We start from the raw sequence: 144,179 nt of genomic DNA on the forward strand, positions 1-144,179 counted from the left end.
TTAATGTAGTCATTGCAAGTAGGTTGATAGTAACCCTCAAAACAGTTGCATTGATGACAGTCATTCCTACGGGCAGTGCATTTCTGGGTTTTCTTACAGTTCTGGTTTCAGTACAAAGTAAGACATGGAACCAAACTCACTATGACCCAGGGGTATAAACACATTGCCAAGCAATCTTCCGAATGTATAGCCCCTCTACAGCACACCTGACAACCTGACTAATATGTTGACGCATATTCATAAAAGCAGCGAAGACAAGTGTTAGGAGTATTAAGGCTGATTTATACTTGTGTGTCAAATGTACGCCGTAGGTACCGCGTATCCTTCGCCAGAGGGTGATGTGCACCTCCCCAAAAATGTAACTCACATGTCACAGAGACGCAGACCGCAACAACTGTGATTGGTCCTCTTGGTAGCATCGCATTTCATCCTATGCATTTCCGGTTGCTTTTCTCCATCATGTCTGTACACTGATGCAAAATAAATGGTTGGAGATGATGAACCAAATCGTCAAATCTACCTGCTGACATCCGAAAATATTCAAAATGCATTTCCTCGTCCATGTCTGTCACCAAGAAACTCAACACAGTGGCATAGAAACCCCACCGCCAACTAGCGTTTTGGCCGTGAATTGCAGAGCGACGCAGACACAACTACGCACGGTCGCTTCGGCGTAGGGCTATGCAAAAATACAAATCAGGCCTATGGCGTAGCCTGTACGCACAAGTATAAATCAGCCTTTAGTGTCAAGAGATACTTCAGCATTTGGGCATAAATAGAGTAGACATCCAGATTACATAAAACTTACAATGCATTGTGATTACTCAAGGTGGCAAATAGCAAAGATCCATCAGTCCTTATTATCAATGAGCTTCTGGCCATCTGCCCCAGTCCAGCTGCACCTCTGGCCAAATGTGCAAGGCGTGTATCCATGTCAGCTTTCCTTGAACCTTTAAAGTGGTATATGTGGTCAGCAACACTTGGAATGGACATTCCCAGCGAGGCTCCAGCCAGTTCTTTCATCAGTAGACTCTCACCAGTGCCTAATCTCTCAGTGGATATGTGTGGCACCTCGCAGTCAGCACCATCTTCTGGGCTTTAAGTACCTGTTGATGGAAACCTTTAAGAGTTTATGTTAGTGCACATACAATAATGCAGCATGCTTCCACTCATAATATAAATCTAATTAAAAAGGGAAGGGTGACTGACAAGTGCATGGGACATCCCAAAACTACCTCAGGTGGAGATAGTCCTGTTATGCAATTTGGAGTACAGCACATTGTCTTGATGGTCACTAGAACCACCTGTGACCACTTTTATTCCGTTTTGTTGCGCCATTTACCTAACCTACATTTCAGGGCCCCATTCTGTCTTTCAACTGCTCTGTAAGATTGAGGGTGGCAAGGGCAGGTGAAATGATATTTACATTACAAGGCTTTTGTCAACCCCTATATATTTTTTTTCCAGTAAAGTGAGGACCATTATCATGAGATTTTCTCAGAAACCCTAAACCTCAGAATAAATTCTCATAAAAAATTATCAACAGTTATGGTGTCATTTCTCTGAGTTGGATAAGCTGTTACCCATGGGGATAACAAACAAAATAACAAGTGCTTAATCACAACCCGTACATAGAAACATAGAAAACCTACAGCACAATACAGGCCCTTCAGCCCACAAAGCTGTGCCGAACATGTCCTTACCTTAGAAATTACCAACGGTTACCCATAGCCCTTTATTTTTCTAAGCACCATGTATCTATTCAGGAGTCTCTTAAAATATCCTATTATACCTGCCTCCACCACCGTCACCGGCAGCCCTTTCCACGCACTCACCACTCTCTGCGTAAAAAACTCACCCCTGTCTTCTCCTCTGTACCTACTTCCAAGTGCCTTAAAGCTATGCCCTCTTGTGCTAGCCATTTCAGCCCTGGGAAAAAGCCTCTGACTATCCACACAATCAATGCCTCTCATCATCTTATACACTTAGGTAACTGCATAAAATCCATTTGGAGATGTACAAGTAACCTCCTGGGGATGGCCCAGCAGCAGCTGATACTAGCAGTGTCCTTTGGGGTTGTGTCTCTGGCAAGTCAGACAGTTGCTGCTACTTTTCTTTTTATAGGCTTGAATCTCCAATTCTCTGTTATACCCATCATCCTTTATAGTCTTGCACATGGTGCGCTCCAGTCCATAATGTCCATTCAGCTTCTGACGCATCACGCTGTAATTGTATTAGTTCAGCAGAAGAATTTGGTAAAGTATTCACAGCCTGATCACACTGGAGTGCTACATGGCCGTAAAGTTCTGCTGTTGCTGCCTTAGCAAAGGAGTCAGCTGGTTTGTTCCCTCTAGATATTTTACCATTCCTGTTAGTATGAAAGCATAGTTTAACAATAATTGCAATACGCAATTTGAAAGCAGGACATTTAATCTAAGTTGGCAGGGGGAAGGAAACCCGGGCGTTAGGGTCGAGCAAGAGGAAAATAGAAATAAATCAAAAATACTGTGCAGCAAAGGTGGCAAGAAGGACAGGCAGGTGAATAGACAGGATAATTTGCTGTGCAATAGAAATACAGCAACATCGGTAACAGATACTGATCTAAATGTACTGTACTGGCAGCATTAGAAATAAAGTGGATGACCTTGTTGTACAGGTACAGGTTAAATAATATAACATTGTGGCCATCACCGAGTCATGGCTAAATGATGGATGTGATTGGGAGCTGAATATCCCAGGATACACAGTGTACAGGAAGGTAGGTAAAGGGGGTGGCGTGGCCCTGATGGTAAGTAACGATATCAAATCACTAGAAAGAAGGGACATAGGATCAGAAGAGGTAGAATCCTTATGAGTCGGGTTAAGAAATGGCAAGGGTAAAAAGACACTAATAGCAGTTATATACAGGCCTCCAAACAGCAGCCGGGATGTGGACTACAAGTTGCAGCTGGAAATAGAAAAAACGTGTCAGAAGGAAAATATCAAGATAATTATGGGGATTTTAATATGAAAGTGGATTGGGAAAGTCAGGAGGGTACTGGATCTCGAAAGAGAAGTTTGTAGAATGCCTACGGGATGGTTTTTTGGAGCAGCTTGTCCATAAGCCCCCCAGGGGATCGGCTGTTTTGGATTGGGTGCTGTGTAATGAACCTGAGGTGATTAGGGAGCTGGAGGTAATGGAACCCCTTGGAAGTAGTGATCATAATATGATTGAGTTCAGTTTCAAATTTGAAAAGGAGAAGCTGGTATCAGGTGTATTGATATCTCAGTGGAACAGGGGAAATTACAGTGGTATGAGAGAGGAACTGGCTCAAATCGATTGGAAAAGTAGGCCAGATGAAGGGACGGTAGAGCAGAATTGGATGAAATTCCTGCAAGAAATAAGGAAGGGGCAGGAAAAATATATTCCAAGAAAAAAGAAAATCATGAGTGGAAAAATAGCACAAATGTGGCTAACGAGAGAGGTTAAGGCTAAAATAAAAGCAAAAGAGATGGCGTACAAGGAAGCAAAAATTAGTGGGAAAACTGAGGACTGGACGACTTTTAAAAACTTGCAGAAGGAAACTAAGAAAGTCATTAGGAAAGAAAAGATAAATTATAAAAGGAAGTTGGCAATTAACATAAAAAAGGATACTAAGAGTTTTTTTAAATATATGAAGAGTAAAAGAGTGACAAGGGTAGATATGGGACCGATTGAAAATGATGCCAGAGAAATTATAATGGGTAACAAAGAGATGGCAGAAGAACAAAATGAGTATTTTGCATCAGTCTTCACAGTGGAAAACATTAGCAACATACCTGATAGCCAGAGGTCTCAGGGAATAGAATTAGGTACAGTCAAGATTACTAGAGAGAAAGTGCTTGGGAAGCTAAATGGAGTAAGAATAGATAAGTCTCCCAGACTGGATGAGGTGCACCCATGGGTTCTGAAGTAGGTGGCTTTGGAGATTGTGGAGGCATTGGAAATGATCTTTCAGGAATCAATAAACTTTGGCATTGTTCTGGAGGACTGGAAGGTCGCAAATGTAGTTCCGCTGTTTAAGAAAGGAGGGAGGCAGCAAAAAGAGAATTACAGACTTACTTGTCTGACATCGGTACTGTAGTTGGAAAGTCAATGGAGTCGATCTTCAAGGACAAGGTTATGAAATACCTCGAGGTGCATGACAAGATAGGCCCAAGCCGGCATGGTTTCCTGAAGGGAAGATCCTGCCTCACCAACCTATTGGAATTTTTTGAGGTAATCTCAAATAAGATTGACAAGGGAGAGGCTGTGGATGTTGTGTATTTGGATTTTCAAAAGGCCTTCAATAAGGTGCCGCATAAGAGGCTGTTTAATAAGATGAGAGCCCATGGAATTAGAGGAAAGATATTGGAATGGGTGGAGCATTGGCTGATAGGCAGAAAGCAAAGGGTGGGAATAAAGGGATCCTATTCTGATTGGTAGCTGGTTACTAGTGGTGTTCCGCAGGGGTCGGTGTTGGGACCGCTTCTTTTTACAATGTATATCGATGATTTGGATTATAGATTAAATGGTTTTGTGGCCAAGTTTGCAGATGACACCAAGATAGGTGGAGGAGCAGGAAGTGTTGAAGAAATGGAAAGGTTGCAGAGAGACTTGGTCAGTTTAGGAGAGTGGGCAAAGAAATGGCAGATGAGATACAATGTTGACAAATGTACGGATGTACATTTCGGAAGAAGAAATAATTGGGCAGATTATTATTTAGATGGGGAGAACATTCAAAAATCGGAAGTGCGAAGGGACTTGGGGGTCCTTGTGCAGGATACCCTAAAGGTTAACCACCAGGTTGGATCGACAGAACGGAAGGTAAATGCTAGGTTGGCGTTCATTTCAAGAGGAATAGTGTATACAAGTAAGGAGGTGTTGATGAGGCTCTATGGGGCACTGGTGAGACCTCATTTGGAGTACTATGTGCAGTTTTGGGCCCCGTATCTTAGAAGGGATGTTCTGATGTTGGAGAGAGTTCAGAGAATATTTACGAGGATGGTTCCTGGAATGCAGGGGTTAACATATGAGGAGTGTTTGTCGGCTCTTGAACTGTATTCATTAGAGTATAGAAGAATGAGAGGGGACCTCATAGAAAAATTTTGAATGTTGGAAGGGTTGGACAGAGTAGATGTGGAAAGGCTGTTTCCCTTGGTGGGTGAGTCCAGAACAAGAGGCCACAGTCTTAGAATTAGAGGATACCCATTTAAAACAGAGATGAAGAGCAATTTTTTTAGCCAGAGGGTCGTGGATTTGTGGAATCCGTTGCCACATATGGCTGTGGAGGCCCGATCATTGAGGGTGTTTAAGGAGGAGATTGATAGGTATCTAATTAGTCAGGGTATCAAGGGATACGGGGAAAAAGCCGGAAATTGGAACTAGATGGATGAATAGTTTAGCTCATGGTGGAGTGGCGGAGCAGACTCGATGGGCCGAATGACCTACTTCTGCTCCTTTGTCTTGTGATCTTGTGACATGGTTCATAGTTAATTCATAGTTTTATTGGAGTTCGGAAGAGGTGAGAAACCCACGTAGTTTCCGTAATTGACTATTATCATGTGCTACTCCTGAGGCATCACGAGATTCAGTGACCAGCTGCAAGGGTGCAGGCTTTTGTTCAGGTAAAAAGGTTCAGATGCCTGAGCAGAACAGGGAGGAAGGTAGCTCTGCCACCTCAGCTGTTATATGACATGCACACGCCACATATCCACTAAAACTTCCCACTTTTTCAGTATTAGATCAGGATGAAAAGCTGTCAAAGAAAAATTACACGCGGGCTTACATCAGGTGGCATTTTACAATAGGCAGATTTTAAATCGTAAAAGTTCTTTAGTACAGTTTGGGAATGGATTCTCTAAACTGCGTACTCTATGGTGCTGGTGGAAACTTAACTAAATTGTCTCGGCCCAGGAGCATCTCCGACCCAGAGGCAGGGCTGCCCCTCACGGACATCCCCATTTACTCCTGCCGTGTCCACAACTAAATGCTTCAAAAAGATAAAATGCCCTGATACAAAACAAAAGATATATACTTTGCTCTCTCTCTTTGGGGTGTGCAGGGAGGAGTAGCACCTCTGGTCGTGCTCCGCCCAGAGACAGCTCGTCCACCTTTGGTCCCCGCTTGCCACCCAGCTCTCAGCTGTGGCTCCAAGTAACTGCTTGCATGTGACAATGGCCGCACCCCGGTACACCGACTGGACTAGCGGGTGAGGGTAGTGGTCACCTCCAACCCCGGTGAGAAAAAAATATACTGTACCTACCCAAGCAGTTTCGGCGGACTAGAGCAACGACAAGAAGGCAGTGTTACAACGCTTCGTGGAGAGCGAAGGTCCTGACTATTCACTACAGCTGAGGAAGACTCCCGTCGTGACCATTTTTTGTACCATTGGACCAAGATTTTTGAGGCCGAAAGAGTGGAACTGCCCCAGAGTAATGGTTTTTTCACCCTAAAGAGTGGAACTGCCCCAGAGTAATGGTTTTTTCACCCTAAAGAGTGGAACTGCCCCAGTGTAGCGGCTTTTTCACCACAAGAGGCGGAACTGCCCCAGTGTAACGGTTTTTTCACCATAAAGAGTGGAACTGCCCCAGAGTAACGGCTTTTTCACTATAAAACTCCTCTCGCGCAAGTTACGTCACCATCGGAAATGACGGACAACCAACACTGTGGCCATGGTCTCATTTTCATGTGTGTCGGATCAAAGAACTGAAAAACCCATTTAGAATTTATATCACTAGTGTTACTTAAACAACTAGGTCTGAGCCCGGAACGTCGACTGTAAACTTTTCCATAGGTGCCGCCTGACCTGCTGAGCTCCTCCAGCATTTTATGAATGTTAAAACCGAAGTTTACGTTGAAAGTTTAAGCAGAAGCGAATCTGGCAACGATTAGCCAAAATTGGGGCACTGTCAATTTACAAATAAAGTTATAACATTCAAGTTGTATGGGAGAGCTATGGCAATGCTTTTACAGCAGCATAACATTGCCCGGAAGCTATAATGGAGCAGCTGGGAAATCTCACACATTCTCATTCCGCTTAAAAGCTTTAATCCTTCGGTGCTGGAATTGCTTATGGCAATATTGTAGTTTTTGTATTTTGTATATTGTATTTTGGTAATATTACCGGCAACTGAAGCTGCCTTGAATGGCTGGAAGACCAAGATTTTCCCTGTAGAAGTGGGATGCAGGGGATTCGTTGCTACATCTACGACCAGTCTATTGAAGAAGATGGGGGTGAGGGGTCGCTCCCTCCAACAAGCAATCTTGTCAAATGCAGCAGAAGAAAGCAGCAATTGGATTCAGATTAAAAGGAAAGACAACAACTGGGCTGCAAGATGAAGACAGGAGGGTATGGAACTGAGGGGGGTGTATCTGGGACGCCAGGTAGCACCGTTGAGCCCTCTGGAGACGTCGTGGGCTTATCAACGAAATGTCAAAGAAGGAGGGTGCCCACCTGATGACCCCGATGACGTACCTACCCTCTCTCCTTGTCACCACTCCAAACCCACTGCCAACATCGAGAGTGCCAACTTACCATGGGGATTGAAACATCAAGTCTTAGTAGCTCTACTACTTAACTCTTCACATCAGCATACGCTTTCCTTTAAGCTAGGTTGAAATTTATTGACAATAACATTTATTCAGACGGGCAGCCTCCGCTTCTAGAGTTAATCTGGAATACTTTTGAAAACATTCTACATTGTCTTTCGTTTGACACTGTGTTATTTTATGCCAATCCACAGTGTGAGAGCAATTGTTTCTCAGAGGTACATTTAGATCAGCACATCGCTTGTCCCCTCTGCCTCCTGTTTCCTGGAGTGGTAGGGAGAGCCTCCGCCAGTGGCCCCGGCCTCACCGAGTAGCCAGGAGGCGCCACTTGGCCTGGACTTTGTTGAAACAGGGCCTGGGGTACGTCGGGGTGCAGCACGTTATGGTCATCTGGACTGTTCTCGTTCTGACTCGATTGTTTCTGTTCAAACACTGAGGTAGTTTTATACTTTGCTTATTCTTTCTGTGTCTTTTCCTATTTTAACTTTTGTTCTCCCTCTGTTTTTTTTTTACAGGATCGATCTAGCCGTGTTTAAAATTTCACACTTACATTGAACAAACGCAGTCCACCCTGCAGCCTTCTCACATTTTCATTTCTCTAACAGTCGCGTTTGCAGATAATTGGTGCATTCCACCCATACAATCTCAACACACTTACTGCCTTCTGGTCCACAATGTACAAACATTGTAAGCTACCGGAGTCTTTTTAGTAGTCCGCGTAGGGGCCTTTCACGTTACCATTCACGCACACACACATCAGGGGGCGTACATCCACAAACTTTACAGAATTGCTTTTTTAGCCACACACTTAACCTTGCTCCTGCAAATTCTGACCTGGAGCAGGTAAGTTCTTTTTCTCTCCTGCTCTTGCGGAATCCGACCAGAGTCGGAACAACTTACTTTCTCTCAGTAAATGTGTTCTCTCGGGATCCGACCCGGATCGGGGCACCTTCCTTTTTTGACGCTACCGCCTGTCTATGTCAGTGATTAACGTCGGAGTACCTGGACTACTCCGCACAGCTGGAAATTCGTGTTCCAGCAGCATACTCAAGTCCCTTGCTCAAATATGAGCTGCCAAGCATTTAGCGATGATCAACTACGTCTACCGGAGCTGATTTTTTCCCGTATACCGAAGTCAAGTGTTAGCCATCTTCGTGGAACTTCCAAACAAATGTCTTTGCCAATGAACTAGACTTAGAACAATCGCACGCTTACTCGTCAATCATACTTTGTTTTACTATGCGCAAGGAGAACTACACTATCACCACACTGTTCTAAATTCTGAACATAGAAATCTACAGCACATTACAGACGCTTCGGCCCACAGCGTCGACCATTAGGCTTACTCTAGAATCTGCCTAGAATTACCCTACCTCATGGCCCTCCATTTTTCTAAACTCCATGTACCTACCTAAGATTCTCTTCAAAGGCCCTGTTGTATCCGTCTCCACCGCCGTTGCCGGCAGTGCATTCCACGCACCCACCATTCTGTGTGAAAAAAACATATCCCCTCTGTACCTACTTCCAAGCACCTTAAAACTACGGCCCCCGTGTTAGTCATTTCAGCCCTGGGAAAGAACCTCTGGCTTCTGAAGAAAGCAATTCCTTTTTTATACAGATTTGCCGAGCAGTTACAGATATTGATCCTAATCTATGTATGCTTGAATTCCTACTTGAAAGTAAAGCAGTTGTTCCTTAGTTGGGCAAACAACAGGAATTCTGCAGATGCTGGAAATTCAAGCAACACACATCAAAGTTGCTGGTGAACGCAGCAGGCCAGGCAGCATCTGTAGGAAGAGGTACAGTCGACGTTTCAGTCCTGACGAAGGGTCTCGGCCCGAAACGTCGACTGTACCCCTTCCTAGAGATGCTGCCTGGCCTGCTGCGTTCACCAGCAACTTTGTTGTGTGTTGTTCCTTAGTTGCCATGTGTTAGCGTTATTTCGTTATATTCTTATCTTATCTCACTAAGGGTAAACTATCTTGCAAAGGGCAGCCATGCTCTTCAAAGACCTTTCTTGTGTGGGTCGTCTGTTGTCTGCAATCTATCCTTGCCTGAACATTAACTCTTGCTATGCCCTAACTTCAACAAGCATTTCCAGAGCAAAATGAATACATTTCCACTCTGTGCAAAGCATGTCATGTGAATTTGTAAAAATAACCTTATTTTATGTAACTTATGGTCCTGAATGCTTTGGAATTGTTTGATTGCACAACTCAAGTCTGAGAAGTTATTCCAAACATATAACACAATTGATTTGGAAGGAGGATGGGAACCCAAGTCATACAGCTGAGAATGGGGCAATCGATAGACAAGCTGATTCACTCTCTATTGATATTGAGGAAGGACAAGCAGATGATGGGTGTGGGGTCAGAGTTTTGGGTTTTGGATCATTGGATCTTTATGAGCTGTATAAAGAGAGACTCATATCCTTGTGGGCAGGTTTGTTACAGTTGTTGAGGAGGATTTAAACTAATTTGGGATCTGGAGTGATAGGGCTGAGGATTAGGTTGTTGGTTTACAAGTGAGACTGTCAGGAAGGACAGGCAGATGATAGGGCAAAATTGCAGTCAGTGGGATGAGTTGCAGTGTAAAAGGGGGGTGAAATTGAAAAGGGTGAATGATACAGGACTGTAGGTATTATATTTGAATGCACACAGTACAGGGAATAAGGTAGATGGACTTGTAACACAGTTAGAGATTGGCAAGTCCAATGTTGTGGGCTTCACTGAGTTGCGGCTGAAAGAAGATTATAGTTGCAAGCTAAACATTCAAGGATACACATTGCATCGAAAAGAAAGGTAGGTAGGCAGAGGTGGTGGCATGGTTCTGGTAAAAAATGCACTCATTCCGGAGGCTGGGGGGGTGAGAGATAGGTAGTTACACCCAGGATGCAGGACACAAGAAACTGGGTGACAATCAGAAAGAGAAAGGGATTAAACAGACAGTGCAGAGGACCATTGAGGTCATCCCCCCCACAGCAACAGGTATACCAGTTTAGAAACTGTTGGTGCTGGGCGATGACCTAGCAGAGGAAAGTCACAGTACTCGGATCTCTGGCACTGAGTCTGGCTCTGTGACTCAAAAGGGAAGGGGGGAGACGAGGCACTCTGTGGTGAAAGGGAATTCGTCATTTAGGGACCAGAAAGGTGGTTCTGTGGATGAAAATTAGATTCCCAGACCCTGGTGCCCGGGTCCGAGACATCTTGGATCAAGTCCTCAACATTCTTAAGTGGGAGGGTGAACAGCCAGAGGTCCTGGGCCATGTAGGTACCAATGACTTAGGTAGGAATAGTGTCAAGGTTCTGAAAAGTGTGTTCAGGGAGTTAGGTGCCTCATCAAAGAGCAGGACCTCCAGGGCTGTGATCTCAGGATTGCTACCCATGCCATGTGATAGTGAGGCCAGGTATAGGAAGAGTATGCAGTTTAACACGTGGCCATGGAGATGGTGTACGAGGGAGGGCATAAGATTTTTGGATCATGGCACTCTCTTCCAGGGATGGTGGGACCTGTACCGAAGGGATGGTTTGCACCTGAACTGGAGAGGGACTAATATCCCAGCGGGGAGGTTTGCCAGTGCTACATGTTAGGGTTTAAACTAGAGTTGCAGGGGAATGGGAACCAGAGTGGAGAGGTTTTGGAGATGGATGTTGTTAAGACATCAGGCAAAGTCAGGAACCAAAAGGTTGAGCATGGTGCAACAAATGTCCGGAGCAGCATATATTTTAATGCAAGAGGTATCAGAAGAAAAGCCAAAGAGCTCAGGGCATGGATCAACATCCGGAATTATCACATTGTAGCCATGAGTGAGACTTGATTGCAGGAGGGGCAGGAACGGAAGCTCAGTATTCTGGGGTTCATTGTTTTAGACGCAACTGAGCAGGAGGGATTAAAGGATAAGAAATGGTATTACTAGTTAGGGAAAACATCATGGCAGTGATCAGTCAGAACTGACTGGAGAACTCATCTAGTTAGGCATTATGTGTGGAAATGAGACATAAGAAAGGTATGACTACATTAAGGGATTTAGAGGAACAAATTTACAGACAGATCGCTGACTGTTGCAAGAAACATAAAGTTGTTATAGTAGGTGATTTCAACTTTCCACATTTTGACTGGGACTCTCATGCTGTAAAAGGACTAGATGGGATGGAGTTTGTTAACTTTATTCAGGCAAGGTTCCTTAGTCAGTGTATAGAAGTCCCAACGAGAGAGTGTGTGATACTTGTTCTGCTATTAGGGAATGAGAGCAGGCAGGTGACAGAAGTTTGTGTAGGGGAACACTTTGCATCTAGTGATCACAATGCCATTAGTTTCAAAGTAAATATATAAAAAGATAGGTGTGGTCTATGGATTGAGATTCTAAATTAGAGGAAGTACCTAGGGGTGTACCTGGATGACAGACTTGAGTGGAGCACCAACACAGAGGCTGTGTACAAGAAGGGCCAGAGTCACCTCTACTTCCTGAGGAGACTGAGGTCCTTTGGAGTCTGCAGACCTCTCCTTCACATGTTCTACCAGTCTGATGTCTGTGCAATCTTCTATGCGGTGGTGTGTTGCAGCACTGGGCATCAACATGGGTGATGTCAAACTGATTAGAAAGGCTGGCTCTGTTATAGGAGTCAAACTGGACACACTGGAGGCTGTGGTAGAACAAAGGACCCTATGGAAAATCCTGGCAATTCTGGACAATGTTTCTCACCCTCTGCAGGCCACCTTGGCTGAACAGAGGAGTACATTTAGTAATAGACTAAGGCAACTGCACTGGTCCAAAGTGTGCTATATGAGGTCATTCTTACCCTTGGCCACCAGGTTCTATAATGAGTCAACCTATAGCCGGGAAGGTGATGACCCCCTCCTGTTAGATTGTTTGAGGTAACTTATGTTTTATTCTTTCTTGCTTCTCCTAATATTTGTACATATGTATAATCTGTGCACTTGTAATGCTACTGTGACACTGTAATTTCCTTTGGCATCAATAATGTATCTATCTATCTACCTGTATATTTTGATGGTATCAGAAAGGATCTGGTAAATGTGGATTGGGACAGGCTGTTTTCTGGCAAAAATGTACTTGGTAAGTGGGAGGCCTTAAAAATGAAATTTTGAGAGTACAAATCTTACAGGTGTCTGTCAAAATAAAAGGCAAAGACAAGAGGTGTAGGGAACCTTGGTTTTCAAGAGATATTGAGAGACCGGTTAAGGAAAAAAGAGGTGCATAACAGGTATAGGCAGGTAGGAACAAATGTGGTGCTTATTGAGTATAAGAATGCAAGAGAACACTTAAAAAAGAAATCAGGTGGGCTAAAATGAGGCATGAGATTGCCCTAGCAAATGAGGTGAAGGAAAACTGTAAGGGATTCTACAGATGTGTTAAGAGCAAAAGGATTGCAAGGGACCAAATTGATCCTCTGGAAGATCAGAATGGTAATCCATGTGTGGAGCCAAAGGAGATAGGGGAGATCTTAAAATAGCTTTTTTTTTGCATCTATATTTACACAGGAGATGGACACAGGCTCTATAGGAGTGAAGCAAAGTGGCATCAAATTCATGGATCCTATACAGATTACAGAGGAGGAGGTGTTTGCTGTCCTGAGGCAAATTAGGGTGGATAAATCCCCAAGGCCTGACAAGATGTTCCCTCGGACCCTGCAGGAGCCAAGTACAGAAATTTCCAGGGCCCTAGCAGAATGTTTAAATCATCCTTAGCAACAGGTGAGGTACCAGAAGATTATAGAGGTATGCCAATGTTCTGATGTTCAAGAAAGGCTCTAAAAATAACCCATGAAAATATAGGCCAGTGAGCCTGACAACAGTCAGGAGAAAATTAGGAAAGATGGTATTCTGAGGGACTGGATATATAAGCATTTGGATTGGATTGACATGGACTGTTTAAGGACAGTCAGCATGGCTTTGTATGTGGTGGGTCATGTCTTACCGAGTTTTTCAAGGAAGTTACCAGGAAAGTTGTTGAAGACAAGACAGTGGGAGTTGTCTACATGGACTTTAGTAAGGCATTTGACAAGGTTGACAGGTCTCACATGGGAGGTTGGATAAGAAGGTTTTTCATTCAGCATTCAGGATGAGGTAGTGATTTGTGGGAGAAGCCAGAGAGTAGATGGTTGCCTCCCTGTTTGGAGAAATGTGACTACTAGTGTGTTGCAGGGATCGGTTCTGGGTCTGTTGCTGTCATCTATATCAATGATCTGGATGAAAATGTGGTTTACTGGATCAGCAAATTTGTGAATGATGTCAAGTTTGGGGATGTAGTGGACAGTGAGGAAGGTTATCATAGCTTGGAGTGGGGTCCAGAGCAGCTGGCAGATGGAATTTAATGCAGACAGGTGCAAGATGTTGCACTTTGGTAGGAACAACCAGGGTAGGTCTTACACAATGAATGATTCGTTACTGAGGAGTATGGTAGAACCAAGAGATCTGGGAATACAGGTCCATAACTCACTGAAACTGGTGTCACAGGTAGATAGGGGTTGTTAAGAAAGCTTTTGGCACATTGGCCTTCATACTGATTATAGGAGATGGGATACTATTTTGAGGTTGTATAAGATATTGATGAGGGCTGATTTGGAGTATTGTGTGTAGTTTTGATCACTTCCCTACAGGAAAGATATAAATAAATTTGAAAGGGTACAGTAGGATGTTTTCAGGTCTGGGGGACTTGAGTTATAAGGAAAGAGTCATAGAGCACAGCACATAAACAGGCCCTTCAGTCCATCTAGTCTATGCTGAAACTATTTAAACTGCCTACTCCTTTCAACCTACACCAGAACCATAGCCCTCTATACCCCTACCATCCATGTACCTATAAAAACTTTGCTTAAACATTGAAATTGAGCTTGCATGCACCACTTGTTCTGGCAGCTCGTTCCACTCTTTCACGACCCTCTGAATGAATAGGTTTCCCCTCATGTTCCCCTTAAACATTTTATCTTTCATCCTTAACTCATGACCTCTAGTGGTAGTCCCACCCCACCTCAGTGCAAAAAGGCCGCTTGCATTTACCCTATCTATACCCCTCATAATTTTGTATACTTCTATCAAATCTCCTCTCGATCGTCTGTGTTCTGAGGAATAAAATCCTTACCTATTCACCCTTTCCTCATCTCAGGTCCTCCAGATCCAGTAAAATCCTTGTAGATTTTCTCTGTACTCTTTCAATCTTATTTACAACCTTCCTGTAGGCAGGTGACCAGAATTGCCCACGATACTCCAAATTAGGCTTCACCAACATTTTATACAACTTGAACATAACATACAGTCTCCTGTACTCAATACTTTGATTTATGAAGGCCATGTACCTAAAACTTTCTTTACAACTCTAACTACCTATGATGCCAATTTCAATGAGTTATGGACCTGTTGGCCAGAGAGAACTACAGTCTGCAGATCAATGAATTTGAATGAATCTAAGACAGTGGAAGCAGACAGTCCAATTATCTTTGTTCTTGCTATGAAGGAGAAGATGAAGGCTGCCAATTTATGAAGAGATTCTATTCTTCATTTTGTGAGTCAGTGTTTTAAAAAAAGCACAATCGTGCCTCAGGTAACCTGCTGAACTACGGATCATTTCCAAATAAGAAGTTATTTGTGAAAAGTTCTTTGGTTGAATGTAAAATGCAGCTCTGAAATGTTTCCCTGTGCCTGGTCTGTGTGATTCAAGCTATTTGCAGATTGAGAACAAAGAGCCATATATTACCAATCAACACACATCAAAGTTGCTGGTGAACGCAGCAGGCCAGGCAACATCTCTAGGAAGAGGTACAGTCGACGTTTCAGTCCTGACGAAGGGTCTCGGCCTGAAACGTCGACTGCACCTCTTCCTACAGATGCTGCCTGGCCTGCTGCGTTCACCAGCAACTTTGATGTGTGTTGCTTGAATTTCCAGCATCTGCAGAATTCCTGTTGTTTGCATATATTACCAATTTTCACTTGCTGGGAAGAGGGCAAGAAACGGATGCTAGCCTGGAGCAGAGCCAATAAAAAGGTGTTAAGGGTCAGGCACATGACCTGCAGCCAATGACACTGGAATGCAACATTTGAATTGGTAAGAAATGGATATAAAAGCAGACACTTCAGGTGTGCTGGCAGTGGTAGCTACTGCAGATGTGAGGTGCCCCACGGACACGTGGAGATTTGAATCAGGACTCCGAGGAACATGTGGCCAGCAGCAAAAACTCCTTTTTAAATAGTCATATCTTTTCTGTTTGTTGACTGTTCATGGAAGGTCAGGAAAACTTAGAAGGGGTGCACACAGGTATTGGTTGTATAAGTTCATGTGTACTTCTGTTGAGATAATGAAGATACTTGTCGGTAAGTACAGATCTCCTTGTGCCTATCTGAATGTTATTACTTAGTGCTTGTCTGATTGTCTAACTCTTGTAACAGACCTGTGTTCCCAGATATTTTTGTTCTACCACACTCTTCATTTCCCTACTGTTCACTATGTAAGACCCACCTGGGTTTGCCCTACCGAAGTCCAACATCTCGCACTTGTCTGCATTAAATTCCATTCTGCCATTTTTCATACTGACCCAGATCCAAGCTCTGATAGGCTGCCTTGCTCTCCACTACACCCCCATTCTTGATGTCATCCCCAAATTTGCTGATCCAGTTCACCGTATTTTCTTCCAGGCCGTTGATATAGATGACAAACAACAATGGACCCAGCACCAATCCCTGTAGCACTCCACTAGTCACAGAACTCCAGTCAGAAAGGCAACCATCTGCCACTACTCTCTGGCCTCTCCTACAAAGCCAATGTCTAATCCAATTTACTATCTTATCTTCAATTCCAAGTGAATGAACTTTCTCGACCAAGGTCCTCCCATGTGGGATCTTGTCAAATGCCTTGCTAAAGTCCATATAGACAACATCCACTGCCTTGCCTTCATCAACTTTCCTGGTAACTTCCTCAAAAAACTCCATAAGATTGATTAGACATGACTTACCACTCATGAAGCCATGCTGTCGATCCTTAATCAGTCCACGTCTATCCAAATACTCATCCAACTGGTCTCTTAGAACAGGGGTCCCCAACCTTTTTTGCATTGCGGACCGGCCAACCGGTGGGGGGGGGAGGGGGAGTTGGGGTTGCCAACGGACAAGGGTAGCAGTCAAATGCGTTGTTTACCCAGAAAGACTACAATGACCATGAAGCCTTGCACGTGTACCAGTGCGCATGCGCGTCGTGACCTGCTGATTCCTCCCCACCAGCAAATCCTTTTTGGTGATTCTGTTCGGGGAGGGGTGTTAATCACTACTGGAATATAGGCGATAAGTGGGTAATACCCTCAATTTTGTTTCTAAAAGGGTTTATCGAACGAATTTAATATTAAACACACAGCGCATATTTTCCTCGCATGAATATAGTGATAAGTCAATTATCAGGGGAGCTTGAAGTAAGTGTTGAACAAACTTCCAGTAGAAGTGGTAGAGGCAGGTTCGATATTATCATTTAAAGAAAAATTGGATAGGTATATGGACAGGAAAGGAATGGAGGGTTATGGGCTGAGTGCAGGTCGGTGGGACTAGGTGAGAGTAGCATTTGGCACAGACTAGAAGGGCTGAGATGGCCTGTTTTCGTGCTGTAATTGTTATACTGTCACTTATAAGTCAATAGCATCATAACATTTTAAGTAATATTTGGATATTAAACACACAGCACATATTTTCCCTGTATAAATATATAAAGTCATTGCAACACACCAATATCGCTGAATCAGTGGGAGCCCTGGGCTGAATACTTGTTCCCTGCAACAAGACGGTGCCATCGAGGGGTGATGGGAGACAGCGATACTCGAAGGGGGTTCCTGATGTCCAGTCTATTCCACAGTTTAGTTTTCGTTGCATTCATTGAAGAAAACTCCGCTTCGCAGAAAAATGTTGGAAATGAAAGCAACGTTTTCAGTGCTTTCGTGGCTATCTCAGGATATTTAGCCTTGACTTTGATCCAAAATGCCGACGAGATGTTATGTCAAACATACTTTTCAGCCCGTCGTCATTTGCAAGCTCGAGGAGTTGAACTCCTTCCCACCCTGACACAGATGATGCGTGTGTAATGACCTCGCGTGCATAATAGCTGATCAGTGACCGTGGCAGGGAATGAGGAAAGGTGCAGCCGACTCATATCGCCAAATCATATCGTTTCCTCGCGGCCCGGTAGCGCATGCTCTGTGGCCCGGCACCGGTCCGCGGCCCGGTGGTTGGGGACCGCTGTTATAAGTGCCCGTATAACAATTACAGCACAGGAACAGGCCATCTCGCCCTTCTAGTCCGTGCCGAACGCTACTCTCACCTAGTCCCACCGACCTGCACTCAGCCCATAACCCTCCATTCCTTTCCTGTCCATATACCTATCCAATTTTTCTTTAAATGATAATATCGAACCTGCCTCTACTACTTCTACTGGAAGTTTGTTCAACACTTACTTCAAGCTCCCCTGATAATTGACTTACCAGTATATTCATGCGAGGAAAATATGCGCTGTGTGTTTAATATTAAATTCGTTCGATAAACCCTTTTAGAAACAAAATTGAGTGTATTACCCACTTATCACCTATATTCCAGTAGTGATTAACACCCCCCCTGAACAGAATCGCCAAAAAGGATTTGCTGGTGGGGGGGGAAATCAGCAGGTCACGACGCACATGGGCAAGGCTTCATGGTCATTGTAGTCTTTCTGGGTAAACAATGCATTTGACTGCTACTCTTGTCCGTTGGCAACCCCCCCCCCCCCCCCCCGGTTGGCCGGTCCGCAAGAATATTACCAATATTAAACTGGTCCACAATGCAAAAAAGGTTGGGGACCCCTGGACTAGAATATAAAAGCAAGAATATAATGCTAACACTTTAAAAGACATTGGTCAGGATGCCTTGGCGTATTTTCAGTGTTTTTGGCCCCTTCATCTGAGAAAACACATTCTGGAATTGGAGAGGGTCCAGATGAGCACCACAAGGATAATTCCAGCAATGAAAGGGCTAATGTATGAGGTGTGTTTGATGGCTCTGTGCTTGTACTTGCTGGAGCCTAGAAGAATGATATGAGTTTCTCATAGAACAGAGATGAGGAAGAACTTCTTTATTCAGTGGGTGATGAATCTGTGGAATTCATTGCCACAGTTGGCTGTGGTGGCTAAGTCGTTCAGTGTTTTGAAAACAGAGGTTGATAGGTTCTTGATTAATCAGGGTATCAAATGTTGCAGGGCGAAAGCAGGAGGATGGGATTGAGAGGAAGAATAAATCAGACATGATGGAATGGCAGAGCAGACACAATGGGCTGAATGATATAATTCTGTTCCTATGTCTTATCGCCTTATGGTCTACCATCACCAAATTAATTAAATTGGTGTTTCCAGAGCAGAATGTATTCACTTGCACTTTCTTCAAAAACATTGTGTAAACTTATTTTAAACAACTTCATTTTATGTAACACATGGTTCTAATTGCTTATGAATCATTTATTTGATCTTCCAACTTTAGTTTGAGAAGTTAGATGCACATGTGTAACAAAATCACCACATTAACTAAATCAATGTTTCCAGTGCAATGCTGCGAGCTTCAGAAACACTACTACGGCATGTGTGAACTTTTAAACAATATTATGTTATTTAACACATAGTGCTGAGTGCTTTGTAATCATTTATTTGATTGTGCAACTCAAGTCTGAGAAGTTACTATTAATGTTTCTGGAGCAAAATGCACACATTGCAGATTTCTTCCAAAATATGTGCCAACTTCTTTTAAAGAATTTTATGTTATGAAACCAATGGTGTCAAGTGCTTCAGAATCATTTATTTGATTGCGCAACTCAAGTCTGAGAAGTGAGATCCAAAAACATGACAAAATCAAAACATTCCAGAGGCTTAAGGTTTGCTGAAAATTGGGCCCCCAGCTGTACAATAATTATGGCAAATAGCAGATGTAAATACCGTGCCCTGATGCTGCTCATGTATCATAGGCTTTGCAAAGTTATTGGTCTCAAGAAACTGTAGTTATTTTTGTAGGAGATATTTGATTAACAGATGGAAAACTGGGCAATGCTTAGCCCACCATATTGCTGCAAAGACATTAAAAATACTCTTGTTTCACTTATTTCTATTGCTCTTCATTAAGCACAAAACAGGAATACATACTAAGTTGCTCTTTATCGTGCCTGAGTGTTAGCCAAGTTGCCCTAGTCCCAGAATAGAATACTGTGATTTGTTTTTCTCCAATTTAGCATAGAATTCCAAAAGAAGCATTGGGAACTGACCAACTCAAATAGCAAAATACATATTTTTCAGCGGACAAGATATAATCGCCTTCTGGTAGTTGGACATTTTTCACAGAAATTGAATACAGTGGGGACCCATTTCACACCAACGATGGCTATCCTAACGCATAATCACTGAACAAATATATAACACAAGTTCACAACAGAGTTTAGAACATTTTGATTAAATTTGTTTGAAACAGATTACAATGCAACTATTGTTAATAAACATAGGAGTTACGTATCCATTAATCAGTTTAACTTAAAAAAATGGGACAGTGATATTCTTGAATCCTTTCACATCCTTAATTCTGTTGCAGTCAAAATCCACCATTAACTTCCGTAGTCCTGCTTTACTGGGGATGAATTGACATACATTTCTAGTTGATTGGTTCACCTTTATCTCTGGCACCCTGGAAATGCAAAGGCAAGATAGCTAGTTAAAAGAAACACTCACAGAATAATTTCAGGGCTTTTAAAAGTAATTAAAATCAGTCTGTTGAAAACCTCAGGGTGAGACCCTGGAGGAGAGACAATAGTGATAAAAAATTTATTGAAGCTACGGCTATAACATGCAGCAGCTATAAAGAGACAATATCAGCAGAGATGAGTGTCCAAGATCCCTACTGTGTAGTTGGGAATTAGTTCTGTAAAATCATACCAAGGAATTTGGTCAAGTTTTGGTACAAGTTTGTGAACTGCCTTTCCGTGGATGATCAACTATTTCATCCAACGAACCGAGAAACAAGATGGCAAGCCACCCAAGGTGACGAACCTGCACGGGAAAGAAATGTGTAATGACGCAGAGGATTTAATACGGTTGGATGTACTGTATAAGTTTATCTTCACTTGAAGAATCAGAATTTGATTTTCTGCAAGAACTGATTATTTTTGTAAAGACTTTGACAAGTTACTGAATGAGATTTACTTTGTTTAAAAGTTATAATCTTGAAGAATTGTCATGAAAGGAGTTAAACTGTGTATATATAATTTTTGAATTTGAATTTAAACTGAAACTGAAGTTTACTATAATACTTGAGAATAGGAATTATATTTGGTTTTTTAACTAACTAGGGATAAGTAAAAAGGAAAGTTTAGTCTGTAAACTTTTAATTAGGGAATAACTCTAGATCTAATTAGTTAGGGAGATTAGAGTAATAAAGGAATCTCACTGATTCTAATTAAAAAGGAATTTGTTTTGGTTTGTTAGCTAAGATTTGGAACCTAAACAGCATGTTGGAATTCTGAATTGTTCTTGCTCATGTAAATACATTGTATGTAGTTTGTTCTTATAAACAAACATTATTTCCAGAAGTGTGTGGTTTCTATTCACTGCCTCCTTCCGATACCTGGTACCTTCTGATGGCCTATTAGCACCTAGTGTAGTACTATGTAATTTGATTTTCCCAAAGAGTGCGGCGTCTAGTCACATGCGATAAGACTGGTGCTCCACAGGGTTACAACTGGGTGTCAGCCTTCATTGTCCTCTGGGTCTGCTGTATGTCAGAACAAGCTGAATTATTTCATGCAAGCAAAGCTCCTTTCTGCTTTGTACAGGCCTTAGAGAAGATTCCAGTAACATGCTACATAATTCAAAGGAATGTCAGAGAGATTTTTGTGTTCAAAGTTAGTCATTTATTTGCTCTATCCTGTGTTCAGGAGCTGCTGCTCCTTCTCCTTACCTGATTTTTCTCATGCCATCAATCAGTCCTATTCCTTCGATCGTGAAGACGCAATCAAAGAGTGGCTCAGACAGTGGATTGTGAAAAATGATTTCTGCAGTCAGCTCACGCCTCAGAATGGCATCCCCCAGTATCTGAAGAAACAAATTTGTTAGGTACTATAATTATTCCTAATTCCAGGCTGTTGAATCAATCAAATTCATTTACTTGATATGCCTGTGGCCCTAATGTAATATTTGCTGATTTAAAGTGAGACAATTTCTCACCTTAATGATTTTAAAAGAATAAGAAGACAGTTGCTAGCCGTCAATACTGGGGAACGTTATCTTATTCATTTGAAGACCTGGAGTTCCTACTCGCTTTCCTTCCATATACATCTTGAGCTGGCATCAGCAATTTCAACAGAGAATTCACGTCAGTAGAGACAAGAAATAGGTTTGGGGTTTTCCTTCCCTCAGGATTGCTCTTATCCAGGATGTTCTGTAAGCTTGAAGTAATTTTAGCTACTGCATAGTATAGGCAGGAGTTCCAATGAAAATGAAGGCCTTTGCATTGTCAGTTTATTAGGCCGAAGCAATCTAATTGGTGATGGTTTTGAGTTTGAGTAGAAGGGAAGAGATCGAGGAAAGAACAAAGCAAGAGAAGTTAAGAGTATTGGGAGAAAAGTTCTGTGATTGAAGACAGCGTCTGAAGGTGGTGCATTGGGATGAATGAGCAACAGTGCTGGATGACTCTCAGCTAAAAAGCTGTGTTGAGGGAGAGTGCCAGCTCAAAGCAGGCCAGCTGTGAAGGAGAGGAAAATGCCAGACAGAATTAATGAGCATCAGTCATGGGAAGTGGACATGGGTAAGGCAGGCCAACAGGGCTCTGCTGAAGCTGTACAGACCAATCCTCTGTACTGTGGATACAATGGATTACAGAAATGTTGATGAACTCCAACCATAGCATTGACTTTGCAAGATGGAGATGGGAGGACATCAAAGAAGATGAAGTATTAACAGGGCCTATAAATTCACAGAGTTAGATGGAGATGCAGTCTGAGAATAGTCCGACTTGAACAATAAACACCCATTTTTACACTAATCTTGTATTAGCCCACATTCCCATTTCTCTCCTCCCCCAATATTACCACACTTCTATCCATTAGGGGCAATTTATTGTGACCAATTAACCTAGCAATCCGAGGAAAACAGAGGGAAACGCATGCAGGCTTTAGGAAAAACTCCTCACAGACAATTCAGATCAGAAGAGGTCCAGAGTCACTGGAGCTGTGAAGTAGCAGTTCCATTAGCTTCCCCGCTGTAGTTCTCCCAAACAGAGAACGAGGGATGAAGAAGGAATTCCTTGGATTCCACCATAAAAAGCATCTGCACTTTGTTTTGTTCAGTGCCTGGAGCTGTCTTATAAAATCCTAATCATTTTTCCATATTCATTAATGAAACCAGTCCAATTTAGCTCCTTGACAATTCAGATGTTGTCTTATGCTCTTGGGAAGTTATGGTTGAAAAAATGTTCTTTCTTTGAATAGAGGGAATGTAACAGCACCGGTTAATGAGATGGATAGGAGAATCTGTAGCCAAGAAAGAGATGTCAGGATGGCGTGTTGACTCCCAGGTGCTAGGGTCCAGGATGTTTCAGAGCAGCTGCAGAATATTCTCAAGGTGGAGGGTGAACATCTAGGGGCTGAGTGCATTTGGCACTAATGAGATTGGTAGAAAGGGAGAAGAGGTCCTGCACAGAGAGTATAGGGAGTTAGGAAGGAGGCTGAACAGGCCTCCAAGGTCCTAATCTCTGAATTACTCCCCTCCCGGTGCCATGTGCTAGTCAGGTCATGAATAGGATGGCAGTACAGATGGATGAGTGACTGAGGAACCGGTGCAGGGGGCAGAGTTTCAGGTTCTTGAATCATTGGAATCTCTTCTGCTGCAGGGATGGCATGTATGAGAGGGACAGACTGCACCTAACTTGGAGCAGAACAAATATCTTGGTCAGGAGGTTCACTAGTGCTACTCAAGAGCGGTTAAATGAGTTCACTAGGGGGATGGGAAGCAGAGCACCAGGTCAGAGAGTGGAAGGATGCGATGCAGATACATTAGAGAGTTTTAGGAGAGTTTTAGACATGCACATGAATGTGAAAAAATGGAGGGATATGGATATTGTGTTGGCAGAAGAGATGAGTTTAGTTAGCCATTTGATCACTAATTGGTTCAGCACAACAATGGCGAAGTATTTCCATATTAATTTGACTCATTTGAGTGTCTGTAGTTTGTAGTTAGTTGAAGATTATTACATTAATGATGACAGAAGGTTTGACCACGGTAACATCTTCTACTGCCAACGCATTGTCATTTGTTCTTGCATCAGCTGCCAGGGCAATCAGCTTGATCAGTTGGTGGTTTTCCAGGTAATTCCCAAACTTTCTGAAAGGCACTTTGATAGGTACCGTCGTAACTGAAAGAACAATTATTAAACAGGAGACATGAAAGTAACTTATCACTTGATCTAAAATATTCATTTCATACATATATACATTCTGTGGCTGCTTTATTAGGTAACCTGTGCACCTGTTCATTAATGCAAATATCTATTCAGCCTTAAGTTTCCTTGTTGTCATAACCGAGAGGGGTGGAGGGAGTGGAGGGGGTGGTGGGGATGAGCTCCCTCTACCTACTAAATGCTCCCAACATCTCAAATAGCTTCTGACAACCAAGTCCAGCTCCTGGCCTTCACGTGTAGCTTAGCTGCTAAGCCCTGTGGAACTGTTGCTACTGACAGGAGAAAATGGGTTTACTGGTATCTTAAAACCAGTCGCTCCTGGCAGATGGGGCTCATCAGCCGTGGTTGGCAGCTCATCCAAGAGAAGGAAAACTCTGATCACACACCTCCGCTGCCTTGAGGCTATACCCACTCATGGGGAAAGCTTTGAGAGCAAACCCTGAATGAAAAGCTGGAGCTGGAGTCCCTAAGGCTGTCCTACACTGAGTTCAATGCTGATTGGCAACTACTGCGACACTGGCGTTCCTTTGGATTCATTAGCTTTGTAGAGAGGGGGAGCCTGCTGCGTGGGCCACAGCTTGCTCTTTATATTGCACATACAGCTAGGACACCACATCCAAGGTCGACACAACCAATCCAGCCAATCATGTGGCAGATTGCAATGCGTGAAAGCATGCAGGCATGTTCGAGAGTTTCAGCTGTTGTTCAGAGCAAACATCAGGCCTTGGTGAGGAGGATTAATGAAAATCCTAAAGTGTTCTACACGGACGTGGAGAACAGGAGGTGATTTGATAGATGTGGTAACAGGCATAGGTACAGTGGACAGCCAGAGTCTTTTCCCAGGCTGGCAATGGCTATTATGAGAAGGCATACTTTTAAGGTGATTGGAGGAAACTATAGGGAAGATATCAGAATAGTTTTTTTAAATACAGTGAGTGGTAAATGTATAGAACACACAGCCAGTGGTGGCAGTTGAGGCAGATGCATTAGGGATACTTATGAGTCTCTCATGGATGAGAGTAAAATGGAGCGCTTGGTGAGAGGGAGGGTTAGATTGATCTTGGAGTAGGTTATATGGTTGGCACAACATCATGGGTCAAAGCGCCTGTACTTTGTAATTTAAATGGCGACCCTGATAAACTGGAAAGGCAGAGTGTTGGGACTAGAGGAGAGTGTTGGGCCGATTTTCTCGCGCTCCCAATATATTCACTCCTCTCTCCATGACACCAAGGCAGGAAGGTTGCCCCAGCTACTGTGCTTCATGCCTGTGAGCTTCCCGGTGATCTGACCAGCTAATATGATGAACTGAGACCGAGGCTTTGGGCCTGCTCTGGGATTTCGGATGTAAGGACTCAATTTGGTTTATGCTGTGCTTGCTTCTTTAGTCTGCATGATCTGCGTTCTTTTCTCTTTCTCTGCGCATTGGCGGTTAGTCTTTAATTTTTTTAAAATTAGGTTCTTTTGGGTTTCTTGCTTTGTGGCTGCTTGTAAGCAGACAAATCTCAAGGTTGTATAATTTATACATTCTTTGATAATAAATGTACTTTGAATCTTGAATCTGTGCTGTACAGTTTCATGTTCTGTGTTTGAAAACTTTTGCATTACTGTGGTTTTAAGTCTGATATCTTCAATGTCTTTCTGGTATCAGAACATAAACATCTAAATCTTAAAACAGATTATTTGCTAAAATAGTAACTGAACATACATATAATGCAATATTAAAGTAATATCATTACCTCCATTGCTTTTAACAACAACATCATTCACACTCAGAGCCATAACTTGTTTCACAGGTTGTCCGGTGTATTTCAGAATTTGAGCATTAAAGTGAAGGTGGCAAACCCTGCTCTCGAAACTGCGATTGGAGATGTTCACAAAAGCATCAATATCGGATCCATAGTTTACTGAATTGTCAATTTTCATATGCACATCAAATTTCTCTTCTTGTACAGGTTCCAGCTGATTTCTGAGTTGAGCTTCAGCAAATATTGCTCTTTCTTTTTGAGCACCTAAGTATATTGGAAAAAACATTGATTAAAGAATAAAAGAAGACAGATAATAAGTTATTTATTAATTTTTCTAACATGCTAATTTTGAAACTATGAATTGTTTTGTAATCCATACACTTAATTTAAAACAACACACTACCTTTCAATTTGCTATGCAATCCATCGTGAAATATGTTGCCATTTTTCTACCACTGCTATAAACCATGACTTTTACGCTGTATGCGAGGTAATGACGTAATAAGAAATTTTAAGAAGTACATTTTCTTACAAATGCTTCTTTTGCATACCCTCAGGATGCTTGTAATTGATTGTGATGTCTTCACGATCATTACTGCCGCAACCCTTGGTGCTGATATATTTTCCCACACGTTGACTTTCGACAGATCTCTTTACTCGTCTGCCATCCCTGCATCTCTGCCATGTTACCACATCTCCATTGACCTCCGCGAAAACAAAGGGGACATCGTACTTCACCTCCACTGCCCCATCTTTGATTGCATTGACTGGAGCAGGCCCACAGCAGTAAATTCCTAGAACAAACAGAGAAACGATTGAGAAAGAGAAACCAGTCAATTGCAAAATCATCTTGAATTCAACAAGTCTCTTACCGAAGCCCAGACTGACAAATGTAGCTGTTGAAAAATTACATACATTTATAAAATTGCATAAAAGTTTCTCACAATATAGCAGTAATTAAGTCAGGATTTGAAAAAAAAAGATGCAATATACTTGAAAATAACTATAATTTTGATATAAGGTGCTGCAACTGAATTACTTTCTAATAGTTCTCTTTTGACTGGCATACAGTATTTATAGCCCATGCAATGAGCCATTATCTTATTTCAGTCATTACCTTCACTCTTCTCCTGTGGAGTTGGGTCCAGAGCCTGCCATCCATCATAACCTGGCTTTAGGTCATTTCGTGCCATCCAACTCTCCACCCAGACGTGGAAGTTCCTGCATCATAGGAAGAAATTAACCTGTGAACTTTGTAATTGCAAAACACAAGGAAATCTGCAGATGCTGGAATTTCAAGCACCACACATAAAAATCGCTGGTGAATGCAGCAGACCAGGCAGCATCTATAGGAAGAGGTACAGTCGACATTTCGGGCCGAGACACTTTGAGTCCTGACAAAGGGTCTCGGCCTGAAACGTCGACTGTACCTCTTCCTATAGATGCTGCCTGGCCTGTTGTGTTCACCAGCAAATTTTAAATACAGGTAAGTGCTTGGTTCATCTGTTGGTAACCCTCAGCCACAATCTTAGTTTGAGTGGTTAAATTAACATCTTTTTTTAGAAAGTGAAATGTTTCAGTCTTTATCCCAATCCATTTATACACATTTCCAATGGCATATTTATGATAATTTTGAGATATTTTAATGCATCAGTTGAGAATTCATTCATCAGAACTTAGAACAATGAAATATTCAATGGGGAAGACATAATGACACAGGGGACAGTTAGAATAATTTCTTGGGAAAGTTAAATCTCTAACAATGTATTTTACAGAGCAATGGATTTGAAAATCAGAGAGAAAGCATGCAATCAGTAATTTCCAGGCTGTCTACCTCATTTAGAAAAACAATGACTGGGCACTTTTTGTCATGCAACCCCATATGGGTGTATGTACCATAGACAGGACTGAGTTACCTATTTGGCAAGTATAATACTTATCAACATTCTTGGACATCCTGCATTTTACTGACTTCCCCACCCACTCACTGATTCTTCCCCATCGAAGAATATTTCCACCCAAGGAGTGATCATAAATTGAAGCACACTCCCTGACAGAGTGGTGGAGGAAGAGACTCTCACAACACTTAAGAAGCATATGCAGTCAATGGCTACTTTATTAGGTACCCCTAATTAACCAGCTCGTTAATGGAGATACCTAATCAGCCAATCATTGGCAGAAACTCAATGCATAACATCATGCTGACGTGGTCAATAGGTTCAGTTGTTGTTCAGACCAGACATCAGAATGGGAAATAAATGTGAATTTGATCTTGGAATGTTTTTTGGTGCCAGACAGAGTGGTTTGAGTATCTCAGAAATTGTGATCTCCTGGGATTTTTATGCACAACAGCGTCTAGAGTTTTCAGAGAATGGTGTGAAAAACAAAAAAAAAGAACATCCAGTGAGCAGCAGTTCTGTGGGTGAAAATGCCTTGTTAATGAGAGAGGTTAAAGAGGAATGGCCCATTAGTGTGGTGCCCAAGGCAGGCCAAACTTTGTGAATTTATGGGGATCATAAAATTAATATATATACAATCAAACTAGGACACACTGTCTACGGTGCAAGTTCTGTAAGCTGAGTTAGCTCTTGGCCAAAGTCCTTGTGCAAATTGGAACTGCCCCAAGTATAGCCACATTTCAAATTCATGTTAATTGCTTTGGGCATTTACACTGAGTGGCTCATTTTATTAAGTACACCTGTACGCCTGCTCATTAATGCAAATATTTATCTAGCCAATCATTTTTCAGCAACTCAATGCATAAAAGCATGTAGACTTGGTCAAGAGGTTCAGTTGTTGTTCAGACCAAACGTGGGAATGGGGGAGAAATGGAAGAAATATGATCTTGGTGGCTTTGACCATGGAATGGTTGTTGGTGTCCAGTGGGGTGGTCTGAATGTCTCAGAAACTGCTGATCTCCTGGGATTTCCGCACCTAACACATTCTAAAGTTTACAGAGAATGGTGTGGAAAACAATTAGAAACAACCAGTGAGCCGCAGTTATTTGGGCAAAAGGGACTTGTTGATGAGAGAGGTTAGAGGAGAATGGTCAGACTGGTTCAAACTGACAGGAAGGTCACAGTAACTCCAATAACCAAGCATTACAACAATGGTGTACAGGATGTACATAATAAGCGGCCACTGGGTATATACCCAGAGTGTAAATACCATAAAATAAGCTTTTTTTTTGCAGCAACATAGTACGTTACAAATATGACAGATATAAATCAAAGTAAATTATACCAAGAACTGTGGTCTCGGGTTAGGCAAAGGGAGGATGTGTGCATTTTGTGGTTAATTCTCGTTGGTGCCTCGATGTGGTGGTTCTGTTGTACTTGTGTTCCCCTGGCTTGGAATACCTAATGGTCAAATGCAGCCCATTCTATCTCTCCTGTGTAATCTTAACTGCAGTGTATATACCACCAATGATCGACTATACTTAACACTCGTGATGCTGCATGATGCCGCCTCCAAACAAGTAACAGCCCATCCCAGCAGAAATTCAACCAGACTTGTTTGAAGAAAACCCTGTCCAATTACCATCATCATATAACCTGCAGCACTAGAGGTCCCAACATACAAGACTATTGCTATACTAAGATAAGGAATGCCTGCCATTCCTTGCCAAGACCACATTTTGGTAAACTGGATCACTTGCCTGTCCCCCTCCTACCTCATACAAGCAGAGTCTAAAAAGCCAGGCTCCAGAGATTAGGACAACTAAGAAGTGGTCACGTGAGGTGGAGGAGCAATTATGGGATTGCTTTGAGTCAGTGGACTGGGTTGTGTTCAAGCACTCGTCTAGAGATCTGAATGAGTACACCATGCTTGTAACGGACTTCATTAAAACAGCTGTACATGAGTGCGTCCCCACTAAATCATTCAGCATCTTCCCCAATCAGAAGCCCTGCATGAACCATGAGGTTGAACATCTGCTGAAGACCAGGTCCGGAGACCAAGAAAACTACAGGGGCTGCAGGTATGATCTCTGGAAAACCATCTCAAGGGCAAAGTGGAAACTCTGGACCAAACTTGAATCAGTGAGGGATGCTCAACAGCTGTGGCAGGGCTTACATGCTATCACCTCCTACAATGTTAATCAAGCGACACGGGAGATAGCAGGGCTTCACTTCCGGATCACCTCAATGCCTTCTACGCTCGTATGGTTGTCAGAACATGGAGAAACCACCATGAACCCCCACGTCCCCTGATGATCCTATGATCGCATCCTCTGATGCTGATGGGCAGGCTGCCTTCAGGAGGGTGAATCCATGGAAAGCATCCAGACCGGCTGGGGTAGCTGGCCATGTACTAAGGGCAGGTGCTGACCAATTGGTTTGTGTGCTGACTGAGATCTTTAACCTCTCGCTTCGGCAGTGTGTAGAGCAGATGCACATTTAAGCAGATAGAAATGGGTTAAATGGGCCCGAAATTGGACTTAAACAGGACCCAAACACGCTGCACATGGTCAAAGGGAGGGTAATAATAAAGGAAGCTAAAATTCTCACATCTTTGTCTAACGAGTTAAAGGTTAGCCATTATAACAAGTTTGTGTCTCTATTGATGGATGCTGGTCTTGGGTCCTGCAAACACAGGAACTTAATTTCTGAGGGATAAGTACCCATAAACTTAAAACATATATGTTTTCTCATTTAACAATACAAACTTAACCTGCCTCCTTATTCAGAAACTTTAGTTATTACTTTTAGTTGGAAGTGATGATAAATGCAATTACTCCTCATTAACCTTTAATTAACACTAGTATCACTCACCATATATGTTCACCAAGCATTCTTCCATAGTGATCAATTTCTTCCTCAATTAGTAAGTTGCAGTTTGTGTCATGAGCAGAGTTATAGTTTGTGACCACACGAGAAGGAATTCCTAGGCACCTCAAAACTGAAAAAATGTAAAAGGAATATAATTCAAAATCGTTGCAGAAGCAGCATCCAAAAAAAACCTCTCACACACAAAACGCTGCAGGAACTCAGCAGGCCAGGCAGCATCTGTGGAAAAAAAAGTACAGTCGATGTTTCAGGCTGAGACCCTTCAGCAGGACTGGAGAAAAAAAGATGAGGAGTAGACTTAAGAAGTGGGGGTGGGGAGGGGAGAGAGAAACACAAGGCGGTAGGGGAAACTGGGAGGGGGAAGGATGAAGTAAAGAGCTGAGAAGTTGATTAGTGAAAGAGGTAGTAGGGTGGAGAAAAGGTTATTGAGAACTTGGCTCTCACAATTTTATCCGAGAGTTGATTACAGTTAATTCAATGCACTCAAGGTATCCATAAATGGAAATGAACAAAATAGAAGGTAGTACATTATATTACCACATAGAACATAGAACAGCACAGTACAGGTCCTTCACACAATGTTGTGCTAACCACTCTAAATTTAATCCAGCCTTGCCCTCCCATATAGCCGCCCATTTTCCTTTCACCTAAGTGCCTGGCAGCACCTTCCCGGCACTTACTACTCTCTGTGTGAAAAGCTTACCTCTGACATCCTCCCATCCTTTCCTCCAAACACTGTAAAATCACGCATCCTTGTATTAGCCATTTCCACCCTGGCTATCCACTCTATCTGTGACTATTGTCATCTTGTACATCTCTATGAATTTATCTCTCATCCTCCTTTGCTCCAAAGTGAAAAGCCCCAGCTCACTCAACCTATCCTCACATCACTCAGCCTACCCCACTGGACATGCCCTCGAATCCAGACAGAATCCTGGTAAATCTCCTCTGCACCCTCTCTAATCCATCCACATCCATCCTGTAATGAAGCGACCAGAACTGAAGTATGATCTAACCAGAGTCTGATAGAGCAACGTTACTTTGTAGTCCTTGAAATCAGTCCCTTAGATAACGAACCACCCTATCAAATTGCACTGCAACTTTGAAGGGTCTTTGGGCATGAACCCCAAGATCCCTCTGTTCCTCCACACTGTTAAGAGTTCTGCCATTAACCCTGTATTCTGCCTTCAAGTTTAATCTTCCTACGTGAATCATGTTGCACTTCTCTGGATTGAAATCCATCTGCCATTTCTCTGCCCAGCCCTGCATCCTATCAATGTCCCACTGTAACCTATGACATTCTTCTACACCACCTACAACACCAACCTTCACGTCATCTGCAAACTTACTAACCCACCTTTCCACTTCCTCATCCAACTAATTGCGAAAATCATAAAGAGCAATGGTCCAAGGATAGACCCCTGCAGATCACCACTGGTCAGCAATCTCCAGCAGAATATGCTCCACTACTGCCACACTCCGCCTTTCGTGGTCAAGCCAATTCTGAATCCATGCAGCCAAGTTTCCCTGGAACCCATGCATCTTGACTTTCTGAATGAGCCTACTATGGGAAATCTTGTAAAATGCCTTAATAAAATCTATCTACATCACATCCCTTGCTCCACATTCATCAATTCGTTTCTCACTTCCTCAAAGAATTCAGTTAGAGTCGTAAGGCATGACCTGCCCCTCATAAAGGCATGATGATTATCCCTAATCATACTGTTTCTACAAATGCTCGTAAATCCTCTTTCTAATAATCCTCTCCAATAATTTGCCCACCACTGACGTAAGACTCACTGGTCTATAATTCCCAGGTTTATCCCTGTTAACTTTCTTGATAAAGAGGAGTAACGCTTGCTATCCTCAGATCTTCTGGTACTGCCCTTGTGGCCAGTGAGAATGCAAAGATCATTGCTAAAGGTGCACCAGTCTCTTCCCTCCCTTCCCATGGTAGTCGGGATATATCCTGCTAGCCTTGGGGCCTTATCTATCCTAATAATGTTTAACAAAATTTCTAGGAGATCCTTTCTTAATATCAACAAGTTCTAACATATCAGCCTGTTTTACACCATCCTCACATTCATCAATGATATCCCTAACACTGGTGAATACTGAAATAAAGTGCCCATTAAGGACCTCCCCTGACTTCAGTCACGTTTCCTCTTCTATCCCTGATCGATCCTAGTCATTATGTTCACCATGTACATCTTGTGGTTTTCCTTTATCCTACTTGACAAGACATTCTCATGTCTCTTTCTACCTCTCCTAAATCCATTCTTAAGTTCGTTCCTGGCTATCTTGTAACTCAGAAGAGCCTTTTCTGATCCTTACTTTCTAAACTTTAAAAATACTTCTTTCTTCCTCTTGACTAGATGTGCCCCACATCTTATCAACCATTGTTTCTTCACCTACCCTGCCTCGATGGACAAAGCTATTGAGAAACCTGTGCAGGTGTTCCCGAAGCAGCCTTCATATCTCCGTTTTGCATTTCCCTGAGGACATCTGTTTCAAATTTACTATTTCAAGTTCCTGCCTAATAGCCTTCCCCCAATTAAATACCTTCCCCGCACAGTCTGCTCCTATCACTGTCCAGGTGTATGGTAGAAGTCAAGGAAATAAGGTCGCTGTCTCTGAAATGGTTACCTATCAAGAGATCTGTCACCTGACTAGGCTCGTTGCCTTCTGCTGGATCCAAAATGCTTCTCCCCAGAAGCTCTGTCTAACTATTATGTCAGGAATCCTTCCTGGATGTATCTAACAAATTCTGCCCTGTCTAAACCTTTTGCGCTGAGGTGCCAATCAAAATCAGGGAGATTGAAATCACTCATAACAACAAGCCTGTTATTTTTAGATCTTTCCAAAACCCATTTCTCGATCTGCTCCTCAGGGTCTGTAGGATACTCCCAATGGACTGATTGCTCTTTTCCTGTTTCAGACTTTCCCCAACACTGACTAGGTCAATGATCCTGCTACAGTGATGTCCCTTTCTGTAGCTGTGACACTATCTTGTGTTAGCAATGTCACTCCTGCACCTCTTTTACCTCTGTCCCTCTCTAGTCTCCTCAGCACCTGCCAATCTAACCTCAGGGATCACTGAACCAGAGCAGAGTGCTCCAGTTTGGATTCCAAGCACCAGCTCCTGCCCCTGACTCTTCCTTCTCCCACATCTCTGACCCGAAATGATAACCTGACCCCTAACTCGCCACACTGTCCCCAAAACCATCCCTACGAACCTAAAACAAACAGCTGAGTTGCCAAGTCTGAGCAATGATACCAAAGAACACCGCAGCTCAGACTTCCTTGACCTGAACACCTGCTCCAGCTTTGAAATTTTTATTTACTGTCCCTGAGCTCTAACTCTCCTTCATCTCTGTCTCTAAGCCCTAACCTGACTTCTGATTCCCATGCTGTCCCTAAAAACATCCTGATAAAAAGAACTAAATCTGAGCCTCAACGCCAATAGACATCACAGCTCGGTACCATCTTGACTGGAAGAGCTTCTGGCTCCCTGTATTTGCTCTTCAGGATTTCATCCCTTTCCCTACCTACGTCATTGTAATAATACGTACTACGACCTCTTGCCGCTCACCTCTCCCGTAAGAATACTGTAGAACTGATCGAAGACTTCCTTGACCCTGGCACCTGGAGACAACTTACCATCCAGGAGTCTTTCACATCCACAAAGTCTCCTATCTGTTCCACTAACAATAGAATCCCCTATCACACTGCTCTCCTCTTTTCCCCCCTTCCCTTCTGAGCCACAGAGGTGTACTCAGTACCAGAGACTTTGTCACTCTGGCTTTCCGCTGGTACATTGCTCTCCATCTCCACAAAAGCATCCAAAGTGGTTTACTTGATAGGGAGTGGAACTGCCCCTCTGCACTATCTATTTGCTTTCCCTCTCTGTTTAAACATAACTGTGTGTGTTTCCTCTCCCATTCTAGGGATGTATGGATTAGTAGGTTAATTGGTTACATCAGTGTAATTGGACAGCATGGGCTCAGTTGTCAGATTAGCACGTTGCTGTGCTGCATCTTGCAATCAAAACCTTATTTTTAAATTTTGTAGCGTAGTCGTTAGCACAACACTTTACAATACCAGCAGCCCAGTTGATTTCCTACTGCTGCGTGGATATTCTCCCTGTGACCACGTGGGTTTCCTCTGGGTGCCCTGGTTTCCTCCCACGTTCCAAAGATGTACTAGCTAGGAGGTTAACTGGTCATTGTAAATTGTCTCCTAATTAGGCTGGGGTTAAGTAGGTGGACAGCACGGCTCAAAGGGCCGAAAGGGTCTATTCTGTGCTGTATCTCAATAAATTTAAAAAAACAATAGTGTTGTTTTGGGGATAATTCATTGTCACGGGATCAGAATAACTCCATAGACTTTCTGAGGATTATTGAGGAGTTATGAAATTATATGAAAGTAGCAGATATTATTTGCAATGACAGCCAGTCTTCAAGAAATAAAACTATTGCACAATTGAATTTCTGATGATACTTAATGACTAGTGAAACCAATCACTGGGTATGGGACATTCTAGTTTTGTCTCAGTGAAATTATGTAGGGAAACATGAACCTAAACATTCACATCAGTTGGTAACTATTGAAAACTTCAGAATGAGATCAGGGAAGGCACTAAGTGGCCATCTTAAGTGGGGCTGAGAGGAGACATGAGATAGAGGTAAACAAGATATTAAGAGGAATAGATAGAGTGGACAGCCAGCACCTCTTCCCCAGGGCACCACTGCTCAATACAAGAGGACATGGCTTTAAGGTAAGGGGGTGGGAAGTTCAAGGGGAATATTAGAGGAAGGTTTTTTACTCAGAGAGTGGTTGGTGTGTGGAATGCACTGCCTGAGTCAGTGATGGAGGCAGATACACTAGTGAAATTTAAGAGACTGCTAGACAGGTATATGGAGGAATTTAAGGTGGGGAGTTATATGAGAGATAGGGTTTAAGGGTTGGCATAACAATGTGGGCCGAAGGGCCTGTACTGTGCTGTACTATTCTATGTTCTATCTCCTGTACAAGCATGTTGCTAAAAGTGTATTGCTCCCACTTAATACACCTCAGTACAGGTCAGTATTGTCACTTAACATTCTGGCTGGTTCAATGTCAAAGTTCAAAGTAAATTTATTATCAAAGTTCATATATTTCACCATATACAACCCCAAGATTCATTTTCTTGCAGGCATTCACAGTAAATACAAGAAACACAATAGAACCAATGAAAGAATATACCAGTATAATGGACAAAAAATCAATTTGCAAAGGACAACAAACTGCAATACAAAAAGAAAGAAAGAAAATAAGTAATAATAATAAATAATTAAGCAATAAATATCGAGAACATGAGATAAAGAGTCCGTGAAAGTGAGTCCATAGTATGTGGTAACCATTCAATTATGGAACAAGTGAAGTTAAGTGAGGTTAACTCAGGTTCAAGAGCCTGATGGTTGCCAGGTAATAATTATTCCTGAGGCTCCTGTAGCTTATTCCTGATGGCGGTAGAGAAACGAGAGCGTGGGTGTGTATTCAGGGAGCTATCCCTCAGCATTGTAATTTATTTTTGGGTGTCTGGTACGCATTTTAGAAGCTCTTGCACCACCTATTAGTAATTAAATATTCAAAGGAGTTGGATTGTGCTACCATTGTAAATTTGTAATTCTGCAAAGTTATCTGTGTTTTCAAAATGTGAAAGTAGGTGATTATAATTATTGATGTTGTAGCTAAATGTTTATTGTGATTCTTGTGTTTACGAAGTATAAAACTTTGTGCTGGTAGAATGAGATTCTCTTGGGCTTTCTGCTGAAGGTCTGCTGTGTGAATAAAGACTTTTATATTTCCCAGCTCAAAGGCTTGGTTTAGTCAGTTGCAACAGACATAGTTGAGAAATTCAGATCTAGAAATTCTTCTCAACACTGGCAGTCAGTGTTGTGGCACAACAGGAAAATAAGCTTTGGTTAAAAGTCCATTGCCCTAACCAACCTTATGTGGAACTTTTTCAAATGCTTTCCAAATATTCATGTAAAAGGTAATTTCATATTTCATCATATTGTCATTTATACTAATCCTACATTAATCCTATATTTTACTCTCTGAACATTCTCAACAACTCTCTCATTAGATTCTGCCTCTTAATTACACATTACAAGCAAATTAATTTACTAACCGATACATTGCTTTGACTTGGAAATTAATTTGAGCACCTGGAGGAAATCCAGTCAGTCTAAATATCTTCAGACCATGCTGCCCTGAATCAGTAAATGTGTTCCATGTGTCTTGACATTGGATTCTTTATTACAAGTTCTAGCACTTTCCATTTTGCCAAGATGACCAAACTACCATAGTGGGTTGTATCTCAAATCATGATGAGATGGAATAGGGGAAGGAGATGGAGAGCCTAGTGAATGGTGTCATGACAACAACATTGCCCTCAATGTCAACTAAGCAAAAGACTTGCTCATTGACCTCAGGAAGAGGGCTGGTGCAATGCTCCTGTTTACGTCAATGGTGCTGAGAGAAAGGGGTTTGAGAGTTTCATGTGTCTAGGAGTGAACATTACCAAAAGTCCCTCCTGGTCCAGAGCCAAGAAACCTCAGCAGCACCTCAGGAGGCAAAAGACATTTGGCATGTAACACACACAAAATGCTGGAAGATCTCTGCAGACCAGGCTGCGTTTATGGAAAAGAGTACAGTTGACGTTTCGGGCCAAGACCCTTCAGCAGGACACTTCAGGACCCACAGATACCATATACCAATCCTCTTCTATTCTCCCCACAACCCTATTGGCCCCTCTCAGTTTCTACCACCCATCTACACAACATACTGTACACAGTGACCAATTACTCACCATCCCACTTGCTTCAGGAATGTGGTGGGGGAGTGGGGGGGGAGGAGGAATGGAGCACCAGGCGGAGACCCATACAGTTTCTAGGAGAATGGGAAATCTCCTCACACAGACAGAACCCATTCCACTGGACCCATTGGCAAGCAGTTCTACTGTGAATCTGTGCCACACAACCTTCGTCTTCGATTTCCTTATTCCACATTATAAATCTCCCTATCTCTGTCTGTAATGGGATCTTATTTACCCCTGTTCATCTTTTACATACTCTGTGCTTGTAGAAGGCTCTGTAATTATCTGTTATGCTTCTCACTAGTCACACTCTAGATTCAAAAAATTCAATTTCAGAGTAAAATCCTCACCTGTGCAGGCCACAGCTGCAAACACCCAACACTGTCCATAGCGAACTGGCTGCTGGCAGCCTCCCTCATACCACTGATGGAGGATTGCAACACTTCCATTCCATGACCAAGGGTACACCCCTCCAGTATATGGCTCGTTCCATTTGCCAGTAAGTACCCCTTTGTCATCAGCAGAATTTATCTGGAAAAGGATGAAAGCTCACCATTTAGGATTCCGTCAGAAGATATTGCATTCCACTCTTTTGTTAATTTTTTTTTTATAAAAAATGCCAAACTTTACCACACTGCTCAAAACATGAAGAGCATACTCTTTGAATTTTTAAAATTCTTTGGATTTGATTGTATTATTTTATCTTTAACACAATTTGTATGGTCGTTAACTAGCCCACAGAATATGCAGGCAGTGGTAATAAATATGGCAGTAAGACCACAAGACATAGGAGCAGAATTAAGCCATTTGGCCCATCGAGTCTACTCTGCCATTCCATCAGGGTTGATTTATTATCCTTCTCAATCCCATTCTCCTACCTTCTCCCCGTAACCTTTAATGCTAATCCAGAACCTATCAACATCTGCTTTAAATATACTCAATGACTTGACCTCCACAGCTGTCTGTGGCCATGAATTCCACAGATTTACTACCCACTGGCTAAAGAAACCCCTCCTCACCTCCGTCCTGAATGGACATCCCTCTGTTATGAGGCCCATACCCACCCATACCCACTCTATCCAGACCTTTCAGTATGCGATTGATTTCAACGAGATCCCTCCCTTATTCTTCTAAACTCCATCGAGTACAAGCCCAGATCCATCAATAACTCTTAATCCTTCCATTCCTGGAGTCATCCTTGTGAGCTTCCTCTGGACCCTCTCCAACACCTGCACATATTTTCTTTGATAAGAGGTCCGAAACTGCTGACAATATTCCAATTGCAGATTGACCAGTGCCTTATAAAACCTCAGCATTACATACCTGCTTTTATCTTCTAGTCCTCTCAAAATGAATGCTAACATTGCATTTGCCTTCTTTACCACTGACTCAGCTTGCAAGTTAACCACACGATATAAGCTAGAATAACGTTAAGGTCAGTTATAAAATCAAGCCTTTAGCAGAGTGGTAGTAAGCTTGGAAGATCATTTCTTGAATCAGACACAGACACAATCAGACACAATTTGTTTAACGATCAGAATTAATAAATAATCAATATAGAAATAAAATCACAAAATATAAACAAAGAAATAGCAACAGAAATTTAAATGTGAGGAAGATCGTGTTAAAATCAGAACGAGAAACTCTGAAATTCAAAACCAAGTCTCTGGCTTCGTTGGAAACTTGTTGGCAGCACTGCCATCTGCTGGAATGGAAGACCATCACAAATTAAAGTGAGGGAAGTCGTTAACCCCTTAGAGCGATCACTGCTATTTAATAAGAACTTGATTGATCCCATTTAGCAGAGCACCACTTCAAAGTTCAAAGTTATTTTCAAAACGTGTATACCATATACAATTTGGAGATTCATCTTCCTGCAGGCACTCACAAAACAAATAAACGCAATAGAATTTATGAAAAACCACACACAGCAAAGTGTGCTACACATTCAATGTGCAAAAGAGGACAAATCACGCAAATAGTGAAAAAAAAATAAACAAATCGCATAAACAGCCTCGAAAGTGAGTCTACAGTTGCGGGGCCAGTTCAGCACAGAGGTGAGTGAAGCTGGTCCAGGAGCAACAACTGCTCCCACACCTGGTGACATGTGACCATTTGTCTGATGGTAGTAGCGAGAGGAATGGGAGACCGGTCAAACACAGGCAGGCGGCGCTGAACACCTGTTCACTTTCTGCTTTCAGCCTTGATGATTTAAATCTTGTTCAATGCTTTAATCAGTGTGGAGTAATGGAGCTGAGCATGGGTTGCTCTGCTGCTAGGCCTCGACACAGTGTCCACCCCGGCCGTACTGCATTCTCGAGAGTCCAGTGTGCTGAATCTTCCAGGAGATCGCCAAACGGCTAGTTAGATGGTTCTAAACTATATCCCTTAGCGGAAAATTATGGGCTGCAGACTGCAATGATTGCAGTTCAGAAGAAGGATATTGGCTAGAATATCCAGTAGTTTTGTGAGATGCCTGAAAAATGTCACTGTTGGTAGTCAGTGCCAACTTTACTGCACCATAGCCAGGAAAATCACTATCCTTTCACTTTCCCTGCCAAACCACAGGGAACATGTGGTATGATTCAATAAGGCCAGCACTCGTTGTTCTAAACTTGCAAGTACAGCCGCAATGTGCTTAATCTCCCCTTATAGCACAAAACTCGCATTCCTAGAATGAATGCAGTGGATCTTTATTGGGGCACGGATCTGCCTTGTGTGGAAGCTGTGGTAAGGAAGGGTTAACATGATGCCTATGCAAAGATAGACTGCAGACTGCCCAGGCAAGTCTCTTCCGGGGCTGCCTACCCTGAAGAAGCTTAAGTAGTCCCTTTGACAGGAGCTCAGTGAAACCCTCTCTCACTGCTCCCGCTCTGTGATCATCTTTTAGTTCTCTTTCCCGTCCTCTCAGCCTTTTTTCTCCAGTCCTACCGAAAGGTTTCAGCCCAAAACGTTGACTGTACTCTTTTCCCAGATGCTGCCTGGCCTACTGAGTTGCTCCAGCATTTTGTGTGTGTTGCAGGTAAGAAAGAACTTGAACAGCATAGTTTCCTGAGCAGAGCAGATTCCCGGAGCCATTTTCACTTGCTGGGGAAGAGAAAGCATATAAGGAAAGGATGTGAAACACGCACCGACTAGGGGACAATTGCTTTACTAACTGCAAAGGTTGCTAGCTTGTAGTTTTGATTGATGTTTAGCACCTGTATTGTGAGTGGTGAATTGATCCGACAAGTAAGGAATTCAAACACACACAATTTACCAAATGGCCAATATCCACAACTGCTAGTGAATTCTGTATAAAAATGGCATTTTCTCTGTTCCGGTTCCAGAACAGTGTGGGTGACAGGGACCATGCTGTTCTCCTTGTGCACACATAAAATAAAGTACGAGCAAGGAGTGAGTGTGAGTTTTGAGTGTCCAGTTAATTGGTGATGACAGATACTCAGAGGTTCCACAAAGATATCTAATCCTTGACTTTGTTGTGTATTTAATATTTCTGTAATATTTGAGTAATATTACAAATATATTGTTTGATTAAGCATTCATGTTGGTTTAAATAATTCATTACAGGTTATATGTAAAAGTACATGAAAGGCACACATCATCACATCATCACGTACGTACGTGCCTTGCTTAAAGTAACAACGAAGGTAAGACACTCATTCCCGGCTCAGTGTTTCCTTTCCATCACTTTCAAAATGTAACAGGCTTCGTTATACAGGAGAAAGGGATTCAGTTCTGGTCGCCAATCAGTCCCAAATCCTAAGGTGCTCATACTTGAGCAAAGGGCCGAGTCTGTTGCTGCTGGAGCACAGAATTCATTCTGTGTGGAGTAGTCAAGCCACGGCAATACCTTAGGCGCTGACATGGGAAAGCTGCAGCAGGAAAAAGAAGTTTGCCTTGGTCTGGGTCAGTCCCATGGGAGCAGAGAAAGGGAAAAGGGTGACTGGTCCGGATCAAATTCTGCATGACCAGAGAAAATGAAAGGTTATCCCAGTCTGGGTCAGATCCTGTGGGAGCACAGTAGGTGTGTTGTAAGTGTGTGATTAAAAACAGGAAATCTGAAATGTGTGTGCATTTGTGTGTGTGTACTGGTTTTGTGTACATGAATGATAGCATGGAAGTCCCCTGTCCCAGACCTCTGAAAGGACTCGGGTAGCGTGCACAGACTCAGAGTCACAGTCATAGATCACTACAGCACAGAAACTGTTGTAATTTCATCCAACCTCAGTGAAAACTGCCTGCCTGCATAGTTTTGTATACCTCTATCAAATCTCTAGTCGATCTTCTGCATTCTAGAGAATAAATCCTAGCCTGTTCAACCATACCCTATAACTCAGATTCTGAAGTCCCAGCAACATCCTTGTAAATTTTCTATGTACTCTTTCAACCTTGTTTACATCTTACCTGTAGACAGATGAGCAGAACTGGACACAATAGGTCTCACCAACGTCTTAAACAATTTCAACATAACATCCCAACTCCTGTACTCAGTACATTGATTTATGAAGGCCAATGTGCCCAAAGCTTTCTTTACAACCCTATCTACCTGTGATTTAACTTACAATAAATTATGGACCTGTATTCCCAGATCCCCCTGTTCTACCACACTCCTCTGTGTGTCACCACTCACCATGTAAAAACTACACTTGTTGGTCCTCCCAAAGTGCCACACCTCACACTGGTCTGCATTAAAATCCATCTGCCATTTCTCAGCCCATTTTTCCAACAGTTCCCGGTCCTGCTGCAAGCATAAGTACACTATACACCAATCTTGGTGTCACCTGTTTGCTGATCACAGTATCATCCAGGTTGTTGATAGAGATGACAGACAGTAGACCCAGCACCGATATCTGTAGCACACCACTAGTCACAGGCCCCAAGTCAGAGAAGCAACTATCTACTGCCACTCTCTGGTTTCTCCCATGAAGTCAATGTCTGATCCAAATTATTACCTCATTTTGAATGCCAAGTGACTGAACCTTCTTGATTATTCCCCCCGTACAGGACGTAGTCAAAGGCCTGTAGACAACATCCATTGCCTTGTCTTCATTGACTTTCCTGGTAACTTCCCCTTGTACCTAAAAATGCTGTTGACTAGATCCGAGATGTCCCTGACCCTGACACCCGGGAGGTAACATACCATCCGGGATTTTATTCTGATTCACAGAAACTCCTTTCGGTTCCCCAAATTAATAGAGTTCACATCTTCGCTCCCTTCCCTTCTGAGTCACAGAGCCAGACTTAGTTCCAGAAATCTGACTGCTGTACTCTCCCCTGCTAGGTCATTCCCTTCCAATAGTATCCAAAGCAGTATAGCTGTTGTTGAGAGCAATGGCCACAGGGATAGTCTGCACTAGCTGCCTAGCCCCTTTCCACCTTCTGATGGTAACTTAGTTACCTGTGTCCTGCACCACAGTGCAACTGCTTCCCTGTAGTCCTGTCTGTCAACCTGTCAGCCTTCCGAATGACACAGAGTTCATCGGTTCCTGCTCCAACTCCTTAACGTGGTCTGTTAGAAGCTGCAGATGGATACACTTCTTGTACGTTATGGAGCAGAAAGTATTAGGTATATTGTATGAGCTGAATGGACTAAGTGTCTGCAGAGGGGTTGTTAGAGAAAGCAAAATGTAAAAAAAAACAGTTAATGTGAACAACAGTCAAAGAGGGAAAAGACAGAAAGAACAGGCAAAGAATAATAGTAACACAGTCAAAATGCTGGAGAAATTCAGCAGGTCAGGCAACATCTGTGGAGATGAATAAACAGTTGGCTAGACGGGCTGAGGCCCTTCTTCAGAATAACATCACTTTTAAGAATAATAATGTCTACCTTAGTGTTTGAAAAGAAGCAATTGGCACCAAAATCTGAAAATGAACTGGATGACTATAGCCTGCTGTACTCCGGCCTTCAACAAAGTCCACGGCAAGTGACACCTCCTGAGTACTTGGTGAGGCCGGTGTCAGCCGATACCCTGCCATATGCGGAGGCTTCTAATGGCACTACGGGAGATGAGATGCAGAAGAGTGCAGAGGCATAAGTGATATGCTAATTTAAATATATCTTGAACAGATCTAGTAGGAGCTCTAAGAAAAAGTTTCTCTCACCCTGTGGATTGCATAGGATGCACAGTGTGATACAAAAGACAATGATGTTAATAAATATGTAGAATGTGTGTGTAAATGTTTTCAAAAGTATCTCTAGAAAAGGGGACACTCGTCTCAATAAATGTTACTGTAAGTAAGTTGCAACCTAAGGTAAAGGAAAACATATACTACAACTTGTGTGAGATGAGAAGAGTTAAGTAAAATTATGAGTGTTTCACAATATTGGCAAAGGCAATTACAACATCAAAGGATTAAAGCTGTTAAGGGGAATGAGGACAATAATGTGGGAGACTTTCTGGGCTGCTCCACTATGGCTTCTTGGTAATATTTACATCGTTAGAAAACTAACAGCCATGGGTTTTTCAGTAAGCAGCATCTTTTTAAGATGCTTAGAAAATCTATTGATGAAATCACAAGTTCATTTACCTTTAAAAAAACAGAAAGTGTGGAAAGTGAGCGGGTCTGGAGGTAGAATGGAAATGCAAAGCCTTGAAACCCTTACTCTCAACAATCCTGCTAGTGAATGTACAGTCTCTGAAAGATAAAATTGATGACTTCAGAGCAACGTTGCAGTGCCAGAGGGACATTAGGAACTGCTGTGTACTTTGCTTCATGGAAACATGGCTCACCCCCACCATTTCAGATGCAGCACTGCAGTCCGAGAACTTCATCATCCACTGGAAAGACAGGACTGTTGAGTCTTCTAAAGATAGAGTGGGCAGAATGTGCTTCATGACTAATCCATCTGGTACACAGATGTGATGGTTCTATCTCAATCCTGCTCACCCGACCTGAAACATCTAGTGATCAAGTGCCATCCACTTTATCTGCCGAAGGAGTTTTCCGCCTTCATCATGGTCATATTCCACCTCCAGCCACCATCAGGAAGGCACTGGAGGAGCAGAGCACAGCGATCAGCAGTCACGAAACAGCGTATGCCTTCCCTAACAATGAGGGCGATCTCAACCAGGACACCTCAAAGAAAAACCATCAACATATCTCCTGTGGAACCAGAGGAGCCAATGCACTTGACCACTGTTACACCACCATTAAGAATGCTAACCGTGCATTCCCACTCCCACACTTTGGAAAGTCCTATCACCTGGTGTATAGACAGAAGTTAAAGACTGCGGCGCCAGTGGTGAGGACAAAGGAAGTATAGTGAAGTGAGGCACAGCAGTGTTTACAGGACTGCTTTGAGTCAGTGGACTGGACAATATTTAAAGTTTCATCTTCAAATCTGAATGAATGTGCACAGTTGTTACCGACTTCATAAACACCTGTGTGGATGAGTGTGCGCCTTCAAGATCAACACGGACATATCCCAAACCAAGTGCCATGGATGAATCAGGAGATTCATAGTCTTCTGAGGGCTAGGTCTGAGGTATTCAGGACAGGTGATCCAGAACTACACAAGAAATCTAGATAGGACCTATGGAAGGCTATTTTAAGAGTGAAAGAACAATTCCAATTGAAGTTGGAGATGGAATTGGATTCATGTTAGTTTTGGCAGGGTTTTAAGGTCTAATTCCTACAAGGTGAAACTTAACATTATGAATGGCTGTAATGTTTCACTCCCAGATGAGCTCAGTGCCTTTTATGCACACTTTGAAAGGGAGAATAAACTACAGAAGTGCAAAACCCTGCAGTGTCTGGTGACCCTCTGGGCTCTGCCTCAGAGGCTAAAGTCAGAACATCTTTCCAGGGGGTGAACCCTCACAAAGCCACAGGCCCTGATGGCGCACCTGGGAGGGCAATGAAGCTCTACACCAACCGACTGGTGGGAAGACGGCCTATCCAGCGGTAGGAGGCCAGGGCATGTACATTGAGGAACAGGGCTTGATTTACTGTTGTTGTTTTGTCACTTACCACATTCTATTTGGTTGGGCTGTGTTGTTCTTCTGAGCATTGTTGACACATGAGTTGCCTCAGCACATAGTTGGGATTGCTAATGACATACCTCACTGTAAGTTTCAATGTACATGTAATAAATAAATCTGAATCTTCAATCTCAACCAGAGCTAACATTCCAAACTCAGTGTATTGGTTGTGATCTGGACAAGGTATCATAGAGTAAGAGACTCAATGGACACATGACTGAACCAAAAAAAGACAAAGGGGCAAACATCACAAATTATCCATTCTTTTACTTGAACTAAAACCATCCTTAATAGTTCAACACTCACCATAGCCGTCACAACTCTGCTGATATAAACAGGGTCATTTCTGTGCATATAGTCCTTTGTTGGATTTTTCTGGCATTTGATACTTTTATCCAACATCATAAGACAGATATCCACAATATTTTCTTCAAACTGAAATGGAAAACATTTTGATATTTCTGTGAATCCTTCTGAGAAATGCTTAGTGATAATAAAGTTTTTGCAAAGTTATTACAAGAGCAGTGATAAGAATAAAGATTATTTGAATGGATAATTTGGTAGTTGCTGAACTTGCTGAAATATTCTGTCAGTTTTTCCATTGCAAAACTAACATGGCCATTCTTGTTTCTGTTCTCTCCTTTCTGCTATCACCCTCATCTTCTCCCTTCCACACTGTCCAGCAAAGCCAATTAACCACCAATTGAACTCCAGGCCTCAAATGGGCCATTTGATAATGACTCTCTCTCAGCCGGGGGGGGGGGGGGGCGTCAAATTTTGTCCCCTGTAAAATACAATGCCCACCTGGCCTTGTCTGTTGCTGAACTCTGAAGTGATGGCAATGATGGTGGTCTCTGGGTAATCGCTACCTAGCTCGCCCATTGTGTGTACCGGGACGTCTGGCCCATTATATCAGTATCTTTAGCACAACACTTACTCTTGCCTAAAGACCCAAAGGGTAAATCTTTGTGAAACAAGAGCAAATTTTGGGTGTTTCATTTCTGGAGTTCTGCACCATTTGAAGACAACACAGTAAATAAATGAAATATGGGGATAAGGTCCAAGAAGAGATGTTTATTTAGAAGTGGCAGGGCTGTTAACCTGCTCAAGTGAATGATTGTTACCATCGTTGATTATAGAAATTCTTTACTGTGAGTTGTTATGCAGATTTACTTTGCTCTCTCTGAAGGAATAAGATCATTGACACATTTTCTCTTTGCCTGTCTTTCTAACATTCATACCAGTGCACAGTTTTCCTTTAGCAACTATTGTTATTTTCCCACTTGGTGCTATCCAAAACTGATGCTCAAGTGCCAATCATTTAATGCAAATTGAATTACTTGTGATTCAACCATATGCAAGCAATCGGCAATATCATCAGGAATTGGAGGGGGTAAAACAATGGCAGCCAAATTGTCAATGATCTGGAGTTTCTTCTAAGCTCAATTATAGATTTTGAATACACAATCACAGCTTATGAAAAGGGTCTTGGCCTGAAATGTCGACTGTTTATTCATTTCTGCAGGTGCTGCCTGACCTGCTGGGTTCTTCCAGCATTTTGTGTGTGTTGCTTTGGACTTCCAGATCTGTAGAATTTCTTGTGTTTATGAAAATAATGTTAGGGACAACCTTGCATACCTTATAGATGCAAAAGTAGGTAGGATGGTGGGAAGTCTACCATTTGGAGAAACCGGAGGAGAACAGGATCCAGGGCAACGTAAAAGTATATCTGAACTCATTGATGCACGGACAAGAGCTCCTGCTGGAGAAGCCTGTAGAATATATGGCCAATGCGTGTGTAACTGAAAATTTTGAAAGTAGCACCTTGGATAGTCCTATGTTGTCCCAGAGATTTTGATGCATTATGCATTACGTACACTGAGGCACCTTAAATGACAATACAAGCTTCATGATCAATGTAGCAAATCCACACACCCATTAGTTTTCATCTCCATAGACTTTAATGTGAATAAAACACTAAACCAAGCTGCTGTACAATGCAGGGGAAGATGACCGTTATATATTGAGGAATTGAATAAAGTCAAAGAATTATGTTTAGTAGGTGACTCACACATTCAGAAGGATGAGGGTATTTTGGAGACTTACTAGAATGCTTCTGTTGAAGAGTGATTACAGTTAAGTGAATTAGCTGGAGGCTTAGTGGTGTTTTTACTTATTTATTTATTGACACAGCAGAGAACAGGCCCTTCGGGCCCAATGAACTTCACCGCCCAGAGACCCACTTATTCAACCCGAGCCTAATCACAGGACAATTTACAATGACCAATCAACTTACTAACCAGTACGTCTTTAGAATGTGGGAGGAAATTGGAGCCCATGTACTCACAGGAAGAGTGTATAAACTTTCTTAAAGATGATATCGGAATTGAACTCTGAACTCGGATGCCCTGAGCTGTAATAGCATGTCCAAACTACTAAGTACCGTGGCACCCCTCCATTCTGACTGGAACCCTCAGATTGAGAGCGTCATGTGACTGGTGTTTAAACTGATGGAGGGTTTATACAAAGAGAAGTTTTTGTTATTACTAAATTGGGCTTCCATATAAAATGACTGGTAAAAGAATTAGAGGGAATGCAAGGAAAAAGAATGCTTAGATTTGGATTACAGCCCTGATAGCTTGGTGGGAAAGAATTCAAAAGTAATTAGATAATAATTGGCATAAGTTTAGGTGTGCGACCTCCCTCTGTGCTGTATGAATGTGCTAAACCGACAACTTAATACTCGTGGAGGCCACAGGATTTTTAACAGAGGAACTTTTAAATTTAAACTCAGTGCACTTATTGTATCTTTGGTTGGAATACTTCGTAGGAAACCTGTACTTGTTGCAGGTTTTGAACTGGAAGCATTCCAAGATAAATTTCATTAGATCAGCAAGGGGTCGAGTGTCTTTCATGTTTCTCTATCCCCTGTGCTGAATGTAGTTCCCTGAGCCCTGAAAGATGCAACTTGAACTCAGTCATCTAAAAATGATAAATTTACATTTGTTGCATCTTTAAAGTGATGAAATACTCTCAGAAGTGTAGAGACCATATTAAATACTAGGAATAGTGGTTAAAGGGATAGGTTTAAAGTAGTATAATTAAGGACGCTGATGATTGGAAGGGAATTAAAGAGTTTATGGTCTACAAGAATGGACCTGAATCATTGTTAGACCAGAAGGCAATGAAAGGTGGAATTGTTGCTTTGCTACCGCTTACGCATGGGAGGGGGGAGCTGGGGGGGCTTTGAGGTTCTAACATTTAACTGTCATTCTTTCTTTGGGGCACTCCTCTGTTTTTGTGGATGGTTGTGAAGAAAAAGAATTTCAGGATGTAACCACGAGGAAATCTGCAGATGCTGGAAATTCAAGCAACACACACAAAGTGCCGGTGGAATGCAGCAGGCTGGACAGCATCCATAGGAAGAAGCACAGCCGACGTTTTGAGCTGAGACCCTTCATCAGGAATGTATATTGTATACATTTCTCTGACATTAAATGTACCATTGAAATCTTTGAAGTCAAGAGAATAGTAGTGACAAAGAAATGAAATTCAAATGTAGGCAAAAGACAAAATACAACTCCCTCAATAATCAGATCGCAATAGAGGACTGATTCAAGATTTCACATACCTGTCCGAAGTACCATGAGCGAATATTAATCTGGCGACAACTGCCAATATAGATGATTCCATCTTCACTTAACACATATTCTTGTCGTTGCTCCTCACTATCCAGAAAGACTTCATCCTCTGACACAGTAAAGAACAACTTTAATAGATAGCGTAACAATCGTTTTTGATTGTTTATAATTGAATTAGAAATGCCAGCATAAAAATTTCCTCACAATACAAAACTGCATTTTCTAAAGCAGGTAATTGAAGACTATTAACTGTGATCTGCAAATTGCTAGAAGATCTGCATATAATATGCATGCAATAAGAATACATTAGTACTGGTGAAGTTCCCGAAGACTGGAAGATGGTTAATATTGCTCTCTTACCTAAGAAGGGTAACAAGGACAAACAAGTGAACAATATGTCTGTCAGCCTGACATCAATGGTGTGGAAGTATTGGGGATCCCTCAGCATTTGGACAGACAGAGTCTGATCAGGGAGGAGTGAGCTTGGCTTCGCGCATGGGAAGTCATCCCTGATGGACCTTTTTGAAAAAAAAATGACCAAAAAGGTGGATGAGAGTAGAGCAGCAGATGCTGTCTGTTTGGATTTTAGTGAGACCTTCAATAAGGTCCCATGTGGCAGACTTCTCTGGTAGGTTAGGTCCCAAGAAATCCAGGTAGAGTTAGTTAGGTGGATCAAAATTGGCTTGGAGGTAGCAGGTAGGTAGGAGTAGCGTGGTTGAAAATTGTTTCTTTGAATGGAGGCTGATGACTAGTGATGTGGTCAGTATTTGGACCCTTGTAATTCATTATTTATATGAATGATTTGGATGTAAATGCACAGGTTTTCTTCAGAAAGTTGTGGATGACACAAAATTAAGTTCAAAAGACCATAAGACATAGGAACAGAATTAGGTACTTCAGCCCAGCAAGACTGCTCCACCATTCCATCATGGCTGATTTACTATCCGTCTCAACCCCATTCTCCTGCTTTCTCCCCGTAACCTTTGATACACTGACTGATTAAAAGCCTATCAACATCCGCTTTAAGTATACTCAATGACTTCCACAGATTCATCAACTTCCAGCTAAAGAAATTCCTCCTTATCACTGTTCAAAATGGTTGTCCCTTAATTCTGAGGCTCTGCACTATGGTCTGAGGCTCACCAACTGTAGGAAACATCCTCTCCACATCCACTCTATCTAGGTTCCAATGAAATCTTCCCTCATTCTTCTAAACTCCAGCAAGTACAGGTCCAGAGTCATCAAACACTCTTCACATGTTAACCCTTTCATTCCTGGAATCATTCTCGTGAACCTCCTCTGGACCCTCTCCAATGCAGCACATCTTTTCTTAGATAAGGGGCCCAAAACTGCTCACAGTACTCCAAGTGTGTTCTGACCGATGCCTTATAAAGCCTGCTCATTACATACTTGCTTTTATATCCTAATGCTCTTGAAATGACTGCTAACATGCATTTGCCTTCCTTGCCATAACCTCAACCCGCATGTTAACCTTCAGGGAATCCTTAACAAGGACTCCCAAGACCGCTTGCACCTCTGAATTTTGAATTTTCTCCCTGTTTAGAAAATAGATGTCTGTGTCCCTTCTGCCAAAGTGCATGACCATACCTCCCTACACTATATTTCATTTGCCACTTCTTTGCCCACTCTTCTGAAGTCTAAGTCCTTCTGCAGGCTTCCTGCTTCCTCAACACTACCTGCCCCTCTACCTATCTTTGTATTGTCTGCAAACATGGCCAAAAAGCCATCAATTCCATCATCCAAATTGTTGACATGTAATGTGAAAAGAAGCAATCCCATCCCACAGCCCCACGGAACACCACCTGTCATCAGCGTTCAACCAGAAAAGACCCCCTTTATCCCAACCTTTGCCTCCTTGAATCTAGGCTAGTATCTTCTTTGTAATACCATGGGCTCTTATCTTGTTGAGCAGCCTCCTGTGTGGTACCTTGTCTAAGGCCTTCAGAAAATGGACATTAAGCTCCCAGCCATGTATGATCTTCCTTCAGCCACGACAGTGATGACTGCAACATCATACCTGCCAATCTCTAACTGCGCTACAAGATCATCTACCTTATTACGTAGACTGCCTGCACTCAAATATAACACCTTCAGTCCTGTATTCATCACCCTTGTCAACTTTCCCCCATGTTACATTTCAGCTCATCCCACTGACTGCAATTTTGCTCTATTACCTGCCTGTCCTTCCTCACAGTCTCATTACACAAATGCATCCACTTGTATACCAACTTCCCCGTCCTTAGCCCTACCACTCCGGTTCCCAAACCCCTGCCAAATTAGTTTAAACCTTCCTAAACCTTCCCCAACAGCTCTAGCAAACCTGCCCGCAAGGATAGTGGTCCCTCTCAGAGAGTAATATTGATAGCAAAGAGGGTTACTATAGATTACTGGAGGATACCGATCAGCTACGAAAGAGGGCTGAGGAGTGGCAAATGGATTTCAATACAAATGAGAATGAGGTAATGTAGTCAGTCCAGCATAGGACTTGATGATGGCTTCCGTCTGTCTCGAAGGACAACATGTAGCGGCTCTGGAGTCACTGCTCCAGGGCACAAGCCTGGGCGGAAGGTATGGGGCTCCCAGTCGTCAAGATGCCCCTCTTGGCCACAATACTGTAGACCAAAGGAAAGTGAAGCAATATGTTTGGCACCAGCTTGGCTGCAGGAGCTGCTGGAAGCATGTTCAGTGACGTCTAGCCACTCCAGATTTTCTGTCTGGGTTTACTCCCGTAGCCTTTATCTCTACTGAGGCTGCCCACAAGGCAGTTGAGCTACTTGCCCATATTTGGGGAGTATAGGACTTATACTATGAATATTAGGGCAATACGGAGTGTCATTGAACAGAGAAACCTAGGAGTACAAGTGTGTGCATGGTTTATTGAAACTAATGTCATAGATTGACAAAGTGATGCAAAAGGTGTTTATTATGCTGGTCTTCATTACTCAGGTCATTGAATATAGGAGTTGGACATTATGAAGATTGTATAGGTTGTTGGTGAAGCTGTATTTGTTGTACTGTGTCCAGCTTTTGTCACACTCTCATAAGAAAGACATGATTAAACTGGAAAAAGTGCAGAAATGAGTTACGAGGATGTTGCCAGGAACAGAGAGCCTGAGTTATGGGGACAAGTGGCAGATGAAGTTCAACCCAGTAAAGTGTAAAGTGATTTGCTCTGAAAACCCAAATTTGAAGGCAGAATATAGGGTTAAAGGAAGAATTCCTAACAGTATGGAGAAACAGAAAGATCTTGGAATTTACATACATAAATCTCAAGTTGATAAAGTTGTTAAGAGAGTGTATGGATCTTTATTATTGGGGGACTGAGTTTGAGTGTGCGTGGCAGTGTGGCACCTCCATAAAACCCTGGTTAGACCACACATGAATATCTGGTCGCCTCATTATGTGCTGTGGAGGTTGGAGATACTGCAGAGGAAATTTACCAGGATGCTGCCTAGACTAGTGGGCATGCCTTATGAAGATACGTTGAATGAGCAAGGGATTTTTTCTTTGGAGCAAAGGAGGATAAAAGATGACTTCATAGAGGTATACAATGGGCCAAAGGGCCTCTCCTGTCCTGCAATATTCCATGTTTTATGAGAATGAAGGGAGATTTGATGGAGGTGTACAAAATTATGAGGGGTATAGAGAGAGTAAATGCAAGCAGCCTGGATGAGACTAATGCCGTTGGCTGAGACTAGCACTAGAGTCCACAGGTTTAAAAATTGGGATATTTAAAAGGAACCTGAGGGGAAACATCTTCACTCTGAGAACGTTACGAGTGTGGAATGAGGGGCCAACACAAGTGGTGGATGCAGGTTTGCAACATTTGAGAGAAGTTTGGATAAGTACATGGATGGGAAGGGTGTAGTGGGCTATTTTCCAGGTGCAGGTCAATGGGACTAGGTAGAATAATATCTCTGCATGGAGTAAATGGGCCAAAAATGTGTTTCTGTCATGTAGTGCTCTATGACTCCAGAATTTTGAAGGAGCTGATTATTCAATGCTCATATTTTTTCATCCCAGTTAATTGATTTCTCTCAGCATATTCTACCATTCATTTCTCCTTAATAAATGTATTTGATTTGTTGTTTAACTCATCTATACTCTTTACTCCAATTATTCCATGAGCTATTAAGTTCAGGGTCAGACACCCTGAGCCAATAGGCTGGTCCTGGACTTATCTCCTGGCATAATTTACATATTATTATTTAATTATTCATGGTTTTATTACTATTTAATTATTTATGGTGCAATTGTAACGAAAACCGATTTCCCCCGGGATCAATAAAGTATGACTATGACTATATGCCTATGACTATGTTCCATATGTTCACCATTACCTGGATAAAGAAATTCCATTTAGAATTTTTAAAGTATGTCTTCATGACTGGAATGCCTAAATGTTTGAAGCATGTGCAAGCAATAGCACCTATTTGTGGCCACAGTACAAAATACCAGTAGTTCATCAAATTTCTTTTTGATTTACATAAATCTGGTTAAACAGAGGTCCTCTCCAATAAAACATGTGCTTCAAACTCTCCAAGTACAGCATTAAAATTATACGTACCTCTGCACCATGGATTGAAAAGTAGTATGAACTCTCCGAGTCTGTACTTCAAAATCTGACATCCTACGGGGTTCAGGAGGCTTAAAGTGTATCGTCCAATCTTGGCATTTGGTGGTGGGAATGCAATCAGGACCAACGTGGTTCCAGTGCTGGAAACAACAGCTCCACTCCACCTCCTTTGATCAATTGACCTTAATTGAAACATGCCTTTTGTTTGAAATACTCCTGAAGGTTTTGGCCCTAACATAGGATAGATAAAAAAGATACATAATAGCTGGATAGATTGTAACTGTATGGTGATAAATTAAAAAAACTGTTTTCCAAAAAAATGTTTTCTCTTTTAAATGTGAACAAAATAAACTCATCATTTATATTCAAAAAGTAATTTTACAAAGACTTCTGTTTAATAAGACATAATCAGTTGGTGCAACCACCAACTTCTGAGAGTCAAACAATATATTTTAGTTCTGAAAATAACTTATAATTGAGGAAAGTCAGTGATCCACACCTGATCTATTCTATGAGACCACAAGACCATCAGACATAGGAACAGAATTAGGGCATTTGGTCTATTGAGTCTGCTTTGCCATTCCATCACAGCTGATTTACTATCTCTCTCAATACTATTATCCTGCCTTCTCCCCATAACCGTTAATGCCCTGACTAACCAAGAACCTATCAACCTCCACTTTAAATATACTCAATGACTTGGCCTCTGCAACTATCTATGGCAATGAATTCCACAGATTTACCACCATCTGGCTAAAGATGTCCCGGCATTCTGAGGTTGTGCTCTCTGGTCCTAGACTCATGACAGAAAACATCCTCTCCATATCCACTCTGCCTAGGTCTTTAAATATTTGATAGGTTTCTATGAGATCATTCTTCTAAACTCCAGCAAATACCGCTGCAGACCCATCAAATGCTCCTCATACATTAATGCTTTCATTCTCGGAATTGTTCTTGTGAGCCTCATCTGGACCCTCTCCAATGCCCGCATATCTTTTCTTAGATAAGAGACCCAAAGTTGCTCACAAAACTCCATGTGGCCTCATAAAGCCTCAGCATTCCATCCTTACTCTGATATCCTAGTCCTCCCAAAATTAATGCTAATCTTGCATTTGCCTTCCTTACCACCAACTCAATCTGCAAATTGAACTTTAGGGAAGCCTACACAAGGACTCCCTAGTCCCTTTGCACCTCTGATTTTTGAATTTTCCTCCTATTTAGTAAATAGCGTGTGCCTTTATTCCTTCTACCAAAGACCATACACCTTCCTACACTATATTCCATCAACCACTTCTCCTAATCTGTCTAAGTCCTTCTGCAGACTCCTTGCTTCCTGATTATGGCCCGTCCCTCCACCTACCTTCGTATCATCTGCAAACATGGACACAAAACCAGCAATTGCGACATCCAGATCATTCATATATAACATGAAAAGAAGCAGTCCCAATATAGACCCCTGTGGAACATCACTAGTGACCAGCAGCCTAAGAGAAAAGGGCCAGTTAGCCAATCTTCTAGTCATGCTAGTATCTTTCCTGTAATACCAGGGGCTCTTATCTTGTTAAGCAGCCTCATGTGCAGCACGTTGTCGAAGACCTTCTGAAAATCCAAGTAATTGACATTCACTGATTCTCTTCTGTCTATCCTGCCTGTTATTTCTGCAAAGAATTCCAACAGAACTGTCAGGCAAGATTTCCTGTTAAGAAAACCGTACTGACTTTGGCCTATTTATCATGTGCTTTCAAGTAGCTGAAATGGACTTAACACTTCCCAAACACTGAAGTTAGGCAAACTGGGCTATGATCTTCTTCTTTCTGCTTCCCTCCCTCTTAAAGAGTGGTGTGACATTTGCAATTTTCCAGTCCTCCAGAACCATTCCAGAACCTAGTGATTCTTAAAAGATCACTACTGATGTCTCAACAATCTCTTCAGCTATCTCTTTCAGAATCCTGGTGTGTACACCATCTGGTCCAGGTGACTTATCTATGTTCAGACCCTTCAGCTTCCCAAACACCTTCTCCTTAGAATAGCAACAACACTCACTTCTCCCCTCTGACATCCTCGAATTTCTGGCATATGACTAGTGGCTTCCACAGTAAAGACATACAAAATTTGTTCGCCATTACTGTGTCCCCCATTATTACCTCTCCAGTGTCATTTTCCAGCAGACCGATATTGACTCTCGCCTTTCTTTTACTCTTTATACAGTACTGTGCAAAAGTCTTCGGCACATTTATATCCCTAAGGCTTTTGCACTGAACTGTATTTGTTAATGTGGATGTTGGGAGTGGCGAGGGTGGAGCCCTGTGGGATAGGTGTGGGACAGGTGGCAGAGGAAGATTGCCAGGAATGAGAGGTGGCATGGGTGTAGACACCCATGAGTCACCCTGAGACACCAGGCAAGGTGATTTTGTTTATTGATCATTACAGAATATCTCCCTGGTGCTTCCCACTCCCTCCCCTCTCCCTTCCTCTTTTCCCAACCATGATTCCCCTCTCCTTGCCCTGTTCCCACCCTCAGTCCAGAATAGAGACCCATATCACAATCAGGTTAATCATCACTCACATAAGTCATGAAATTTTTTGTCTTGTTTTGCAACAGCAGTACAGTGCAATACATACAAATACTACAGTACTGTGCAAAAGTCTTAGGCACACTCACATGCTATGTATATGTGTCTAAGACTTCAGCACTGTATTATCGATCTGAGAAAAAAACCTTTTTGTATCTTCCTTTATATTATTGGCTAGCTTACCTTCATATTTCAGCTTTACTCTCCTTATGGCTTTGTAAGTTGCCTTCTATTGGTTTTTAAAAGCTTCTCTATCCTCTAACTTCCCACAAATTTATGCTATATTATATGCCTTTTCTTCTCCTTTTATGCTGTCTTTGACTTCTCTTGTCACCCATGGTTGCCTCATCGTCCCTTCAGAACACTTCATCTTTGGGATGTATCTATCTTGCGCCTTTTGAACTGCTGCAGAAACTCCAGTCATTGCTGTTTTGCCATCATCCCTGCCAGTGCCCCCTTCCAATCAAATTTGTCCAGCTCCTGTCTCTTGCCTCTGTAATTCCCTATACTCCATTGTAATAGAATAGGATCTCAGACCCGTCTCTGAGTCCTCGGGCTGTCAGTGTTGACCATGGGATATTGTGTCCTAGCTGTTTAGACACAAAAGCCTGGGAAGTACAATATGGAAAGCAAGCACGCATTTGATGAACCCAAAGGAACGGCAGAGACCGATACAGTTTGGTACCAGCAGCATCGCAGGAGTTGCCAGTCAGCATTGAACTCAATCTAGGACTGCCTTAGGAACTCCAGCTCTGGATTTTTCCCTTGAGGTTTATTCCTGAAGCCTTCCCCATGAGTGGGTATAGCCACAAGGCAGCAGAGGTTTGAGATCAGCTTTCCTTCGCTTAGATGAGCTGCCAACCATGGCTGATGAGCCCCATCTGCCTGAAGCAACTGACTTTGAGGTTCCAGTAAACCCACTTTTCCCCTCTTCTCCTGTCAGTAGAAGCAGTTCTATTGGGCTTAGTTGCTAAGCCACATATGAAGGCCAGGAGCTGGACTTGATTGTCAGAGGTTATAGGAAGCACACGCCATTGGGAACATTTAATAGGCAGAGGGAGCTTGTCCCCATTACCACCCCCGGCTATAACAACCTTAAGGAACCATAATAACATCCTAAAATAGGAATTTATGGTTATATAATTAACTTGAGCCTTACAATCAATATTTATACCTAACGTACAATTAAAGGCAGGAATTAATTTTATATCTTTCTTTTTCTCGATTTGGAATCTTGTTAATTCAACAAGAAGTGAAAAGTGGTACTTCCCAGCAGCAAGCATTTGTCATTAAGTCCCAAGGATAAACAAAGGATTCACTTCAGGTGAGCTGTGTGACAGAAGTTAGAGGAAATGAAAGTGTTGGAATTTGCTGACTAAAGATGTAGCGAGAATTTTTACTGCACGCCTGATAAACCAGAGGGCATGAGTTTATGGCGAGGATTAAGAGGTTAAAAGTGGTCTGTAAAACAAATAAAAATCACCCTGAACAACACACACAAAATGTTGGAGTAACTCAACAAGACATCTATGGCAGGGGAAGAAACAGCTGCATCTTTTCATCAGGACAGAAAAGGAAGGATAAGCAGCAAGAATAAGAAGGTGGGAGAAGGGGAAGGAGTACAAGGTAGCAGGTAATGGGTGAGACCAGGTGAGGGAGAATGTTGGTGGGTGGGCGAGGGAGGATGAAGTAAAAACCTGGGATGAGATAGTTGGAAGTTGTAAAGGGCTGAAGAAGAAGGAATCTAATAGGATAGGACAGTGGACTGTGGAAGAAAGGGAAGGAGAAAGGGAAGAAGAGGGAGGTGATGGGCAGGTGAGGAGAAGAGAATGGTGAGAGAGTAACCAGTATGAGGAAGGAAAAAAGAGAGAAGGTGAGAGAGGAGAGAAATTATCATGAGTTAGAGAATTCAACTTTCATGCCATCAGGTTGGAGCCTACCCAGATGGATTATGAGGTGTTCCTCCTCCAACCGGAGTTCTACCTCATCATGACAGTAGAGGACATCATGAACAGGCATGTCAGAATGGGAATAGGATGTTAAATTGAAGTGTGTAGCCACCAGGAGATCCTGCATTTGATAGTGGACAGAGAGAAGGTGTTTGACAAAGCAATCCCCCAATCTGTGTTGGGTATTATCGATGCGGAGGACCCTGCAGCAGGAACATTGGATGCAATAGATGATCCCAACAGACTTGCAGGTGAAGCGTCACCTCACCTGGAATGACTGTTTGGGGCCCTAAATTGTGGTGAGGGAGGAGGTGTAAGAGCAGGTAGAAGTGTAGCACTTGTTACACTTGCAGGGAGTTACATCGAGGGTCATCCCTATGAAAAGTGGAATAGCGGTGAGGGAAAGATGTGCTTAGTGGTAGGATTCTGTTGGAATTATTAATTCAGGGAATTCAAAATAAAAAGCAATGCTTCTGACTGTGACTGTAACATTGAAACAGCGACTGTCTCCCCTGTCGCTGTGGAAGGAGCAATATCTGCCTTTCCCTTGTTAGTGAGAGAGAAACCCTGAGGGATTTCAAAATGTTGGAGTGAACAGTTAGTTTTTGATGTACTGTAGACCGTGGTCTGTCCTTGGGGCTTTGCTGTTGCTTGCCTGGTGGGAGCTGGGATTGCTGCTGCTCTGTGCTAGAATAGGTGGGGGTTGGGCAAGGGTTGATACTGCTTCTGTGTGGGAGGGGGTTAGGGAGCTCTGGGATTCTTAATATTTTTTCTGCCATTCATTCTTTGGTGTTTTTCTTCTGTTTCGAGGATGTCCGCAAAGAGTAAGAACTTCAGGTTGTAAATTCTATACATTCTCTGATATCACATGGAACCATTGGACTATTGAAATGGTGGAAGATATGGAGAATGACATGTTGGATAGGAGAGGCTTGTGGAGTAAGAACAAAGTGAACTCTAGGGTTAGATTGAACTTGGAGAAGGTTAAAAGGTCACCGCAACATCTTGGGCTGAAGGGCTTTTCCTGTGCTGTATTGTTCTATGTTCTATCCCTGTTATGACAGAAGATGATGGGGTGAGGGCAGATGTGTGTGAAACTAAGAGATGCGATAAGGATACATCGATGGTAATGGAAGGGAAACAGTGATCTTTAAAAAAGAGGACATCTCAAATATTCTAGAATGGAAGGCCTCTAAAAAAGAAGAGGGCAATCACCTGAGGGTGCTTGGAATTTAAAACACAATGGGTGGAGGTGTGTATTCTCACAACATTTAAAAAGTATCTTGAGGAACACTTGAATCACCAAGCAGTGAAAGACTATGGACAAAGTGCTAATAAATGGGATTAATATAGATCTCTCCTTAATGGCCAGCATGGGCAAGGTGGGCCAAACAGCTTGTACGAGTCCAACATGATAGGAATTATGAGTTTTCTATACATCAGGTTGGATTGCCTGAGCTGTTGGAAATTGAGAATACAAAGATGAGTAGAGAATTCAAACATGTTCCAAGTTATAATCCTATTTACTTTTGCTGCACATCCATTAAGAACATTACCTAACAAACACTGAGTGACTTGTCAGCATGGTTTAGTCTCTTTTAAGGAGAGAGAATTGATATTCTCATTTCTTTTTTTGGATTCAATATTTCAGATTTCCACAGACCTTTTCCATGACAATGTGATTCATGATTTCTTTCAGAGGAATGTTTTAGCCCTTAGTGAATTTATTATTGCAAAACTTAACAAGAATCAATGTCATCTCTGTGAATTTGGTATCGCTTACGTTGTTGAAGTACCACACTAAAGTCTATACTTTAATCTTAAATTGCAACCCTCCCTATTTTATTGATGACAATAAATCTTCAGTCCAAAACTAATATATCCCCCAAAAATCTATCATCTATCACCTGTCTCAGCAGTGAACAAAATATTGTTGTGGTCTATGATACATTCATCCTTGTTCACTTGCACAGAGATTTGGAAGGTTTGTCCTCTCCTGATGATCAGCCGTTCGGTGGTGATCTCATCGGTCCTGTGCTGCCGGTTGTTCTTCTCACAGTGAAAGTCGGCAGTGTAATTTACTTCAGCATCTGTAACAGAATCCAAACCAGAAGGAAATTAAAAAGATAAGATTAAAGTGAACTACAATATATTCCATTTTACCTTTTGAGGAGAAAATACTGTATAATTTGATGATAGATTTTTGGGGGATATATTAGTTTTGGACTGAAGATTTATTGTCATCTTCTACTTCACACAATGTTAGTGCTCAGCAGTTAGAAGTGCTTCCTCGTAGAATGGTGGAGGTAAGAAGGCAGCAGTTAGGAACATCTCTGAGAGTGGTTATGTGGTGTAGTTGTCTTATTTGATATGTGGAAGATTCTTCACTCCTCTAAATAATGTGCAATATCTTAGATTTTTTTCTATTGAAAGGAACGGTACTTTTGGGTGATGTAATGATATAATTATTAATCCCGAGACTACTTCATCTACAGAAAGTTCTTCTGTTGCCACCTTTTTGAACGTGGGTGTGCTGACAGATTGAATCAACCCATTTCTTCTTCACTTTATTCTGCAATAAGGGAGAGTTCCTCTAAGGGAGTGGATAAAACAAACAGATTTGTACACTCAGGTAGTAACTTGATAATGTTCCAGATGTAAGTTTACAGAAGCTCATTCACTCTAGAGGATAAGTCAATTAAACATACTCACTTTAATGAATGGATCAACTGTGATTCATGTGTATTCTGTAACAATTATCCATTACATCATGAACTTCAGAAAATGAATCAGTTGTTCTCACTAAGCTAACAACAGAATGAGCAGATAACAGTCGCTTGGTCCTGGTCTACCTTCAGTATCATGGCTAAACTGTTCCCCATCCACCTTTCCCTCTGATTTCCCTCTGATTTCTACATCCAGTTATTGTCTTGCATCCAGACATCCATGTACTCAATAAGTGAACATCCATATCCTTCATAGTTGAAGGTTAAAATGTTAACAGCCCTCTACATAAAGAACATTCACTTTCTCCTGATACAATGCTAACAGGAGATAACAGCCTGTGAATCCCTCTTTGAATTTTAGGTGTCTTTCTGAGATCATCCTTCTTCTTCTACGACTCAATGAAGACAGTCCTATTCCATTTCTCCTCTCAGAATAACCTGGTGAATCTGCACTGAACTGAGCCCAGGACTGAGGTATCCTCATTCAAACATGGAGACCCGACTACACTCTATGCTCAAAGTTCATTACATTTTCAGTAAATCTCTTTTTTGGCTCTAACTCCCTTACATATGTATTGTACATATTTGTGCAATAAGAAACATCTTTGTCTCTTATGAAGCAGCCAGTGAGAGTCTTTCTGTATTCCAGTACTCACTGTTTTCTCACTTTTCTAAATAAAACATTTTAATATGCTTCCCACCAAAGTAAATAATCTCACTTCTGTCCACATAAAGTGCCATTGGCCACCATCTTGGTGATCACATGAACTGTCTATATATTCCCTTATGTGTCTTCAAAGGTTCAAAAGCTTCAAAGGTTCACTAAATAGTCAAAGTATGTATCCGGAATACGCTCTCAGATATGCCTTCTCCAGATAGCCATGTAATACAGAAAAAAAACAGGGGAGTCATTGAAAGAAGAGACATCAACCCTCTCCACATAAAAAAGAAACAGAAACAAAAACTCACAACCCCAACCACCACCCCCCAACTCCTCCCCTGCACACAAAACCAACAGATCGGCCAATCGTAAAATGATGATTGAAACTTCAAACCCCAAATCCTCAACCCCTCCCTCACACAAAATGTAACAAATCACCCACGAGGACATCAAAACCCAAGCCCCAAACCTCCAACCCGCTAATCAGCAACAAGAAAGAAAACACAAAACTGAAGGAGACCAATATAAACTACAGTCTACACCAATAATCACACAAATTCTCAGAATTTTGAAAATATTCTCCATCAATATCGAGGAGAGTAACAGCTCAAACCCAGTCCTTCCTTGGAGAGCGACCATCAACCCATGGCCTCCCGACTGCTGACGCGTGGCCCCTTCCACACTCGCCTGGACATTTCAATTTCCTCGACACTTGGATTGGCGAGAAATGAAGTCCATCATGTCTCTTGTCTTCACCTTGGGTCAGGTCTTGCTCGCCATCCTCTCCTGGAATTTTCTTGGGGACAGCAGAGTGCTAGCTCACTTGATTGAACTCCAAACTGTAAGTCACAGGCTCCAACAAGTTTCCGAAACACAATTAAGATAAAAGGAATGAGTAGAAGACGTACTCAACTTTTTCACTTTTCTACCTGGAAGTTGAGGCCTGAGGAATCATTGTTCGCTGGCGCCATCTTGACCGGAAGATGACACCTCAAAGGTAAGAAGATGCCTCCTCAAAGGGGAGTAACCACTTAGTTCTCATCTGGATCTGGTGAATCCACACTGAACTGACTCCAGGGATGCAGTATCTTCCTTCAAACATGGATACCTAACTGCACGGTGTCCTCCAAATAATGTCTCAAAAGTCATCACTTTTCCACGAGCCTCTTTTTTCTGCTCTGACTCCCATACAATAAAGGCCAACGGGTCATCAGTATTCTACATTGCTTACTGCATGTGTATATATCCACTCTCAGTTTCTTATGAACCAGACGCCCAAGGTCTTTCTGCATCCCTGCATTTATGGTTTCTCACTTTTTAAAAGAATATATTTTTTTTCCAAACTTTGTACTGACATTCATTCAAGCACATTTATTATCAAAGAATGCATAAATCATATGGCTTGAGATCTGTTTGCTTAGAGGCAGCCGCAAAGCAAGAAACCAAAGAACCCAATTAAAAGAAGATCATAAAAGGGGGAAAAACACACACATCGTGCTAACAATGGAAGCAAATGGCAGCATTCCGAACCAGATTGATTCCCTGGAGTAGCCGGACTAGGCCCAAGCCTACTCATATTAGACATCTCAAGTCATCATATTAGCGGGGCAAAAATGCTGTGAAACTGACAGAGATGACAGCTGCCAGAGAGAGGAATGAACATTCCAAGAGAGCGAGCAAAATCAGACCGACCCTCGCATCTGATCCTGACGCTCGGGCTTTATAGTCTATCAGTGCCGGCATTGAAATTGTCCAAGTACCGTGTAGTGCCTTGCTCTAGGAACCAGATCCTGGCATAGGGACTCACCTGGGCTGCACAGCCCAGAGCCGTTCTTGATCTCAGCAAATCAGTTTTGCGCTTGAAGCAACCTGAACTTGCACCCAGGTTGGGTGGACGGGCATCGAAATACTTCCGTGTCGACTCCTCTCCAAATCGTTCACTCCAGCTCTGTCTGTGACCCCATCTTGAACATGCCTCCCTCGGTTTTGCAATGTACCACACGGCCCATCCTTCGAATCAACATTGCCTGAGCTTGCTTCTTCATTGTTTGTGGTGATAGTTGACCACATTTTACTTCAGAAAAGGTGTTATTAGCAACAGTTTTAGTTCTATTTCTTGCCACCTGAATTACCAGTGAGCTGTTGCACAACTTCAGTCACACCACCTTGAACCAGACGTAATACCTCACTTCTGTCCACATGAAGCTCTATCTGCCTAATTCTTGCCAGTCGATTGGACTGTCTCTACCCTTTTTCAAGCTCTATGTGTTCTCCTCAGTGGCAAGTTTCCATCTAGTTTTGTATGATCAGCAAACTTGCATATACTAAACTCTTTCTTTAGTATATACATTGTGAATGGCTGTCGGTCAGATTTACCTTTTTTCACTTCACTAGCACCAATGGGCATTGAAATATGGTACAAGTAATTCTTTAAGTCTCTATTCCAGCAGGTGCCAGTCTTGGTAAATATGAATTTAGCTCACAGACAGGACTCCCATTCTTTAGCATGTGTCTGCATCAAGGCCCCATTCCAGGTGAACTTACGCAGATTTTTTCAATTCGCAGCTAAAAGCATGCTAACACTTACAGTACAACAGTTTTGAGCCTCTGAGGTCAGAATCAGCAGAGTGATACTGTTGCACCTTTTAGAACATCAAAAAAAAACACAAAATTCAATTTCCATCTGGTTAAGCCCCTGTAGATTCAGGAAATTTGCATGTAGATGCTTCTCTTATAAAAAGCACTTATTTGACATGATGGTGGTTTGCAAACCAATAAAGCAAATTTTAAAAATCAACATTAGGTTTAAGAGTAATGGCATCTAGTGGCGGATTACAGTTGATTTTACTTGGTGTATGGTGGCTGTGTGATGGTAACAGCTTTGATACGCTCTCTGCCCAATATGAGAGTTGAAATGATACAGGTCAGTCTGATTTTGATGATGATGAATTTCACGCTGCTAGCAAATTCACCTTAGATTGGCTGTTCCAGTCCAAACCCAACAGCACTATAAGTAGCTGGTTATTGAAATTGTAAACACGAGGAGATCTGCAGGTGCTGGAATTTCAAGCAACACACATAAAAGTTGCTGGTGAACGCAGCAGGCCAGGCAGCATCTCTAGGAAGAGGTACAGTCGACGTTTTGGGCCGAGACCCTTCGTCAGGACTAACTGAAAGAAGAGCTAGTAAGAGATTTGAAAGTGGGAGGGGGAGGGGGAGATTCAAACATGTTCCAAGAAAGGATATATGGCTGTGATATGAATCAAAGGAATGACCTTCTGTCAGCTACAACTCAGCCCCCTTGGTGTCCAAGGGGACACTTTGTCAGGCCCTTGTGATATATCCACTCTAATTTGCCTCAAGACAGCAACCATGCTGAACTCCGTAATTTGTATACAGTCCATGACGGGTTGTTGCTTTGCCCCATTTCTATAGACTCCTTGTCTGGCTTCTGAACAAACACAAAAGCAAGATATCCACCTGAGTCTCCCCCATCTCCTTTGGCTCCACTCTGATCACTGATGTGACCACTCTGATCTTCCAGAGGACCAATTTTGTCCCTTGCTATCCTTTGCTCTTACTATATTTGTACAAGCCCTTGAGGTTCTCCTTCATCTTGTCCTCTAGAGTAACCCTAAGTCTTTTTTTAGCCCTCCTGATTTCTTTCTTAAGTGTTCTCTTGCATTTCTTATACATCTCAAGTATCTCATTTGCTTTTTCCTGCCCATACCTGCTATGTACCACCTTCTTTTTCTTAACTAAGGCTTCAATAACTCCCGAAATCTAAGTTTCCTTAGAACTATTATCTTTGCCTTTTATTCTGATGGACATGTTCAAACTTTGTACTACCAAAATTTCACTTACCAAGTACACCTTTGCCAGAACACAACCTGTTCCAACCTAGTCTTGTCAGATCCTTTCTGATACCATCAAAATTGGCTCCCTCCAATTTAGATTCTTAGCCCAAGGACTAGAACTTTGCTCCTCCATAATTACCTTGAAACTAAAGGCATAATGATCACTACATCCAAAGTGCTCCCCTTCATATACATCTGTCACTTGTTCTATCCTTTGTTCCCTAATAGGAGATCCGGGATTGTGCCCTCTCAAGTTGGCACTTCTATAAATTGATTAATGAAACTTGCCTGAGCACATTTGACAAACTCTATTCCATCCAGCCCTTTTGCAGTGTGGAAGTCTGAATGAATACATGAAAAGTTAAATTCACTTACTTTTACAACCTTGTTTTACTTGCAACTTTCTGCTGTATCTCTATAAATTTGAGCTCCTAAGCCTTACTGATAATTAGATAGTCCATAATATAAACCCATTAACATAGTCATCCTTTTCTAATTCCTCATTTCCACCCAAATAGCCTCAGTTGATGAACACACCAGTTTGTCCTATCTGAGCACTGCAGTGTCATTTCACCCTTCTCCCTTTAATCCCTCCCACTCTGTCATGGCTAGAATAACAGAACCCCAGAACATAGAGCTGCTAGTCCTGCCCCTCATGCAATCAGGTGCGATTCATGGCCACAATGTCATAATTCCAGTGTGTAACCATGCTCCAAGCTCACGTGACTTACCGACAATACCACTTGAATTGAGATAGATGCAACTCAGAACATTATGCCCACCATGCTCAATCTTTTGTTTCCTGTCTTTGTATGTAGTCATAACAACATTTTTCCCCACAAACACTTCACTATCTGCCATGGTACTCTGCTTCCCACTTCCCTACAACTCTGGTTTAATATCCACGGAGCAGAACACGTATAACTTCCTGCAAGGATATTAGTCCTCCTCCAGTTCAGGTACAAACTGTCCTGCTGGCATAGGCTCTACCTGTCCTAGAAGACAGCCAAAAATGAAAAAAAATGACGCCTTCCCACCTGCACCACCTCCTCAGCCACGTTTTAAACTGCATTATCATCTCAATCCTGAGATCACAACTCTGAAGATCCTATCCTTTAACTAAATATCCAACGTCCTAAGCAGTCTTTACAGGACCTTGTTACCCTCCCTGCCTATATAATTGGAACCAATGTAGACCACATCCCATGACTGTTCACCCTGCCACTTAAGAATGCTTTGGACTTGATCTGATATGTCTTTGACCCTGGCACCTAGGAGGCAACACACCTTCCTGGAGTCTCGTTCTCATTCATAGAATTTCCCGTATATTCCCATAACCAATGAATCCCCTATCATTACTGTTCTCCTCTTCTCCCCACTTTCCTTCAGAGTTACAGAGTCAGTCTTAGTGCCAGAAACTTGGCCACTGTGGTTTTCCTCTGCTAGGCTGTCTTTCTCAATGCTATCTAAAGCGGTACACTTGCTTTGATGGAAATTGCCACAGGGGCACCCTGCACTAACTGCCTATCCCCCTTCCCTCTCCTGATGATCACCTCGTTACCTTTGTCCTGCACTCTATGTGTACCTACCTCCCTGTGTCTCCTGAAAATCAACCCCTCAGCCTCCAGAATGATCCAGAGTTCATCCAGCTCCAGCTCTAGCTTCCTAACATGGTTTGAAGGATTTGCAGCTGGAAGCACTTCTTGCAGGTATAGTAATCAGGGACACTAGATTTTCAAATTTTCTGAATAACTTGTCCTTACTTGCTGTTCACATGATTGTTTTCTGTACCTTCCAGAACAGTCTACCATGGGGTTCTTAGTGAAAAGACAAATGTCCAAATAAACAGCATCTACTGTCCTATCCTCAGCTACTTATTAGTTACCATTCAAAGAACTCAAAAAGACTCGACAAACACAACTTTGTAGTGTATGTACAGAGACAAGTCGATTCCTCCTAAACAGGCTCTGTCTACACAAATGTTGGTAAAACCTGTTGCTCAGAATTCCCTCCATAACCCCTCTCCTACTGGTGTCATGCTGACTGGCCTGTGTTTCCCTGACTTGCCCTTGCTACTCTTCTTATACAAAAGAACAACATTAACACCTTCCAATCTACAGGAAATTCACCAGAGGCTAATGATGAAGCAGGCCCTCTGCAATTTCTTCTCTTGCCTCTCACAAAGTCCAATGATACTGAGGGTTGGGCCCTCAGTATTTATCATTCTTGATGTACTGTAAGGCAGCAAAAGCCCCCTCCCTAGTCCTATGAATGTTCTGAAAATCATCTCCAATTGTTTCTGTTATCTCTTGAGCAGTCATGATTTACTCTGCTGTAATCACTGAGGAGAAATAGTTTCACAAGACAAGACAAAGGAGCAGAAGTAGGCCATTCGGCCCATCAAGTCTGCTCCGCAGCTCCCCCATGAGCTAAACTATTCACCCATCTAGTTCCAATTTCCGGCTTTTTCCCCATGTCCCTTGATACCCTGACTATTTAGGTACCTGTCAATCTCCTCCTTAAACACCCTCAATGATCGGGCCGCCACAGCTGTGTGTGGCAACGAATTCCATAAATCCACGACCCTCTGGCTAAAAAAATTTCTCCTCATCTCTGTTTTAACTGGGTACCCTCTAATTCTAAGACTATAGCCTCTTGTCCTGGACTCACCCACCAAGGGAAACAACCTTTCCACATCTACTCTGTCCAACCCTTTCAACATTCGAAATGTTTCTATGAGATCCCCTCTCATTCTTCTATACTCTAATGAATACAATCCAAAAGCCGACAAACACTCCTCATATGTTAGCCCCTGCATTCCAGGAATTATCCTCGTAAGTCTTCTCTGAACTCTCTCCAACATCCGTACATCCTTTCTGAGATAGGGGGCCCAAAACTGCACACAGTATTCCAAATGAGGTCTCACTAATGCCCCATACAGCCTCATCAACACCTCCTTATTTAAAACAATTAGTTATTTAAAACAAAGCACCCATCCCCTGCTGCTCAAGAAAGAGACAGCCCTGCTGGTCTCTAAGGGGATCTACATTTTCCCTGGCCACCCATTTACTTTTACATATCTATCGAACCTCTTGGGTCTTTTCTTAACCTCATCTGCCAGATCCATCTAATATCCTCTTTTAGTCATCCTGATTTTCCTGTTAAGGATATTCTTAATCTTTTTAAAGTTATCAAGGGATTCACTCACATATGATGTTCTAAACTCTGTGTATGCCTCTGTCTTTCTGTTGACCAAAGCCTCAATTATCTTGTTCGCCAAGCTTTCCCAAACTTGCCATGTTTCCCCTCACCCTAATAGGAACCTGCAGCTCCTGGACTCTTGGTCTCACACGATTATTTGATAACATACATGGATGGTCTCTCCTCCCTTTGTCCAGCAGGTACGACAGACAAATGCAAAATAGGGAAGAGGAAAATTACCTTGTTTGTCCGGAACTTGATAATTCATCTATGTTATTGAAGGGTTTTGCTCAGATAATCATAAAGATAGGGATGTACCAGAGATATCCAAGGACTTATTTTAAAACAATGTGGGTTACATCAAAATTACTTTGATGAATACTAACCTTCAAGAGGTCAATCATTAGTAACTGTGAGGGGACATGAATTTGCTATCCAAAGGTTTCAGGGAGCAGTGAGGAGAAATATTTTTAATGAAGAAGAATGCTAAGAAATCCTGTTTGCTTTAGGTGCCTTTCAGAAATAATAATAGAAGTCAGAATTCATATGGGAAATACACCTGAAAATGTTATAGGAAAGTGCAGGTGGGATGGGATTGTGAATGGCTTTAAAAATTCGATCTAGTAAGATGAGTTGAATATGCTCTTTATATGTTAGCCAGTGGGTTTGAAATAAAGTTCCTGTATTTTCCATAGGCACACCTTCTTGTACATCAAGTCAAAAGTTCAAATATTTTCTATTCCTCTGGCATGTCTTGAATACAGTCACATTAGCAAATTTATTCTTTAAAAATAATACCTGATCATAGCAGTCTTGCCATTGCACCCATAAAGTTGTTAATTTTACTCAATGTTTTTTTAAACAAATCTTCTGTTTCTGCTCACACCGCAACCTCTACAGCCCCGACCCCCTGAAACAGAAAGCTCAACTCACATGCTGCCATGGTTCTGTCAATGAAGTGTTCCTCCTTCCTGTTGCTCTGTCTGTTTCACTGACTCCTGACAAGTTTTTGTCCAGGTGTACACTATCAGCACGTTGTGATTGGTTGCAAAGTTTCTGCAAGCTGACTTTCTCTGTTAAGTAGCCGTACCAAATGTTACCCAACCCGTTTTGCCTACATTCAAGAATGACATATCCAGTGACAGCATAATGATTCATGTTAAACTCTTTTAATCAAGAACAAGAGTGGGCAAAGCTGAACTGGGGCGTATAATTCCTGACCTGTTGATATTCTCCTAATTGTATCGTTAAATGCTTCTCTTTGCATTTGTATCTGCTTAGTTCTTTGCCCAGTAATCCAGCAGAGATTTGTGCTCTGATGTCAAACAATCTGTAGTGCTAAATGGAAAAGGTTGTGCTTCCTAGCATTCAGACACAGGATGCCCCAGGCTTGGTCTTGAATTGGACCCTTGAATACAATGTCAACCTCTTTTTTTCTTGTTTATTTGTTTGTTCTGTTTCTCTTTCCATTGTAAGTGTGAATGCAGGCATGATTTTGTTCACCTCAACTAGACTTTGTCATAGAATGGAACCTCACAGAGACAGGCCCGTTGTCCCATCACGTCTGTGCCAACCCTTCTGCTTCTCAATACCAATCCCATTTGCTGTTTCCTTCCATGCCCCATCTATTTAACTGCCTGTCTGAATCCCTCTTAAATGCAGTAATTGTACAGAAGTTTTAGGTTTCTAATGAAGTATAGTCACTGTCTTGCCTTCTTTATAACTGTATTGATATGTTGGGACCAAGTTAGATCCTCAGAGATCTTTTAATTTATTGATTCCATCAGTCACATTCAATCACTCACTCGCTTTTCAAAGGGTACAGTGATGCTTCAGTCTCAACTCTTAAACAGAATTCCACAGTAACTTTTTCTCAGCTAAGATATTTTATATTGTAGAGGGCATTGTAATTATATTATTCATATAATATTCAGTTGTGATTAAGACGTAGCAGAGAGTTTAATTTATTGATTATTACATTGTTATGAGTGTAAAATAAGGAGTGATTATAAAAACCTTAGACAGTACACGGTATGGATGCAGTGGTCCCCAACCACCGGGCCGTGGACCGGTAGCGGGCTGCAAAGCATGTGCTACCAGGCCACGAGGAAATGATATGACTTGGCGATGTGAAACAATATGAGTCAGCTGCACCTTTCCTCATTCCCTCTCATGCCCACTGTTGAACTTGAACACACTCCCCCACTTCGGCCGGTCCGCAAGAATATTGTCAATATTAAACTGGTCCGCGGTGCGAGAAAGGTTGGGGACCCCTGGACTAGAGAAACTAGTAAATGAATGCAAAATAGAATGGTCCCTCTGTTCAGGAGATGAAATTATAAATTTGGTCAAAAAGTCCTAAATGAAATGGAGTACGAACATTATCTTACAGAGGAATGGAATCCAGTCTGTTTGGACTTGGAGGACAAATTTCTGATTGGAAAAGACAATAAGATGAAACTCTTATTCATACCTCATTGCATACTTCTTGCTCTGGGAAGCCATGGGACATGTGTAGCAACATTGGATCAAGAGCCATGTTTACTTAATAAAGCATAGGCAAATCTTGGCTGCACAGATGAAATCCACAAAGATACTGATACAGTTCTAACTTCCCTTAGTGTTGGTTGGAGGGATCCACTTTACTTGGCCTACTGTCAGAGAGTGGGATGGTCATTTTTCTCCAGGAGGGAGTGGGATCTTTGAATTTTCATTGCTACTGATCAAAACCACTGAACAGTGAAAAATCCCCGATTTTTCCAGCATATGGTTGATGCTGATGTTCTTGGCACCTCCCCAAATTAACAAAGGTTGGAATCAGAATGAGAATAAGGTTTAATATTACTGGCATGGGCTGTGAAATTCGTTGTTTTGCAGGATAGTGCCATCTGACATCACCATCATCTGTATTGTTGCCACTTACATTTACCCTTCACCCACTCCCTCAACCACCTAATGCACTCCTTCCCAATCATTTCCTGACAATCCTTCTTCATTAATTGACTCAACTCCTCCTTCCATTTGTTGCCTGACTTCACCACCTACGCCCGCTGAATGGGGGAACCTTCCATTATCACTGATCGCTCACCTGGTTGAAATGCATCCAAGGTCATTACTGACCATTTTCCATCATTGGAGCACCAACACCAACATGACTTCTTTATGTCACCTTGCGCGACTTCACCTGCTCAAAGGATGTTCTGATATTCTCCGAGATAGAGATCACAAGATCACTTGATGCTTCCATACATCGTACCTGGACTTCTTGTACTGCACTGGATCTTTGCTCGTCACTGCCACAGATCTAGCCCTCAGCAGTCAACAGATCTCCTAGTTCATCCATGGCTTCTAGTTTGGATACATCTGGCGTGTTCTCAAAGGCACAGACTCATCCACACAGGTCCTGATGAAATCAGTGACGACTGTGGTATATTCATTCCGATTTGAAGATGAGTGCCTGAATGTTGTCCAGTCCACTGACTCAAAGCAGTCCTGCCAGCACTCCTCCGCTTCCCTTGATCATACCTTCTCGGTCCTCACTACTGGTGCTGATGCTTAGTCTTTGTGTGCCTGGATCAGACTACAGCCAGGTAATCTGACATTCCACAGTGTGGGTGTGGGGCGGTACGGTAAGTGGTCTTGATGGTGGTGTTACAGTGGTCAGGTGTGTTGGCTCCTCTGGTTCCACAGGTGATATGCTGGTGGTAGTTGTCCTTCAAGCTGGCCTGGGGGAAATCCTCCACAAGGATGGGGGAAACATCAGGTGTGCTGTTTTGTGATTGATAATCACCTATATGATTTTTTTGGAGACTGTAAATAAGAATTTCCAAGGTCCAACTTTAAACCAATAATTGTAGGTAGGTGTTCATTATAATAGAGTCATGTTAGCACATACTGCACGACAGAGTGACTGTTTCCACTGCCAGGAATGTAGGTTAGAGTCACATAAACCCACTTAGATGAGTGTTTGTCTTCAAGAACATACCAAACATATCCAAACCAGAAGTCCTGGGTGAACCAGCAGATTCACAGTCTGCTGAGACTGAGATCTGTGGCATTTAATTCCAGCAAACTCAAACCCTACAAGAAGTTGTACAACCTTCGGAAGGTTATAATGAGAGTGAAAACAGCAATTTAATAGGAAGATTGAGACACAGTCGAATGTACAACAGTTGTGGTAGGGTTTGCACTCTATTACTTCCTATAAGCTGAAACCTAACTGCATACATGTTTGTGGTGCTTCACTCTCTGATGAACTCAACAACATTGATGCATGCTTTGAAAAGGAGAATAAACTACAGCTGAGCGAACCCCCACACATCTGCCAGCTCTGATTTCTGTCTCAAAGTTGACGCCAGAACATCCTTCAAGAGGATGAATCCTGAAGTGTACCTGGTAGAGTAATGAAAACTTGTACCAACTAGCTGTCTGGAGTGTTCAAGGTCACCTTAAACCTTTCACTGTTGCAGTCCAGAGGTCCCTATCTGTTTCAAAAGGGCATTAATCATGCCGGTGTCCAAAAGCAGCAGGACGAGCTACCTCAATAACAATCATCAGGTATCACTCCCATTGACTCTGATTAAGTGCTTAGAGATGTTAGTCACAACTGGAATTAACTCCTGCCTGAGAAAGGACCTGGAGCCACTGCAATTTAATTTAACAGTTCCATTTAGTTTCAGAGAAATGTTTGCAATATACATTCTGAAAATCTGTTTCTTCACAGACATTCATGAAAACGGAAGAGTGCCCCAAACAATGAATGACAGTAAAAACATTGGAACCTCAAAGCTCCCCCTCTCATGCACAAACAACAGCGAAGCAATGCCCCTCCCTCGGAATAGCATCAACCCTCCACCCATCAAGCATGCAATAGCAAAGTCCCAAATAAAGACCATGAGCTGCAGTACCACAGAAACTAATCATTCACCTCACAATTTGACATACCTCAGACTCTCTCACTCTCCCTAATAAAGGGAAAAAGCGGTGTTCCCTTTCACAGTGAGTGGGGTGACATAACAAAACAACCTGTTGACTTACGGTGTTAAAAGTCTGTCACGCCATTTTTTTATCCTCGGGTACTGTGACTTGGGAATCGGCAACAGGAGAGAGGGTGAGAGGAAGAGGGAGAGAGGGTGAGACAGAGAGGGAGAGAGGGGAGAGGGAGAGAGAGAGAGAGACCATGCGGAGGACACAGTCTCTGGCAGCTGATCCTGATGTTCTGTTCTCTCCTGTGACTTTTCAGTGACACCAGTTTAGAATCAGTCCATCCACAAGGCTGTGAAACCTTGGAACCCCAAAAGTATGCTCATCTTCCAGGCTGCGTCCTTGGGATATTGAAAAGCAGCGAGACATGAGCCCCCGGGTGCGGGTCCCACCGGCGAAAAGAACCAAAGTCTGAGCGTAACTCCAGGTCAGAGTCTTCAACAGAGCCCCATCCACCCTGAAAAGGATAAAGAGAGGCATCAAAGGTAGAAATTAAGCTATTTTCTCAGGTGAACGTGTAGTTACAATTTAGCGCCATCATGATTTTGCCTTCTTACCGACCATCACACTGAGCCCACAGTGGAGACAACCTCACTGGCTCTCCACTTGGCTTTGGAGCAGTTGGATAACAGCAATATGTGTCAGAGTGCTGTTTATCATTTACAGCTCAGTGTTCGACACCGTCATCTCCTCATTACTAATCAACAAGCTTTAAAACCTGGGTCTCTGTGCCCCCCTCTGCAACTGAATCCTTATTGTGAGACCACTGTCAGTGCAGATCAGAAATAACATCACCTCCTCACTGATAATCAATCCTTGTGCATGCCAAGAATGCATGCTTAGTCCACTGCTCTATCCTTTCTACCCCCAAGACTGTATGCCCAAGCACACTCAAATGCCATTATGTATTCACCAATGACACCACAGTTGTTGACAGAATCTCAGATGCCAGTGAGGAGGTGTACAGAAACAAGATTGACTGACTAAAAGGTGTCACAATAATGCACTCAATGTCAAGACCAAAAGGTTGATTATGGACTTCAAGGAGGAGATGCTGGGGATCACACACCAGACCTCATTGAGGGGTCAGTGATCATCTTCAGGTTCCTGGGCCTAGCACATTGATGCAGTCATGAAGATGGGAATTTGAGGAGAGTTTGTGCAATGTGTAATTTTGGTTTCTGCAACAAATGAATAAACACCAAAAACAATCTTAAGCCAGTATGTTCACTTTGTATAAAACCAGTGCTAGATTTGTTAAATATAGCTCAACTATAATGACTGATTTGGATAAACTCACAAACCCAAGGTAATTAATGATGATAAACCAAATGGTCTTCAGTTTCTCCCTTCTTTGCTTCTTGAAGAACAGTGACATTTAAAATATTCCAATTTAAAGACAAATTTTTAAAATATAGATAAACTGTTGAATTTTATGGCTAATACAGCCATAATTTTCCACTTTCTTCATAAAATCCATTTGATAATAATTGGCTTGATAAGAGTTTTACACAACCAACTACAACACATAGTCTCAAAACAACACTTTATTTATTTGAGGATATAGCATGGTATAGGTTTTTGGAATTGGTTGTTGACTTCAGAAGGAGTAGCGGACTGCACAACCCCATTTACATCGGTGGTACGCAAGTGGAACAGGTCAAAAGCTTTAAGTTCCTCAGGGTCAATATCACAAATGATCTGACTTGGTCCAACCGAGCAGAGTCCACTGCCAAGAAGGCCCACCAGCGCCTTTACTTCCTGAGAAAGCTAAAGAAATTTTGCCTGTCCCCTAAAACCCTCACTAATTTTTATAGATGCATCGTAGGAAGCATTCTTCTAGGGTATTTCACAACCTGGTATGGAAGTTGTCCTGTCCAAGACTGGAAGAAGCTGCAGAAGATCGTGAACACAGCCCAGCACATCACACAAACCAACCTTCCGTCCTTGGACTCACTTTACACCACACACTGTCGGAGCAGTGCTGCCAGGATAATTAAGGACACAACCCATCCAGCCAACACACTTTTCGTCCCTCTTTCCTCCGGGAGAAGGCTCAGGAGATTGAAGACTCATACGGCCAGATTTGGGAACAGCTTCTTTCCATCTGTGATAAGATTGCTGAACGGATCCTGACCTGGATCTGGGCCGTACCCTCCAAATATCCGGACCTGCCTCTCAGTTTTTTGCACTACCTTACTTTCCCTTTTCTATCTTCTATTTATGATTTATAATTTACATTTTTACTATTTACTATCGATTTGTACTCCAGGGAGCGCAAAGCGCAGAATCAAATATCGCTGTGATAATTGTATGCTCTCGTTTCAATTGTTTGGTGACAATAAAGTAAAGTATAAAGTAAAAGGCCCTTCTGGCCTAATGAGCTCACAGCTGCCCAGTTACATCATGTGACCGATTAACCTCCAGATCTGCATGTCATTGGAATGTGAGAGGAAACCAGAGCATGCAGAGCAGACCCACGCGGTCACTGGGAGAACGTCCAAACTCCTCACAGGCAATAGCAGAATTCAACATGGGCCACCTGCTTTGTAATAGCATTACACTAACATCACTGTCAAAACTTTCCAACGTTTCTCAACTCATGGGGAATGCACTGAGGACTTGCATTTCAACAGTGATGCTCCACATAGGAACAGGAATGAACCAATTAGCTTTTTGATTCTGTTCTGGCATTCAATAAAATTAAGGCTGATCTGTATGTGTGATTTACTTAACAATTTAGAACATAGAACATAGAATAGTACAGCACATTACAGTCCCTTCGGCCCACAATGTTGTGCCGACCCTCAAACCCTGCCTCCCATATAAGCCCCACCTTAAATTCCTCCATATACCTGTCTAGTAGTCTCCTCAACTTCACTAGTGTATCTGCCTCCACCACTGACTCAGGCAGTGCATTCCATGCACCAACCACTCTCTGAGTAAAAAACCTTCCTCTAATATCCCCCTTGAACTTCCCACCCCTTACCTTAAAGCCATGTCCTCTTGTATTGAGCAGTGGTGCCCTGAGGAAGAGGCGCTGGCTATCCACTCTATCTATTCCTCTTATTATCTTGTACACCTCTATCATGTCTCCTCTCATCCACCCTCTCTCCAAAGAGTAAAGCCCTAGCTCCCTTAATCTCTGATCATAATGTATACTCTCTAAATCAGGCAGCATCCTGGTAAATCTTCTCTGTACCCTTTCCAATGCTTCCACATCCTTCCTATAGTGAGGCGACCAGAACTGGACACAGTACTCCAAGTGTGGCCTAACCAGAGTTTTATAGAGCTGCATCATTACATCGCGACTCTTAAACTCTATCCCACGACTTATGAAAGCTAACATAAGCTTTCTTAACTACCCTATCTACCTGTGAGGCAACTTTCAGTGATCTGTGGACATGTACCCCCAGATCCGGTTGCTCCTCTACACTACCAAGTATCCTGCCATTTCCTTTGCACTCTGCCTTGGAGTTTGTCCTTCCAAAGTGTACCACCTCACACTTCTCCGGGTTGAACTCCATCTGCCACTTCTCAGCCCACTTCTGCATCCTATCAATATCTCCCTGCAATCTTCGACAATCCTCTACACTATCTACAACACCACCAACCTTTGTATCGTCTGCAAACTTGCCAACCCACCCTTCTACTCCCACATCCAGGTCGTTAATAAAAATCATGAAAAGTAGAGGTTCCAGAACAGATCCTTGTGGGACACCACTAGTCACATCCCTCCAATCTTAATGTACTCCCTCCACCATGACCCTCTGCCTTCTGCAGGCAAGCCAATTCTGAATCCACCTGGTCAAACTTCCCTGGATTCCATGCCTTCTGACTTTCTGAATAAGCCTACCATGTGGAACCCTGTCAAATGCCTTACTAAAATCCATGTAGATCACATCTACTGCACTACCCTCATCTATATGCCTGGTCACCTCCTCAAAGAACTCTATCAGGCTCGTTAGACACGATCTGCCCTTCACAAAGACTGTCCCTGATCAGACCTTGATTCTCTAAATGCCCAGAGATCCTATCTCTAAGAATCTTTTCCAGCAGCTTTCCCACCACAGATGTAAGGCTCACTGGTCTATAATTATCCAGACTATCTTTACTACCTTTTTTGAACAAGGTGACAACATTCGCCTCCCTCCAATCCTCCGCTACCATTCCTGTGGACAAAAAGGACATAAGGATTCTAGCCAGAGGCTCAGCAATCTCTTCCCTCACCTCATGGAGCAGCCTGGCAAATATTCCGTCAGGCCCCTGGACTAATGTATTTTAACAACTCCAACACCTCCTCTCCCTTAATATCTACATGCTCCAGAACATCAATCTCACTCATATTGTCCTCACCATCATCAAGTTCCCTCTCATTGGTGAATACCAAAGAAAAGTATTCATTGAGGACCTCACTCACTTCCACAGCCTCCAGGCACATCTTCCCACCTTTATCTCTAATCGGTCCTACCTTCATTCCTGTCATCCTTTTGTTCTTCACATAATTGAAGAACGCCTTGGGGTTTTCCTTTACTCTACTCACCAAGGCCTTCTCATGCCCCCTTCTTGCTCTTCTCAGCCCCTTCTTAAGCTCCTTTCTTGCTTCCCTATATTCCTCAATAGACCCATCTGATCCTTGCTTCCTAAACCTCATGTATGCTGCCTTCTTCCACCTGACTAGATTTTCCACCTCACTTGTCACCCATGGTTCCTTCACCCTACCATTCTTTATCTTCCTCACCAGGACAAATTTATCCCTAACATCCTGCAAGAGATTCCTAAACATCGACCACATGTCCATAGTACATTTTCCTGCAAAAACATCATCCCAATTTACACCCGCAAGTTCTAGCCTTATAGCCTCATAATTTGCCTTTCCCCAATTAAAAATTTTCCTGTCCTCTCTGATTCTATCCTTTTCCATGATAATGCTAAAGGCCAGGGAGTGGTGGTCACTGTCCCCCAGATGCTCACCCACTGAGAGATCTGTGACCTGACCTGTTTTGTTACCTAATACTAGATCTAGTATGGCATTCCCCCTAGTCGGCCTGTCCACATACTGTGACAGGAATCCGTCCTGGACACACTTAACAAACTCTGCCCCATCTAAACCCTTGGAACTAATCAGGTGCCAATCAATATTAGGGAAGTTAAAGTCACCCATGATAACAACCCTGTTATTTTTGCACCTTTCCAAAATCTGCCTCTCAATCTGCTCCCCGGTATCTCTGCTGCTACCGGGGGCCTATAAAATACTCCCAATAGAGTAGCTGCTCCCTTCCTGTTCCTGACTTCCACCCATATTGACTCAAAAGGCGATCCTGCTACGTTACCCACCCTTTCCGTAGCTGTAGTAGTATCCCTGATCATTAATGCCACCCCTCCTCCCCTCCCCCCCCATCCCTTTTAAAGCACTGAAATCCAGGAATATTGAGAACCCATTCCTGCCCTGGTGCCAGCCAAGTCTCTGTAATGGCCACTACATCATAATTCCATGTATGTACCCAAGCTCTCAGTTCATCACCTTTGTTCCTGATGCTTCTTGCATTGAGGTACACACATTTCAGCCCTTCTACCTTACTGTCTTTACACCGTTTATTCTGCTTCTCTTTCTTCAAAGCACAAAAATGTTCACAACATATTCAGACATTTACTGAATTTGAACAAAGAATCACTGCAACTGATGGGAATCTAAAATAAAATAAAAGATGAAGTCCACCTACCCACTTACCTCACTGAAGCCCGCTTTCGCTGAAGCCTGAATGAGTCAAAGCCTGTGGCTTCTACTCTCTCCACTGGCCCACTCCCGACAATGGCTGCTCTGCTTATCCCCTCTGTACCCTTATTCAGTTCGTCAAACTCAGCTGCCGCCAATGGACTAACACCTGGAAGCTCTCATTTTACATAACCGCCTCTGACCTGTGAGAAGCACTCCTCCGTCGGGCTCAATTGCCGCCACTGATAGGCCCCCGCACAATCTGCAAAGTATAATTCTGGAAAGGTCTGAAAGTTTCTTTGCTCTGCATTAAGTGAATAATTGTTTTCTCTTGGTTAATTTGGTACTGCAGGATTTGAATATGTATTTTTCTTATTGATTGTCTCTTATATATAGATCTAGAGTAATAGAAAACTACAGCACAGAAACAAGCCCTTCAGCCCATCTTGTCTGTGCTGAACAATTTAAAGCGCCTGGTCCCATTGATCTGCACCCAGACCAGAGACCTCCATACCCCTCACATCCATGTACCTATCCAAACTTCTCATAAAATTCGAAATTGAAATCGCATCCACTACTGTGATGGCAGCTCATTCCACACTCTCACCATCCTCTGAGTGAAGAAGTTTCCCTTTCTGATCCCCTGAAACATTTCAGCTTTCACCCTTAACCCATGACCACTAGTTGTAGCTTCACCCAACCTCAGTGGAAAAAGCCTGCTTGTATTTACCCTATCTATACCCCTCATAATTTTTCATACCTGTATCAAATCTCCCCTCACTCTTCTATGCTCTGGAGAATAACGTTATAACCCTGTTAAGTTTTCTTTATAACTCAGGTCCTCCAGTCCCAGCAGCATCCTTGTAACTTTTCTCTGTATCCTTTCAATCTTATTTACATCTTTCCTGTAGGTAGGTGACCAAAACTGCACACAATGCTCAAAATTTGGCTTCACCAACGAGTTATACAACTTCAACATAACATCCCAACTCCTGTACACAATACCTTTATCTATTTGAATGGAATGTTTCTTTATCTCTGGGTATTAAATAACTAAACAGAAAGCAGCTCCATCTTTACTCTTAGCATTCTCTATCACTGTTCTGTTCCTCTTTTCTTTGTTCTATCAACTTTAATAAAAATAGAACAACTGCCTCATTGGCTTAGATATTGGCTTCATGGCAGAAGCCAGAGAGTGGTAGCACATGGCTGTCTCTCTGACTGGAGACCTGTGATTAGCGGTGTGCCACAGGGATCGGTATTGGTTCTGTTGCTGTTTGTCACCTATGTCAATGACCTGGATGATAATTTGGTAAAATGGACCAGTAAATTTGAAAATAACATCAAGATTAGCAGGTAGTGGATAGCGACCAAAACTATCAAAGCTTGCAGCAGGATCTGGACCAGCTGAAAAATGGGTTGAAAAATGTCGGAAGGAATTTAATGCAGACAAGTGTGAGACTTAGCACTTTGAGAGGATAAAGCAGGGTAGGACAAACACAGTGAATGGTAACGCACTGAGGTGCATTGTAGAAGAGAGGGATCTGGAACACAGATCCATAATTCCTTGAAAATGGTGTCACAGTTTGATAGGGTTGTAAAGTAAGCATTTGACACATTGGTTTTCATATATCAATATATTGAGTACAAGAATTGGGTTGTTATGTTGAAGTTGTTTATGATGTTGGTGAGGCTTAATTTGGAGCAGTGTGTGCAGTATGCAGTTTTGGTCATCTACCTACAGGAAAGATGTCAATAAGATTGATGGACTGAAAATAAATTTTACAAGGATGTTTCCAAGACTGGGTTACAGAGAGAGGTTGAATAGGTTAGGACTTTACTCCTAAGAGTGTAGAAGAATGAGGGGAGATTTGATAGAGCTATACAAAACCATGTGTGGTATAAATAGTATAATTAAAAGCTGGCCTTTTTCACTGAGGTAGGGAGTTAATAGAATTAGGATAGTGGAATAAGGGTGAAAGGTGAAATGTTAAGGGAAACATGAAGGGGAATTTCATCACCCAGAGGGTGGTGATAGCGTGGAACAAGCTGCGAGTGGAAGTGCTGGATTTGCTTTCGATTTCAACAGAAATTTAAAGAAATTTCGATGGCTACCTAGATGGGAGGGCTATGGTCTGGTTGCAGTTCATTGGAACTAGGCAGATAAATAGTTCAGCGTGGACCAGATGGGCCAAAAGGCCTGTTTTTGTGCTGTCATGCTCTATGATTTTATGACTCTATATCTATAGAATTCCTTGGGCTTTACCTTAACCTTATCTGCCAGATCCACCTCATTTCCTCTTTGCTTATCTGTTTATTCTCTCTCATAAGAGTTGAAAGAATTTTATCTTTTTAATATCATCAAGTAATTCACTTATCTTCAACCTCCTAAAGGCAGTATATTTTTTCTTTTTTTTAAGTAGAGCCCCAGTATCCCTTGTTGGCCAGTTTTCCCTAGACTTGCCAAGTTTAATTTTCATTCTAATAGGAACATATTGCTATTATCTCACTCTGCCTCCTCTGTTACTTCCCCTGCCTCTTTCCCCAAGAGAAGGTCCAGTATTGCACCTTCCTAAGTCAGTTCTTCTATATATTAACACAGGAGACCTTCCGAGACATTTCACGTGTTCCACATTACCCAGTCCCTTAACACCCTTGGTAACCCAGTCAATGCAGAGGGAATTAAAATATCCTAATTATGTAACCCTGTTATTCTTAGAATTATGAGGAATGTCTCTACACATATGTTTCTCACTTCCTGATGATAATTCAGGGATTTATAATACAGGCCCATGAGAGTGACACTCCCCTTCCTGTTTCTATATCCTACCCATTTGACCTCACTGAGCAATCTTTAGAATATCATTTCTAAGTGTTGCTGTTACATCCTCTTTTTATTAAAAAGGCCACACCCCCTCCTCGCTTGCTTGTAGCTCTACAATGCCTGTGGCATCTGTATCCTGGAGCACTGAGTGGTCAGTCCTACCCTTCACTCAGCCATATTTCTATTATAATGAAAACACCCCTGTCCCCACATCCAATTTGCACTCTGCATTACCTGTTAACCACTGAGCATTGAAATAATGCAGTTTACCCCAGTATTTCTTTCCTCCCTTTACTATGCCCTCCAGTTGCTCTTGCAGGTTACTACTTTAACCTTTAAATTGCTTCTGCTCAGAGTCCCACCCCTGTGCAAATCCAGTTTAAATCCTCCAGTGTAGCACCAGGCAGGCTTCTCTGTAAGGATATTAGTTCCTCTCTCGTTCAAGTGCAATCCCTCTCACTTGTACCATCCACCACTTCCAATGGTCCAAGAATCTCTGAATCGCTTCCCCTGCATCAGTCCCTCAGCCACAAATGCAGCTGACCTATCTTTGCAGCACCCAAACTGCAAGAGGGTTTGAGTACTTGTAATGTGCAGCCTTGATAACTGGAAAACTGTGTAGGGGTGTGGTCTCCTTGCCTGTGGTAGGACATATTTGCAACAGAGGGTTGCTGCAAAGATTTATCATGTTGATTACCTGTATAACAGGTGATTTCACTCTGAGAGATAAGCAAACTGGACTTCTACTGTCTAAAGTTTAGAAGAATGGAAGATGATTTCACAAAATTCTCACATAGTTTTACAGAATGGAAGTGGGGTAAATGATTCTCTTGGGTGTTGTGTTTCATAGAATTATAGAGTCATAGAAGACTACAGCACAGAAACGCAGAAGTGATCTCTTTGGTTCATGTAGTCTGATCCGAACCATTAATCTGTCTAGTCCCATCAAACTGCACTGAGACCATAGCCCTCCATACCCCTCTCATATGTACCTATCTCTTCATTGTTGAAATCGACCCCATTTCCACCACTTGCGCTGGCAGCTTGTTCCACACCCTCACAACCATCTGAGTGAAGAAGATTCCCCTCATGCTCCACTTAAACATTTCACTTTTCACCCTTAACCCATGACCTCCAGTTGAAGTTTCAGCCAACCTCAGTGAGAAAAGCGTGCTTGCATTTATCCAATCTATAACCATCATAATTTTGTATATCTCTATCAAATCTCCCCTTAATCTTCTATGTACTAGAGAATAAAGACTTAACTTATTGAACCTTTCCCTACAACTCTGGTCCTCCAGTCCTGGCAGTATCCTAGTAAATTTTCTCTGTACGTTTTCAACCTTAAAGAACACAAAGGAATCAAGAAAATAGCCAGCATTCCCTTCGTTTATTAGAGACACTATACCGCTTAATTAGGGTAAGAATCTGTTGCTGAACATTTCCTAACTAATGTCAATCAAATGCATGTCATGCGGCCGTTAAACACGCTTTGAGTGAAGAATTTTTAAAAAGTGTCACTGTGTGTTTATGTTCAAAAAGGACTGATTTTTGTAACTGATAGTTGACGAGTAATTAAAAAAAAACACAATTTGGAATTGTTTTTCTCACTGTGGTTTCAAGCATTCAAGCTTGGAGATGCCACAAACAGCCGGGAGTGAAAATGAAGCGATTACACTAGAGTCACAGCGACATAGAAAAGTACAGCCCAGATAGCATCCCTTCAGCCCATCTAGTCCATGTTGAACCATTTGAACTGGCTACTCCCATTGACCTGCAGTGAGATCATGGCCCTTCATACCCTTACCCCTACCATCCACATACCAAACTTCTCTTAAACATCGAAATCGAACTCTCATGCATGACTTGTGCTGGCAGCTAACAATTCTCTGAGTGAAGAAGTTTCCCCTTGTGTTCTTTTAACCTCACTGACATCATTCCTGTAGGTAGGTGATCAAAACTGCACACAATACTCCAAATTAGATCTCACCATATTATACAACTTCAACTTGGCATCCCGTCTCCTGTACTCAATATTTGATTTCTGAAGTCAAAGGCTTTCTTTACGACCCTATCTACCTGTGGTGCCACTTTCAATGAATTATGGACCTGTATTTCCAGATTCCTTTGTTCTACTGTACTCCTCTGTGCCCTACCGTTCATTCTGTAAGACTTAACCTCATTGGTCCTACCAAAGAGTAACACATCACAATTGGCTGCATTAAATTCCAGCCCATTTTTCCAGCTGGTCCAGATCCCACTGCAAACTTTGATAGTCTTTCTCGCTGTCCATTACACCCCCAGTCTTGGACTCATCTGCAAATTTGCTAATTCAGTTTAGCACATTATCATCCAGATCATTGATATACATGACAAACAACAAAGGATCCAGCACTGATGTCTTGCGGTACTCCACTAGTCACAGGACTCCAGTCAGAGAGGCAGCCACCTACAACTACTCTCTGGTTTCTTCTGTGATACCAGTGTTTAATACTATCTATACCTCATCTTGATTGCCAAGTGACTGAACCTTGAGTAACCTTCCATGCAGGACCTTGTCAAAGGTCTTGCTAAAATCCATGTACGCAACATCCATTGTCTTGTCTTCATCTGCTTTCCTGGTAACTTCTTCAAAAGTCTCCATAAGTTTGGTTAGACACAACTTTCCACACTCAAAGCCATGTTAACTATTCCTAATCAGTACCTGTCTATCCAAAGATTTATGTATCCAATCCCTTAGAATACCTCCAATACTTCCCCACTAGTGATGTCAGGCTCACTGGCCTATAATTTCGTGGTTTATTCTTTGAGACTTACTTAAACAATGGAACAAAATTAAGTATGCTCCAATCCTCCAGCACCTCACCCATGTCTTGGAATGTTCAAAGTATCTCTGCTAGAGCCCCTGCAATTTCTGTATTACTCTCCCACAGGGTCTGAGGCTATGCATTGTCTGGCCCAGGGAATGTATCCACCCTCATCTGCCTTAAGTTAGCAAGCACTTCCTTCTCTGTAATCTGTATATGGTCCATGGCCTCGCTGCTACATTGCTTTACATCTATCGACCCTGCGTCCATCTCCTGAGTAAATACAGATGCAAAATATCTATTTAAGATCTCCTCCATCTCCTTTGAGCTCTACAAATAGATTACCAATCTGATCTTCCAGAGGAACAATTCTGTCCCTTGCAATGCTTTTGCTCTTAGTGTATCTGTGGAAACCCTTAGGATTCTCCTTCACTTTGTCTGCTGGAGCAAACTCATGCCTTGTTTTAGCCCCCGATTTCCTTTTTTTCTCTTGCATTTCTTGTACTCCTCAAGTACAGCCTTTGCTCCTTCCTTCCTATACCTGCCTATACAGTCCTTCTTTTTCTTAGGCAGTGTCTCAATAGCTCTCAGAAACCAACCTATTTTCTATGTTTCTATATTTTCTGATCCTATGTCACCTCTTTCTAAGGATTTGATTTTGTTTTCTACTAAAATAGCACACCATCCCCTCTGCCTATCTGCCTGTACTTTTGATATAATGTGTATCTTTGGATGTTAAGCTGCCAACAATGATTTTCTTCCAGCCACCACTCAGCGATGCCCACAGCATCATACCTGCTAATCTCCATCTGCTCCACAATATTATCCATCTTATTCCACATACTGTGTGCATTCAAACATAACACCCTCAGTCCTGTATTCATCACACTTTCTGATTTTGACCCATGTTTCACTTTAACTTATTCTATTGACTGCAGTTTTGCCCTATCATCTGCCCTCCCTCACAGTTTGATTACACACTGCATAAAGTTGTTTACCGACTACTCCATTCTCAGCCCTGTCACACCCATTCCCATCCCCTGCCTAATTAGTATAAACCCAACAGCTCTAGTGTACCTGTCTGCAGGAAACTGCTCCCCCTCAGGTTCAAGTGTACCGCGTCCTCTTTATACAGGTTATTCCTTCCCCAGAAGAGATCCCAATGATCCAGAAATCTGAAGCCTTGCTCCCTGCACTAAGCCACAGAGCTAGACTTAGTGCCAGAGGCCTTGTCGTTGCACCTTTCCCCAATAGATTTCAAAGCAGTGTACCTATTATTGAGGGGAGCACCCACTGGAGTGCTCTGCACTAGCTGCCTCTTCCCTTCCTCTCTCCTAACAGTCAGCCAGGTATCTACCTCCTGAAACTTAGGGGTGACTACCTCCTTGTAGCTCCAAAAGACCACCTACTTATTTTCCTGTGTGAGCCAAATGTCATCCAGCTGTGGCTCCTGTTTCTTAGCACAGTCTCTAAGGAGCTGGTGCACTTTGTGAAGATGCAGTTATCAGGGAGACTGGAGATCTCCTATAGTTCATGCATCTGATACAAAAAAACTAACTTTGGACTCATTTTCAGTGGACTAACAGATAAAAAATACTTGGTAGAAATTTAGAACCTACGCCTGTGCTTGCCCAAGCTTGTTCAGCCAAAGCCCAGCCCACTCAGCCTGGCATGCCTTACACCTCCCTTCTTCATATTGGCCCAGCCCTGACTGCACCCACTCAAAAAGCACCTGATCTCTTTTGAAACTTGGCGATGTGTCATTAAACAATGATGTCTTGCGCTGATTGCAGCCCGCCGAATTTAATAAATGAGGAGGAACATTCAGAATTTTTGGTGGACATAAGAGCTGTGGTTAATTTGGCAGGGGTAGAGTAATAGAGGGAGCTTTAGTCAAATTGGATTTCCTATTGAGTACCTGTGTTGGGATGCTATTTTGACATTGTATAAGACATTGATGAAGCCTAATTTGGAGTATTGTTTGCAGTGCTGATCACCTATTTACAGGAAAAATATCAATAAGATTGAAGGAGTACAGAGAGAATTTACAAGGATGTTGCTGAGACTTGAGGACCTGAGTTTATAGGGAAAGGCTGAGTAGGTTTGGACTTTATTCCCTGGAGTGTAGGAGAATAAGGGGAAATTAAATAGAAACAGAGAAAACCTACAGCACAATACAGGCCCTTCGGCCCACAAAGTTGTGCCAAACATGGCCCTACCTTAGAAATTACTAGGCTTATTCATAGCCCTCTATGTTCCTAAGCTCCATGTACCTATCCAAAGGTCTCTTAAAAGACCCTATCGTGTCCACCTCCACCACCGTTGCCAGCAGCCCATTCACCACTCACCACTCTCTGAGTAAAAAACTTACCCCGACATCTCCTCTGTACTTACTCACCAGCACCTCAAACCTGCGTCCTCTTGTGGCAACTATTTCAGCCCTGGGAAAAAGCCTCTGACTATCCACACAATCAATACCTCTCATCATCTTATACACCTCTATCAGGTCACCTCTCATACTCCGTTGCTCCAAGGAGAAAAGGCCGAGTTCACTCAACCTGCTTTCATAAGGCATGCTCCCTAATCCAGGCAACATCCTTGTAAATCTTCTTTGCACCCTTTCTATGGCTTCCACATCCTTGCTGTACTGAGGCAACCAGAACTGAGCACGGTACTCCAAGTGGGGTCTGACCAGGGTCCGATATAGCTGCAACATTATCTCTCAGCTCCTAAATTCAATTCCACAATTAATGAAGGCCAATACACCTTATGCCTTCTTAACCACAGAGTCAACCTGTGCAGCTGCTTTGAGCATCCTATAGAGGGAGGGAGACAAAATTCTGAGGAGTACAAATATATTTCATGCAAGCAGCCTTTTTGCACTCAGTTTTAGTGAGATGAGAAGTAGAAGCCATAGGTTAAAGGTGAAATATTGAAAGAGAACCTGAAGGGGAAGTTTTTCATTTAGAGGGTGATTCAAGTATGGAACAAGCTGCCAGCAGAAGTGGTGAATGCAGTTTGATTGCAACATTTAAGAGAAGTTTGGATAAGTACATGGATGGGAGAGTTATGGAGGGCAATGGTCCAGGTATGGACTAATGAGACTATGTAGAATAACAGTTGACCCAGAGTAGATGGGCTGAAGGGCATGCTTCTTTGCCGTTGTACTCCATGATTCTATAAATGTAAAATTCCACTGAAATAGTTAGGCTTGATGTCACTTTGTGAGTGCCCACTTTCATGTTATTAGGGCATTTTCATAAGCGTCATTACTGAGTTCAAACATTTAATTTTTAGATTTATGTTTTGTCATATGCAGCAAATATGGAATTGAAGCAATCATACAGAATTGTAAAGAAGTATAAACATATTAATGCTAAACTGAAATGAGTTCCGATGACCAGCCCCACCTTTAGATTCCTTCTGAAGGTGAATACTTTTTCAACATATTTCTATGCTTTGCTTCATAATCCTGTCATGCAAAAATTAATTTGTATATTAATCCCTCCAGTCAAAAATGTTAATTAGTATGCAGCTCATTCTGCTGCCTCACAGTTCTTAGAATCTATGTTCAATACTGATCTCAAGCAATATCTGCACTGAATTTGCAAGAAGTTGAGGGCTATCTGTGAGAGGAGATAAGACCAGAAAACCATAAGATTTAGGAGCAGAATTAGGCCATCAGTCCCAACAAATCTGCTCTGTCATTCACTTATGGCAGATTTATTTTCCCTCTCAACCTTTTTCTTCTGCCTTCTCCCCATAATCAGTGACACCCTTATTAATCAAGAAGTTATCGACCTCTGCTTTAAATATACCCAATGATCTGGCCTCCACAGCTACCTGTGGCAATGAATACCACAGATTTACCAGCATAAGAAATTCTTCTTCATCTCTGTTCTAAATGGATATTCTTCAATTCTGAGTCTGTGCCCTCTAGTCCTAGACTCCCCCACTGCAGGAAATATCTGCTCCATATCTACTCTACCTAGACCTTTCAATATTCAATAGATTTCAATGAGATCCCCTCCCATTCTTCTAATCTCCAGCAAGTACAGGCTCAGGATCATCAAATGCTCCTCATACATTAACCTTCTTATTCCCTGGGTCATTCTTGTGAGCATTCTCTGGACCCTCTCCAATGTCAGCACATCTTTTCTTAGAAAAGGGGCCCAAAATTGGCAGCGATACTTTAAATGCCTTCTGACCAATACCTTATAAAGTCTCAGTATTACATCCATGCTTTTATATTCTAGTCCTCTGAAAATTAAGGATAATGTTGCATTTGCCTTCCTTACCACCAATACCACCTGCAAGTTAACCTTCAGAGAATCCTGCACAAGGACTCCTAAATCCCATTGCATCTCTGATTTCTGAATTTTCTTTCTGTTTAGAAAGTAGTCTGTCTTTATTCCTTCTATTGAAGTGCATGACAATACACTTCTCTACACTATATTTCATCTGCTACTTCTCTGCCCTGGAGAAGTAGCAGATCAAGACACCTGGATGGTACGTTGCCTCTCTGGTGCCAGGATCAGGGATGTCCATGGCATCCTCAAGGGCATAGGTGAGCACACAGAAGTCTTGGTACACTTTGGCACCGATGGCATAGGTAGACAAGGTGAAGAGGTCCTGAAGAGAGATTTTATGGAGCTAGGTAGAAAGCTGAGGAACAGGACCTCTCTGGATTGCTGCCCATGTCATGTGCCATTGAGGGCAAGAATAGGATGCTTTGGCAAGTGAAGGCGTGGCTGAGGAAATGGTGCAGGGGACAGGGGTTCTCTTCTGGGGAAATATGACCTGTACAAAAGGGATGGGTTACACCTGAACCCAAGGGGGTCCGATGTCCTTGTGGACAAGTTGCCTAGAGTTGTTCAGCTGGGTTTAAACTAATTTGGCAGGGGCATGGGAATTGGAATGATAGTGCTGAAGATAAGGTAGTTGATTTACAAACAGAGGCAATGTGTAGTGAGACTCCTAGCAAGGAGAGGCTGATAATGGGGCAAAATTGTAGTCAATTGGATGAGCAGCAATGTAAAAGGTGGACAAAATCAAAAAGGTGAATACAGGACTAAAAGTGTTATATTTGAATGTGCGCAGTATATGGAATAAGGTCGACTGTAGCACAGTTACAGATTATTAAGTGTGATGTTGTAGGAATCACTGAATCAAGGCTGAAAGAAGATTATAGCTAGAAGTTTAATGTCCAAAGATACACATTGTATCGAAAGGACAGGCAGGAAGGCAGAGGGGATGGCATGGCTTTGAATTAAATTGAATTGATTTTATTACTTGCATCCTTCATATACACGAGGACTAAAAATCTTGATGTTACGGTACGTCTCCATCTAAATGTGCCATGTGCAATTTATAGTAATTTGTAATAAATAGTATGTACAACAGGACAGTCAATATAACATAGAAATACAATTGTATCAGCATGAATTAATCAGTCTGATGACCTGGTGGAAGAAACTGTCCCGGGGCCTGTTGGTCCTGGATTTTATGCTGCGGTACTGTTTCCCAGATGGTAGCAGTTGGAACAGATTGTGGTTGGGGTGACTCGGTTCCCCAATGGTCCTTTGGGCCCTTTTTTACACACCCATCTCTGTAAATGTCCGGAATAGTGGGAGGTTCACAACTACGGATGCACTCGGCTGTTGGCACCACTCTCTGCGGAGTCCTGTGATTGAGGTAAGTACAGTTCCCATACCAGGCAGTGATGCAGCCAGTCAGGATGCTCTCAATTGTGCCCCTGTAGAAAGTTCTTAGGCTTTGGGAGCCCACACCAAACTTTCTCAACTGTCTGAGGTGAAAGAGGCGCTGTTGTGCCCTTTTTACCACACAGCTAGTTTGTGTAGACCACGTGAGATCCTTAGTGATGTTTATGCTGAAGAACCTAAAGATTTTGTTAATAAAAAATGAAATTCTATCAGTAGAAAGAGATGACATAGGGTTAGAAGGTGTTGAATCGTTGTGGGTAGAACTAAATAACTGCAAGGGTAAAAGAACCCTGATAGGAGTTATATACAGATCCCTGAACAGTAGCAAGGATATGGTGTATAAGTTACAATGGGAGATAGAAAATGTATGCCTAAAGGGCCATGTTACAATAGTCATGGAGGATTTCAATATGCCTGTAGATTGGGAATATTAGGTTGGTGTGGGATTTCAAGAGGAATTTTCTAGAATGCCTATGAGATGGCATTTTAGAAACAGTTCATGGTTGAGCCCACTAGAGGATCAGCTCTTCTCGATTGGGTGTTGTGCAGTGAAACCAAATTGATTAGAGAGGTTCAGGTAAAAGAATCCTTTGGAGAAATGATCATAATATGATCAAATTCACCTTGAAATTTGAGAAGGAGAAGCTTAAGATGTATTAGTATTACAGTGGAGTAAAGGAAATTACAGATGCATGAGAGAGGAGTTGGCCAGTATTGATTGGAAAAGAACACTGGCAGGGATGATGGCAGAGCAGCAATGGCTGAAACTTTTATAAGCAATTTGGAAGGCACAGGATATATGCAGCGCAAAGAGGATAAAGTATTCTAACAGATGGATAACACACCGTGGCTAATAACAGAAGATAAAGCCAACATAAAAGCCAAAGAGAGGGCATATAATACGAGCAAAAATTAGTGGGCAGTTAGAAGATTGGAAAGCTTTTAAAAACCAACAGAAGGCAACTAAAAAAAAGTCATTAAGAAGGATAAGATGGAATACAAAAGTAAGCTGGCCAATATTATTAAAGAGAATACCAAAAGCTTCTTCAGATACATAAAGTGTAAATGAGAAGTGAGAGTGGATATCAGACTGCTGGAAAATGATGTCCCAGAGGTAGTAATGGGGGACAAGGAAATGGCAGATGAACTGAATAAGTATTTTACATCAGACTTCACTGTGGAAGACACTAGCAGTATGATGGAAGTTCCAGGTGTCAGAGGTCATGAAGTGTATGAAGTTACCATTACTAGAGAGCAGGTTCTTGGGAATCTGAAAGGTTTGAAGGTTGATAAGTCACCTGGACCAGATGCTGTACTCCCCAGGGTCCTGAATGAGGTGGCTGAAGAGATTGTGGAGGCATTGGTAATAATCTTTCAAGAATCACTAGGAGGTTCAAAGGTCATTCACAAAAATGATTCCAGGATTAAATGGCTTGTCATATGAAAAGTGTTTGATGACTCTGGGCCTGTATTCACTGGGATTCAGAAGAATGATGGGTGACCTCATTGAAACCTATCAAATGGTGAAAGGCCTTGATAGAGTGGATGTGGAGAGGATGCTTCCTATGGTGGGAGTGTCTAAGACCAGAGGACACAGCCTCAAAATAGTGGGATGTCCTTTTAGAACGGAGATGAGGAGGAATTTCTTTAGCCAGTGAGTAGTGAATCTGTGGAATTCATTGCCACAAGCAGCTGTGGAGGCCAATTCTTTATGTATATTTAAGGCGGAGGTTGATATCTTTTTGATTGGTCAGGGCATGAAGGAATGCAAGAGGAAGATGGGAGACTGGGGCTGAGAGGAATGTTGGATCAGCCATGATGAAATAGTGGAGCAGACTCGATGGGCCAAGTGGCCTAATTCTGCTCCTATATCCTAGGGTCTTATGGTCTTATTTGGTATCCTCTTTTCTATTGTTAGCGAGTTTACCTTCATATTTAGTCTTTTCTCTTCTTATTACCCAGGTAGAGGGAAATGAGAAGAAGTGGAATGGGACATAGGAATACATGCCTTGGAGTCAGCATAGCCATGATCGGCCAAATGACCACAAACTGTGGGTTGTGGCACCAAGCCACTTGCTGCAGACTCATATTTCCAGTGATCCAGACCTCTAGTGCAGTCCCTGTGAAGTTTGCATGTGGTCGTGTTGGGATTCCACCAGATGAGTGATAAGGTCAGGGAGCTCCGCGGCTCCAAAACAGGCCCTTCTGTCTAGTAAACGTCAAACTGTTATTCTGCTTCGCCCCATCAGCCTGCACCTGGACTGCAGTTCCATACATGCCCCATCCATGTACTTATCCAATTTTCTGTTAAGTGTTGCCCATTAAATATTCAACCGTTCACCCTCAACCTATGACCTCTAGTTCTAATCTCACTATCCTCAGCCGGAAAAAGCCTGCTCGCATTTACCCCATCTATAGGCTTCATAATTTTATGTACCTCTGTCAAGTCTCCTCTCACTCTCCTACACTCCGAGGAAAAAATCTGACCTTATTCAACCATTCCCTATAGTTCTGGTCCTTGGCCCATTGTATAATTAACATGTAGTGAAAAGTTACAGAGGAGAATTTAAGTGAAGGAGTGTTAGTTTTCATCTCATTGAGCAAAATATTCCTTCCAGCGGAGTATAACATTCATTTTCAGATGAGGTTCCGCAGGGATAATAAATGATTTGATAAGATGATAATAGTAATCTTCTGAATACTATTCAACTAACTAATCTTCTGTATCAGGTAATGCAGGTTTAAATCACAGCTGAGTGGGAAGGGGATCAAGATTCAATGAGTGATTTCCTTCTCTATGTTCAAACTGGCACTCAAGATTATGTTCACAAATCTGTTGAAAGATGCTCTAGATTATGAGAACACTCAGTCCTCTTTTATTGACATTTAGAAATGCATACATGCATTAAGAAATGATACAATGTTTCTCTGGAGCAGATCCACATAATTATAACATATAGTTACAGCAGTGCAAAGCAATACCATAATTTGATGAAGAACAAATCATGGGCATGGTAAATAAAGTCGCAAGAGTCCCCGAGTCGATCGACTCCAGAGTCCCCGATAGCAGGCAGCAAAAGGGAGAAACTCCCTGCCATTAACCTCCAGGCACCGTCAAATTGCCGTTGCCTTGGAAGCAGCTGACCACAGTAAACATTGAGTCCATCCGTCCGAAAACTTCGAGCCTCCGACCAGCCCCTCCGATACAGCCTCCCAAGGGCCATCCTCTGCTGAGCGCCTTTGACCTCGCCCCGGCCGCTGAAACAAGCAAAGCCGAGGATTTCGGGGCCTCCTGCTCTGGAGATTCCGGCTACCACACAGTAGCAGCGGCAGTGAAGCGGGCATTCCAGAAGTTTTCCAGATGTTCCTCCGTACTCTCACGTCCGTCTCCATCAAATCAGAATTGTGCATGGTCCCCTATTTGACAGATAACAGATATTCATCACCGGAGAGGCCATGCGCGCTGCTGTCGCACCACCATCTTCTCCTCCATATAAGGAATCGAAGCAGGATCGATCATTTCAGTCCTCATAACTGCTCCACCATAGAATCAGATCAAACCAGGGAAGATTGTTCCCAATTTCACTCACTCCAAGTAAAGAAATTTCTTCTTACCTCTGACTTGAGCAACTAGCATTTATTTTAACTGTGACTGCTAATTTTTGTATACTACAGTCCAAAGGAGACACCAGATTGTGTAGGGGGATAGAGAGAGAGTTTAAAACAAGTGAGTGGGACAGTCGGCTCTTTTTGCACTCCACAGTCCTGAGGAGGCACCGGAGTGTATGAAGGGAGAGAGTTTAAAAGAAGTGAGCGGGGCAGTCAATTGCACACCACAGTTCCCGAGGAGACGTTGGATTGCACATAGTTAGGTGCTTGGCAAAGATCAATAAAAAGAAGTTGTGTTTAGGTGGAGCAGCCGTTGTAGAAGTGACCATTATGTGAGTGGAGCAGTGTTGGAGTCGGGTGTTGAGGCTTTGGTGAAGAGAGGCATAGGCTGAAGGATATTAAAAAAAAATTATTTATTATTTCTTTCTTTCTTATTGCACAGTTAGAGCAGTGGGGATGCCAGGCAGGATACTGAAATGCTCTTCTTTAAGGATATGGGAAGGGCAGGAGACCTCCAGTGTCCCTGACAACTACACCTGCAAGAAGTGCATCCCAGCACAGCTTTTAACAAACTGTGTTAAGGAGTTGGAGCTGGAACTGCAAGAACTGTGGATCATTTGGGAGACTGGGAGGGCGGGGTGCTGTTAGACAGGACATACAGGGAGGCAGTTACACCCAAGGTGCAGGACGCAGTTACACCCAAGGTGCAGGACACAGTTACCTGGATGACTGTCAGGAGAGTGAAAGGAGATAGAGCAGAATATCCTGTGGTCATTCCCCTCAGCAACAGGTATGTCACTTTGGATACTGTTGGGAGAGATGACCTAACAGAGGAAAGCCACAGCAGTCAGGTCTCTGGCACTGCCTCTGGCTCTGTGGTTCAGAAGAGGAAAGAAGAGGCGAGTTGTAGTAATAGAGGACTTATTGGTTAGGAAAACAGACTCTGTGGATGAATAAGTCAGCCATGATGAGATGGAAGACCAGGCTCCATGGGCTGAATGGCCGAATTCCATTCCCATGCCTTATGGTCTTATAAATCTCATGCTCACGCACCACAAGACATTGACCCTCACGATCTCAAGCCTGCAGAATGTCCCGACTAGCCCCGCTCACTTTTTAATTCTCACGCTCACTCACCACAAGACAACAGCTCATGTGACCTCAGGCAGTCCTGCTGATGTGTCTATTACCTCAAGAGGCAGTGCGGTTAATGTTTTGCCTTTAGCATTTAATGATTAAAATTTGGATCTTAATCTGCATATTTTTCTGACATGTTAAGTGTAGCCACACCTATGGCTTCTATATACTTATCAACTCTGAAAATTTCTAACGATGCATTTGGACCGTTTAAATGATACTGGTTTAAATGATTCTGTATATTGGGAGGGATATCTCCTAGTCAATTGTTCTCAATAAACCAGTATCGATAAAAACAGAAGAGTGCAGTACAGTTGTGGGTTCTTACTGTGCACTAACTGGCCTCTTGATTTCTTATATTACAACAGTGATCGTATTTCTAATCTACCCATGCCCATGATTACCACGCTTAAGTGAAACATTACTTAAATTGATGTATTTCCTTAAGAGCTTGATAATAGTAAAGGTGCCTCAAATGGCAGAACTCTGCTGCTTTTGAATGAAATGCTCCTGTGTTTCCTGTGCTTTCCCTACAGGCTCTTACCTATGTTCAGTGAAACAGCTGTAAAGTAAGGTAGAATAACGATTGTGTAAATATGGTGAATTCTTGAACTGGGTTGTAATTGTAGTCTGAACCATAACAAACTTCAGAATCAGAACCAGATTTATTGTCACAGTCTTGTGATGTGAAACTTGTTGGTTTGGAAAAGATTTGAAGTAATGATAAATTACCAAAAAAAAGTGCAAATAAAACAATAGTAAAATAGTATTTGTGTATTGTTCATGGTAGCGAGGAAGAAGCTCTTTCTGAGTCCTGTATCCCCTCCCTGAAGGTAGTAATAAGAAGAGGGTATGTACCAAATGGGGAGAGGGGGAGAGTCCTCAATGTGGATGCTACCTTCTTGAGGCACTGCCTCTTGAGGATTTCCTCGATGGTGAGGAATGTCATTCCCATGGTAGAGCCCACTGAGTCTATAACCCTCTGCAGCTCCTGCCATCCTGTGCATTGGAGACTCCATAACAGGCTGTGATGCAAACACTCAGAATGCTCTTCACTCTACATCGGTAGACATTTTCAGGAGTATTTGGTGGAATACCAAATCTCAATGCTCATCTACATAATCTAAACAAAGGGTAGGGGAAAAGTATCAGTAACCCAACTATGAAGGAACAGGAGCAGAAGTAGTTTGGCTTCTCAAATTCAAGAAAAGGATCAAGTTGTGACTGTGACTAAGTCACTGGAGAAGCTGGTGGATATGAAGGTCAATATTTTGGGTTGACAGTTCTACAGAGGCAGGTAGTTCTAAATATTCAAACACTTTAGCTAGGACAAAAAGGCAGGCACCTCTCATTGTTCAGACACCTTTGCTTGGCACCACAGTAACAGCAGTTAGCGCAATGCTATTCCAGAGTCCGGAGTTCAATGCCGATGTCATTCTGTAAGGACACTCAGTATGTCCTCCCCGTGGAATGCGTGGGTTTTCCCCGGGTGCTCTGGTTTCCTCCCACAGTTATACCAGGCAGGTTAATTGGTCATTGTAAATTGTCCTGGTATTGGTTAGGGTTAATCAGGGTTGTGGGTTGCTGGGGCGCAATGGCTTGAGGTACCAGTCGGTCCTACTTCACGCTGCATTGTTAAATAAATAAATAAACAATTAACAGATAGTATAAACACTTCTGAGGACAGAGAGTCAGGCGTTCAAGATTAGTGTTGTGAGAACTGACTCTCTGCGTATACAAATCACCCAGCTATTGATAGATCAGCTATTTGATGTACTAAGTGATAATATCAATCTGGTCTGTAAGCTTCTTTGAATCGGCTTACAATGGTGCAAATTACTTAAACCCATCATTGCCTGGTTTGATGTATGCCAATGAACATATAACATCTGGCTGATGCATAAGAATGTCTCCTGTGGGCCAGCCTGTGCCACATAGAGTATTTTTTATTTGAAAATGTTTTCTTGTAACTATTGTTTGCCATTTATATTAAAAACTGAAGAGTGGTTCATGTTTGAATAAATATCTGATCTATTCACATGATGTGCTGAAAAATATTGGTCATGGACAAGCAAACATTCAACTACCCTCATATCAGTCAAAATTCCAACATCTTCTGAGCTTTCTCAAATTCAAATCTCTGATCTATAGAATTCTGATATATGAACTGTTTACCTTACTGTCTTGGGAGATGAGACCTACCTTAGACAAACTCATTCTGGTGGTGCTGCAGCAACAACCTTGCACTTAACATCAATAAGACGAAAGAGCTGATTGTGGACCTCAGGAAGGGTAAGATGAAGGAACACATACCAGTCCTCATAGAGAGATCAGAAGTGGAGAGAGGGAGCAGTTTCAAATTCTTGGGTGTCAAGATCTCTGAGGACCTAACTTGGTCCCAACACATCAATGTAGTTATAAAGAAGGTAAGACAGCAGCTATACTTTATTAGGAGTTTGAAGAGATTTGGGATGTCAACAAAATACTCAAAAACTTCTATAGAGGTACTGTAGAGAGAATTCTGACAGGCTGCATCTCTGTCTGGTATGGGGGGGGGGGGCTACTGCACAGAACCGAAAGAAGCTGCAGAGGGTTGTAAATTTAGTCTGCTCCATCTTAGGCACTAGCCTACAACTTATCCAGGACATCTTTAGGGAGCGGTGTCTCAGAAAGGCTGCATCCATTATTAAGGACCTCCAGCACCCAGGATGTGCCCTTTTCTCACTGTTACCATTAGGTAGGAGGTACGGAAGCCTGAAGGCACACACTCAGCGATTCAGGAACAGCTTTTTCCCCTCCGCCATCCAATTTCTAAATGGAAATTGAACCCTTGGACACTACCTCACTTTTTAAATATATATTATTTCTGTTTTTGCACAATTTTTAATCTATTCAATATAAATATACTGTAATTTATTTATTTATTCTTCTATATTATGTATTGCATTGTACTGCTGCTGCTAAGTTACTGAATTTCACGACACATGCCGGTGATAATAAACCGGATTCTGAGTCTGATTCTTCTATAACAACTTGTAGCTCAGACGCTTGCTTCCTCTGTGGCCTGGAATATTGTATGTATGTGTGGGTTTATATGGTTTTTCTATTCTAATTGTCACCATCCTGTCTCCAGTCTCTGTTCATCAGGGCTGCTGTGGCCATGTTATGAGATCTGTGAATTCTACATGTTTGCTGACCCTGACTTGTACAGGTAATCTGTCCCATCTCTGGATCTATGACAGAACCTGCCTTACTAGGTGCATCTATCTCCAAGACTGTATCCCCATTTTTCTGGCACACCCAGAAAATCACTGGGAAGTGTGTTCCATTTCAAGGACCTGAGGCTCCCTTTTTCTAACCTGTTTCCGCCCCTCCCCCCACCGCTCCTGTAAAATAAATTAGGTTTCCAGTCATGGGGAGGGACACTGAAGCTTCCGTGTCCACTAAAATATCACATTGCTGACACCTGTGGGTGACCAGTACAGGCAATAGGGGCTGCCAAAAGCTGTTTGTCTGGCTTGGATTCTGTCTTTGCTAGTTCGCTAGTTCCATAGTCTGGTCAGCGGTCAGTGCGGGTAGAGAAGATTCTGCTCTGGTTTCTGCCTGCCATGATGGGAGACCGTCACATCTTCTTTTCTTCTTGCAACATTGCCTCTGACCATGGTGTGAGGGGCCACAGCTGTAACAAACCATCTATTTCTTTTGCTGGGTGCCCTGGTTGGTGGTAAACACAGCAAGATCCCTGCATCTTCACAGCAGCTAAATCTGCTACAGCCTCCTTACAACCCCTCTCCTCTCTCTTTCAGTCTATTTCCCTGGCCCATAAAACTATTGTGGAATAGGTGTATCGCACAGTTATCCTCAAATCTAAAGCCTCCTGGTTGGCTGAGCTCAGCCCTTCCTTGAACATTTTCAGGAAGACTGGACCATCCCTTGTTGGACTGTACAATCTCAGGTATTCCTCATTGGCCCAGTATTTTCACTCTGCATAGTCCATGGTGGGTTTATCAGCCTTCTCAACAACTGACATTATCATTTCCCAGTTACTCTCTCTTCCTCCAAGTCGTTGCTTCACATCTTAAAGTTCCAACATCTCTCCTCATTGCTATCATGTTGATAATGCTGCATTCCTGTTTATGTAGACCATTAAATACTCCAGCACTCTCGCCCGTTTTGGGCTTTGAAACTAAGGGTTTTCCACACACACAGTCAGACACACACTTACAAACACTGCACTGCTATATGGTTTCTTGACCCCTCTGGTGTTCCAAGTTGTATCTTCTACTCTACCAAAGTGTTCTCAGTAGCTACGCTACACTTACATCTTTGTCCACTGAATGAGTATACATGCTCTGGAATCCTGAATGGTCGACTGTGGTAGTCCTGACATACCAAACTATCCACAGACCCAGCTGTCTGGTAGCTGGTCCCTTACACAAACACAGGCACACTTTCACATCTATCTCTCCAGCTGCCCTTCATACTCCTTGATACTTCGTGATTCCATGGTCATTGGCCCAAGCAGATCCAAGCACTGGATGTCACGATTGAAAATACTCAACCCATTAGGACGCTGAGTTTGCTCACCACGCAACTGGATTGTGAGCGTATCATGGATGAGCCCCCAGTGACTCAGTCGCTGGAGAAACCGAAGAGAAGATGGTGGATATGAAGGGTTTTATTCCTCACAACGGACATTTTCTTTGAGAAGCTCCTGGTGGAGTCCACCAAATTCAAAATGCATCACCTTTTTATACCCTCAAGATCAAATGTGACAGGCAGGTGATTCAACACAATTTCAATAGTTACAAACACCTTTGCTGGGACAAAGTAATTAACAGATAGTCTAAAAACTTCTGAGGATAGAGAGGCAGATGCCCAAAATTAGTGTTGTGAGAGATGACTCTGAGTACACAACTCTCCCAATTATTGTTAGATCAGGTATTTGATGTGATAAGTGATCATATCAGTCTGGTCTGTAAACTTCCTTTAAGTCTAGTTGCCTGGTTTGTGGCAGGAAAGTTAACATATAACCTCTGGCTAATGCATGAGAACGTCTCATGGTTACTTCCATTTTGCAAACAAAAGCTCTTACTTGCTAGCCCCCTACTGTGCTCCACTGACAGTATTATTTATTTCCAAAGGTCTTCTTTTAACTTTAAACTCATTACTTTTTTAAATTTACATTAAGAACTGAAGGTTGTTTCTCATTTGAATTAATATTTAACATATTCACATAATTTCATAATTCCCCAATAATCCCTAACAGATTCCATGCACCCCTCCATACCCTAAACAAAACAGTTCTGTAGTCTTGATGTGATATAATGATTTCTCAAGAACAATTATACTCGTTAATGAAATTAAATTCAGATATATAGCTATCATGCACAATTCTGGTCTCCTCACTACTGTGCACAATTCTGGTCACCTCACTACAGGAAGGATGTGGAAACCATAGGAAGGGTGCAGAGGAGATTCACAAGCATGTTGCCTGGATTGGGGAGCATGCCTTATGAGAACAGGTTGAGTGAACTCGGCCTTTTCTCTTTGGAGTGACGGAGGATGAGAGGTGACCTGATAGAGGTGTTCAGGATAATGAGAGGCATTGATCATGTGGATAGTCAGAGGCTTTTCCCAAGGGCTGAAATGGCTAGCACGAGAGGGCATAATTTTAAGGTGCTTGGAAGTGGTGCAGAGGAGATCTCAGGGGTAAGTTTTTAATGCAGAGAGTGGTGAGTGCGTGGAATGGGCTGCTGGCAACGGTGGTGGAGGCAAAAACGACAGGGTCTTTTAAGAGACTCCTGGATGGCTACATGGAGCTTAGAAAAATAGAGGGCTATGGGTAAAGCCCACGTGGTTCTAAGGTAAGGACATGTTCGGCACAGCTTTGTGGGCCAAAGGGCATGTATTGTGCTGTAGGTTTTCTATGTTTCTATGATATTTTAATTTGAGTAATTTATACCTTGACAAGTTTCCTGATTTAGTTAGTTGACATAATTGGCTTTTCAAAATTGCAAGAACAAAATTGGCAGGCAGGCTCACTCCAACTGCTCCATTAAACTTGGCCTCATGACTTACTCACATGGAGCTTAGAAAAATAGAGGGCTATGGGTAAAGCCCAGGTAGTTCTAAGGTAGGGACATGTTCGGCACAGCTTTGTGCCTCATGACTTCGTAAGTCATATAATCTTCATATTTTTGTTGTTTATCTGCCATGTAATAAAATTACTTGAAATGGAAAAATTATAAAATAACCACATATTGTTGATTATCACAGTACTTAATGATAACCAGGATGGCTGGAAATAAATATTCAAAAATAAAGTACTGCTGATATAAGTAATCTGACAAAAATGCTGGAAACACCCAGCAAGTGAAAAAGTATCTTTAGAGTGAGAAAGAATGTTTGAGGCTGGATTGTCCAAAGCAACCTCTTGGCCAGCTGCAGTGAGCAAGTTCGTAAGATAATGTCTGTTACATATGGGCATTCCATCGGTGTTCATTTTAATAGTGGAAATTAAATAGTAGTCATAGTCATGGTCATACTTTATTGATCCTGGGGGAAATTGGTTTTCGTTACAGTTGCACCATAAATAATAAATAGTAATAGAAATAGTAAATAGTAATAGTCATGGAAATAATAACTAGTAATAGAATAGTAATAGAAAAATAGTAATAAATAGTTAAATAGTAATATGTAAATTATGCCAGTAAATTGTGAAATAAGTCCAGGACCAGCCTATTGGCTCAGGGTGTCTGACCCTCCAAGGGTGGAGTTGTAAAGTTTGATGGCCACAGGCAGGAATGACTTCTTATGACGCTCTGTGCTGCATCATAAGAAGTCATTCCTGCCTGTGGCCATCAAACTTTACAACTCCACCCTTGGAGGGTCAGACACCCTGAGCTGATAGGCTGGTCCTGGACTTATTTCATAATTTACTGGCATAATTTACATCACCTTAGTACAAAAAAAATCTTAGATTGGGAATCTTGATCATTAAAAGATAGAAATGATGCAATATATTGATGCTTTTATGGAACATTTCCAAGATTTAATTAATCAACCAATAATCTTTTAAAGATATTATATAAAGTTATCTAGAGCACTAAAATTAAAACAAAACATATATCAGAAATTTTCCTCAACAAACAGGGAAACAGCATGATTAATGAGAATTTGCACAAAGTTGTTTTTGGGTAGGTTAATCTGAGTTTAATTCACTAGCTGATATTTGACTAATATTGAGGCTAAGATTAAGTCATGAAATACTTAGTCAAGAGTAATTAGTTAATTAATTTCTCTTGGAGAAATGCAAGCATTCATCTATGAATGTTTTAAAGGAGCCGCCTGTGAGATCAGATTATGCCTGGAACCCTTGTGTCCTCCCTTTGGTTGAGATTCAAACACAAAGTAGAATTTACTCTAGAAAGGTATTTACAGACAGGCCAAGCTAGAAAACTATCCAACACAAGAGATTCTGCAGATAACACACACAAAATGCTGGAAGAACTCAGCAGGCCAGGCAGCATCTATGGGAAAGTGTATTGTCGACATTTTGGGCAGAAACCCTTCTACAGACTCTGCAGATGCTGGAAATCCAGAGCAAAAGGCACAAAACTCTGGAGGAACCCAGCAGGTCAGGCAACATCCATGGAGGGGAATAAACATTCTCATTTTCATTTTAAAAATCTTTTTATTGATACATAATCTTCTAGAGCTTTAAAATGGTACAAGATTACTGCAAATTAATATATATACAGTTAATAAAGCTGAAGAAAAAAACTTAGCAAAAAAGAATAATATGATAATGGAAAAAATATTTTTATGAAGAAAAGAAGGAAAAAGAGAACCCCAACTACTAAAAGAGAAAAAAACCAGTAACTACAAGAGAAAGAGAAGGAAAAAAGAAGAAAAAAGAGAGAAAAAAAAACCATTAGGGACCAATTCCCGGAGCAATACGACTTCCAATCATTTATATCAATAAGGAAGAAAAATCATCAATCGCCAATTCACATTTATATAAAATAAGATTGGAAGGAAACCATATAAATTAATTCAAATTAAATGATAATATTTGGCAAAAGAGCCCCGTCTTCTCTCCAAATTGAATCAAGGATCAAAAGTTCTACTTCTAATTTTTTTCAAGCTAAGACATAACATTACTTGAGAAAACCATTGAATTAATGTAGGGACAGAGGTATCTTTCCATTTCAATAAAATAGCTCTTCTTGCCAACAATGTGACAAATGCAATTACATATTGGTCTGAAGATGAAATACCCTGAATATTATGCAGAACTATTCCAAATAAGACAATCAATGTATTAGGTTGTAAGTTAATTTTCAGAGTGTTAGAAATTGTAGAAAATAAAGATTTCCAAAAAGATTTTAATGAAGAACATGACCAGAACATATGTGACAAAGTGGCTACTTCAGTTTTACACCTATCACAATAATTGTCTATGTTAGGAAATATTTTAGATAATCTCTCCTTTGTTAAATAAAAACGGTGAACGATTTTAAATTGAATTAAACAGTGATTGGCACATATCGAAGAAGAATTAATCATTTTCAAAACTCGCAACCAATCTTTATTAACAAAGGTCATATTAAGTTCTCTCTCCCAATCTTGTTTAATCTTTAGTGAGAGGTTATCTTTTTGTAGTAAAAATAAATTATAAATTATAACAATGGAACCTCTCACTAAAGGATTCATATTTAAAATAGTATCCAACAAATCAGATTTTTGCTTATATGCAAACTTAGATAAGTATTTTTGTAAAAAATGTCTAACCTGAAAATATTGTAAGAAATGTGTCTGAGAGAGAGAATATTTGCTAATTAACTCTTCAGAAGTCATCAATTGACCACCACAAAATAAATCTGCAAAAGAACAGATCCCGTTATTTTTCCATAAGAGAAAAATGGATCGGTTATTGATGGTTTAAATAGAAAATTTTGATATAAAGAGCTAGACAATTGAAATTGTTTCAAATTAAAAGAGTTACGAAAGTGAAACCAAATCCGTAAGGACTGTTTAATAACAGGGTAGGGCTTTAAATATGGAATTTTAGCAAGTTGTAAAGGTAATGGAGCTCCTAATAATGAGGTTAAATGAAATTGTTTGATAGCTTTTAAATCCAAATCAATCCAAGCTGGTTTTTGGCTCGTATCGAGCCAATATAGCAAAAAAAAAATTGTCGAATATTAACAGCCCAATAATACAATCTTAAATTAGGTAGTGCAAGTCCACCATCTTTTTTAGATTTTTGTAAATGATACTTATTAATTCTTGGCTTTTTATTATTCCAAATAAAGGATGAAATAATAGAATCAATTTGATCAATTTTTTTTGTTAAAAAGATAGGTATATTTTGAAAAATATATAAAAATCTAGGTAAAATCATCATTTTCATGGCATGAATACGACCTATTAATGAAAATGTAAGTAGGTTTCATCTAGAAAATAATTGTTTCATAGAGTCCATTAATGGAACTACATTAGCTTTATAAAGATCTTTATATTTTTTAGTAATGATAATAACTAAATATTTAAAAGACTTCACAATTCTAAATGGAATATCATTATATATAAAAACAGGAGCATTTAATGGAGACAATTTACTTTTATTTAAGTTGAGTTTATATCCAGAAAATTTTCCAAAATCATTTAATGTTTCCAAAAGATTAGGAATAGATTCTTCAGGGTTCAAAATATAAACCAAAAGATCATTTGCGTAAAGAGAAATCTTATGTGTGGTCCCATTTATAGAGATACCATGAATATTTTTAGCTTCACAGAGTGTTATAGCCAAAGGCTCTAGTACAAGATTAAATAATAAAGGACTTAATGGACTTCCCTGTCTAGTATCTCATGAGAGTGAAAAAAAAGGAGACCTGAAATTATTAGTAATAACAGTAGCAATAGGATTCTTATAGATCATTTGAATCCACATTCAAATTATTACCAAAGCCAAATTTTTCTAATACATTAAACAAATATGTCCATTCAACTCTGTCAAATGCCTTTTCTGCATCAAGAGAAATAACACTTTGGGGTATCTTGGATAGTGATGAGTATTTAATGTTCATCAATTTCCGAACATTGGAGAAAGAGTAACGGCCTTTAATAAAGCCTGTTTCATCCGTAGAGATAATTTTAGTTAAAATAGTTTCCAAACGGTTAGCCATTATCTTAGAAAGAATTTTTGCGTCCACATTTAATAGCAAAATACGTCTATGTGATGAACATTCAGTAGGATCTTTATTTTTCTTAAGGATTAAGGAAACAGAAGCTTCATAAAAAGAAGGTAAATTACCCTTCTCAAAAGATTCATGAAATATTTCCAAAAGATATGGAGAAAGTAATTTTTCAAATTTTTTGTAAAATCCTCCTGAATAACCATCAAATCCAGGAGCTTTACCTGATTGCATTGACAACACAGCTTTCTGAATTTCATGCTCGGTCATTGGAGCATCAAGGATCTGTTGATATTCAACAGTAATTTGAGGAAATTTAATCTTATGTAAAAAAGCCTTGATTTTGGAGGAGTCTGCAAGAAATTGAGATTTATAAAGATCAGAATAAAAATCCTAAAAAATATTATTAATGTCTTCATGATTACTTATCTTTTATCTTTACCAATCTTTAAAATTCGTCTTTCAGCTCTAGTCGCCCTTAATTGGGAAGCTAAGAGCCTATATTTTTATCCCCAAAAATATAAAACTGACTTTTCAATTTAAGCAAATATCCTTCAATAGGATAAGTTAATAATAAATTATATTGTGATTGTAATTTCACTCTTATAGAAATCAACATTTGGAGAAATAGCATTGATGTTATCTAACTCTTTTATTTGTTTAGAAATTTTATCTAATTCCATTCTTGTCTGTTTCTTCAGCTTAGCTAAATACGAAATAATCTGACCATGTAAATACGCTTTTAATGTTTCCCAAATTACTAACTTCGAGGCGTTTCCTGTATTATTAGAGAGAAAAAACTCTTTTATCTGAGTTTCAATAAACTCAACAAATTCTGAGCTTTGTAACAGATGTTCTGGAAAATGACAAGGTGGTCTTGTAGAAGTAACATTTTTCAAATCAAATATTAAGTTTAAGGGAGCGTGATCAGAGATAACAATTGCATCATATTCACATTTCTGAACATTAAATAGAAGTCGAGGGTAGACTATAAAATAGTCGATCCTCGAATATTTATTATACACGTGAAAAAAAGGAATATTCTCTATCACTAGGATGCATATGTCTCTAAACTTCAATTAAAACATAATCAATTAAAAAGGAATTAATAAGTGATGCAGAGCGATTAGGAAGTTGATCTTTGGATGATGACTTATCTATTAAAGGATTTAAAGAAGTATTAAAATCACCACCCATTAATAACATATATTCATTTAGAACAGGTAATAGAGCAAAAACATCTTTACAGAATGAGGGATCATCAGCATTTGGTTCATATATATTAACTAAAACCATTTTCCTGTTGTAAATTGTTTCTTTAACAATCAAAAATCTACCATTGATATCAGATATAATATCCTCCTGACTGAAAGGAATTTTGGGATCGATAAAAATGGAAACACCTCTAATTTTACTTTGAAAATTTGCATGAAACTTCAGATTCTTCCAAAATTTAAAAAATTGATTTTTATCACATAACCTGATATGCATCTCTTGTGCAAAAATTATATCAGGTTGGAATCGGTTAATAGTTTTAAATGTTTTCTTACGCTTAATAGGATGATTCCAACAACGGACGTTCCAACTTAAAACATTTAACTGTTTAAATATCATCATGAGATTTTATATCTACAGAAAGTAATTAGACACATGTCAGGATTAGGTGATCGAGAATGGCGGAGATAAACAACAATAATAATAATTTGCGTACGCTCCAGAATTCCATAATGGGGATAGAAAATGAGAAAAGAAAAAAGGAGAAAACTCACCCAACCTATAAAGCCTGGAAATAAGTCACTATCAATCGATGCAAGCCCCAAAGAATGCATAAGAAGCAATTATAAACTCCACCTGCCTGAATAAAAGGTAAAGATGGAAAGAATAATCTGTCTCCCTCTTCTGGATATGCAACTCATTACTGTTGACATATAGCTCATTACAATTGTGTTGAAATGAAGAGTTATTAGAAATGACCTTCAGTTTTGAAAGTAACCTTCATAATATTAGATAAGGAAAAAAAAAAGTTCTTGAAATATTTGCACAGGAGAAAAACAATCGCCATCTTTAAATGATTAAATCCATCTTTAAAACATAAAGAAAACCGAATAATTACTTAAAAATTCTTAGCAAAAGCATACAGAGCGAAAAAGCAATTAGTTCATTTAAATGCAGCAAACAGAAAAAATTCTAGATGGCTCAAAGTTACCTACAGTCTTTCAACAGTTCCCACTTTAATCTTCTGAAGTTAAACCCATCTAAACCAGTCTATATCAGAGACAAAAGTACATTTTAAGGCAAAGGCTTTCTATACCCATCAAATCTTCCGACCTCATCACTCCTTATGTCACGAGACAATCAAACAATTGTAAATCATTTAAACTTCAGGCTTCGGATTCTTCAGGGTGAGAATTAATAAAATGCAATGCTTCGGCTGGATCCTCAAAAAAACAAACCCCAGCATTTCTGATGAAAAGCCTTAATTTAGCTGGATATTGAAGAAATGGATGTAATTGTCTTTGATAAGCCGTATGCATTACAGCTGTGAATCCAAAACATTTCTTTTTTTTAATATAATTTTTATTGAGTTTTCAAAATGAATACATGAAAAGATAATGTCTACCCTCCCCCCTCCCCTTACCCCCCCCCCATATAAAGTCCTACCTAAAAAAGAAAAGAAGAAAAAAAAGAAGAACCGCCTGGGTATTGGAAGGTTTCCACATGCTCCATGGAATTCAAAATAAATTTGGTATACTTATTCGTTACTTTCCCCAAGGGACCAAGATCTTTATCGGAGCACTTAAATATGCCATCCTATCTTTTGTAAATAAGGGCGCCAAATATTCAAAAATGTTACATATTTATCTCTTAAATTATAAGTAATTTTTTCGAGTGGAATAGAACTAGCCATTTCATTATTCCAACGGTTCATACTTAAATACGAATCAGATTTCCAAGTAACTGCTATAGTCTTCTTAGCTACTGCCAATGCAATTTTTATAAATTCTTTCTGATATTTATTCAATTTGTTTCGGCTTTATCCCTTCAATATCACCTAATAGAAATAATACAGGGCTATGTGGAAGTTGAGTTCCAGTAATTTGTTCCAATAAGACTCTTAAATTTATCCAAAAGGGTTGAATTTTAAAACAAGACCAAGTAGAATGTAAGAAAGTACCAATTTCTTGATTACACCGAAAGCATTTATCGGATAGATTTGAATTTAATCTATTTATTTTTCGTGGTGTAATATATAATTGGTGTAAAAAATTATATTGTACTAATCTCAGTCGAACATTTATTGTATTTGTCATACTGTCAAGACAGAGTCTTGACCAATTTGTTTCATCAATATTAATATTCAGATCTGTTTCCCATTTTTGTTTTGACTTATGGATTCCTTGTTTAATTGTCTGTTTTTGAATCAAATTATACATACAAGAAATAATTTTTTTAATTTTCCCTTTTTGAATTAAAGTTTCAATTTCATTCGGTTTTGGCAAAAACATTGTTTGACCCTCCAAAACATTTCTGAACAATTTCATGTGGATAATCTTCGAAAAAACAAATCTCAGAGTTTTGAAATTTGAACAACCTTTGTTTTCTTGCAAGCTTAATAATACGGTCCTTGTCTCTGAAATGAAGAAAGCGCACAACGACATGCCTGTTTTTACTTTGATCCGAGGATTTAAGAGCACCAACCCTATGAGCCATTTCAATCTCCGGCAGTTCCACGCAAGTCTCTGAAAATAAAGATTGAAACATCTTCGCAAAATAGTCCAGTATGTCGGCGGATTCCGATTTCCCTTTTAATCCAACAATTCAAATATTGTTCCAACGAGAGCGAGTCTCCAAATTCACGATCCGTTGTTGAGCCTTTTTCAGACGGGAAGAAGTATCAGCCACATTTCCACTCACCTCTTTAAGATCAAGGCTCAAAGAGTCAATTTCTTCCTCCAAAGGGAGAAATCTTTCCTTCAGTTCAGTTAATCCAGTAAAGATATAGCTGATTTGAGACTCTAATCTATTTAACCAGGGTGGCTCCTCTGAAGTCTCGACAGCTTTTTTAGGTTTACCATTGGCTGCTACAGGATTTCTTTTGGTGCTTCTTGTGTTAGACATAATTATAACTGTCACTCTACAAAATCCAACTGAATAAAGTTAAAATTTCAAAGTTTAAGTCGGAAAAGGGAGAAATTAAAGGCGCACAGAAAGGAACTGTGTCTTACATGTCCACAGGCGGAAGGCGGAGTCATAAACATTCTACCCTTCAGGCCCAGTCCTGATGAAGATTCTCTGCTTGGAACAAGAACTATCTAACACCTGGCAGGAAGTATCAGATGTCCAGTAGAATGAATCAAATGGAATGATGCGGGAAGAAAAGGTAAGGGAAAATGCAGAGCAGATGCCTCTGGTATTGGAAGAACTGGGAAGATCAACATGAAATATCAGAAAAGAAATGTGAAAGTATGCAGAGAAAGTACTTGCAATGTATAATATAAAACCATTCCTATGAACATTGCATTATGAAGTTTATATTGAAAGTAAATCGAGGGAATGAGATGAGGTATCCAGGCTCAGATACAGTTTTAGATTCAGTTGAACAAGGTCACTTCTGGAGAAGGTGCAAGCTTGATGAACCATACCAAGATGTTGGTGTTGGGTACCTTATTGTTTTGACCTTAGATCTTCTTGTGTGTCCCTCCCAAAACATCAATATAGTGCAGTTAAAAGCACTGAGTTACGTGTAGCTGATATACAGCACTACACTTAAGCTGTTCGGAGGTATTTTGTGAAGGTAGCGAATCCAACGTACTAAGAGGTGGGTTTCATCATTTTAAGCCTGCATGGTGTCATGTCCTTCATTGGGAGTGGAAGAGAAGGGAATGATAAAGACATAGAATCACTTCGAGGCAAGTAATCTCTTCAGCCACGCAACCCCGAGATGAATATCCTGTAATCTCTAATCGAAAAGACAATCAGCATCAGAATCAGAATCAGTTTTAATATCACTGGCATATGTTGTGAAATTTGTTGTTTTGCAGCAGCAATACACAGCAATACATAATAAAAATATAAATTATAATAGAATATAAATTAAAATACAATTTATAATCTACAGGTAGATATAAAAATAGATTAAAGAAGTAGAGTAAAAAGAGAGCGAAAAAGCACTGAGGAAGTGTTCCTGGGTTCACTGTCCATTCAGAAATCTGTTGTCTGAGAGGAAGAAGCTGTTCCTGAGACATTGAATGCATGTCTTCAGGATCCTGTACCTTCTCCTTGATGGCAGCAACGAGAAGAGAGCATGTCTAGGGTTATGGGAGTCCTTAATGATGGATGCTATTTTTTGAGGCATCGCCTTCTGAAGGTGACCTGGACACCGGGGAGGCTAGTGCCCATGGTGGAGCTGGTTGAGTTAATAGGTTTATGCAGTTTATTCAATCATGTGCAGTGGGCCCTCCAGACCAGGCAATGATGCAACCAGTTCGAATGCTCGCTGCAGAAAGTTGCAAGTGCTTTCGGTGACATACCAATTCTCCTCAAACTCTTTAAATACCATGTAGATGACTCATAACAGCCAGTAGCACCCTTGGGTAGGATAGATCCCAATGGTTCCTAAGGATAAATCCAAAATCAAATCAGAAAAGCTGATGAAAGCAGAGATAGTAGACCCAGTAAACAGGCCAGCATCTTTCTCCCCAATGTTTCTGTGTTGAGAAACCTCACAGCAAGCTGAACACCTGCCCAAGCCCAGAGATTTTATGGAGGTCCAGAAGAATCGTTACTGTGTGAAGTTGAGAGAAATAAATTGTTTCATTACACTAGATACACAGAATAAATTCTGGCAGATAAAGATCGATGAGGAGAGCTGGTAATTAACCTTTTGTAATTTTAGATGGCACTAGAGAAGATAGGAATTTGGAGATTTTTAAACATTATTTACTTATCAGAAAATGCTAGGTCAGATGCAATGTTTCTTGTAATAGTCAAAAGTGAAGTGAATAGTCACAGTCAGAAACAATCACAGAACACAACCAGAACAATTATGTAACAGAAAGGTCAATTTAAGAGCTGAAAATGGATTTGAGCAATGTGTTTAGTATAAACACTTTACAAATAGAAACAAGCCTGTGGAGTAAAATGGAAGAGCTGTACACGAGCATGAAAGACACAAGTCCCAGATGCACATTGAGCTAAAGGCCACTACTGCAATCCTATGTGGGTACCATAGACTTCAAAGGCTCAAGCAGAGATGAAATTGAAGAAACAAACTATTTGATATATTGGTCATACTCTACGGAATGCTTGGGGTCTTCCCACCGAAAACAAAGCTGTATGGCTTCATTGGGATTATAGTGTAAAGCTGCATTGAAGTAGGGATATGTCTGCTGTATTGGCAGAGTCCAGCGTCTTCTATCAACTGGATCAGTACTGTATAAAGAAAGTATACTTATCTGTATCCTGTATAAGGATAAAGATAGCAAGAAGCATATCACATCATTGAGCTTTGACCTTAAACACGGTCCACAGAATTGCTACAGAACAAGCTATTGGTATTGTCATTCTGTTGGACATGCCAAAAATCAGTCCTGGGAGCAGTGGAAAAGCTACCACAGTTAATAGCTTCTACCCACCAGGACCATTCCTGCTTCTACAGTAGAAGGGAATTACATTATATTGCCAAAGTGCCAAGGTTACTCAGACATAATGGTAATTGTGGCCATGATCTCAAGGTGGGTGGAGGCTGTCCCAGCAAGAAGTTCACTGCTGTACAGCCACCAAAAGGGCTACATCACTAATGGGGATTGCTGTGCATTGGTGTTTGCTGTCTTGAGGCAAATTAGGGCGGGTAAATTCCCAGAGCCTGACAAGGTATCCCCTCAGACTCTGTGGAAGGCTAGTGCAGAAATTGCATGGGCCCTAGCAGTGATACTTAAAACCTCCTTAGCCATGGGTGGGTGCCCAAGGACTAGAGGATAGCTAGTGTTTTTCCATTTTTCAAGAGAGGCTCTAAGAATAAGCTAGGAAATTACAGGCCATGAGCCTGACGTTAATAGTGGGTAAACGATTCGAAACTCTTCTAAGGGACTGAGTATTTGGATAGACAAGGCCTTAATAGGGATTGTCAACACAGCTTTGAGTGTGGGAGGTTGTAGCTAACCAATCTTACAGAGTTTTTTGAGGAGATTACTAGGAAAATTAAGAAAAGACAGTGGATCTTGCCTGCATGGACTTTAGCAAGGCCTTTGCCAAGGTTCCACTTGTGAGTTTGGTCAATAAGGTTCAGCTGCTTGAAATTCAGGATGAGGTAGTAAACAAGCTTCAATATTGCCTTTGTGGGAGAAGCCGAAGAGCTGTAGTAGAGGGTTGCCACTCTGACTGGAGGCCTGTGACTAGTAGTATGCTGCAAAGATCAATGCTGTATCCGTTGTTGCTTGTTATCAATATCTATAATCTGGATGATAACGTGGTAAACTGAACCAGCAAAATTGTGGATGACACCAAGATTGGGGTTTAGTAAACAGCACGGGATTCTGTGCATGTGGAAGAAACACCATGATGGTAGTTTCCTCCCAGGTGCCTCCCTGCTGCCAGGGTCAGGGACGACTTGGATTGGGTCTACGGCATTCTAAAGGGGGAGGGGGAGCAACCAGAAGTCTTGGCACATAATGGTACCAATAACTTAGGTAGGAAAAGGGAGATCATGAAGAGAGAATTCAGAGAGATAGATAAAAAACTGAAAAGCAGGACCTCCAGGGTAGTAATCTCAGGATTGCTGCCTGGCCACGTTCCAGTGAGGGTAAGAATAGGATGATTTGGCAGATGAAGGTGTGGCTGAGGAATTGGTGCACGGAGCAGGGCTTCAGATTTCTGGATCATTGGGGTCTCTTCTGAGGAAGGTATGATCTGTACAAAAGGAATGGGTTACACCTGAACCTATGGGGGAGAATATATGGACAGGTTCACTAGAGCTGTTGGAGAGGGTTTCAACTAATTTGGCAGGGGGGTGAGTACTGGAGTGATAGGGATGAGGATGCAGCAGTTGATTTGCAGTCAGATGTAGCAAGTAGTGAGATGGTCAGGAAGGACAGGCAGATGATAGAGCAAAGTTGTAGTCAGTGGGATGAGTTGCAGTGTAACATGGAAACAAAACTGAAAAGGGTGACAAATACAGAACTGAAGGTGTTAAATTTGAAAGCATACAGTATGTGGAATAAGATAAACTTGTAGTGCAGTTAGAGATGTTGTAAGCATCACTAAGTCATGGCTGAAAGTAGTCCAAAGTTGGGAGCTTAACATCCAAGGATATACATTGAATCCAAAGAAAAGGCTGATAGGCAGAGGGGTGTGGGTTGGCTCTTTGGTAAAAAAAAAGGTGAAATGGGATCAGATTATGTAGAATCATGTGGGTAGAGTAGAGTTCAAAAACTGCAAGGGTATATACAGGCCTCCAAACAGTAGCCAGGATGTGGGCTGCAAATTAAAATGAGAGATGGAAAAGGCATATGCAACCCAGATTAATTAAACCCGAAGATGTAATGTTAAAAACTCCACCTGTGGAGTGCTTTATTACAGTCCTTTATTTCATAGTCCTTTATTACAGTCAGTTAGTTACAAACACAAGAAATTCTGGTCCTGAAGAAGGGTTTCGGCCCAAAACATGGACTATTTGTCATTTCCATGGAAAAAGCCTGAAATGCTGAGTTGCTCCGGAATTTTTTGTGTAGTTACAGTAAAAATCTTTTTATAGCCAGTTACAGCTGCAGCTACTTATAGTCACAGCTACAGTTCCCTTGTTACCTTTCTGCCTTTCAAACTGACCTTGTCTCACCTGTACGATGATGACCATCTAATAAAATGTCAGTAGTCATAAAATGTTGTCTCATTGTTTGATTTCTGAAGAAACTTCTGGACAGCATCATGGTAGCTGATATACGAGGCCTTTCCTTGAGAAGTTCTTCACGGCAAAGCCGACACCATGCTCTCTGGTCTCGTCTGAGCCCTTCCCCTGCCAGAAGAAGGTATAGTCTCTTTCACGTAGGGTTCCCGATTCTGCAAGACGTGTCTCTTGGAGCGTTGCGATGTCTCAACAGTTCATTATTAATCACTGCTGTCTTGAGTGTGTCGCTGATCTCCCGAAGGTCATCTGATATACCAGTTGTCATAGTCTGTATATTCCAGCATCCTAGTCTGCGTGCTGGCTCCTTTCTTTGTCTTCTAGTTGTGCTTGGTGCAGTGTTTGCAGTCCGCAGTTTGGGCTACAACCACTCTACGTCGCTTTCCTTGACCTCACGAAGGCCTTCGAACTTGTGAGCAGAGACAGCCTGTTCAAAATCCTCGCCAGGATTGGTTGTCCCCCAAGGCTCCTCAAGATAGTCATTCCACACAGACATGAAGGGTGACGTTCAGTTCGACAGCTCTTCTTTGGAGGCCTTCAACATCTGCAGCGGTGTGAAGCAGGGCTGTGTCCTTGCCCCCACCCTGTTTGGCATCTTCTTCACAGTCATGCTGAAGCACGCCTTTGGAACATCAACTGATGATGTCTACCTCCACACCAGATCAGACGGGAGCCTGTACAGTCTGTCCCGGCTGAGGGCAAAAACCAAGGTTCGTGAAGTACTCATCAGGGACATGTTGTTTGCAGACGATGCGGCACTGGCAATACACTCTGAAGAGCAACTGCAACGCCTCATGGACAGCTTCTCAAGAGCCTGCCAGGACCAGCTTGACCATTAGCCTGAAGAAAACCAACGTGTTGGGCCAAGGCATTGAGCCCCCCTGCCATTACCATCAACAACTACGAGCTGGAGATAGTTCACGAGTTTACATACCTTGGCTCCACCATCACGGACAGCCTCTCCCTAGACCCCGAGATCAACAGACGCATCGGATGGGCAGCCTCAATGTTTGCCAGGCTGACAAAGAGAGTCTGGGAGAACAGAAAGTTGACGACGCACACCAAAGTTTCAGTCTACAGGGCCTGTGTCCTCAGCACACTGCTTTACGGCAGCGAGACCTAGAGCCCCTACTACAGACAAGAGCAGCGTCTCAACACCTTCCACCTTCATAGCCTGAGACACATCCTGGACATCACGTGGACTGACCGAGATACCAACAATGAGGTCCTGGCCCGCGCCCAGATACCCAGATTCTTCACCGTGCTCCAACAACGCCGTCTCCGCTGGCTGGGTCATGTACACCACATGTCAGATGGGAGGATCCCAAAATACCTGCTGTACGGGGAACTGGCCTCCGGCAAGAGAGCACAAGGGCAGCCCCATCTTTGTTTCAAAGATGTTTGCAAGAGAGACATGAAGTCACTGAAAATGAACGTCGAGAGGTGGGAGGACATCGCAAGTGATTGCTCTCGCTGGAGGCTGGAACTACGCAGAGGTCTAAAAGAGGAGAAGAGGAGCTGAGGCTTGCTGCTGAAGAAAAGCACACTCATTGGAAAAACAGCACCAAGATAACATCGGAGGACAGCGCCTTCAAGTGCAGTCGATGCAGCTGAGACTGTCACTCCCATGTGGGCCTAGACGGCCACAACAGACGCTGCTCTAACACAGTCTGAAGCAAGACTTTCCAGGCGCAGATCCATGACTAACGGATGCCACCCATCCTTAGGAAGTCAAAATCCAAAATCAGGAAGTACAGAAGCCTGAAACCTCAAACCACCATGTTCAAGGACAGCTTTTTCCCTTCAACCATTTGGTTCTTGACCCTATCGGCACAAGTCTAATCACTGGAGTTTACCAACACAATGACTACCTCGATCGGTTCACAACATAATGGATACTGTTTACTTTTATTCTAATCTTGTTTTCTGCTAAAAGCTGGGAATAATTCAGGTTTCATATTTGCTTTCTCTTGCTAATGCTGCAAGTAAATTTTTTATTGCACCTGTGCAGACATATGGAAAGCAGTGATGAAGGATCTCTCATTCCACCCATCTCAATTGCAAACATGTGTAACTGCGCTGCATTGTCCCTCACTGTTCCTTTCCCTTTGTGCAGGCTCAGGAGTCGGTGCACAGCTTCCTGACCCCGTAATGGAAGATCAAACACTCTCTTCAACTTGACTACAAATTGGTGAAAAGACTGGGCTGCAGGGGAACCGCATTTCTTGTAGAGTGTTGAATAGGCTGAGTGGGGGTCTATCTAAGAGAGTCACTGCGTAAACCAGATTACATGTGTCATCACCGAGCTGACCAGGCTGGGCATGGGAAGTCACTTCACACTGGGTAATAAAATTTCTGCAGCTGTGGGGGTCACCAGAGTGTCTACCTGGTGGAGGAATGCTCTGTTCTGGTCTGAGTGCTGTCAGAGAAATCGTGGTATTAGTAGAGACTGTTACAGAGAAGAATGCAGGAGGTGCTGATGCTGGATGTGGGACTGTCCTGGCTGAATTGCAGCAGTGAGAGCAGTAACGTCTGCTGTCAGCAGTAAGTTGGTGAACAGCAGCAAACAGAGCGATGATGGCTGTCACCAATTCTGGCTGGGAGCTGCTGAAAGTCATTGTAAGTGCTGATGTTTATTCTTCCTGCGTGGACTGGGCTTGCCACTCTGAAAGTAATTGTCACACTGCAGGAGTCACTTTTGCCAATTTAGTCTCTACTGACTTCAACTTCTCCACAAACTTCAGTCTGGGCTGGGCTTGTCACTCTGTGAGTAGCTGTTGCACTGCAGGAGCTACTTCTACCAATGCGCCTTCACTGACGTTAATTCCTCTGCTACCTGACCAATGGCCCTGACCTACCTCAGGGCCAAGGTCAGCTGCTCACTCGCTGCTGGGTCCATTTTGGTGGCTGAGTTTTGCTAAAAGCATGTGTAGTGATGGTCTGAGTGGTGGGGAGAGGAGAGAAGGGGAGGGTTAGATAGATAAATAGAGAGAGAGAGAGAGAGAGAGAGGATGAAATGGAAAATAGAGAGGGAGAGAGAGAGAGAAAGAGAGGATGAAGTGGAACGAATAATTCACTGAATTTTAATAAGAACTGAACAAAACAAAAGGAAAAATACTAAACACTAGGCCAATAGGGCTCCCAAACTAAGGCTAACACCGACATTGTGGTTTGGAAGCAGTATCTTAATGCTGTACTAAGTTACTTCCGCAAACACGAGGAAATCTGCGGATGCTGGAAATTCAAGCAACACACACAAAAAATGCCGATGAAGGGTCTTGGCCCGAAACGTCAACTGTACCTCTTCCTATAGATGCTGCCTGGCCTGCTGCGTTCACCAGCATTTTTTGTGTGTGTTGCCCAAGTTATTTCCATTACTTTACAGCGTCAATCTAAGTAGTATTCTTCTTTCCCAGAATGATGATTAAGGTCAGCAGGGCAGGGAGCATAGCTGTTGCTGTGCTTCGGTCAAGCCTCAACAAGACGGAAATGAAGTGAAAGGAAAGGGAGTTGAATAAAACCACAATGAAACACAAATTAGCTGGAACGTGCAAACTCATAAGCATGATTGCTGATCCCGTTCAGCAGCCTGCCAGACTCCACGGCAGAGTCTGTGGTTGTGACAGTGTCGTTGTGTTCCAGCTCAGTGTCTGTCAGATATACATAACTAGTCGTTCCTTTGCACATTGAACATAAAGTATTCACCCCCTTGAAAGTTTTCATGTTTTATTGTTTTATAACATTGAATCACAATGGACTTAATTTGGCTTTTTTTGACACGGATCAACAAAAAAAGACTCTTTCATGTTAAAGTGAAATCAGATCTCTACAACATGTGCTAAATTAATTAAATTATTTACAAATGCTTTTTACAGGCATTGCAATCTTTTATTTAAAATGCCCACCTAGGTATCTAAAGAAATGAAATTTACTTCAATGGATTTGTAATCCAAAGCAAATTTTCTGAAATAGTAGAAAGATCAATGCAAATTGCATAATCTCTGAAGGGGAAATAATTTTCTTCGCAGTGGACAAAAAGAATGGGATCGAATTGGAATACCAGAGCTCCTGCAGGTGCTGGAAATCCTTTGCAATACACACAAAATGTTGAAGGAACTCAGCAGGTCGAGGAGCATCTATGGAAATAAAAAAACAGTCAACATTTTGGGAAAGGAAGGGGTTAGATGCCAGAATAAGAAACTGGGAGAAAAGGAAGGAGGACAAGCTAGAAGGTGATAGGTAAAGTCTATGGGGATGGTGGGGGTGGGGTGGGGTGGGAATGAAGAAGCTGGAAGATGATAACTGGAAAAAGCAAACAGCTGAAGAAGAGGAATATGACAGGAGAGGAGAGTGGATCATGAAAGAAAGGGGAGGTGGAGGAGATTGGGGGATAGGCAGGTGAAAAGAGGTAAGAGGTCAGAGTGGGGAAATGAAGATGAGGGAAGTGGGGGGGGGATAGTATTATCAAAAGTTGAAGAAATCAATGTTCATGCCAGCAGGTTGGAAGCTACCTAAATGGAATATGAGGTGTTACTCCTTCAAACTGAGGGTGGCCTCAAGGCAGAAGAAGAGGCTATGGACCAGCATGTCAGAATGAGAATGGGGATATGAATGGTTATCCACAGGGAAATTCCCTTTTTGTGGATGACGATGAGGTGCCCCAAAGCAGTCCCCTAATCTACATCGGTTCTCACCAATGCAGAGGGGCAGAGGTGAGGGAGCCCACTTTTTTGACCTGCTGGTGATCTGACAGGAAGTCCAGGATCCAGCTACACAAGGCAAGGTGAAGGCCAAGGTCTCTGAGCTTCTTGTTGAGCCTGAGGGAATTATGGTGTTGAATGCCGAACTGTAGTCCAAGAACAGCATTCTCACATAAGCATCCTTCTTCTCCAGATGCGTAAGGACAGCGTGTAGAGCTGTGGCTATTGCGTCATCTGTCGATCGGTTATGTCAGTAGGCAAACCCATGATGTAAATGAGGTGATCAGGGCCAGGGAATTCAAAGTTGTTGAGGAGATTGAGAACATGTAATGTTTTGCTGATGGAGGTGGGAAGGGACAGAACTAAGGGGGATAAAATTGACTCAAGGTATGTGGAAGCGAGTCAGTGGGGCAGGAGCACCAGGAACAATGGGCCTGCCTGAAGAATTTGGTTTTCAATCTTGGATAGAAGGTAGAAATGAGCAGTTGCAGGGTAAGGCAACTATGAGGTTGGTGACAGTCGATTGGAGAGCTCCAGAGTTGATGAGGTTGATGATGGTGATGGTGCTGGAGACAATGTTCTGATGACCCTTTGTGGGGTTTTTTTCAAGGGATAAGTAAGAGGAAGTGTCTGAGAGTTGCCGTCTGGCCTCAGCAGAGTCGAGGTCAGTCTGCCACATGACAACAGCACCCCTGTTGTGCGCAGGTTTGATAGTGAAGTTGGGATTGGTACGGAGACAGTGGAGGGCAGTGTGATCAGAGGGGGTAGGGCTCAAAGAGGAGAGAGGAGTGCTAAAGTCAAGCCAGTTTATGTCTTGTCGGCAATTAGAGGTGAAAATATCCAGCGCAGTGTGTCCACGAAGAACAGGAGGAGGATTGAAGATGGAGATCAATGTGGAGTGGGAAATTCTTGTCAAAGAAGCGAACTTGAAAATGGAGGTGACAGAAGAGGAGCTTGACATCATGGCAGATGAGGACCTCACTAAGGCGCAGGCCATGAGGGACAAAATTAAGGCTTTTGCTGAGGCAGAATGCTTCACCTCAGCGAGGGGAAGATCTGAGGGAATGGTGAAGAAAACATTAGGGATTAGAGATGGAAGCAGAGGGGGGGATGACATTTTGTGGCTTCAGAGGAGAGGGAAGGAGTGGGATGTCTAGGGAAGGTCGGGTGGGAGGAATCTGAGGACCTAAGTGGTGAATGGGTAGCCTGAGAGATCAGAATTTGGGAGTTGTTGTTGGGGAAGGGGAGCCCAGGGGCCCAGCGACAGAAAGAAAGGTCTTGGCTTGGAGGTGTGGGGTGGTTGAGGGCAGGGATGGATCCAGAGCTGGAAGCCACATAATGCACAGTCTGAAGGCATCTCGAGTTATTGGAACCAGAATTGGCGATGGCGGTGTCCACGGACTGGAGAAGTCCAGAGCTGTTGGAACCGGAGTTGGATACAGTAGGATCTGTGGTCTGGAGGAGGCTGATCAAATCAAGGTCCAAGTGGGGGATGGCAGGGTCCATGACCTAGAGGTGGCCAGGTCCATCAGAACTGGTGTTGGAGATGGTGGGATCCATGTTATGGAGCCGTCTGATCTAGTTGATGTCTGAGCAGAAGGCAGCAAATGCCACGGTCTGGAGAGGGGCGATCTCCTGATCCTTCCTGGATGTGAGAAAGAAGAAGAACTGGTAGTTGAAGCTGTGGATCTCGCAGAGGATGAAATGTCGAAGAAATCCATGGCAGGCTCTGGAGAGTGAGGCCTGGAGCTGTGGCAGAGACTGAGACAGGACCCGTAAATGTCTCTGCGTGGTGGAGAGAGTAGCATGTAGAATACGGAGGGAGAAGATGTGAATCAAATGCAGGTACTTGGTGGGTCCAAACAGGGGAGCCTGAAAATGGAGCGAGAACCCCTATGGAACAAGATGGCGGAGAAGACAAGTTCCCAATAAGGATACATGGTAGTGAGTCTTGGTGGTGACATGGTGAAAGAGTCAGACGGCAGCAGAGATCACAGAGCGGGAGCAGTGAGAGAGGGTCTCACTGAATTCCTGTTGAAGAGAAGATTTTAACTTTTTCAGGACAGGATTACCTTGAAGTGTCTTCCCAGGAAAGCAGTGAATCAGAAACACAAGCGATCCTGCAGATGCCTGAAATCCAGAACAACAACTCCTTCAAAGCCCTGGAAGTGGTGAGTGATTTTTTTTGATCACAAATGTTGCAGCAATGTGCAATCATGTCATTCACATCTATGCTTTGTTTTTAACTACAGGCTCCAAGTGAAGTTGTCCTGTCTCCCACTGCATTTTGTGAGTGAAAGAGTAAATAATTAATTGTAATTTGAAAGACAGCTGAAATTTGATTAACATTCTTTCCCTTCATTCAAATGGCAAGGATTGCGTACAACATTACAGTAGAACAGAAGAGTCTGGGAATACTGATCATTAGCTCCTTGAAAGTGGCGCCACAGGTAAACAGGGTCAGAAAGAGACTTTTTAGCACATTGGCCTTCAGAAGCAAAAACATTGAGTACAGTGCTCATAGAATTTCATCATTTTCATCTAACTTCCACCCTGCACTTTAATTCATTTCATCCATTTCTGACACATTCATCCCCATTCTAGATCTGTCTCTTTCCATCTCTGGAGACAAAATGACATCTTTTATAAACATATCGATTCCCACAGTTATTTTGACTGTACCTCTTTACACCCTGACTTGTGTAAAAATGCCATTCCCTTTTCTCAGTTCCTTTGTCTCTGCAGCATCTGTTCCAGGATGTGGCTTTGCTTTCCAGGACATCAGAGATGCCCTCCTTCTTCAAAGAATGGGGTTTCCCTTCCTCCACCATAGATGTTAACCTCATCCACATCTCCTCCATTTTCCGAACCTCCATGCTCAACCGATCATTCCACAGCCTTAAAAGTGCTAGGGTTTCTCTTGTCCTTACCTACCATCCTATGTGTCTCCACATCCAACACATCATCCTCCACAACTTATGCCATCTCCAGAGGGATACTACTACCAGACATATCCTTACCTCCATCCTCCTCTCCACATTCCACAAGGATGACTTCTTCCGTGATTCCCTTGTCCATTTGTCACTCCCCACTAATCTCCCTCCCGGCACTTACCCCTGCAAACTGCTGAAGTGCCTCACCTGTCCATTCACCTCCTCCCTCACATCCATTCAGGACCCCAAACAATCCTTCCAGATGAGGCAACACTTCACCTGTGAATCTGCTGGGGTTGTCTATTATGTCCGGTAATCCTGATGCTGTCTCCTCTACATTGGCGAGACCTGTGGTAAATTGAGGGACAGCTTTGTTAAATGCCTCCACTCCATGCACTAAAAGTGGAAATTCCTAGTTGCCAAACATTTTAATTCCTATTCCCATTCCTGTTCTGACATGTCGATCCATGGCCTCCTCTAGTGCCAAGATGAGACTAACCTCAGAGTGGAACAGCAACACCTTATATTCCAGCTGGGCAGCCTCTAATCTGATGGCATGAATATCGATTTCTTCTTCCAGTTTAAAAAAAAATTACTCCCCCTCCTCTCTTCTTCTATTCCCCACTCTGGTCTCTTACCTCTTCTTGCTTGCCTATCACCTCCTGGTGGATCCCCTCCTCCTTTGCTTTCTCCTATGGTTCACTCTCTTCTATCAGATTCCTTCTTCTCCAGCCCTTTACCTTTCCCACCCACCTGGCCTCACGTATCACCTTCTAGCTAACCTCCTTCCCCTACCCCACCTTATTAATCCCCTCCCCCTTTATTTTCAGTCCTGAAGAAGGGTCTTGGCATGAAATATTGACTGTTTATTCATTTCCATAGATGCTGCCTGACATGCTGGGTTCTCCAGCATTTTGTGTGTGTTGCTTTCATGTGTTCATTGTGTACAGTTGAGATGTTATGTTAAAGTTGTATAAGACATTGCTGAGGCCTAATTTAAAGTATTGTGTGAAGTGCTAGCCACCTACCTACAAGAAAGATATCAAGACTAAAAGAGTACAGAGAAAATATACAGGGATGTTGCTTGAACCTGAGGACTTGAATTTTAGAGAAAGGTTAAATATGTTAGGACATTATTCCCTGGAGTAAAGGAGAATGAGGGGAGATTTGACAGAGGCACACAAAAATATGAGTTTTATAGATAGGGCAAATGCAAAGAGGCTTTCGTTGACTGAGATTGGATATGTATAAAACTAAAGAATTAAAGGCCATGGGAAAAGGGTAAAATGTGAAATATATAATAACAGGAACAAGAAGGGGGAGCCTCTTCATTCAGGGTGAGAATGTTGGAAGGAGTTGCCAGCACGATGGTGGATGCAGGCTTGATTTTAAAAGTTTAAAGAAAATTGGATAAGTATGTGGATGTCAACATTTCTGAAGATCTCTTCTGGACCCAACCCATTGATGTAATTGCAAAGAAGGCACAGCAGAGGCTAGATTTCATTAGGATTTTGAGGAGATTTGGTGTGTTACCGAAGACTCTAGAAAATTTCTACAGTCTGAAGTGTGTGGTGGGGATGGGTGTGAGGAATTGGTGTTTGAAGGAGTATGAAGTGTGTCGTGGGGATGGGGTGTGAGGGATTGGTGTTTGAGGGAGTATGAAGTGTGTAGTGTGGATGGGTGTGAGGGATTGGTGCTTGCGTGGAGTGTGAAGTATGTGAGGGATTGGTGTTCAGAGAGTATGAAGTGTGTGTTGGGATGGGCTGTGAGGGGTTGGTGTTTGTGCGGAGTATGAAGTGTTTGGTGTGGATGGATGTGAGGGATTGGTGTTTGAGGGAGTAAAGAGTGTGTGGTGGGGATGGCTGTGAGGGATTGGTCTTTGTGTGGAGTATGAAGTGTGTGAGGGATTGGTGTTGAGGGAGTATGAAGTGTGTAGTGGGGATGGGTGCGAAGGATTGGTGTCTGAGGGAGTATGAAGTGTGTATGTGATGCTGATGGTATGGTGGGGAAGTTAAGGATTGTGAAACTTGCGGGGTACGGGTGTCAGAACAGAGAACCCAGGAAAAGGCCCTTTGGTCCAAAATTAAGCGAATTAAGCTAGTAATTTGGCTTTGTTACCACCCCTGGTAGTATATCCAGGTACCCAGCACCCGCTGAAAAATCCTGCCCTGCTCATCCCCTTTGCATTTTGGGTGATCAGCCAAGGTAGAATTATACAGTGAATGCTATGGCCCTGGGTAATGTTATGGAACAGAGGGACTTAGGTGTGCATATGCACATTTCAGTAAAAGAAATATCACAGATTGATAGGGAGGTGAAGAATGTGTAAGGCATACTTGCCTTCATCAGTGAGGGCACTGAGTGGAGAAGTAGGGAGGTTATGGTTCAAAAGGTTTCCTCCGCTGAAAGATCTGACGTCACCTGGCATGTTTGTACCAAAATCTGTCTCTCTTCTTCTTGTTTTATGGCAGTTGGCACCCAGTTTAATGGTGCATTACCGCCACCTTCTGCTCCAGAGTGTGCAATAGACTTACATTCCAAATTCATTCACCCAATCATGCACACATATATACCCTAACCTACATTTTATCCTCTCATCTTTGGCCATCCTAGTACCCTATTCCTGCTTATTCATCATATCCTATTAAAAAAAACCCTGTACGCCTTAAGAAAGCTAAAAGTACCCTGACCAGTGTTTTCTCAACCATGTCCAGCAACCTTTTTAATGTGAATTCCTGCACCCCTAATTCCCTTAGATTATCATCATCTCTCTCTGTATCCCATACCTCCAGCAACTCAGAACTACATTTGTACATGTTCTACTGACTCCTCTTCCTGACATTCCTCACACAATCCTGTCTGGTGTTTCCCTATCATTTTCAATGTTTTGTTTAATGCACAGTGCCCCAGCCTTAACCTAGTCCACACAGTCCCCTCTCTTCTGTATCCACTACCTACCCTAGTACCGGCAACTCTTTTTTGTATTTGATATAAATGTGTCCGTTTCCCCTCCCTGTCCCATCTTTCTTGCCACATTTGGTTGATTTTTTTCCCCAGATTACACACTTAAACTCTGCTTTACTGATACTAATGTGCATTTCTATATCTTCTTTCTTTAACACTCTCTTTGCCAACTCATCCACCCTCTCAGTCCCCTTCACCCCTACATGTGCTGGAACCCATAAAAATTTTACCTGACCTCCCTGATTCGCAATTCTTGTGACTAACTGAAGGACTTCATAAGGTACATCTTGCCGACTGTTTGAGTGAAAAGACCTTAAACTTGCTAGAACTGAGGAAGAATCTGAGCATATCAACACCTTGACTTGTCTAGCTTTCTCCACCCATGGCAATGCAACCAACACTGCCAGCATCTCCAATGTGTACACCCTTAACTTATTAGATATTCTTCAGCTGATTCCAATTTCTTTTGCTGGTATAGCCACCCCAAATACTGTCACTCCTGTTTTAGGTTCCTTAGCACCACCCGTATAAATCTGAGTATAATCACTATATTTTTCCATCACATTTCAGTTAAATGCACTTACCAAATCAGTTTTATATTTTCCTTTCCTTTTAACAAATGCCAGTCTATGTTAGGCCATACAAGCTTCCATGGAGTTACAATCAGATAAGCTACTGAAGGACTTCACCTTAGATCAAACACTGCACATTCTTTAGCAATATCATTCCCTACCCCACTAATATTATCCATCTGAAACCTCGCATTTTCCCAGCACTCCTGCAATACATCTTTTGCGGGGTGAGAATCATTGTGTCCCTACAAATTAGCCCGGTAGCTTGCCATCAATTGCATCCTTCTTAGTTCCAAAGGCATTACTCCCATTTCTACCTGTAGGGCTGATACTGGTGATGTTTTAAAAGCCCCACTACATGCTTTCAAATCCTGAGCCTGAATCACATCCAGTTTCCTTATAAGAGACCTAGCTGCTGATCCATATGCTATATTTCCGTAGTCCAACACAGATCTTACTAAAGCTACATACATTCTTTTCAATGCTGAACAACTTGCTCCCCATTTCTTACCAGCCAAATATCTCATCACATTTATTACTTTTTTACATTTCTCCTCAACTTTCCTGATATGTTCTGTCCATGTTAATCGTGAATCAAATATAACTCCCAGAAATTTAAATGATCCAACCCTTTCTAATTCAACCCCATACATCCTTAACATCTTCCCTACCTCAATTCTTTTACTGGTGAAACATACAGTTTGAGTTTTTTCTACTGAAAATCTACATCCCAATCATAACCCCACTCCACCACTTCATCAATTGCCCCTTGTAGTTTCCTGACTATATGCTCCATGTTCCTGCCTCTTTTCCACAAGGCCCCATCATCCACAAACAGTGACCTACCTATATCCACTGGTACCTTTGTGAAGACATCATTGATCATAATGATGAAAAGTAACGGACTAATCACACTACCTCGAGGTTTGCCATTTCCCACTATGTACTGTTTTCATAATTCTGATCCAATCCGAACTTCAATTTTTCTACCAATCCAATTAAAAACTCTCCCACCAACCCCCATCTTGTGCAGTTTAATTAACAATCCTTCCTTCCGCATCATATTATAGGCTTTTTCAATGTCAAAAAACACTGCAACTACTGACTCCTTATTTGCCTGGCCCATTCTTATTTCAGTCTCTAACCTTATCACTGAGTGCATGGAACTCCTTCCCTTCCTAAAACCACTCTGATAACTTGCCAGCATTCCTCTCTGCTCAAGCTCATATGATAACCTTTCTGTTATCATCCTTTCCATTATCTTACATATATTTGATGTTAATGCTATTGGTCTGTAGGTAGTGGGTTTGGCCGGATCCTTGCCAGGTTTCCTTATTGGAATTACTACTGCTTCTTTCCATGCACTTGGTAATCTTCCCTCCTCCCACACTCTGTTATAAAAATGCAGCAACTTCAAGAGCGCTCCTTCTCCTAGATTTTTTAGCATAACATAGCATATCAGATCTTTTCCTGGGGAGGTTAGTCTCGGCCTCTTTATTGCTCTCACTATTTTTTGCCAACGAAAATGGATCATCAATTATATTATCTGTTTCTTCCCTCCTGTTCAACACACCTAGGTGTTGATTCATTGTCTTTTCCTTCTCCTCCTCCCTTCTTCAGACAAATTTTCTGAACTGTGTATCTGTACAAACGACTTGGCCATGATCTCAGCCTTATCCCTACTTGAGACGGCTTTTCCTCCTCAGATATCATTACTGGCTATTCCCATTCCCTTCTATCTTCCCCCCAACCAATCTTCTTAATCATTCCCCATATTTCTCCCACAGGTGTTGTTCTTCCTATTTTGTTGCAAGAACTCCTCCAACTTGCCCTTTTAGCTTGACATATAGTTCTTCTCACCACTGCCTGTGCCGCCTTATATTGAATCAAATGCTGCATATTATGGATTCTTTTAACTAACCTGAATGCTCTATTTCTGTTTTTTTACAGCCTGACAACATTCCTCTGTCCACCATGGTACCAGTTTTCTATTCATCCTATTTTTACTCCTGGGTATAGATCCTTCTGCTGCCATAATAATTGCTGAAGTCACCTGACTATTGAATTCATCTATATTTCCAGAAATATCAATCTTTGTCAATGCCTCTTCACTCAACTTCTGGAACATATCCCAGTCTGCTTTTCCAAACACCCACTTTGGGATTCCACCACCTGGTCTTACTTCAATTATTTCACCCACTGAACATAAAACTGGGTAGTGATCACTGCCTACTGCTGAAGCAGTCCAAACTCTCCAGTTACTAACGCCAGCCAACATATTAGACACTAACGTAATGTCTAATACTGACTCAATTCCTGTTGTTAAGTTTATCCTTGTTCCTCTACCATCATTCATACACACCAAATCCCTTTCTTCCATCAAATCTTCAATTATCTTTCCGTTTGAATCTGTAATCGTATCCACCCCATATTGTGCTATGAGTATTGAAATCTGCACACCACACTGTTTTAAATAGGATCTAGTGTTTTTCCAGTGTATCTGATGAATAAACTCTTCCCAGACTTCCAGCCAGGTACAGTTATCGATTGCAACCAATGTTTCAATGACAAACTCTACCATCTTCTTCAGGAATGATGTCTGGGCAAGTCTGGTCCAGTGGTATTTATATCCCTGTATTCTGCCCTCCTGATTGGTTAGTCCACATCCAATCAGGGTTCCACTCCCTGCTCACCTACAATCGACTTCCAGTTCTTACTTAGAGCAAGAACTTCATCTTTGTTAAAATTCCTTTTCATCTAGTTTTACTTCAATGGTTCATTTACTGATGGTCCCAAAAGCCATTGATGTGGCACAGTAGTTTTGTGCTGTGGAAGTCAATCCTAAGGCCATTGTGAATGCAGTGTTCCACTACTGCCAGTTTCTCCAGGTAACCCGAATGGATACGCCTCCTATACTCCTTGATGCAGGTTTCCACTGTCTTACCGATATACGCAACAACATATATTCCCTGCAGATTTACACTACCAATATTTTGTTATAAAAAGCTGCATATCTCTTGGAGGCCAGAGAGAAACTTGTGACAGACTGTCCTCGATCAGTGTATTTATTAATGAACAGTGATTGCCATAAACATGAACAAGCTGTTTAGAGTAGTTAACCTTTATTCTCCTGTCTTTCCAGAGTACTTCTATCTGTGATCAGTCCAATCATACCCCAAGCCATTAAAGAACATACTAATAAGTTTTTTGTTTTACAATAGAATGAACAAATGTCTTAAACTCCTGGTTTCCCATTTAAAGGGATGGCACTTCCAGTAGGGCAGCATTTGCTCTTTGTTCCACAGGAGAATCAGCCTGGAGTTTTTGACCAAATATCTACAATGAGGCCATATGTTCTCAGAGAAAGGACACACTGAACAACTAGCCTGGGATAGAAGAATTTTATTGAGCCCACTAGGAACAGGGCATCTTTCCTGCCCTCCACCCTACCACCAGTGGTCCTTCTATAGTGGTTCCCAACCCCTGCCAGATTAAGTTAAACCTATCCGAGTGGAAAATCAGCACAGCTTTGTGCGAGCAAAACCGTGTCAGAGAAATATATTGGATTTCTTTGAAGAGGTAATCAACAGGTAGATGAGGGTAGGACAGTGCATGTTGTCTGTATGGAGTTTATCAAGGTCTTTGACAAGGTCCCTCAAGGCAGGCTAACCTGGAAGGTTAGGTTGTATGGAGCCCAGGTTGTATGGCAGATTGTTCATAATAGACAGTAGCTGGAAGCAGAGGGTGATGATTGAGGGTTTTTTTTTCCTCAAAGTGGAGGGCTGTGTCTAGTGGTTATAATTTATACGAACAATATAATGTGAATGCACAAGGCATGGTGATGTTGTGGATGGTGAAAAGTAGGTAGTGATGAGTTACAGAGGGATATAGATCAGCTAGATCACTCAGCCAGGGATTGCACAATGGTGTTCAATCTTGATAATTGTGAGGCATTGCATTTTGGGCAATCGGCCGATTGTAGAAATTATACAGTGAATATTAAGGCTCTGGTTCATGTTAGGTGTTGGTAGGTTATGTGTGGGTGATTTCCCCCCTTGAAGGATCTGACACCACACAACATGTTTTTACCACAAATTGGCTCTCCATTGTTACAAAGTTTGTTATTTGTGTAACCGGGTGACCATCGGATCTTATTCAGTATCGTTAAAAGTGTACTTAGGCATCCATCTGGGCAATGCTAGAAGAGTTGTCTGCGCCTTTAAGTGGAGACGGTGATGTCATTGCGCATGCGCGGGATAGTGGGGAGACGATATTGTTTTCTGCTGAAGAAGCTGGTAGGGCATTGGAATCGAGTTCCTCCCAGAGAGACAGAGCATGGTGAGGAAAGGTGAGCATTAATTGATGATATCCATGTGAATTTGTTTATGCTTGTTGGCGAATTGAGAATATTGGTAATTTGACATGTTCTACATGTGGATGCTTTAGATTTTCACTAGTGAAATCATTGACACTGGATCGCGTGGCTTGTACAAAGTTCCTCAGCAGCCAAGTAGGTCAGTCTTCCTGCAATTTAACTACCAGGCAATACCTTGTAAAAGTTGTGCCAAAGTGAACCTTTTGTCCAACTTTATTGTATCATGACTGATTATGAATGTAACAGCGTAATGTAAATGTTTAGTCTCTGTTCGGAAGTTCAGCACGTGTGTACGTCTTAGATGAGATGTATTCGCTTACATTTTTTGCTGTTATGTATAAGATGCAGGGTGGGTGGGATTCTAATGTTGTTTGTATTGTGTTCCTTCAGGATTGTCACTACCGTATTAGTACCGTATTAGTTCTGTTTTTAAAAACGCAAACACGAGGAAATCTGCAGATGCTAGAATTTCAAGCAACACATATAAAAGATGCTGGTGAAAGCAGCAGGCCAGGCAGCATCTCTAGGAATTAGTTCTGTATTAGTTTTGGGCAGTTTGCTTTATGTATTCTTATGGGCAGTTTGCTTTATGTATTTTTATACGCAATTTGCCGTTATACAAAGGTGTGGATCAGAAGTTAAACCGAGATTGTAGTAGCAAGAATTGGTTGTAAATTCATTCGTTTGGTTTTGCGACCCTCTTCTGGCATTTAAACATCTAAAACAGATAAACCCGAAAAAAAGTATTTGTTGTCCTGAGTGTGTACTTTTCTCCAGGCTACAAAATTTGGTACCAGGAGTCAGGCTAATTCCAAGCTAGTTTAGAGGGTCTCTGATTGTGGTATGCAGTATAACATACAATACCTATCTAGCCCCACTGGTAAGCCTCAGGCTCGCTCAACTCGCTATCATCTAGGGGAAGCAGCCTTTGGCCCCGCCAAACTGGGTAATTAAGTTTGTGTGGATGCTGTGTGATGTACCCCACCCCACCAAATAACAGACAATACACCATATGCGATTCAATGATTACAATTTATAGATATTATACCCGAGAAACCCTTGTAAACCGCCAATCTGCTACATCTAGCAAGATCAACAACACCCTGGCAAAGCTACTGACCCAGCTGGAGATCAACGTGCCAGAATAGCTTCTTAAACTCCGGACTGCACCTGGACCCAACCAGCGAGGCTTGGTCCAAGGGCCACCACGTTCCCGGAGACCCGCGGCCTGCTACCGTGCTGGAGCGCTTGGCGACGTGGCCTATTCCGACCAGCACCTCTCTGGAGCAGATGATCACAAAGAAGTGACGCGGGAAACCTCAAGGTGCCCCGGACTCTTCCCCGGAGCGACCACCGTAAAGCTCCGTTGATGGACATCCACAGCTGCCGGAAGTGGGGCCTCCGCCGCCGACCTCGGAAATCAAGCCCGAGGCTCGGCTGTAGCGGAGGCCTCCGCAACCGTGACTCAGCTCACCTACTTGATTCAGCCAGGAGCCTGGCCTTCCGGGATTAAGTGATGGCTTCGGGGCCTGATCTAATCGACAGCCCGGGCCCCCAGCAGCTGGAAGTGGCAGCGGAGTCTCCCCCGTCACTCAGCCTGACGCAGAGAGCCCGATGACGTGACCTGCCAATCGATCCCCGCAGGACACATCCACTAACCTCAAAGAGCTGACAACAACACACTGCATCTATGGAAACCTGGAAAGATGCAGTATTTACTGAGGAAGCGTGGGAAAAGAGCTGGGCTGCTGGTCAGATTGAAGCTGAGGGGCTTCAGGGTCCCTATGCCCACTATCCTACTAGCTAATGTGCAAGCCATAGAGAACCAGGTGGATGATCTTAAAGGGAGACTGACCTACTGCAGGGAGATGCAGAACTGCTGTGTATTCTGTTTTACTGAGACCTGGCTCTCCCTGGACTGTGCTATCCGACCGGAGAGAGTTTCGATCCATCGGATGGACCGCACGGCATCTTCGGGCAAGACGAGGGGAGGTGGTGTTTGCCTACTGATCAACACTGCGTGGTAATCGGACACAGGGGCACTGACAAGCTCCTGCAGCCTGGACCTGGAACACCTGTCAGTGAAATGTCCCTACTATCTGCCACGGGAATTTACCTCGGTCATACTGACAGCGGTCTACATTACCACCCAGGCGGACGTGGAGTGTGCTCTGAACATACTGTATGCCAACATCAGTGAACTTGAGACCAGGTATCCGGAGGCTTTGCTCATTACAGCCGGGGACTTTAACCAGGCCAACCTCAGAAAGGCGCTGCCAAAGTTATACCAACATGTCTCCTGCCCCACTAGAGGCCTGAATATACTTGACCACTGCTACAAAGCAGTCAAGGATGCCTACCGTTCCATCCCACGACCTCACTTCGGAAAATCGGACCATCAGGCCATACTCCTCCTCCTGACTTACAAACAGAAACTGAAGCAGGAGGTCACAGTGTCAAAAGTAGTGTCGCGTTGGACGGAGGAAACGGATGAGGTCCTCTGTGACTTCTTTGAATCGGTGGACTGGTTAGTATTCAAGGACTTGGCAGCTAACCTCGATGAGTATGCCTCAGCTGTCATGGACTTAATTTGGAAATGCACAGAGGACTGTGTGTCCCTCAAGACGATCTGGGTAATCCCTATTTCCTAACTGGAAACCTTGGATGAATTATGAGGTCAAGTCCCTTTTGAAGGCTAGAGCTGCGGCTTTTAGGTCCGGGGATACCAGTTGCTACACGGAATCTAGGTATGAACTCCGGAAAGCCATTAAGGGCGCCAAGAGGCAATATCGAGCCAAGTTGGAAGCCCAGGCTAACCAGAGGGATGCCAGTAGACTATGGAAGGGTCTAAATGAGATCACTGGGCGCAAAGAAAAGGCTGGGAATATCAATAACTGTGGCGCTTCTCTTCCTGACGAACTTAACGTATTCTACACAAGATTTGAACAGAAGAGGAGTGTCCCGCTCCCTCCGGATGAACAGGACCTGGTGGGATCGAGATTCATCGTCACCGAAGACGACGTTAGAAGGGCCTTCCTGAAGATAAATCCAAGGAAGGCGATGGGCCCAGATGACGTCCCAGGACAGGTTCTCTGGTCCTGTGCAAGCGAGCTAGCTGGAGTGTTTGCTGACATCTCCAACTGCTCCTTGCTTCAATCTAAGATCCCCTTGTGTTTTAAGAAGGCAACGGTAATCCCAGTGCCGAAGAAGAGCAAGGTGGCATGCCTGAATGACTGTCGACCTGTGGCCCTGACATCAATTGCTATGAAGTGCTTCGAGAGATTGGTTATAGCACACATCAACCACAGCCTACCGGTCAACCTCAACACTTTGCAAATCGTCTACCAGAGCAACAGGTCAACAGCAGATGCCATCTCTCTGGCCCTACATTCCTCCTTAGAACACCTGGAGAATAAAGACGCATACATAAGGCTCCTTTTCATTGACTACAGCTCTGCCTTTAATACCATCATTTCAAATAAACTGATTCCTAAGCTCCAGAACCCGGGCCTTAGCACTCAGATCTGCAGCTGGATCTTCAACTTCCTCACAGAGAGGACCCAGGCTGTAAAAATAGGGGACAAGCTCTCCTCTACAATCACTCTGAGCACCAGTGCCCCACAAGGCTGTGTACTCACTGTACACCCATGATTGTGTAGCCAAGTTCCCATCGAACTTAATATATAAGTTTGCTGATGACACAACAATTGTAGGCTGTATCTCGGGTAATGATGAGTTTGAGTACAGAGAAGAAATTAAGAACCTGGTGGCATGGTGCGAAGACAATAACCTATTCCTCAATGTCAGCAAGACGAAGGAATTGGTTGTTGACTTCAGAAGGAGTAGTGGACCGCACCACCCAATTTACATCGGTGGTGCGCAAGTGGAACAGGTCAAAAGCTTTAAGTTCCTCGGGGTCAATATCACAAATGACCTGACTTGGTCCAACCAAGCAGAGTTCACTGCCAAGAAGGCCCACCAGTGCCTTTACTTCCTGAGAAAGCTAAGGAAATTTGGTCTGTCCTCTAAAACCCTCACTAATTTTTATAGGTGCACCGTAGAAAGCATTCTTCTCGGGTGCATCACAACCTGATATGGAAGTTGTCCTGTCCAAGACCAGAAGAAGCTGCAGAAGATCGTGAACACGGCGCAGCACATCACACAAACCAATCTTCCGTCCTTGGACTCACTTTACACCGCACGCTGTCGGAGCTGTGCTGCCAGGATAATCAAGGACATGACCCACCCAGCCAAAACACTTTTCATCTCTCTTCCCTCTGGGAGAAGGCTCAGGAGTTTGAAGACTCATACGGCCAGATTTGGGAACAGCTTCTTTCCAACTGTGATAAGACTGCTGAACGGATCCTGACCCGGATCTGGGCTGTACCCTCCAAATATCCGGACCTGCCTCTCGGTTTTTTTGCTCTACCTTTCTTTCCATTTTCTATTTTCTATTTATGATTTATAATTTAAAATTTTAATATTTGCTATCGATTTGTACTCCAGGGAGCAGGAAGTGCAGAATCAAATATCGCTGTGATGATTGTATGTTGTAGTATCAATTGCTTGGCAACAATAAAGTATAAAGTATTACTGGAACTATATAATTAATAGAGATAAAATATAAAAGGAAAGTAAAACGTGCCAAATTTATCAAAGTTCAATCTCCTCATGCACAAACAATTGGAGCTCTAGTAACGGTCCTCTTTTCACCATTCGATCCCCTCCGACTACCTCGACCTGCTGCCTGGGACCAACCACGGTGGTCGACCAGACGCTCCACACGAGTCTGTCTTCGTCTCCTCTCCTCGCCGAAGACCCTGGATCTCGGACTCCGGCTCGGGGTCCGCCCCGTCGGCCAGCTCACAGCACTGTGTCCAGTCTCTCTCTCTCCCCATCGCGCCTTCTGCCTCAAAATCCTGCTCATCACAATAGCTTACAGACACATAAGAAAGAATAACATCTATCCCAATTGATTCGTTTTCTCTCTTATCAATAACATAACCCGAACAAGCTGCTAGCGAGAGAACTTTCTCAGCAGTTAACATAATAAAGGAGCCATTTTTATTAGCCTTAGCAGTAGCATAAAAGAAGAAACCCCTTACTCTCCCCCCACCAAATAAAGTCATGTCTTCGTGACTTCTAAATAACTCGCCAACCATTCCTGCAGACAAAAAAACCCAACCCAGGTACAACACAGTGACATTGCTCCCCAAACAGTGGACCTTACACATGGTCCCACAGCCGCTACATAGGCCAACCTATCTGGGAGTTTCCTAATCTTCTGAGACCTCTGTACCCTCTCACCTAAACCCTTAAGGGTTGGACACTACTGGGGACACCTCGAGTCTGCTTGCCAACTCCTCTCTCAATCTCTCACGCATGCCTCCACTGCAACTCGGAGCCCCCTGTCCTGTGTCCGAGGCCCCGCTTCATTTCTTTCCAGTCTTGCTGTAACCCAGGCTGCCCACAGCTAGCCGTCCCCACTGCAACTGACTAAAAGGCTGAAGGGCCAAAAGTCTCTTCCTCAATCAAGGGGAAGTTAGCGAAAGGCAGCAGCTGGAACATTTATTCGCAGACACTACCTCCAAATCAGACCACTCTTTCTTCTCTCTCCAGCAGTATGGACAGCCTCTGGTCCCACCACCAACTCGTCAGCGCTAGTCTGAACTCGAACAAAGACTCCACCCAACACGCATGCAGTAATAACCAGCAATCCCACAGAGACACACATTACTAACCGCAATCCCACAGAGACACAGCAGCACTGATTTCAATAGGGCAATCACACAGCACACCACTGAATCCAATCCATAGCTCCCAAATGTAGCCTCCCTGGTAAGCCTCAGGCTCACTCAACTCGCTGTCGTCTAGGGGAAGTAGCCTTCAGCCCCACCAAACTGGGTAATTAAGTTTGTGTGGATGCTGTGTGCTGTACCCCACCCCGCCAAATAACAGACAATACACCACATACAATTAAATCATTACAATTCATAAATATTACTGGAACTATATAATTAAGAGATAAAATATAAAAGCGAAGTAAAAGGCAACAAACTTATCAAAGTTCAACCACTTCGTGCACAACAGTTGGAGCTCTAGTAACAAGGTCCTCTTTCCATCATTCGATCCACTCCGACCGCCTCGACCCGCCGCCTGGGACCAACCACAGTGGTCGACCAGACGCTCCACACGAGTCTGTTTTCGTCTCCTCTCCTCGCCGAAGACCCTGGACCTCGAACTCCAGCTCGAGGTCCGCCCCTGTCGGCCAACTCACAGCATTGCGTCCACTCTCTCCTTCTGCCTAAAAATCCCGCACATCACAATAGCTTACAGACACACAAGAAAGAATAACATCTATCCCAATTGATTCATTTTCTCTCTTATCAATAATATAACCCGAACAAGCTGCTAGCGAGAGAACTTTCTAAGCAGTTAACATAACAAAGACGCCTACGCAGTAACTTAAAAGAAGAAACCCCTTACACCTAATAGGGTAGTGGTGAAGACAGGACCGCTGCTCCCGTCGGGCGGAAGGCGAGAGCACCTACCGCCTCGTGGAGAGCGCGGTGGAGCCCCGGGATGTCATCGACTGACGTCAGGACGCAGAGCGGAGACGTGGACCCAGGGAACTGCGGACCGTGAAGCCATCGCGTTTGCAGCAAAGGGCGACGGCAGCTCCCTTTTGCAGGCTTGTGAAAACTTTAAAGACTTGAGCTTTCAGTATGGCACGCTGAGAGGACACACCAGTTGAATTTGATTTTAATGAACAAATTAGGGAATTGCGTAGTAGGCATGTTGAAGCCATGGCAACCATAGATAAGTTAAGCAAAAGATCCTCTGTATATGTCCCAAGGGAAAGGCACACTGTTCCATTTACGGGGGATGTTGAGAAAGATGGGAGTCTGTTCATGACTTTATTGAAGAAGTACAATGTGCACTTCATAGTAGAAATCAGTCTGACCAGGATCAGTATGACTTTGTTATGTCCCTGCTCAGGGGTGCAGCCTTAAAGGAAACACGTATGCACAGTGTTGCTGGGGAAGACTAGGCTGATGACTTGTTAACCTATCTCAGGGAAGCTTTTAAAGACAAGCGTCGTGCACCCCAGCTGTTGTATAGCTTCTACAGTCGCAAACAGCGTGAGGGTGAAGATGTAAGAGAGTTTTCACATGCCCGAGCCCAGGCTCTTAACTTTAAACTAAAGTGTTTCCCCGATGCTGTGACCAATAAGGAGGTGGTGCTAAGAGATCAATTTATAGAGGGAATCAGGGATCCTTTCCTCAGAAGGGAGCTCCACAGATTCGTGCCGGACCACCCTGAGTCCTCAATGATAGAAGTGAGAGAGGAGGCTCGTCTGTGGCTCCTAGAAGAGCCCCTGGGAAATACAAGGTCTGGAAAGTCAAAGTGTAGCGGTGGCCAGGCACAGTGCTCGATTCTTAAAGCTCGGGAGTCTGAGTCTGTCACACTAGATGATGTCCTTAAAGTGGTCGCAGAGCAGGGCAAAGCCCTTTGTGAACTGACTCAAGCAGTGAAAGATCTCACTGTACAGAGGGATTTTACATGCACTACTAGTGGCAGACGTAATTTACAGCCGAGGTTCACAGAAGATGGGCAACCAATATGTTTCAAGTGTCAGGTGGGAGGGCATTTGGCCAAGAATTGCCCACAGAAGCGGGGTGCAAGGGAAGTGGAGTCTGCATCCTCCTGCCCTCAAGACGATGGGAGTCGGGCAATTTGGCGGAACCTCATATATACAGATAATGTACGGCTACCCAGTGACCAGTTGCTGCAACTTGCCATAGGGACATGTCCAGTTGTGGAGCTTGAAATATCAGGTGTCGCTGTCCATTGTCTGTTGGATACAGGTAGTCAGGTAAGCACCCTGACCAAGCAGTTCTTTCCAGAACACTTGAATGGAGAGAACAAGGGTATGTTGTCCACTGCTGGCTGGCTTAGGCTAACATCTGTAAATGGTCTTGATATTCCTTATCTTGGGTATCTAGAGCTAGAGGTTCAAGCAATTGGCATGAAGATACCAAATTGTGGCTTTCTAGTAGTCAGGAATGCCGTTAGCACTGAACCACCTTTCCCATGTATTGTAGGCGTGAATATTATCAGCCAGTGTAGGCAACTTGTCTCGCAGGGTTTGACACAACCCTAGAAGGGAAGCTGGATCCTGATTGGGGAGATGTTTCCAGAAAGTGCAAATGCACACTACTGAAAAGAAAGCAGTAGTCCCAGTATTGGGAAAAGACACTGAGCACATACCTGCTGGATCTGTAGTCACCATTGCAGCTAGCAAGGCCACTGGCGATGCTGGTAGTGACCATAAGATGTTACTTGAGCCGCTTAACACCCCTTTACCAGGAGGTGTTGTAGTCATTCGCACGCTCATTGACTCTGGTAGTCGTATAGCGCCAGTACAGATTTTAAACCTCTCTCGAGAGCACGTATAGCCTGCACCTAGGACCCGGCTGGTATCCTGTAAAAGGTGGAGTGTTTGGATAGTGATCAACAATGTACAGTAAGATTTCAGCGGATCTCAGCTGGCATTGATCACGTGACAGTGGGTGTAAAGGAGGAGTGTAGTAATCACAAGTTAATGTCAATTCTATACAAGGTCAACATAGGGGGTAGTGACAGACAACAAGCTCAGCTAAGAGCTTTACTGGTTAAGTACCTGGATATCTTTGCAGTTGAAGATGAAGACCTTGGGTACACTGACAAGGTCAAGCATGAAATTCAGTTAATTGATGATGAGCCCGTTTCACAGCCGTACCATCGCGTTCCGCGGAATCAGTACAATGAAGTGAAAGAGCACATCTCAAAGTTGTTGAGGAAGGGCGTGATTCAGGAGAGCAATAGTGCGTATGCCTCACCTGTGGTGTTGATCCGGAAGGCTGATGGCAGCATAAGACTGTGTGTAGATTATCGGAGACTGAATCTTAAGACGACAAAGGACGTGTTCCGTCTCCCGTGTATTGATGAGAGTTTTGACGCCCTGCGGGGAGCGCAATTTTTCTCGACACTAGACCTCGCCAGTGGTTACCACCAAGTGACGGTAGAGGAGCGTGATAGGCATAAGACTGCTTTTTCGACCCCGTTTGTATGAATATCTTCGCATGCCGTTTGGGGTCTGCAATGGACCGGTGACTTTCAAAGGCTCATGCAGGCAACCATGAATGGCTTAGTCTTCCAAATCATGCTTGTGTACTTGGATGATATTGTGGTGTATTCTCAGACTTTCCAGGAACACTTGGAGAGGCTCGACATTGTGCTGAAGTGCCTCCAGGAGGCTGGTCTGAAGGTCAAACTGGAGAAGTGTCATTTTCTGCAGTCAGAGGTCAAGTTCGTAGGACACCAGATATCAGCCAAGGGGACAGGCACCGATCCTGAGGAGGTCTCAGCTGCTCAGTAGTGGCCAGACAGTGAAGGACTTACGAGCGTTTCTTGGCTTTTGCAGTTATTATCGACGATTCATTCAGGGATTCTCAAAGGTTGCAGGTCCGCTGCATGATGTAGTGGATTTGTGTACTAATGTAGGGAGTCCTAGTAAAACAAACCGGCTGTTAAAACAGTCTTGGACGGGAGAAGGTCAAACTGACTTTGACTTGCTCAAAGAGAAACTGACCAATTCTCCCATCCTTGATTTTGCCGATTTCTCGCAGCCCTTTAGAGCGGAGACCGATGCCAGCAATCATGGGCTGGGAGCTGTGTTATACCAACAGCAGGGAGGGGGAAAGAGAGTTATTGCATATGCAAGCCGGCGATTAAGGAATGCCGAAAAGAATGATAGGAATTATAGCAGCATGAAATTGGAGCTGCTTGCACTTAAGTGGGCTGTAGTAGAGAAGTTTCGTGGATACTTGTTGGGTTCCAATTTCACTGTAATCACTGACAATAACCCCCTATCCCACTTCAAAACTGCCAAGTTGGGAGCAGTGAAGCTGAGATGGATCTCACAGCTATCAGTGTTTGACTTCCATGTCCAGTATCGTCCGGGTCGGAGCAATACCGTGGCTGATGCACTCTCTAGGCAGCCATTTGGAGGGGAGCCTGAGTCTGTCTCAGAGGATGCGGAGTTTGACGGGTCTGTGGCGATCTGTAGTTTGATCAATCGCAGCACTGTTCTTGACCCGGCACTGGTTACCGCTAGTCTTAACAGCTGTAGGGTTAAGCAAATTCGAGCCTGGGAAGCTGGTACTAGTGATGTAAGTGGTCCGATGCAAGGGGACACTCCAACCTTCCCAGGTTATTCTAATGGGGACTTGCGTTCTTTTCAGCAGCAAGACCCTGTGTTAGGTGTCCTAAGAGACTTATGGGATCAGAAAAGAAAGCTGAGTGGCCAGGAGCGTAAAACTCTGCCTAAACCCGTTCTGTCTCTGTTAAAGCACTGGGACAGTATCAGGGAGCGTGAAGGGTTACTATATAGGGTAGTTGAGGATGAGAAGCTTGGGGAGTGTTACCAGCTTCTGGTACCTAACAGCATGAGGAGCAAAGTGTTAAAGTATGTACATGATTCTATGGGCCATCAAGGCATAGAACGTACTCTGCAGTTGTTGAGAAGCCGATGTTTTTGGGTGGCCATACACGAGGATGTGGCACGGTGGATCAAAAATTGTCCACGTTGTGTGCTAACTAGGATACAGCCTAGGATCTGTCCCCCCATGAAGTCATTTCTGGCTTCTAGGCCGCTTGAAGTTGTAGCGGTAGATTTCACTGTGCTGGAGCCGGCAACTGACGGGCGTGAGAATGGCTTAGTGGTCACGGACGTTTTCACTAAATTCACCCAACCATTTCCGACTCGGGATCAAAAGGCGGATACCACAGCAAGGGTGCTCTTGAGGGAAGGTTCATGAAGTACGGTGTCCCTGAGAGATTGCATTCTGACCAGGCTGTAACTTTAAAAGTGAGGTCATGGCTGAGCTTTGCAAACTGTACGGGGTAAAGAAGAGTCGTACCACACCTCATCATCCTACTGGCAACGCGCAGTGCGAGCGTTTCAACAGGACGATGCATGATTTGTCGCGTACGTTGCCTCCAGAAAAGAAGCGTAGATGGCCAGAACATCTACCCGAGTTGGTGTATGCGTATAATGCGACACTTCATGCAAACACCGGGTATTCACCTTACTGTCTGTTGTTTGGGGTGGAACCCGACTTGCCCGTGGATGCTCTGCTGGGGCAAGAACAGACGGTGGACTGGAAACATGACTGGCTAGCTGTACACCAGAGCCGACTGAGGGATGCGCATGCCAGAGCAAAAAAATACTCTGAAAAGAAGGCGGCAGAACGCATTAACTGGGATGAGGACAAAGTGTACTGTCCCAAAGTTGATGTGGATGTGCTGGTTTACCTGAGGAACAGACCATTAGGCCATAATAAGATCCAGGATGCTTGGAACTCAACTGTCTACAGGGTGGTATAGGTACTGGGGCAACTCCTACACTGTGGAACCTTGGGAGGGTGGGTCTAGCAAGAGGGTGAACAGGGTAGACATCAGGCCCTGTGAGAACCATCCCACCCCAGCTACCCAAGAAGACTGCAAACTCCAGTAACTCAGGCCAGCTCACCCCTGGGTCATGAATCAGATTCTGAGGATTCAGAGAATGGTGTGATAGTGGTAGAAGACATGTCAGAACAGGATGTACAGAGTCTTGACCCTAGCCTAGACAGCATACCTTCCGAAAATATGACACCTTCTGGAACTGAGACGGGGGAGCCGACGACTGCTAATGCAGGGGCAGAGGTCGGTAGCCCTCCTGTGGCAGCACCCCGCAGGAGTAAACGAGTAAATACTGGACAGCACCCTAACCCACATTGCGAACCAAGGTCAGTCCTTGATGAGGCCTCCATAAGTCCGGCAGCAGTGTCTGAGATACTGGCTAGTCCCAGTTCAGTTCTCTTTAGAGAAGCAGTTAAGGAGATTAAAAGTACCCTTGTAGTGAGCAAGTAATCGAGGACGATTACTTGAATGCAGGGGAGAATGCAACCGGGTGACCGTCGGATCCTTAAAAGTGTAGTTAGGCATCCATCTGGGTAATGCTAGAAGAGTTGTCTGTGCCTTTAAGTGGACACGGTGATGTCATTACACACGCGCGGGATAGTGGGGAGGCCACGTTGTTTTCAGCTGAAGACATTGTTGTGGCGTTGGAATCGAGTTCCTCCCGGAGATACAGAGCATGGTGAGTATTAATTGACGATTTCCATGTGAATTCGTTTATGCTTGTTGGCGACTTGAGAATATCGGCAATTTGACGTGTTCTACATGTGGATGCTTTAGATTTTCACGAGTGAAAATCTACGCTGGATCGCCTGGCTTGTACGAAGTTCCTCACCAGCCAAGTAGGTCAGTCTTTCTGTAATTTAATTACCAGGCAATATCTTGTAAAAGTTGTTTCAAAGTGTACCTTTTGTCACTCTTTATTGTATCATGACTGACTGCATGTAACAGCGTAATGTGAATGTTCAGTCTCTTTTTGGAAGCTTAGCACGTGTGTACTCCAGAGTAGTAGACGGCTTAGATGAGATGTATTCGCTTACATTTTTCGCTGCTATGTGTAAGATACAGGTTTGGGGGGGGGGGGATTCTAATGTTGTTGTATTGCATTCCTTCGGGATTGCCACTACCGTATTAGTTTTGGGTGGTTTGCTTTATGTATTTTTATACGCAATTTGCCGCTGTACAAGAGTGTGGATCGAAAGTTAAACTGAGATTGTAACGGCAAGAACTGGTTGTAAATTCATTCGTTTGGTTTTGCGACCCTCTTCTGGCACTGAAACATCTGAAGCAGATAAAGGAATTAAAACCCGAAAAAAAGTATTCGTTGTCCTAAGTGTGTACCTTTCACCAGGCTACGAAATTTGTTACCATATTTTTCGACGGTTGGCACCCAGCTTAATGGTGCATTACCGCCACCTTCTGCTCCAGAGTGTGCAATAGAATTACATTCTAAATCCCTTCACCCAATCATACACACATATATACCCTAACCTACATTTTATCCTCTCATCTTTGGCCATCCTAGTACCCTATTCCTGCTTATTCATCATATCCTATAAAAATACCTGTACCCCTTAAGAAAGCTAAAAACACCCAGACCTGTGCTTTCTCACCCATGCCCAGCAAACCTTTTAATGTGAATTCCTGCACCCATAATTCCCTTAGATTGATTATCATCATCTCTCTCTGTATCCCATACTTCCTGCAACTCAGAACTACATTTGTACATGTTCTACTGACTCGTCTTCCTGACATTCCTCTCACAATCCTGTCTGGTGTTTCCCTATCATTTTCAATGTTTTGTTTAATGCACAGTGTCCCAGCCTTAACCTAGTCCACACAGTCCCCTCTCTTCTGTATCCACTGCCTACCCTAGTACCGGCAAATCTTTTTTGTATTTGATATAAATGCCTCCGTTTCCCCTCCCCGTCCCATCTTTCTTGCCACATTTGGTTGATTTTTTTCCCCCAGATTACACACTTAACCTCTGCTTTACTGATACTAATGTGCATTTCTATGCTTACTTTCTTTAACGCCCTCTCTGCCAACTCATCCACCCTCTCATTCCCCTTCAGCCCTACATGTGCTGGAACCCATAGAAATTTTACCTGACCTCCCTGATTTGCAATTCTTGTAACTAGCTGAAGGACTTCATAAAGTACCTCTTGCCGACTGTTTGAGTGAAAACACCTTAAACTTGCTAGAACTGAGGATGAATCTGAGCATATCAAAACTTTGACTTGTCTAGCTTTCTCCACCCATCGCAACACAACCAACACTGCCAGCATCTCCAGTGTGTACACCCCTAATTTATTAGATATTCTTCTGCTGATTCCAATTTCTTTTGCTGGTATAGCCACCCCAAACCCTGTCACTCCTGTTTCAGGTTCCTTAGCACCACCCGTATAAATCTGAGTATAATCACTTTATTTTTCCATCACCTGACAGTTAAATGCACTTACCAAATCAGTTTTATATTTTCCTTTCCTTTTTACCTCTAACAAATGCCAGTCTATGTTAGGCCTTACAAGCTTCCATGGAGCTACAACCAGATAAACTACTGAAGGACTTCATCTTAGATCAAACACTGCACATTCTTTAGCAATATCATTCCCTACCCCACTAAAGTTATCCGTCTGAAACCTCCCATT

At 42.5% G+C, this 144,179-nt stretch overlaps 1 protein-coding gene across 1 annotated transcript; it reads right to left on the reverse strand.

Moving 5' to 3' along the window:
• Positions 1–20,069: 20,069 nt before the first annotated feature.
• Positions 20,070–69,553, reverse strand: LOC140208167 (protein-glutamine gamma-glutamyltransferase 2-like). Its single transcript, XM_072276651.1, has 13 exons — positions 69,513–69,553; positions 60,042–60,224; positions 53,604–53,843; positions 49,006–49,124; positions 45,681–45,809; positions 37,740–37,920; positions 30,513–30,639; positions 26,858–26,961; positions 26,292–26,534; positions 25,732–26,004; positions 23,790–23,950; positions 21,500–21,633; positions 20,070–20,230 (listed from the first exon to the last, which is right to left on the reverse strand). Exons 1-13 carry the CDS (start codon positions 69,520–69,522, stop codon positions 20,080–20,082), a joined length of 2,055 nt encoding a protein of 684 aa, XP_072132752.1. The 5' UTR covers positions 69,523–69,553; the 3' UTR covers positions 20,070–20,079.
• Between the last annotated feature and the right edge of the window lie 74,626 nt (positions 69,554–144,179).

Source organism: Mobula birostris, chromosome 2 (genome assembly GCF_030028105.1).
Source record: "Mobula birostris isolate sMobBir1 chromosome 2, sMobBir1.hap1, whole genome shotgun sequence".
NCBI classification, from domain to species: domain Eukaryota; kingdom Metazoa; phylum Chordata; class Chondrichthyes; order Myliobatiformes; family Myliobatidae; genus Mobula; species Mobula birostris.

What these genes read in the sequence shown, in the direction of transcription:
- LOC140208167 (XM_072276651.1), bottom strand. An exon ending in GCAGAGTTGTGACGGCTATG is followed by an intron (nt 37,921 to 45,680) that starts GTGAGTGTTGAA and finishes ATCCTTTTCCAG; the next exon opens with ATAAATTCTGCTGATGACAA. An exon ending in ATGCTTGGTGAACATATATG is followed by an intron (nt 26,962 to 30,512) that starts GTGAGTGATACT and finishes CCTATGATGCAG; the next exon opens with GAACTTCCACGTCTGGGTGG.